The sequence below is a fragment of the Corvus kubaryi genome, unplaced genomic scaffold (assembly GCF_017639235.1).
Source record: "Corvus kubaryi isolate FWS band 111438036 unplaced genomic scaffold, C.kubaryi_AGA036_p1.0 37341, whole genome shotgun sequence".
Taxonomy (NCBI): domain Eukaryota; kingdom Metazoa; phylum Chordata; class Aves; order Passeriformes; family Corvidae; genus Corvus; species Corvus kubaryi.
Genome location: NW_024581112.1, coordinates 12326231 through 12448126, shown reverse-complemented (window position 1 = coordinate 12448126; position 121896 = coordinate 12326231). Strand labels below are relative to the sequence as shown.

At 42.4% G+C, this 121896-nt stretch overlaps 4 protein-coding genes across 8 annotated transcripts in view; 3 read left to right on the top strand and 1 right to left on the bottom strand.

Annotated features, from left to right (window-relative positions):
• The first annotated feature begins 270 nt into the window (after positions 1–270).
• TMEM139 (transmembrane protein 139) lies at positions 271–5135 on the top strand. 2 transcript variants are annotated; one of them, XM_042031354.1, is made up of 4 exons: positions 271–379; positions 617–778; positions 1722–2030; positions 3308–5135. In XM_042031354.1, exons 3-4 carry the CDS (start codon positions 1783–1785, stop codon positions 3774–3776), a joined length of 717 nt encoding a protein of 238 aa, XP_041887288.1. In that variant the 5' UTR covers positions 271–379; positions 617–778; positions 1722–1782; the 3' UTR covers positions 3777–5135. The 2 variants fall into 2 exon arrangements, with proteins under 2 accessions (XP_041887288.1, XP_041887289.1); XM_042031355.1 differs by lacking the exon at positions 271–379 and adding an exon at positions 404–472.
• A 1379-nt stretch (positions 5136–6514) lies between these two features.
• CASP2 (caspase 2) lies at positions 6515–25910 on the top strand. Of its 3 annotated transcripts, XM_042031353.1 has the most exons (12): positions 6767–6853; positions 7363–7546; positions 8480–8595; positions 12331–12498; positions 13993–14068; positions 15421–15515; positions 16932–17108; positions 18231–18359; positions 18778–18868; positions 23043–23192; positions 23277–23386; positions 23980–25910. In XM_042031353.1, the coding sequence occupies exons 2-12, from the start codon at positions 7522–7524 to the stop codon at positions 24112–24114; spliced, it is 1272 nt and encodes a 423-aa protein (XP_041887287.1). In that variant the 5' UTR covers positions 6767–6853; positions 7363–7521; the 3' UTR covers positions 24115–25910. The 3 variants fall into 3 exon arrangements, 2 of the variants coding, with proteins under 2 accessions (XP_041887286.1, XP_041887287.1); XR_006016590.1 differs by lacking the exons at positions 7363–7546; positions 8480–8595; positions 23980–25910 and adding an exon at positions 18983–19044 and having other exon boundaries at positions 6515–6853; XM_042031352.1 differs by lacking the exons at positions 7363–7546; positions 8480–8595 and having other exon boundaries at positions 6527–6853.
• A 24179-nt stretch (positions 25911–50089) lies between these two features.
• On the top strand, positions 50090–86204 carry CLCN1 (chloride voltage-gated channel 1). The gene is made up of 23 exons (XM_042031351.1): positions 50090–50561; positions 56873–57026; positions 57550–57681; positions 59186–59314; positions 59418–59551; positions 60346–60423; positions 63913–63991; positions 66745–66870; positions 70296–70380; positions 72819–72920; positions 74687–74771; positions 75175–75324; positions 76741–76810; positions 77362–77472; positions 77598–77811; positions 78525–78658; positions 79171–79385; positions 79507–79612; positions 81008–81090; positions 81846–81884; positions 82518–82622; positions 84442–84528; positions 85032–86204. Exons 1-23 carry the CDS (start codon positions 50349–50351, stop codon positions 85419–85421), a joined length of 3021 nt encoding a protein of 1006 aa, XP_041887285.1. The 5' UTR covers positions 50090–50348; the 3' UTR covers positions 85422–86204.
• A 6203-nt stretch (positions 86205–92407) lies between these two features.
• FAM131B (family with sequence similarity 131 member B) overlaps positions 92408–121896 on the bottom strand; it is a 32510-nt gene continuing 3021 nt past the window's right edge. The window contains exons 2-7 of one of the 2 annotated variants that reach the window (XM_042031349.1): positions 106757–106866; positions 105314–105349; positions 102704–102797; positions 101906–102112; positions 101438–101581; positions 92408–101019 (exon numbers count right to left, since the gene is read on the bottom strand). In XM_042031349.1, the coding sequence (XP_041887283.1) occupies positions 100475–101019; positions 101438–101581; positions 101906–102112; positions 102704–102797; positions 105314–105349; positions 106757–106866 (1136 nt within the window). In that variant the 3' untranslated portion in view covers positions 92408–100474. The remainder of the gene's footprint in view (positions 101020–101437; positions 101582–101905; positions 102113–102703; positions 102798–105313; positions 105350–106756; positions 106867–121896) is intronic. The other variant, XM_042031350.1, reaches the window with a different exon arrangement.

The window sequence follows — 121896 nt, the reverse complement described above, 5'->3', positions numbered from 1 at the left end:
AATTCAGTACCTAATTCAGTTCTGCTGCTTATCATTACCTCTCATTCCCAGATACATCAGGGAGTAAAAATGTTTTTAACTCAGCCTTCTGTGAAATAATAACCTCTTGCCCCGTTTTTTTCCCTTTTGGTTGTAAAATCAAAGAGGGCATAAAACAACATTTGACAAACAGCACTTGATCAGGACAAGCATATGAATTTACATTTTACAGAAGTCATAAATAGATTTATGCGTGGGCCACATGATGTGGGCTGGGCAGGCAGTTGTTCCTGCTTTGTGAGGCAGAGATCAAGATTCCTTTGCTACGTGGGGAAAAACCCGGAATTTTCAGGGCAGTTTCTCTCATTGAAGTAAAGCAGACCAAACAGATACGACACAGGTAAGCACTCCCCCACTGCTCACTCCGCCCTCTTTCCTAATGAGTTTCCTGCTTTTGTGGGACAGACCGAGAAGAGCTGCGAAAGAGTAGGAGGTATGTGATCGTCTAGAAACTGCTTTGGATTCAGAACCTGGAAAACGGAGATTCTACTTTCCCACACAAAACTCGTACAATGAGATCTTCCCATCAGTTGGTATCTTCCCATATTCACTAGTTTCTGACTTTTATTTTCCAAAGAAATCTTCATTGTTCTCCCTACCGAAAAACTCAGAAGAAGGAAGGGAGAGTTTTAACTGGTGTTCTATTCTCGGGTCAGAACGGGAAGCAGCAGTGCACATTTTTTCTTGTGATGAGAGAAGTTAAAACATGACTGCTCGTACCTACCAAAACCTCTTTCTGGTAAGTAGAAAAAATGTGCTTCTTTTGTGTATATACACTTAACTATTTTTGCTGTAGTGAGGGGAAAGCACACAATGTAACATGGAGCCATAAAAAACTGTATTTGTTTGGAGATGCATATTCATAAAAAATATGCCCATTGTGTCACGCTTTTTCCTTCAAAGAGATCTTCACCAAAACAGCCAGATAGATGTAGATTAGTATAACACATGCAAGACAGCTCCTTAATTATGGTGTTCTTGAATGCCACAGATCCCTGGTATTCATTCCATATTGCCTGCACACAGTGGCAACTGCTGTCTCTTTCACAGAAATGGGGTTTGGAATGGGGGTCAGGAAAGGCTCTCCTGTCTGAGAACAGAGCAAAAAAAAGCACATCAGCAGAGAAAGAACTGAGGATACAGGCAAATACTCAAATAAATGCCTACATTTTACAAAAGCACACATACCCAGCTATATCCAGAACCTAAAGTTACATTACTGCTCTAGTGCTACACTGAAGTTAGATGCTCAATTTACCAGGTCAGACAGGCCCATTAAATAATGCTGCTTTTCTTCCGGGACCTGAATGAGTATTTGAATGTTCATTATGCAAGGCACAAATGTCCTAGAATTAACCCTTAAAGTTATTCTGTGTCTTGCTTTTGCAGTAACCTCAATCTGCATCCCTGTTAAGCCAGAGCTTTTTAGATATGCCTGGTAATAAGTGCTGATGGTCTATTTCTGCATTTTATGTTTTGCAATTGTGTCCAAGTATTCCAGCTATTCAACATGCACGCACACAGGAAATTCTAGTATGTTTACATTGGTGTGCACAGATTTCCCAGGCTTATGATATACGTGCATGTACTCGAGCGTGTATGTTCTTACTTCAGTCACAATGCTTATAAATCTATTTAAATGCTCATGTTTCATGTTGAAAAAACTGTTCCATCTTCCACAGATGTCTGTCCCTTTAAGTGCCCATCTGTTCTCAAGTGCCTGCTACCACCATCCCTTCTGCCATGTGGTTAGAGACACGCTGGAAGAACATCCGCCAAACCTTGCTGCTTCTGTTCACTGCTGCTCTTCTCATCGGGGTCACCATGCTGGCCATTTCCTCTAACATCAACCCCGTAGGCTATTTCTTCCTCGGGGTAGGGGGAGTGTGCCTGGTCGGCTATTTGCTGAGTATGTTTGTCGAGTGTTACCTGAGGAATCAACACCAGCATGACGCAAATGAAATACCTCCAAACAGGCAAAGCCAAGCAGGGTAAGCAGCAACCTGGTTACTCCTCTTTCTCACCTCGCTCTTGGCCATTTTACACACCCTTTTGCAGCCCTTCCTCTGAGGCACCAAACGCAGACTCCGTTCCCAAAGACCAAAGTTCTTTTCAGGTGGTTTTCCCTCATTATTGACGTGGAGGTTGCAAATGTCAGTGCCACACATGTCCTGTACCTTTTATGATATGATATATTTTCTTCCCCCTGGGAACTGATTTGCTAAAACTTGCCAATGTTAAACCAATCCAGGCCCATTTTATTTTTGTTTGAGTAATTGAGGCTTTCCAAACAATGAGTCAGACAAGGAAAAAGAAAAAATGCTGAAGCAATACCAAATCTTATTTGGGTTTAGCTCTATAAACCTTATATCTAGAGCAACTGTTTCTCGGCAAACTTTAAGAGAAACCTGCAACTGGGTGTGTTTTCACTCTTAAAATCCCAGCTTGGCAGTAATAAACCCCCTGATTTTTAGATGCTCTGAATATTTCCACTTCTTTTTGGCTTCATGTGCATTTGCAGGTTCTCAGCATTGCCCAATCTAACCCCAGTTTGCCTATTGTCCTTGAAGAGTTGGACTTTATTTGTAGCCTTGCTTCCTTGTATAAAGCAGATAATCACTATCCACATGCATAAATGACTTGATATTCCTAAATACAGTGTTTATTTTTAGAAAGACCATATTAAAAAAGTCTATATTGGGCTTTGCTAGTTTGGGGGCATACTTGAAGAAAACTAGTATCTTTTTATTTAAAAATATGACCTGAAAAGAAAAATGTCTCTAAAGTAACATTTTTTCTTTGCAGATAATTCTTTTAAAGACAGAATAATTAGTCCTTGTTTAAACTAAATGAAAGTACTTAATTTTCTTCACTTCTTAAAAATGGATGAACATTGAGCTAATGTATTAAAAAAATTAGGTCCTGTTTTATTCCATGAGATAACTAGCAATTCTTAGTAATAAATTTTAACTGGTAGGAGGACACCAGGTTAAGCCTAGGACACTGAACTGAACAGTATGGGTAGCTTCACTTACTCTGGGGAGTGTGGGAAAATGGTCGGATGAGCTATTTGCTATACCAGTAAGAAAGATATTAAGTTGGCTGGAGAGGTGAGCTGATTCAGAGGCAGAATATCCTACACAGCAATACCACATGAGATATCCTCAGTCCCATTTTTTGATTGTAGCATGGTCCCTACAGATCTGTACTATAAACATAAACTAAGCAGTAAAATAACAAGTGTATCTGGCCTTGCTCTCTGGCACAGGGTGAACGCTGCCTACGAAGCGCCCACCTACGAGGAGGTGATGTCCATGTCAGCTCCAGCAATATGGACAATTACATCCAACCCAGGCTCCGTGCCCTTGCCGCTGAGTGAGCCGCCCCCATACAATGTAGTTATTGAATCCTCTGCCCAACAGGAGATGATGGAGGAGGCTCTCCGGGGGCCACTGCCACCAGACACAATGCACACTCCTGAGACAGACACGGGCTCCAGGATGCAGCTGCAGCTGGTGCTGCCTCCAAGACTGCAGCGGTTTGTTTCGGACATCCATGAGGAGAAAGATATTGAAGACAGGTTCGAACCAGTGGAGCCACTCACTCCACCACCTGCTTATGAGATTGCCATCAGTGATGAGGTCTTTGAAGATGCTCACCAGCCCTCTGCATTAGGATTGATTTCACCTTCTATGCATACAGAACCAAACCCTCACTCCAATACAGGATGCTCCTAGAGGGCAGGTAAATGGCTGAGATTGCTTTGCCTGAAAATGCAAATGTTTGTTTCACCATTCTTTGAACCAGAGTTGAACTACAGACCCAGCTTCTGATGTTACTAGAATCTTTTTGCACGAAATATAAATCAATGCAATACCACACTGCTTTGTCCTGGCAGATACCTAAAACCTCTGTAAGGAAAGTTGTGTTATATATGGCAGCATTCTCAAACTGGAGATGCACTTTTATGGGAGAGGAGAAGTAAATCATGAGAAGAGAAAAGGTTGCCAAAAGACCTCTGAAGAAGGACTGTAGGATGCAGCCAGAAGAATCTGCCTGAAAAAGGCGAGGAATAGAAACAATGCTAAGCAGGATCTGCCTGTGCATTGCAAACAGCAATATTGCTGAGTGCTTTGTGGTCATCAGCCACCCTGAAATCCCTACAGAGAGAACAAGCCTGCAGTCCTCGAGTTGCTGTTTTGCAGCAACACAAATTTATGGTCTAAGCTGTTTGTTACTGTCCCTCTGCCACACCTGCTCCACATCCTCAACTGTGCTACATGGGACTGTAACTGAGGGGAGAGTGGCTGACTGCATCTGGAAGCTGGTACCACCTGATACCTGTCACTTAGGGTTGAAAGGTTGATAGTATGCATTAAATGACTTTGGTTGTTCACGAAGATCTCATCCCACACAGCCAGTGGTGGACAAGAGGGAGATAAGCTTTCCCCCTGCAAGAGAGGCCAGCAATGGGATACATACACATGTAAGCATTCTCTGCCTGGACCACTAGCCTTCATGGCTCTACAGCAGGGTGTATGTCTCTGCTGTACTACAGATGTACTCTAACACGAGACACTTTATTGTCATCATGGCAAGCACTTGCACAGAAAGGCCAAAGCTCCTCCAGTTCTCTGTGGGCTCTGGAAAGGTCCAGTGTGTCTGCCAAGGTCACAGCTGCAGCACAGAGCACCTGAGGACAACAGTCCCAAGGCACATTTGGCCTTCATCATGACGGTTCTAGGCTGTAGGCAGGTTCTAGCAGTCACTGATCAGTGATGCTGTGCCTTTTTAAAGGGTGAGCTAAACCGATCAGCTCTGCAGTGTCAAAGTGGTCTCCAGCATGAAAAGAGATGCATTTGCGTCTGGTGAATGTCCAAATTAAAAAATAAAAATGGTGGTCCGAGCCTCCTGTGAAGGAGAGCAGCAGTCATCACAGCCTTGCTCACATGACTGCATCTTTATTCATATGAGGAACCATCAAACCATAGGCTAGAAGCAAATAAATTATTTCTTATTGTTTGATTCTTTATAGTTCAAAGAAAAAAAAAGATCTTTTATGTTGTTTATAAATAAACAGGACTGCATTAAAAATTCCTGGTGGCATCATTAATTTTTCCTCCCAAAAGAAGCACTCCACAAAGCCATTCTTTTGCTTACATTCTTCTTATTTGATAATCTTGGCTTAGAAAAAAGAGAGGAGTTCAATTTCTGAATCTACAGCTGAATTACTTTATTATCATTATTGATGAAGCAATTATGATACCTCTATCATGGAAGTATTATGAGAGACAAACTTGCTGATAAAGGCAACATGATTTCTTTAATGGCAATCACTACTTACATTTCCCTCCTGTGTCTGCGAACAGAAATGAAATAAAGGTCACCAAAAGGTATCACAGGTATGTGACGCAGGCATAGAACCTTTGAGTCTTACACTGGGCAACTCAGGACCTGTCTGAGTGCACCAAATTGCCAGGAGTCAGGAAGAAATTCAGGTGACCAGCACAAACTAAACACTAGCCAAAACAAAGGTCAAAAATGTCACCAGTTACGATCAGTACAATTTTGTCTTCAACATTTGTAAAGGTTGTCAAGCCTTTGGACTTGTGTTAAGCTTTAGCAAGTAGAATTCCTGTGCACCAGGGAGCAGCCATCTGAAGCTTTGTGTGACTTTTTGTAAGTTGTATGAGGAGCAGCTGAGGGAGCTGGGGTTGTTTAGCCTGGAGAAGGCTCAGGGGAGACCTTACGGCTCTCTACAACTCCCTGAAAGGAGATTATAGCCAGGTGGGGTTTGCTCTCTTCTCCCAGGCAACGAGCGACAGGACCAAAGGAATTGGCCTCAAGCTGTGCCAGGGAAGGTTCAGGCTGGATTTCAGGAGGAATTTCTTCACAGAAGGGTTGTCAAGCATTGGAATGGGCTGCCCAGGGAGGTGGTGAAGTAACCCTTCCTGGAGGTGTTTAAGGAAAGACTGGACGTGGCACTCAGTGCTATGGTCTAAGTGACATGGTGGCGTCCGTAAGTTTGGACTTGGTGATCTCAGAGGTCTTTTCCAACTGATTTTTCCAATTGATTCTGTGATTCTGTAATGAGAGCTGTGAATCTGCTTTTGCTAGGATGCTCACTTGATTTTCCTTATGTATTTCCCTTCGTATTTCTCTGCACATCCCGTGTGCTCCCTCCCTCCCTCCCTCTTCATTACAGCACGTTATCGCTTCTGATGGCAGCTGATTTCCGCAGAAACCCATGTCAGCATAGGTAAAGAAACTAAACTAGGGAAGGAAAAAAAAAAAAAACCAAACTCAGAGCCGGTACGTTTCCAAGGGAAGCGGCGCCTCCGCTAATCCTCCCGGCAGGCCCGACCGCTGCCCCGGCTCCGCCCCGCCGCACCCCTGAGGGGCCGCGCCCCAGCCCGAGCGCGAGCGCGGGCAGGAAGAGGCGGGAAAGCACTCCCGCTCCAGCGGCGGTCACGTGACGGCGGGAAGCGGTTTGAACGGCGGGGGCCGCCGGGAAAAGGCGGGACGGGCTTTCTTTCCGCCCGTCGTCAGGCGGCGGCCGCGGCCCGCGGGTTCGCGCCCGTTCCTCCCGAGCCAAAAGTCGGGAGGGGGCACGGCAGGGTCTTTGCCGCGGCGCTCGCCGCTGGTGTTCCCCGCTCCTCCCAGGATGCTGGCGGCGTGCGGCATGCAGCGGTGCCACCAGGAAGCGCTCAAGAAGAACCGGGTGATGCTGGCCAGGCAATTGGTGTTGAATGTGCTGGTGGAGCACATGGTGGAGAAGGATATCATCACCACGGAGATGGTGGAAATGATACAGGTACGCGGGTTGTCGCCTGCGCCGTGAGCTTTATTTCTGGCTGAGCTCGGTGTCGTTCCTTGCAGTGGCAGCATGGAATAAACTCACCTGTGTGCTACCTGCATATTTCAGTGTGATTGCATTCAGAGGACCTGCAGGAGTTTGGTAGCAGCGTGCAGGAGAACTGTAAGGTGCTTTTGTAGAAAGAAAAAGTGCATTTCCTCTAAGATTCCCTGCGTTCTGGTGTGCAGGTGCCGCAGGCTGCGCTTTGCGGGTCGGGTGGTACCTTCCAGTCCTTTGTTGTCATTTTGTGCTTATCTTATTTTTTTTTTCCACACATAGAAGCGGGAATAAGCTCTGTTTCCCCAAAAAATACTGTGAAAGTAAGTAAATGAATATGTTATATACCACTTTGTTGTGGCATCCTCCATATAAAGAATTCGTGTTTCATATATGTTTTTGTAAATTGTGTGAAGTGCCTTGCAGGGTTCAAGGCTCACTGTCAGATAACAAATGCTATTTGTTTGTAGGCTTGTGTTGCTTACCTTGTGCAGTGGATTCTATGGAGAGAAGTCATGGGAAATAGCTTGGGATTTCTCCCAGAGGGATGGTAATGCACAGAACACTGTGCAGGATGGACATGCAGGTCTTCAAAGAAAGCAGACTGGAAAGGAAGTGGCTGAAGCTGCATGTCAAGTGCATCTCACAGCTCAAGTAAGGAACTGAGGGAGGTCTTAGTCCCCTAGCAAAGTTCATGGTCTCATGATAAGAATAGATGCTGAAAAATAGGATTATGAACTATTTTCTGAGCACGTGTAGAAAGTGTAAACCTGAGACTGATAAGGTTTTGATAGCAATGAATAAATAACTTCCTGATTAATTTTGAGTCATTGTCAAAGATAATGTGAATCACTTTGCATACTTTGACTCAGCAACAAAGGTAATATTAGATGCCTCATGGGGCCTGTCAAGGATATCAGTGCTGAATTGTGGGAGCTCCAGGCAGTCTCACCTGAAATAGCTCCAACCCCTAGTGGAAGAGAATAAAGATACAGTGAAACAGTGCAAGCCGGAGGCTGAATCAAGGACTTCTTGTACTGGTTTGGGCTGGAGTAGTTAATTTCTTCATAGCTGCTGGTGTGGGGGCTATATCTTGGATTTGTGCTGGAAACAGTCTTGTTAATGTAGAGGTGTTTTACTTATTGCTGAGCAGTGCTGACCCAGAGCCAAGGCCTTTTCCTCTCACCCCAGCCCACCAGCAATGCTGGAGGTGCACAAGAATGTGGGAGGGGACATCCAAGACAGCTGACCCAAGGGATATCCCGCTCCATTTGGTGTCGTGGTCAGCATGTAAAGCTAGGGGAAGAAGAAGGAAGGGGCAAACTGAGTGTCAGAGCATGGTGCTAATGATGCCAAGGTCTTGGGTTTGATCCCTGTATGGGCCATTCACTTAACAGTAAGACTCGATCCTTGTGGGTCCCTTTCCACTCAGAATATTCTGTGATTCTAAGTCACCATTGTGAGTGATGGAGCCCCACTGTCCTTGGAATGGCTGAACACCTGTCTGCCAACAGGAAGTGGATGAATTCTTTGTTTTGCTTTGTGTGTGTGGCTTTTGCTTTACCTATTAAACCACCTCTGTCTCAGCTTTCACTTCTGTTCTTTGGATTCTCCCCACTATTCCACTTGGGGAGGAAGCAACTGAGCATCTAGTGCGTAGCAGCCCACAAGGGTTAAGCAACAGCATTGCTGAAGTGTGGATGGTGAGTAGGGGTGTTCTTTTGATGGCCTGCAGTTTGTCACTCAAGGGGGAACAGGGGGAAGGGAAGAAAAGGGGGGAAAAAAATCCTTTCAAACTTAAAGTAGTGCCAGAGAAAATACTCTTCTCGGCAAGATGCTGTTGTAGTTAAAAAGTATTAAACTGAGACCGAAGGGAAGAAGCCTAAAGGAATCTTCCCCTACAGATGTAATTGAGTAAAAGGGAATGCAACAATACTTAGTAATGGATTGTCAGTAAGACGAAAGGTGTTATGACGGATAAGTCAGGTAAAGAGTAATAACTTAGTGGAAAAATTATGCCTAATACAATAAACACTCATAACTAAGAGATTAAATGTGTATAAATAGCAGTAGCAGCCTGGGCAAGAGAACAGAGTGACTTGAACTACTGTTGCAGGGTATTGATCTGGAAATTGCAACAAAAATAGAAACATGGCAGAGGTAGAAGGAAAGCATTCACAGCTGGAACTGCAAAGTATGCATTGTACTAGAAGGATAGAAATGAATGGAGCATTTACTGGATAGTCATAACGGTGCAATGGAGAAAAAGTAAAGTGCATTTAAAAAAATGACTTGTGTGGAAAACACTTTGTCTTATCTTTCATTTTCCTCGAGTAGGTCTGTGAATTTTTAATACTCTTCCTGTCTCTGGCAAATGTGAGCACAGGTCTCGGAAGTGCTGTTAAATAGCCTGTTACTGAAAATGTATTGTGATGCTGATCATCAGGTACCTTAATGGAAACAGGAGGAGCCAAATGCCATTGTCTGATGAAAGAGAATAGATTCTCCTGGATGTAATAACTGACTGGTTCTATATATTTGTGCTCCTGCTCCTCCAGTAAGTCAGGAAATCAAGATCTGGATAAATAGTTATGTTCTAAATCGTCTCTTCTTAAAAAGACAACAGTTACACTGGTCCTGTTGGCTTGATTTGAGCTAAACAAAAGAAGAAAATGGTTCTGGAAATAGAGCACTTAAATAAACTTCTGTAATCCAGGGGAAGTGTAATAAATCAAGGAGCTCAGGGAGATGAGGCATGACATTTTTTCCAAGTGTGAGATGTCAAACTAGTACTGAAACTTTACCATAAGTAAGAAAAATATGAGAGAGGGAGCATGTTGCAAGAAGAGCCACTGAAGACAAAGGTGGTTGAACTGGATGAGGAGCTCACAAGGAATATGAAGATAAGTAAAGGGGTTATAGATGTACCTTGGAGAGGAATTATTAAGTAGAAGCAGGTTCCTTTGATGTCTGAAATGTGGCGAGATAGTAGGATCTGACAGGATTGAATTTAAATTGGGTCATTCAGAAAGATACTAAACCGTGTGTGGTTTTTTTTTTCCACTGTATATACTTTCAATAAAGAGTAAAGAAAAAAATTTTGTTTCCTTTGTAGTGAAAATGATGTTATAATTCTGTAGATGAAAACGCAGAAGAGGGGGGGTTTCAAACACAGGGGAATGTTATGGTGGAAATAAAGTGGGACACGGGAAACAGCTGTTTTTAAGGCAAGCTTCAAAATCTACTTGCATAAATAGCTTCTTGTCAGAGCATCAGATGTTTTTCCAGAGCTCTGGGGTGGACTTCTAAAACTGCAAATATGGTAGCAAGAGCTTTCCTGCTTTTTAAACAGGTTGAATACTCTGTACTGTAATAAAAGACTGAGATTGTATAGATACAGAGATTTAAATACCCTGTTGATCACTAGACAGAAATGAAGGGATCACTGGTTTTGACAAGTGACACAAATTTGATTAGGATGTTTGTCAATTATATATGCTTTTTCCACAGATTCTGCAGGTATGTTCAGGCTCAATAAGACTAATATGGAATTGGCAGGAATTCGGAGTTTATTTACAGCTAGTTTCTGTTATGCAGGTTATCAAACCCATCTGTGAGGGGAAAGAAATAAATTAAGGATGTATTGGAAAATAAAATGAAAGAAATGTGTCCTATAAAAGTTTTACTTCTGAATGTTTGCTGAACATTATTTAGTGTAACCTAAATGTGGTGTTGAAGAGGAAGTCATATCAGGAGGTGACAGCCCTTTGAGTATTTAAGGAAGCACTGAGGAAGAAGTCAGCCAAAAGCTGACTGCTGTACATACAAAGTGCAGAATATGAACATTATGGAAATTTCTTGACTTTTCAATAAAACCTAAGCTCACCTCAAGAAGCAGAGCCTGTGTTCGTAACTATCATTTATGGCTTAGAGTCATAGACTGTGAAGAAGATGAATGACCTTTAGCTTGTCTCAAAACAGCTGCAGGTCTGCTAGAAAGGAAAAAAAATTCATTAGATACTTTAGAAATCAAGTCTCAGTTACTTTATTAGTAACAATAAAACTTAGCTTACAGCAAGATACAAATATATGGAGCTCGTTATTTTCGATGGATTAGTGTTGCAGTGTTACCAGGAGAAAGCCACCTTTATACTTCTGGGAATACACAACTAAGACATCATTATAGGGACTTTTAGTCAACAGTACTCTGAAAATTCAGGATCCTTTGGGAATAGGAAAAGGTACTTACACTGTTAAGGGAAAGAGGCCATTTATGAAAGAAAGTGGCTTGTTTACTGGAGCAAATCAAGGCCAATTTATAGAAAGAAGTTTGATAAATAAGGGAAAGGACAGAACACTGAAGTCAAGGAATACTGTTGATAAAAAAATAAAATGCTTTTAGTCAGTCATGAATGAATATAGATCTGAAACTGTAAATTTGTTCATAAACATTGGATCAACAAGATTTTGCAATATCCCCCAAACAATGTGTTGGGGCAAAACCAAACTCCTTTTAACACTGAGCTTGATAATTTTTATGAATGAAGCCAGATGATGTGATATCTTCTGTAGCAGAGGATTTACACATCTACCTCAAAGCTTCTTTTTTTTTTTTTTCTGATTTTCCTGTGATTGCTGTATTGTTAGGCCTTAATTCTGTAAAACTCGTCAGCTATTCTCAATTGTCCACCAAAAGGAGAGATCTCAAATCTAAGCAATAATTAAAAAAATATGGGATGAATGAAAAAAAAACCAAAATTTATTTCTGATACCCAGTATTTTGGTATGCGATTCTTGGTGTGGTTTAGATTTCACAGGGAAGGGTATTATTGTATAAATTACATATTTTGTTGGCAAATATCCGTTGATATTCTCACAATTAGAGCTTCTTGGCAATGTTTTGCAAACACATGAATTTCATTTTTTGATGGTTACTTTTCCACATATACTAGCATATATTGCTTCATTGGTCTAAGTATTAGTCTGTATGTACGAAATACCATTCTGAAATTGACTGAGTATAGTAAGAATTTTACTTCATGTTTTTTGGAGAATTTGACTATCTGCATGAGGCCATAAATTATTGGATAGTAGTGGAAGTATGTTTTTGACTTTGTATACTCAGTGAGGAGAAGTACATACTATTGCAACGGTAACTGGAAGTAAAATTTTAGAGCAAATACGGTGTATTACTGTGTGTGGTCATGTATGAATTGTTGGTTTGTTGTGTTGTCATATACTCTTAGGCAAATAGGAACAGAGGAGTGTGAATGAAATCAACTAGGAAGAGTATAATAAAGGATCTAGCACAGCTAAGCATAGTGGTGGAATGTTTTTCTGAAATTAAAAAAAAATAGTTGTGCAGGTGATTCATTGAAAGTTAATTATGTTGGGTGTTAACTTGAGTATGGATTTTGGTTTTTTTCCTCTGGGTTCAGGCCAAGTCTGGGAGCTTTGACCGAAATGTGGAATTCCTCAATTTGCTACCCAAGAGAGGTCCTAATGCCTTCTCAGCCTTCTGTGAAGCTCTGCGAGAAACCCAACAGCAGCATCTGGAGGCAATGATCCTGAAGACAATGTCCAACCTGAGCCATGAGATTGCAAGGGTACAACAGTTTTAAAAAAATAAGATGGATGGCTTGCATTTCAAATTGGGTTTGGGCACAAAAGGATCTTTATCAAATGGGAAAAACCCAATTGTTTACAAAGGATAGAATGGGTTTTTGTTGCAAGTTGAAACTTGCAGTAGCCTTAGTAAAAGCGGAGAGGAAGAAACTTGGGAAGAATAGAATTTTCATAACGAATCACAAGGTGGTAGAGTCTGGAAGGTACCTCTGGAGGTCATCTCTTCTAACTTCCCTGCTCAAGTATTACCTTCAGTAGGCTTCCAGGGTCACATCCAGGCAGTTTCTGAATATCTGCAAGGATGGAGACTGCAACTTCTCTGGGCAACCTCTTCCAGTGCTCAGGCACCCTCACAATAAAAAAGCGTTTCCTGATGTTCAGAGGGCGCCTCCTGTGTCTCTGTTTGTCCCCATGGCTTCTGGGTCTGTCACTGGGCACCACTGAAAAGAGCCTGGCCCTGTCCTCTTTGCACCCTTTCTCCAGGCGCTCATATGATAAGTTCCCCATGAGGGGGGAACTCCTCCCTTCATCTCTTTTGCTGGCATTGCTCCTCCTAATGCAGCCCAGGGTACCATTTGCTTTTGTGCCAGGGATACATTGCTGGCTCCTGTTTGACTTGGCAACACCAACTCCTTTTCTGCCAAGCCACTTCCCAGCTGGGTGGCCCCCAAGATGTATTGGTACTTTGGAGTGATCCTCCCCAGGCACAGGACTTTGCATTTCTTTTTGTTGAACTGTACAAGGTTCCTGTAATGTTCTTGCATCCAGCGTGTTCTTAATGGGTGCGTAATCAATAATCCAAAACCTGAAAAGAGTGTATTTTTTTCTCTGAATTTTTTTGGTTTAATATTCAGTGGTTGTCTGAGTAGACTCTTAAGGAAACAAATACTTTTATTTTTCTTTTGTTATTTTTTTTCACCTTTTCACTATATGTAGTTGTTAGTGTTGTACTAAAGGAAGAATGTTGCAAAGGTTCTTAGTGCATTGGCAAGGATGGAAACTCTCAGTAAACATATTTTATGCAAAGGAAGGGAGAACAAATACTTTTGAACAGATGTTCCTGTATTAAAATGTAAAATTTATTAGCCTACGCTTTTAATTTTGTTTTCGATTTTGCTGTATTATACAAACTATGAAATCTTGACAGCAAACAAAAATATAGGAATCACCAGACAAATCAAGTTTTTGGTAAAACCAAGGAGGCTAGGATGACCCCAGTGTAAAGATTCTAAACTGAGGATTTGGGTAGAAGAAGAGATGAGCAAAGAAGGGGTTTTGCATTGTGAGAAAGTGCTGCTGCTGTCTTGTCATGATGTTTATTTTGGATGTGAACCATAATCTTATATTTCAACCATTTTTATGTGTATATAAATGCATGTATCTTTTCCTTCATGATACCTTCAGCTTTGTACTACAGAGAAAAAACATAGCTATTCTCTGCTACTCCTTTTCATGGATTTATTGATGTCTTGTAGCTTGAGCACTGTCACGAGTCAGATCTTCCATACCCTGCCAGTGAGTCCTGTAATTCAAAGAGACCCCGTTGGCTTGGTGAGTTGCACATGATTTCCTACCTGGTTGGCTCCTTTCAATTTCTTGATGCCCTGTTACTTCAATTCTAGAAATAAGCTTGCCACCACTTTGCTCATCCCAGGCATACAAACCTGACAGTAAACTGACTATATTATGATCAAAGAGGGTAATTTATAGCATATGGGAAGAGACAACCAAAACAGTTTCTTGTCAGCTTCGTTTATTCTTATGGGACACTTTGTTGCTTAAAACAGTACATGTCAGTAAAATCCTACATTTTGCAAAGATTTTCTGTAAGATTTGCAATAGAATTTCATTGAGCTACAACTCTGATAAGATACTCACTTTAGGCGGCGTTCCTTAACTTAGACTTCCTTCTTAAAAGATTAGTTTAAAGCCTTATATGTGTTATGTGGGTCCAACTTGGTTTTCTGTAGCTTCTGTTAGGTGCAGCAAATCAGCTTTTCATTAGCATGCATTTGTGACTTAGACCAGGGGACTGGTCTAATAACGAGTTGTTGGAATGAATCTCCTTGGTACTTTCTATGTTGCCTCTGGTAATGCCTGGAGTACTTTTTCCACAGGTTTATCTGTATGCTGGTTACTAGGAGCTCTCTCTGGTGTTAAAGAACAAGTGTCTAATTTTTGTAAACTTTTTATTTATTTGCAAGGGTTTTAGGTTGGGTTGTTTTGATTTTTTTAGAGCATATGTTCCTCCAACCAGGAGAGCCATGCCTCAAAAGGCTGAAAGAGGATTTCAGAAGAGATCGTGAATGTCATTAGCTCAGTTCCTTCGGTACAGAGGAGTGAGTGTTTGTCTGCAAATGGCAAATAGTTGATTATCGTTCCCCTCATCTGCTGTTACCCAGAGGAAAGTGTTCAGAAGCAGATAAAAAAAGAAGAGGGCTTTGCACTTCATGAAAGTTAGAATTGTCTCGTTTGATCACTTATGCATGTGTTCAGCATGGGAGGCCTTTTATGAAAGGAAAGAATTATTCTGTTTGAAATTTTTAGCAGCATTTTGTCAGCCAAACTCTGGAAGTAAGAACATACTGTGCAAAACAGCAGAAAGCACAAGGATCTAATATTAGTTGAGAATTCTGTTTTCGTACTCTAGTCTAGGCCTTAGATAAGGATAACCCACATACAAGCAAAAATAAAAGCTGCCAGTTAAAATAAAATAAATAAGTATACCTTTACAGTAGTTTTTTTTCTCTTCTGTGTTTCATTTTGTGTCAGTAGTCCCTGATCAAACAAAATTTTTAGATATGAAATATGCATAAGATAATATAGTTCAGAATTTGCAAGTTACTACCTTAATGCAGAGTCTGGAATTTTTTATTATTATTGATGTATTCGGTTTTGCACAGAACCAATGGAACATTCTTTGGATAACGGAGATGGTCCCTCAATTCCTCCAGTGAAGTATTGCACTCCTGAATTTTATCACAATCATCAGCACTTGGTAAGTTGTTGGCAGAGAAAGTGTTAAGATGTGAGAGATGTGAGATGTTTGGATCTATCAGCTAAACGTGTGCCACTTAAAATTGAGTTGAAAGGCTTAATTGGAATGCAGATCAGGGTTGTGCTATTTGTGTAACTGAAAGGTGTTACCAGTCGTGCTCTATTTGATGTGGTTCTCATTTACAAGTGTCAAGAAATCCTGAGAAGTTCTGTAACTGTACAAATCTCTGCCTGTGTTTCTTTGATCATGAATAGCTTTGTGAAATGACTTCTGTTTTACTGCTCTCTGTGAGCTGTCAGTATTATTGCCTCAAATTTATTTGACTGTGTCCTCATCTTCTGTAAGATGACAAACCCTGTAAATGACTGTAAGATAGTAGAACTGTGTTTTCAACTCATAAGTTGGGCTAATTGCCATCTCTACCCAAGAGTCCTTAGGCTTAAGAACCTGGTCAGGATTCTAGGCTGGGTAGAGCAATGTGAATTTCTAATCTTCTGCTGCAGTGCTTGAAGTAATGTGTGTAATCTAATTACTTTTTGCTTATTCTGTCTGTAAGGCGTAGATTGTGGTGGGGTAGGCTTAAGGAAAAGTTAAGTTTGTGTTGTGGGGTAAACACTTCATTAGGGTTACACAATGTCAGAGGCTCTGTGTATAGCAAAACAGAGTTTTTGTTTGTGTGTTGGTTTTTGTTTGGGTTGGGTTTGCGTTTTTGGGGGTTTTTTGTTGTTGTTGTGGGTTTTTTTGAAACTGTCTGTTGGGGTGACCTGATTAATTAGCAGTGCCAGTGTGAGCTTGACTAGGCTCCTTTTGCATCTGTGCATGGATACACCTTATTTGATATTGTCCTTTGGTATTAAATTTTACTTCCAATTTACAGGAGTGTTAGTAAGTGAATTACTATTGATTTGTTGTTGTTAGAGTGGTAGGGACAGAGAGGGAACTTAATTTGAAGACACCCCTCTTAAATTAGTTCTTTTCCTGTTAACCTTTTTTGCCAGTTGCACAATTTTAAAGATCAATGACTGACAGTCGCCTGCTGTTACAATTACACTCACTGCTATTTTACATCTGTCTGCTCCCAACAGCAACTAAGAAGTGTTAGCTAAATTTTACATGGTGTTGTCCTTTGATGGAGGTGACCCAGATATATGGGGCCCTGCTGGGGTGAGGGTGGGAAAGGGAAAAAATTTAGCGATACCTAATTCACAGTTTGAAATGGATAAGCTGTGTTTCTTTTAAAATGAAGAATAAGGCAAGCCAGTCTAACCTATTAGTAATAGTACTGTAGGATTGTCAGTTGTGGGGGCTGGCAAGCACAGGAGTATCAAGTTGGTGTGGAATGACTGCTGTCCTGTTCTAACACGCCATTATTTCCTTGTGTAGTCTAAATTTACCCATATTTAATCTACTTTTCAGGCATACAAGCTGACATCAGAGCCCCGAGGCTTAGCACTTATCCTCAGCAATGTCCGTTTCAGCAGCGAGAAGGACCTGGAATATCGCGCAGGGGGAGATGTGGACTGTGCCTCCCTGGAGATGCTTTTCAAGCAGCTCGGCTATCGAGTCACTGTTCTTCGTGATCAAACTGCACAGGCAAGGGGGTGATCCCAGTATTTCACAACTGGTGTGGATGAGAGTTTGTTTCATAATTGTCTTAAGAGGTTCCCTTTGGTATGTAGCTAAGCTTTGAAGATGTGAATTATCGCTTAGGAATGGGATGATGTCTCCTCTCCTACTGATCAACATGAGAAAGCTTGGAAGGCTGAGCTCTTCCAATGGAAAGTAGTATCACAAAGGACTAGAAGAGGTGCTACTCTAGTTGGACTCTAGTGCAAGGGTCAAGAATTTTGAGACCGCTCTTGGCATGTGTGTTGAAAACACAAATGAATAAAGTCTCCAGTTAACATTGGAAAAGTCTATCTAGAGTAATATTCTCCTAAAAGTTAAACTTTGCAAATATTTGATGTAGTCTTTGCAATTATGATGTTTTCATGTCCTATGAAAACATCCTGTGATGAAGTCAGTTGCCAGTACGTAATTATCAGTCTTCCACTATTTGTGCAGTTCAGTTCTACTCTTCCAGTCTTTGCTAAAAACAGTGGTTGTGCTTCACTTAGGAAAATTGGTTGTGTTCCATGACTAACTTAATCAAGCCACTCTCCATAGGAATGCAGTTGCTGCCTTCTCCAGCACCATTTGATCTTAGTCTTTTTAAATCCCTATGAATCTAAGTGATACAGGACCTGTTAAAGAGTCTTTTATTCAAGAACAGAGCTGTTGCAACATTGATATAAAACTTTTGCATCTGCCATGTTGTCAGAGTTCCTAAAGTTTTCCAGTTTAAATTTTTGATTGACCACTAGTGTCTGAATGCCTCAAGTCCCAGAGTATGTATCTGTTAAGTTGCTCAAATATCCCAGCCAGACTCCAGTGTCAGTGTAAAACCTCTTCAAAATATCACTTGGTTTCCCCTGCTGGCCTAAGTGATTCCTGCTTCACAGTGTTATACTTCAGACTGAATGCTGCATAAAAGAACAAGAATACTTTGCCTTTTTTTTTCCAGAACACATCTTTTCTATGTACATTTGATGTATGTAGGGGTTTTCTTTATAACAGGAGGGCCATTTGTGTTTTTCCTAGAATATTGATTCACTTTCCCTGTGGAAGTCTAGAAAGCATTGAACTTTTTTTTTTTTCCCCCCCCCCCCGGTTTAGGAGATGCAGAATGCATTGGAGAGATTCTCCAAGCTGCGAGATCATCGAGATGTGGATTCTTGCATTATAGCTCTGCTTTCCCATGGTGTGGAGGGTGGAGTTTATGGCAGTGATGGCAAACTACTAGAGGTATATTGCTGAGTCCTGACCTGTTGTTTTAGGTTATCTCTAGGAAAGTAACAGTGTTCAAAAAAAAAAAGTGATGGAAGGCTGAGGATTCACGTTTTTTAAAATTAAAAAAAATAAGGGCTGGAGGGAAGAAAAGGGCAAGGGGGCTGTCTGTGAGAGGTCTGGAAGATGAAAAATGGCAAGCAGGGGAAGTTATCTCTCTGTATAGATACTAGGTGTAGAGTGCATGAACCCAAGCAAGTAGGAACCTGGGGAGAGGATGGAGAAAGGGATGTGTTTGTCACACACTGAATTTGCAGATAAAGGAGAAAATACCAAGACTGGTGGGATAATAACCAAAATACAGGGAAGCAAGGTGAGACTGGGTTTGGCTTACAGAAGGCTACAGTAAAGAAATTTCTCTTCTTTCTTCTCTCAGTTGCAGGAGGCTTTCCGGCTCTTTGATAATGCAAACTGCCCAAATCTCCAGAATAAGCCCAAAATGTTCTTTATTCAGGCCTGCCGGGGAGGTGAGTGCCCGAACTCTAAAAGCCATGTACTTGGCATGCCATTAAGGCTCATTTTGCACACATGCACACCCTCACATTCAACTTGCTGTCAACTCTCCTCTTTGCTTCTCTCAGGTGTAAGTGGGACCCATATTCACCTCCCTCTGCCCTGCTGCTGCCACTGCATCTGTTGCTCTGTAAGTGTCTTTAGCTCTGCATGAGGTGTGTGCATTGACTTGCAGACCCCAGAGCACCTTAGTGACATCAAGCTCCGTCATATCCCACTCATACCTGGGGGCTTCCTCGTGCTGTGCCTGCAGTAGGGGGAGTGGGGCACATGGTGCACAAATTGCAGCACAGCATGGAGCAGTGCACTAGCACTGCAGTCTTGCTGAGGTCCTGTCTTTCTCTTGGTCCTCGATGTGTTGTGTCTCTTGTGGTTGTCTCTTGAGCTCTCTGAGTTGGTTCCAATTATTTTTGGGGTTTTGTCTTTTTCCTTTACCTTAGCCTGTTTTCAACCTCAAAATGACCTTTCCTTGCACCCTTTTCCACATGCTGTTGTTGAATTCTTACATGCTGTTGTACAGAACTCTTTTCATGATTCTTACAGCCTTGTTCTTTTTCTGTGCTTTATGTACTTTTTTTTTTTCAACTCTGCTATTCCTTTTCCTTCCTTTTGTAACTAAACAAACACATTTGTAACTAACTACCTTTCAGATGTGCTAATGACCACATTTTTCCCTCAAGTGTTTGGACTCTGTGAAATTGCTGATATTCCAAAGTGAAGCTGTCTTATAGTTTCATTTTTCCCTTGTGATGGAGAAGTTTTTCTAGTGTGTATGCTTTCCCCCCTGCCTTTCCCTTGTTCCTCGCAGTTGTCTCCCTTCTTTCTCAGTTTTAGCAAGCTTTATAGTTTGTCCTCTAGAGACTCTTGTTTAATCCCAGTTCAGGGAAAAGCCCAAAGTCTACATGAAGTATTTCGGCGATCAGAAATACTTGGTCCTTCTAAGCATTTGGGAACACTGTAACATGCATGCTTACAATATGAATTGAATCTGATTGCTTTCCTTATGTGAATGAACATTTAGACACTCTTGAACAAACATGAGCGTGCAAACTCAGTGCAGAAATAAGTGTAATAAGCCAGAATTGTCAGCTGACCTCATTAGGTAATTAGGTTTATTTGACTGTAGTGTTACCATAATGAGTGTGTTAAGACGAAAGAATCAAGCTTGGCCTTTGTATTCCCCAAAAAGTTGCAGTTAAGGAAGAGTGGTAAAGCTTGCTATGCACGATGCTTTAGAACTAGGATATTGCAATAGACAAAGGATTGAGGTACTTTAAAAACTGAAAGGAAAATCTCAGTTAAAAAAAAAATCAAACAAGGCAAAACTCTGCGTTGTCTAACTTCTTTTAACCTTGATTAATAGTTGGAGGGGAGAGCCAGTTACAGAGTAATTGAACTGTCAACAAAAATGTGTATTCTTTAAACAGTATTCAAAAGACTGTATTATCACCATTGAAATAGTAGTCAATCTATCTGTGCCATGCAAGTTAGCTGGAACTAGTTGAAACAAGATGAGAAATGCATAAATTATTCTTCTTTCCTAACCTTACGTAGTAGGCATGCTCCATCTTCTATTAATGACACATTTTAAAAATGTAGATAAAGAAATGTTGGTACAGTCTTAATTTCCAGAGAACTTTTGGCAGGAGTCTACTAAGGAAGTGAAGTAGTCCACCTACAGTCATGGATCAAAAACCTGTGGCAACAGAAAACAATGAGAAAAGTTTCAGTGTGGCATGAAATGATACTTTAAACACAGATATTAAGCAGCTTCAATGTAGTAGATCCAAAAGAGTGAAAAACTGGGCTAAGTAATGACAAATGGCTAGTTAGCAGTTGTTTAAATCAATTGGCAAAACAGCTATCTGGGAGCTTCAATACAATTGAAACAGACTAGCTCAATCGCTGGCAGTGGTTCTATAAATTAGGAGTATGTTAGTAGTTAAGTATGCAAAGGGTTAGTGCTTTACACATTTTAGTTAAGTGGATTGGAGTGGTGTTTGAAGACAAATGTATGAGGAAGATGTGTAATTCTGAAGCTTTAATCAAAATAGTTTTGACTTTATACATAATGGGGTGATGACAGTGTGAATAATAGAGCTTGACAGTAAAATTACCTGAGTCTTTTCTGAAATAAAGTGCACAGTGAACAGTACACTAAATTTTTTAAAACATAGAGAACTGGAAGGATTAAAGGATAAAAGACGTGAAAAAAGTGTGGTTAAAAATGAAAAAAATTTGCATTGCTACCTTAAAGAGATGAGAAAGGAACTTAATGGAAGCTATCAGGAAATTTTGAGCTATGGAGACTTTAATTCTAGGCTGTTTCAGACAATCACACCCCTCCAAGTGCTGTTTTCTTTTTGGAGGAAAAGAGCAATGTTGCTGACTTATGAACTGACCACTTTTCTGAGCATAATTATGAGATGCCATCTGTGCCACTGCCTGTTAAAGGGTTAGAAATCCAAATGTATTATTAGGGCATGAGCTAGCAACAAAAGTTGAGAAACATCTTAAGAGGAAGGTCTCTGAAGTGGACACTTAAGCATCCTAACACTAGACTCTGATAGTGCTGTTAGGAAGTAAGGAGAAAAATAGATTCTCATCTTAGAGCAAAAGAAAACAAAAAGGCAAAATTATATGAAAAAATATATAAAATGTAATTTGAATTTTCTTGCAACACAGCTGGACTATCAAAGTTACCACCACTAAGCAATTAGTCGAGATTATAATGGAAACTCTGCATCATGTAGAAAACCAATTGAGAATATTAACACTTGCATAATACATACTAGTGAATCCTGGAGAGGGCATTAAATGCTCTTCAGGTTTTAAACTAATCTCCATGGACTAAAGTTCTCTCTCATGTTTGGGGTCAGATTATTTTGCATTTTTCTGCTGTACAATTTATGCTTTTAATTGAAACAAGCAGTACTGTAATCAGGTTTTAGAACTAGATGAGATAGTTGGTCCATGTTTTCTAGTTGTCTTGGACATAGACCTTAGCAACCAAAATTACAGCCCTTGTTTGAGTTCTGTGGTAAATAGATAGTTATCATTGCAAAGTGCTATAGACATTTCTGGATATTTCTAAGGTAGTTATGAGTGGAAAATAAAAACTTCATGGCTAGGCATCAAATCCTTCCATGAATGGTGGAGAACTACCAGAAACTTCCCTGCTTTCGTGGTTATCCCACGGTCTGCACAGAAAGGGGTGGGAGCAGAAATCAGCATGCAAACCAAGTCAAGTTAGGTTAAGCAGGTGGAGCAGTTGTTGGTATCTGCGTTAGTTTGTGCAGAAGAACTTTCAGATGAGTTTAAAACAGCTGAAAAAGTGTAAAGTTAGTGCAAAAACTTTCTGCTTGATGGTAGTTGTGGCGTCACTGACCAGAGCCCAAAACTAAGTGTAGGAACCCAGAGTGCTAGAATATTTCTCTGCCTGTTTTTAAGGGTTCTTACCCCCCTGAACAACACTGTTTTAATCTCCAACCTTGGAAAAAATTACCAATAGTCAGACAAGAACTAGAAAATACAGTGGTGTGAATTAGGTGATAGACTACTATGTAAGATTGTCACAGGGTGAAAAATTTAGTGGTTTTAGGTTTCTCTTTGTAGTAAATAGATAAGAGTAAAAAATATAAAAATGGAGGATTGTTGTTGTTCTCTGGACCTTCTTCTCCTTCTTCTACTGCTCCATATTCTGCAGTAAAAGTGGTTTGGGATGATTGGATAGAGAATTCCGCAATTCCTAGTCGTGTTTCTGAATAATTGGTAGGAAAGTGAAAATAATGTACGTTTTTAGTAACTGTTGGTTAAAATCTCTTTAAAAGGCCATGTAAATGTTGGTAATTGGTCTCACTCCTACTTTTCCTCCTTCTATTCTGTACCTGGGTCATGCTAGTGGCTCTGTTCCTCTGATAAGACTCTGGAAGCATTGAAACTAAAAGAGACGTCTCAGTTTATCTCTCAAACTCCTTGCAAGGACTTTCAGCAAATTCTCTCCCATCAGGAGAGACTTGATTTATGGCACAGTAAAGTGTCAACTAAGGAAGTACAGGAAAGCTAAATCCAGTAATTCAGGATAATTTCTTCTCCTCTTCTCCCTCTCCTTGTTTATTGCCACCCCAGATGAGTTGGACCGAGGAGTGGACCAAAGAGATGGCAAAGGATGGTCAGATTCCCCTGGCTGTGAGGAGAGTGATGCGAACAAGGAAGAAAGTCTGAAGCTGCGTCTGCCAACATGCTCGGATATGATCTGTGGATACGCTTGTCTGAAAGGTACTGGGCCCTAATTGTTTGGGCATAAGGAGGTTTTATGTGTCTGTGTCCCCCAAAAGTGTTCATGGTAGTCTCTCTCTCCAGGCACTGCGGCCATGCGAAACACCAAGCGCGGGTCCTGGTACGTCGAGGCTCTCACCTCGGTGTTTGCCGAGGACTCCCGGCACACTCACGTGGCTGACATGCTGGTGAAGGTAAAGCACAAGTGCATTTACTCTCCCACTTCTACTTGGTTTTTGAAGGGCCTTCCATTGCTTCAAAGTGCTAGGATTAATCTAGTCTTATTAAAGCACTTGTTCTTGCCTTGTTTGTAGCAAAATTATAATTTTCCCCATTCTTATTTATTTATATACAGTTGCATAGCAGTTTAACCCAAGTAAAGATGCTGTTTCTTTGACTCCTTCTGTTTCATTTGTGCAGTCACATGGTGAACTTGCAAGAAGAGTTAATATTGCTCGCCAAGAATCACTTTTCTTCTATAGAAATAGCTTTTTTTTCAGGTGAATTCATTCCCTGAACATTCACACCACACAGCTGCAAAAGCACCAGTAGTCATATAAGGTAAAGATTGAGAAAATGGAGGAAGGAGTGAAAAACGTGGTGTGACCACGGCAGCTTGAGCTGCTGTGGAACTGCAGCCTAGTTCTTGATCCTTCTTATGGTTAGGGGACTACTTAATGCATTAAATAGAATAATCTGTGAGTACAGAAAGAAATTACATTTTTCTTCCTTCTGTCCTTCTAATCCTTCCAGTTATTTTAATTGTTTTTTTTAATCTCACATCTAGGTGAATAGGCAAATCAAGCAACGAGAAGGTTATGCCCCAGGCACAGAATTTCACCGCTGCAAGGAAATGTCAGAATATTGTAGCACACTCTGTCGGGACCTTTACCTGTTTCCTGGCTATCTACCAGGAAAATAACCTTGCAAGCTCTGTTTGAAGAGAGATACTGCCAAAGCTGAACTTTGACTGTGGATATCTGTTTTCACTCTCATGAGCTGTGACATCAGATGTGCAAGCAAGGAATGCCAGTCTAATTCTTTATGTCTTTTTCTAAAATAAACTGTCAACTCTCCTTGTAATCTGACTCAGTTCAGGGTTTAAAATTCTAATATCCCAATTAACTCTGTTTGTATAGAAATTGATGGAAAGAGGATCAGCATCGGAACTGGAAAGACATGGGAACATCCTTTGGAAGGAGACATAAGGACATTTGTAAACAAAGTGAATGTGAAAATGGAAATGGACTACTTGTACAATTTCTAAGTTAAGCCTTTCTTAAGGAAAATCATTCAAAAGATGCTACTTATCTTATGCTTGTACTTTTAAAATTTTAAATACTTTCTGCATGGTTCTTCATACAGGACAGTCGACTCCTGTGCACATTAGAAAAGGGCTCCCTTGTGAAGGAGAATCCCCTCTTCTCTAAAATGGAATGTTATTGTTCTCAGTACTCAACACCTTCCATTTTGATCACTTAAAAGTCTATTTTTCTACATTGCTTCTATAGCCAAGTTACCAAGAGAACTACAAGACATCCCAGATTATCAGCAAAACGTATAGAGACCCAGACAAATATGCCTGCATAAACTGCCCCAGAAATAGTTTTGAATCTAGAAACTCTAGATTAACTCCCCTTAGTCCCAAGAGCGAGCAACTGCATGGAATATTCCTTTTGAGGAATTTGTTTGCTGTAGTACTTATATGTCACAATAGACATTCAGTCTATTCAGTCCACCAACTTCTCAGGAGTTTATAAATTGCACTGTACAACTGAAGCCCTGAAACTCTATGGCCTTGTACAAAAGAATCTTCTGTCTTTTTAATTAACAAAAATATTCAAGGCAGCTCTTTACAGTCTAAGCATGGTGCTTGGATTATTTATCACTGCAGTGTTTTTCCCTTTTAAATGAGAGGGAAGAGTTTTACATTATTAACTTGTTCTGTGAGTTTTCTTTCCTTAGCCACGATAATTTAAAAGCATAATCAATCACTTCTTTTGGAAATTTCCTGCACAGTCTCTTCGTGCTGTAATTTGTGTCTTGCTGTGTCCCAACTGCAGTTACTCCCACTTGATGTGACATGGGAGATGGGCATTGTTCTCTTTTTTGTGGTAGAGCCTAAATCCTGAGATACTGGATTACATATGGACTACAGGCTGCTCACTTCAGTCTCCATCTTCTCCATTTTGTAGCATTAAGTTAGCATAGTTCCTGGCTTTTTTTTAATGTAAGTAGGCTCTTAAAATACATTTTTCAGGACAGAATTATGTATAGGAAGCACAAAGGGATATGGAGGGAGGCTGGAAAACTAGGCATGTGCTCTTTATATTATTCTGCCTAGAAAATGAAGGCTGTGTTTCTTCCAGCTGACAAAGGTGCAGCATTAACATGTATCTTGCATTTATCCTACACACAATGTAATGAGCAGAACAAGAATCATACTTGCCAATTGGTGCCTTACTCTGAAGTCTAATATACCAGTCTGGGGGCTCCTGTACCTCCCTGGAGTATAAACACTGTCTTCCTGAGTGCTCCCTCTATGAAATGGTGCAATAGTTTACAGATAGGTTTATTGATGAAGCAGTCCATTGTGATGGATTAAATTTCTGTAGGATTGCATCAAGTTGCATGATCACTGCCACTTTTGTATATCTTTTTGTATACTTGTATTTGACTGCCTTGAGGTGTCAAAATAAAGAATTTTTGTTTGATTAATAGGTGAAGTGTCTTCCATTTGTAGAGTTAGACCTTTGCAGAAATGGAGGTTCTATATAAAGAGAATTTTGTGTAATTTCTTGAGGTAGCACATCCCAGAGGGGCTTTTGAACTCTAAGCCTCTACTTATAGCTGCAACCACTATGAGCTGCTTGTAAATTTTGATAACACCTGGGCCAAACAAAGACTGATAAATTAATAAAGAGATAAGAGACAGAACCATCAAGTGGGAGGCTGATGTTGTGCTTCAGCACGTGAAATATTTACATTAGGAAAATTTTGGGCTTGGTGTTTTTGAAAGAAAAGTTGATGTCAAAATGAAGGGTTTCTGGAAAAAAGGAGTCTTGGAAGGAAGAGGAAAGTGAAAATACCAGCTGTCAGAAAGATTCTGGAAGTGGAGGAAGGTCCAGGGGCTCAGAGAGCTGCATGGGAAGAAATGCCAGGGAATGCTTGGAGGCTTGATGCATAATGCCCAAGACTTGTAACTGGGAGCAGCTGTATACCATAGAACCAACAGAACTTTCTGTTCCACCTTCACAAATGAGCCATGATTTTACTGCTGGGCAGGGAAGCTGAGATCAAAGCAATGCACCTGGGAGAAAGTGAGTTAGTGTGAAATAAGAAGGTAAAAGCTGTATTCTTGTTAGTTGTCAAAATAATCCCCAGTATCCAGATCCACTAGAGGTTGCCCTTTACCCTGTTTCATCTGTGACACCTTGAAGAGTTGTTTCCTGTCTTCTGAGATCGCTTTTTAGTGAAAGAGTATATTGGTTTATTAAAAATGCCAAATTCTGATACAGGAAATTTAGTACTAATATTAGCACTGGAATTACCAACATCTACCTGTGCAGAAAATGATTCTAGTAGTCCAGAAGATGAAGTCAACAAGATGTTTGTATTTTCATAGGTAAGTTTTGAGCTACTAGCATAGTTTAAAGAATTACTTTTAATAGCTGGGATAGCAGGGCAATGTTAACTAGTTCACATTTTGTCATTTTGTCTTGAAACCAGAAGAATAAGATCAAAGGTTTTGTTTGAGATGGGGAGTGAAAACAGTGAACCCAATGTAGACGAGATATTTTAAAAATCTCGAGTTGCATGAGAATCGTTAACAAAACGATTCAGTAAATTAATACAATTTTAATTCTAAAGTGATTTTTTTCCCCTATTTATAATTATTAAAATTAATACATAGTCAAAGGGTTTGATTCTGTAAAAATAGTCATTGGTCCCCTTAAAAATTAGGATGTACAGAATGGTACTGAAAGAGTATATGCCTCCAAAACATCAAAAAGTTTGGCTAAACATCTATAAAACATCTTAAAAAATTTATGCCAAGCTGAGACTCTTAATGTGCACTGTACCTGTGTTGTGTAATTTGCTCTCACCCTTCCCTTCAGGGTATGAGAATTCTTCACTACATTACAACACTAAATTATTAAGTTAGGAGAAGGAAATGCAGGAAGATACTGTTATGTAATAGATTATGTCATCAGTGTATGCATACAGAGAACAGTTTCTTTAAAAGGAAGGGAATGAAATGGAAATCTCCAGAGAAGTTACAATCAACTGTTGTCACAGGATCAGCAGCCTTGGTGAGTCTGTTTCACTAGGAATGAGTGCTATGTCCTGCTCAGTGCAATTTGGCCTGCTGTTGCTGATTTTGCCACTTCTCATAGAATTCTTTTCTGTTAAAGTTTGATATTCTTTTGTTTCTATTCATCTGCGTTTGTTACTTGTTTGTGGGAACTGCTATGTATAACTTGGTCTTTAGACTGTATTTTTGCGTAAACTGTTTTGCCTGCATGCAGAAATTCTTTAGATGACATCTGTGTAATTTACTAGATCTTTCAAAGAGCTCGGAGTCGCACTCAGATTTCTCTGACTTAGAAAAGTAGCTGGAATTGCTGTGGTTTAGGCTGTTTTTTTTTTTTTAAATTTTATTTTCCTTTGGCACTCCTAAAAGTTTTTATTTGCAGCTGCAAAATAAGGAGCAACAGTAACACCTGCCATAGAAACCGTGCTTTGACAAAGGTAAGGTTGATGCTGTATTGATAAAATATTTGGATTTGTTAGGTACAGGTGGTAAAGAAAAACACAAACTGCTAGCTGTTGGTATTCAGTCACTTGAAAAGTGACTTAAAGGATGAGAGGAAAAGGTCACACTGAGCATAGGCTTAAATTTTCTAAATGGATTCACTCAGAAATAAACAGTTAAGGAATTTTATAAACTGCCACTGCCTCTTGCAAGCCTGGCTTGGTTATTCCTCCTGCCCAGCCCAGAAACCCTGGGCTCCGTGCCTTAGCAGCTGCACCCAGGACGTGTGCAGGTCCCATCCTAGAGGCTGGAGCTGACACTCTTCCACTCCTGTTGCTAAGACCACAAACCTGGGCTGCCAGCACCCATGGTGTGACCAGTTCCTACTGCCAAGCCCCCTCACACAGGTCTGAACTGTAGCACTCCAGGCTCCCATTGAGTTGGACCAGAGTGCTGTGGCTGCTCCAGCTGCTGTTGCTGAGACCCCACTTGCTTCAGCTCCTGTCCCCAGAAACCCGATCTGACTGCAGTTGCTGACCCAAATTCACTCATGCCAGTCTTACCAGCTGCTGGCACTTCAAACTTACAGCACTTGTGTATGTGGGGTAATGAGATTTCATGGAAAGATAGTTAAGAAAGCATTTAATATGAATATAGGACAGACACTGACCAGCCTTGGTTTTCGTGAAAGCTGTCCTTTTCCATCTATTCCCCTCTTTATTCCTGCCCAACCATCTTCCTTAACAAGTTTTGCATAGTCCCACAGACCTAGTTCAAATCCTTACGTTCCTTTTTTCCCCCTTTGTAATAATTACAAACTCCAGGCTGGCCCTCTCCAAAGCTGTGCGTGTACCTTCTTAGTGGCCTGTCAAATAGTGACTGTAGACATTTGGTCTTTTGCATGATCTCTGCTCCCCATTGTCTTTAAGTTCTGGGTAGTTTTATTTTTGGCTTCCTATCTTCTGCATTGAAAAGCTCCTTGACTGGATAGCCTTAATAAAGGTGACATGTTCACCTTTCACATGCTCTCACGTAAGTAATTTTTATTTAGCGGGAGAAACAGCTCAGGAAGTCATGATATTGCTCTAAGTAACTGCTTTCCTAGATACAGAATTTTTCTTTATCCCTCAATGAAAATCCTTACAGATAGCAGATGATTAAAAAAAAAAAAAAAAGCAGTTGTCTGTGAAAGGGACTGTGGCCTATATTATCTGCTCCATTCCCCACAAACTTCTGTTCTTGCTGCTGCCTCAGGGTACAGCAGACAGTAGCTGTGACTCAGCTGAGAATGTAGCTGTTACCACAGCTGCTCAGTGCTCTGTTTCTCAAAGCAGCAACCCACAGCAGCACCCTGATTTTGTCCTTTCTACACTTAGTTGCTCCTTGCTTTTCTTGTGGCAAAGGCCCAGGACACCCAGTATAGGAGGCAGCACCTCCCTACTTTGCACCCCTACAGATGTTCCAGGATCCTCCAACAGCCCACAAACCCTTCCTGACTATGCTGTCGAGCAGCTTTAATTCGTTTTAGCTATAAGAAATTTGGTTAAGGCACAAACTGAAACCCAGGAGGCTCCATCTGAACATCAGGAAACACTTTTTCACCATGAGGGTGCCTGAGAACTGGAGGCAGTTGCCCAGAGAGGTTGCAGAGTCTCCATGGTTGGAGATACTCAAAAGCCATCTGAATATGGTCCTGAGCAACTGGCTCTAGAAGGCCCTGGTTGAGCAGGGAAAATGGGCCCGATGACTTCCAGAGCTCCCTTCCAACATCAGCCATTCTGTGATTCTGGATGGACAAGATACTGAGAGTTGTGCCAGTGAATGAAGGTTCACGAAGGTACGAAGACTGCAAGGAAGGCTGTTTATTTGTGGTGAGGTAACCAGCAATAATGGGTATGCTTGAAGAAAAACCATGTGAAATGTGAGGACAGCATAACAGTAACTCATATGAGGAATAGTCTTCCAAGGCCTACTAGAGAACTTCCCCTCTCAGATGCTGACACTTCACAAAATTGTCCCTGAAACAGGTTGTGGGAATAATCCTCCTCAAGTTGCAGGATGGTTCTCTTGTCTCTAATTTTGGTAATTTGTCATTTCCACCCTTTTCTTCCTTAGTCTCTCTCTGCCACCAGTACCCATTGCTTTCTGTGGTTCCCCACCCTTTCCAAATGGAGTGAAGAATGACACTGCCTGAGAGAGGAGGAGGAAACGTTCCTCCTGTTAATTTACTGAGCTGTCCCATTGCCAGGACAGCAGAGAGAGATTAAAGCAGGGAAGCAGACAGAACAGGAGGGGGCAGGGAGTCTCTGGTTACACTCTCCCTCTCTGTTTTTCCCTCACCAGCAACCTTCTCTCTCAGGGTGCTCAGGGATTTTAGCTGAAGCCTTGCGCCTGTTTCACTCCATGATTTTGCTGGGGAGGGCAGACAGGAAGACACTGCCCTGAACAACCCCTACTCCACAGGACATTGTCTCTGGGGATATGACTGGGGATGCCTCTCCAACGAAAGCATTCCGATACCAAGAAACTCTGGTGAGTACGATACCTGCAGCAGCACAGAATGTTTCCTACGTGGGAGCTGTCTTCCCTCTCTGCTTAAGGGGCTGAATGTTTTCTTTGCCAACAAATATCCTTCCCTGTTTGTGTTAGACAAAGTCTGTGAGAGATCTGCCCGAGCACATGCTCCAATAGTGGCTTCCTCCAAGAGAGAATGTGACCATATTCTCCTTGAATTCCTAATCCCCATGGGTGAAAAATTTACATCACCAGGCATGTTAGAAAAAATGTGGGACTGAGTCAGAGCTGAGTCTGCAGAGCTGCATAGAAATGCAACTGCTGGTTGTGAATGGGTTTCTCCTTTCCAGACAGCCACAGATAGGGCACTGAAACCATTCCCTGCCCCTTGTTACAGCTCCCAGAAGATGTGGTTAGGATTCTGCCACAGTGGTGTTTACAGGTGCTGTGAGAACATGCAGCATATTTCTCTATGGCATCCTTTGGGAACATCCCAGTGGGGTCTTGCACTGCTTTGTTTTATAGGTATTTGGATGCAGACTGCTGAGCCTCTTTCTGCTTTAACTATTTTAAAGGGTTATTGCCAACTAGGAGAACTAAGATTCATTGCATCTCATGAATCCTCACACTTTACTGGACAAGTGGAGGTAGCAGTTTGTCCTGTGCCTAAAAAGCCTCTTGCTTTGGTTTCACTTTTGAAGTGAGAATTAGCATCATACAGTCCAGACTCCCTAAGGAACAGCATGAATGAAATCCCAGCCTTTAAAAATGAATAGTGGCCTGTTCGTACATGAGCATGCAAAGTTTTGGTAGCAGTGTTTAGAGAGAAATAAGACTGTTGGGGCTGAGGAAAAAATGAAATCTCATCTTCTTTGAGCTACTGCAAAGAAAGATGGAGACTTTTTTACATGTTGCTCTCTGGCATCTCTTGAGCACATCTGAGTAGGGTCTTGCACTGCATTGTTTTATAGGTATTTGGGTACAGGCTGTTGCCAGACTTTCTGGTTTCTGTTTCTAGAGCACCCAGTTTAGTAAGGAGGAGGTGTGGTTGTCTTTGGGAGCTGTAAGCTGAGGTGAAGAACTGGAGAGTGGTTTTCAGTCCAAAATTTTCTGCTGCTGGACACTGCTCATGTGTATGACAGAGTACCTTACAGATGAATGAAGACTGGATGATCTTTAGCATGACCATGTAGCTCTTTCTGACTGAAATCTTAGTTTCAAATCCAGACTTACATAATGAATGTAAATTTCTTAGTGTTCCATGTAGGCACATCACAAGCACATGTCCTTAAGTTGACAGTGTTTTATTAAGAACACTATTTATCACGTATCAAGTATTAACATTGCTGAAGAAGCCAATCACTGCAGTGGAAGGGCTGGATCAGGACGTATTTCATCTCTCTTGGCCTGACTTTCTGCCGTCAAATATAAAAAAGAAGCATCCTCAGTGTCAGCAGTGAGTAGCATCAACAGTAAAACATCGAGACTGAGCCTTATGTGGGATGTAAAGGGATTGCCATGACCTGTTTGTACTATAAACAAACAAGTAATGATTGCATGAGGTACTGAACTGTAAGGAAATACTACAAACCCAAACAAAAGCAGTGGTAGGGAAGAGAGCATGAGACAGCACAAGATGCAGAAATAGCAAGTGTGCTACTTGGATAAAATGGCTGTATTTCTTCTGCAGCTACGACAAACTCATGTTCAGTTTTCACTTCTAGGTTCTTAGTGTAGAACTAGGCTAGTCAGAGTAAATAGACTAATGAGAGTTTTGTTGAATGCTTGTGGGAAGACACAACTAGTATCATATTTCTTGAGTTCAAAGAGTGTCATTTATATAACTTGAGCTAAGGGAAATCTTTGACAAAATATTTGTCCATTTCTAAATAGCTATCTGTGAGAGAAAGAAATACACTGTATTGCATTATATTAATTTATCCATAAATTTATCTCAAATACTTGTTTTTGAGAGCTCTTCTAGGCTTCTGGACAGGACAGGATTGTGTAATAAGTGGTATCTGTTTGATTCTTCAAGTACCTGCATAGGTAAACCCCAAAGGACTAGTTCTTTGTTGAATTCAAGTCACCCTCATCCCTGATAAGATTTATGATAAGGGGGCAGCCATGCTATGACCTGTTTCATTAGAGATGGCTCTTAAGTTAGGAATTCTTACAAAATGACCATGTATACTCGAGTCCTTGGGGATCATAGGCAGAGTAGCAGCTAGTTACTGGAGCAGCTAGTTGCTGGATCTAATTCAGGCATTAGTGCTAAGAAGGCACTGAATCACTCATCTCAACTGAAGATAAATTATTTCTCCAAAGAAGCAAAATGAAGAACATTTATGAGGATTATGTAGAAAATGAAAAAGGGACTGTAGTTCTGGATGTTGTTGCCTGAAGTGTTTTTGCCAGACACTTTCAGGACTTGAGTATCTTAGCAATTTACACCTTAAAATGCTATCTTTAGGAGCAGGCTCCTCTCAAGTATCACCATTACATCTGTTCACTCCATGTACTCAGTCATGTTAGCTCTTTCTTGTTTAGTGAGTGAACAGAAGCAGAGAGCGCTTCTGAACTAATGCTGCATACATCAGTTTTCAGACATAAAACAACCACTGCTCTCCGGGCATGCTGGTCAGTCGAAAAAGAGAGACAGCAGGTCATTGCCTGGCTCCAAAGACTGTAGGAATGACTGCTATTTTCCTCTGATTTAGAAAATCTATTGCAGTGTCACAATCCACAGGCCAAGTCACTTATGAAACCCTTACACCTTGGGATGAGGAGAGATGGTAGATAAGGTAGCTGCTGGTCAGCCTTCAAGGTCACAGGTCATCTACATGAGAGTGCTGAGGAGTCAGCTGACCATTTCTTGTCCTTAAATCCCTTCTATGATTGAAGTATCTCTGTTTATATACTATGGCCACTTTATTAATTTTTTTTCTGCTCCTGGCTCTTTTTTTTTTTTTTGCCATTTCCAATAATGTCTTTTAGCTATTTGTTTCCCAGGTGTTCCTTGCCTCTTTGTCACTTACTCTCTTACCATTCCCTTGTTATCCTCACATACCTTCTCCTCACTCTTGTGTTCTGCTGCGTCTCCTCAATTTGTTTCTCTGCTGCTCTTGCTCTCAGTATAGATGAGGCCAAGTGTTAGGTTTCACAGCTGTGTTTTTCTCTGCGCCTTCCTCACATCACTGCCATTGGATTCTGTTCTAAAAATATCCCATGTGACCCTTTCCCTACGCTGTCCCAAGGCAGAGGGGGGATTCTCCACAGCTCCCCTCTCCTCTTTTTATTTTTGAAGGTGTTGTCAATCATACAGAAAGTAATGTTAGAAGGCAGAAGAGACCTGGGGAGCTGAGGTCATGAGAAAGATCACTTGTGCAGATTTGTATTGCCACTTCCAAAGCTGGAGAGGACAAAAGATGAAGATGAACACGGGGCCAAGTTGTACATGGCAAGATGTAGGCTGCTGACAATGACAATGGAAAAGAAAAAAAGGAATTCTTTCCTCAGTCCATCTCTGCATGGGAGAGATGTTCAGGGCTGTTTAAAAGATGGGGATAGGAATTTTTGCTATAGTATGCTGTGGTCATAAGCTCTGCTGTGAGACCTAGCAGCTTCTTGAGGAAATTTTGTCATTTCCAGTTTGTATTGTTAGCAGGCCTGCTCTCCATAGTTCTATTAATAATTGAAGTTTGCCTGACAGTATTCTGGTTTGTTGCCATCAAAGCAAAAAATCCAAGAATCACAAAAGTATCTAGAATGGAAGGGAACACTGACAGTATCCAGTCCAGCCCCCTGCTTGGTCCTGAATTTCCCTTGTTTTAAGTCATGGCTGTTGCCTCTTGCATCTTCCTTGTGCCGCTCTGAGGAGAGCCTGGCGCTGTCTTGTCTACACCCTCCCTCTGAGAGTATTTCCATTTGCTGTTTGCAAATCAGCCTCTTCTCTGGGGTGAATAAACCCTGCTCCTTCAGCCTCTCTAATCAATCATCCAGGCAAGACTTCCTGAGGTGGCACCTACAGCTGCACAAAAGTGCTGCACATTCCTGACTTAAATACTTTTCTCATGGAGAATGTTTGGTTTAATTTAACTTTTGCACATGCAACAGAAGCGGTACCAAAGATTTTACCTTGCCTGGCTGCTGCCCATGTTGTCCTTGTACTGGACTATGGGAGCAGTTACAGCCCCACGGGAGCAGGTTGCCTGCAGACACCGTGCCCTGGATAGGGGATGCAAGGGGACCTTTTCTGCTACTTGCAGGAAAGTATTTTTCTTCACCCATTTCCAACATCATTCAGGTATTGGGCTCTGTTGTGAAGGTATCCAGAATTACATGTTTTAATCTTTTCCATGAATTGTACAGGCCTCCTGCCCAAAGAAATAAATTCCAAGGGCTGGCAGCATGCCAATCAGTCTAAACCTTGCCATTGATCTTGTGCTGTAAAAAGTAAAAAAAACTTGTTCATGTGTAAATGGCATATGGGGATGTCCCACATTTGTGTGAAAACTAATAGGGTAGCTGCATGCTATAAGCTTTTTTACATGGACAAAGAAAATACATGATTGTTTTGACATCTGGTGTGTACTACTTTGGAAACATAGCAGATTAAATTATTTCAGGCAAGTTTGGGGCAGGGGATATATGTGTGGAAAGACCAGAATTCCTGACATTAAAAAAAGATAAACCTGTTGCTAGTATAATTCTCAACAATGGTAGTAGAGGTGCAACTGGAGTACAGCGATTACTGCCCCAGCTGTACAGCAGGTGGCATACAAAGTCTGATAGATGAGAAATAATTCATCAATACAGAAATGTACAGCAAATAATAATCCTCAAGGTAAAGTCAACTACTGTTGTGGATCTCCCCAAAATCACAGCAGAGAACCTGGGCATGCAGAAGAGAAGCTGGCAGTAAACACCACATTAAAAAAAGTTATTTTGTCAATGTTTACTTTAGCAAAGTAGCAGGAAGTTGCTGCTCTCAGTACTGATGGAACAGCTTCCACATACCTGTATGATACAATGATCACTGTTAACTTGTTGATGCAGAGGCAGGACAGACGTTAGTTTTATAATGCTGGACATTACCTCATTGGAACCTGCTTATTTTAAGTGTTCATATTTACTGTGAAGTGGCAAAGAACTTCTTGGGAGGACCAGATTTCATTGCTGTTTCTTTGCATGGGAAGGCATATAATATTTTTGTATTTGTTAATCATACAATTCTCAGCACTGAACATAGAGGCAGCAAAGAGATCCTCCACAAGCTGTGACTGCAACAAACACTTCAGTCTTTGGACCTTGATAAGGACATAGGCAGGGTTGAAGGATTTGCTCATGTTTTTAAAACTCAGCCATTTCTGTCTACAAAAAATTCCTGCCTCTTGGTGAAGAAATTGATTCTTATTTGTTCTTAAAGGAACCAAGTGGCTGTTGGTATTGACAGTCATCCATTTCCACAACATATTTGTAAATGGTCATGCATCGGGAATGTTTGCCTATCATCTATCAGCATTGAGAGTGGATTCTAAAAGCACATAAAAATACAAAGCACCTTCATCTATTGCACAGTGCTATTGCAAGTGAGTGGCACCTACACTTTTTCAAAGGAAGTCAAATACCTGTAGCTCTAAAAACTCTAACAAATTACATGCAGTATGTTGTTTTCTGGTTTGGTTCTGTGAAGAAACATTACCTTGTACACCTCCAAGTTTTTTTCAGATTAAAGGCTGTCCAACTAGTCTTATCTGTGCATAGTCGAGCATACACATCCTTTGATTGTGTGTAAACTGCTGGAGTGTCTATGGATGTCTATATCCTGAGACCTGGAGTTACCCAAATCTCTACTGGGACACTGAAGAGAAGAGAATTTGCCTGAAGACCAGTCACAGAAGCTGACAAAGTATTTAACTGTGAGGAGGAACATATGGCTTTTAACAGCTACAGAATCTATTTTTGAGTATGTGGTCAGCCTAGGAAGGCTTTGCAGGACTGACCACGTCCTGCAAACAGATTTCAGAATTAGATGTTGCTTTCTTCAGACAGTTGGAAGAGGTCATTTCACAGTCCCTGGAAGCAGCCTGCTGCAGCAGTTAGAGCAGGGCACAAACAATCCAGGAGATTTCTGGAGTGCATTGCCAACAAGTTCATAACAAGATAATCAAGGAGATAGCAGGAGGAGGTGCTCTGCTGGACCTGATACTTACAGAGGAAGGACTGGTTAGGGGTGTGAACATCCCGGACAGCCTCTGGATCTGAGGAGGGAGAAGGGCTCAAAATAAGATCTCAATCCTTGAATTCAGGAGAGAAGTCCTTGACTCTTCAGAGATCTTCTTGGAAGAATCCCACGGGAAATGGCCCTGAAGGGAAGAGGGGTCTGAGAGAGCTGGTTGTGGTACAGGAATCATCTCCTCCAAGCTCAGGAATGATCCATCCTGATGAGCAGGAAATCAAGCAAAGGCAGAAGGAGTCCTGCATGAATTAGGAAGGAGCTGCTGACTAAACTCAGACAGGTGACCTGGGAGGAATCTAGGGACACCAGCCACGTGTGCAAGGATGAGGTTAAGAAAGCCAAAGCTCATCTGGAGTTTAATCTGGTGAGGGACAGGAACGGCAACAAAAAAGGCTTTCACAGGTGTATCAGCATCAAAATTAAAGCAATAGAAAATGTGGGCCCTCTTCTAAAGAATCAAGGCACATTGATTCTAAAGAAAATGATGAAGAGCAGGGACCGTCATTAGAGGAGGATGAGGTCAGAGAACATTTAAACAAACAGGGCATGCACAAATCCATGGAAGCTGATGGGATGCACCCCCCAGTGTGAGGGAGTTCATCAATGTCATTGCAAGGCCACTCTTTATTATCTTTCAAAGGTCATTGGGATTTGGAGTGGTAACTGAGGACAGGAAGAAAACAAATGTCACTCCTATCTTCAAAAGGAGCAAGAAGTCCAGCAAACTGCAGGCTGACCCACTTCAGCTCAATCCCCATAAAGGTGATAGAGCAACTCATCTTGGCAATCATTTCCAGACACACGAAGGACAGAAAGACAATTGGGAGTAGCCAGCATGGAATTGTTAAGGGAAAATCACACTTAACCAACCTATAGTTCAGTGATCAGGTGAGAGAGCCTGGTGGATGAAGGAAGAACAGTGCAATATGTTTATCTTTACTTTAGCAATGCTTTTGTCTCCCACCACATCCTCATAGTAAGCTGATTAAGTACAGGCTGGACAAGTGGACCTCAGAGTGGATTGAAAACTGGCTGAACTGCAGGGCTCCAAAGGTTGTGATCAGCAGCACATCCTTCTGCTTAACTCTGATAAGGCTATACCTGGAATCCCATGCCCAGGTCTGAGCTCCAGAGTTCATAAAATTTACAGAGCTATCAGAGAGGGTTCTGCAAAAGGCCAGAAAGATGATGACAGAATAGGAGCATCTCACATCTGAGGAAAGGCTGAAAGAGCTGGGATTGTTCAGCAAAGGCTCAGGGGAGGTCTTGTTATCTGATAAGAGACTGAAGATGATGGAGCCATTCTCTTCTCAGTAGAGCCTAGTCACAGGACAAGACTGAAAGGGCACAAATTGAAATACAGGAATTTCTGTCTGAACATAAAGAAGGAGTCTTTTGCATGACTGAGCACTGTCACAGGTTTACCTGGAGTGGTTGTTGCATCCTTGGAGACACCCAAAAGCTGTCTGGACACAGCCTAAGGCAACTTTCTCCTGCTGACACTGCTTGAACATGGTATTGGACAAGACAGCAGGTGTCCCAACCAAAGCTCAAATTTTGTAATTAGCTGAAGTACACAGAGGAACAGCAGTGCAAATTACCTACTAGTCTACAAGATTGTCTTCTAAATATGACACAGAATGTATTTTTAATTACTTGCCTGTAATGAACTCTCTTATCTACTCTTGTTGTTAAATGACTCACACAAACCTGTCATTTGCTTCTATTACAGAAAAGCAAGTTAAAACTGTTTGCCTGCATCTATATTCCAAGGAGTTGTGACTTCAATAGAACAAGACCCTGGCTGAGATACAGCCAAATTAATCTTCTCAGTTAATTTTCCTCATATCGCTCAATATTGTGTCCAGACCTCATTGTCCTTTCCAGCCTGGGAGGTTCCAGTCCACTTAACTGTTCCTCATACAGCAGCTACTCCATAATTTGACCATCCTCTGAAACTCTTCCAGTTCTACTATATTCTTTTTGAGACTAGGGAAACAGAAAGGCAAACATTACTCAGATGTACTTGTACTTTTTATTTAATTAGGTATTATTTTCCTACTTCTTAATCATAGTTCTAAATAAATGCTAAAGAGGTCATTATGATCATTCTGTGTAACCCCAATATCTTATTCTTATGTACCAGGAGCTTAAATAGTTGAACAGTTCTTGTGTATGCAAAGCTAGAATGCGTGTTCCTCCTTAATCACTTCAGATTTATTGTGACTGTTTCATCTGTAATTTTGTTGCTCAATCATCCTGTTAAAGCCCTGTAGAATTCTTCAGTCAGTCTGTTTTTATTCCTCTGAATAACTTACTAACAGCCTGTGAGCCCTTATACAGACCAGAGAGGTATTTGATATTAATTCTGCTTGGCACCAAGTTTGTTATCAGGACATGGTACTGAGGGCAGGCTGCTTTTAGTTCCAATTCCATATAGAAATAGGGCATGTTGGAAACCTGATTTCCATTAGTTTGAAGTCCATAATGCTCCAGGCTCAAAGGGCAAAAGAGCTGCAGGTTCACCTAAGCTTTCCAGGAATGGTAAAGGCAAAAGCAGGATTAAACATATGGCAGCTGTGCACCAGGGTAGTGAAGAAGAAACAGTCAGTGTGGTGTAGGAACTTTATTCCACAGACACATGGAAGTCTTACTCTTGGGAAAATGAAGCAAGGGCTAAGCAAAGATCTCTTGCCTACACATGTGTTTTAGTGCTGCATGTGAGCATGTACATTGTGGCTGACATGATCTATTGACAGCCACACGAACAGCTTTGTACTTAGATGCTGCTTCCCTGACCTGTGGTGGACTCGCTCAAAGCACGACTCCGAGCAGTTAACTGCGTGACGACGTGAGTGTTTTCCATCGGTTTACCTTTCACAGTGCTCAGGACAGACATATCAGAGCTGGTGCAAGGAAGGGAATATGACCATCCTTTCATTATGCCACTCACAGTTTTGGGACAGCTGTGACGGTTCAGACCAACGCTGAAAAATCTTGAATTTCTGTGTGTTCTCTCTTCTTTAACCCAGCTATATTTCAAAAGCAGTATCAAGTACTCTTACGCCATGACCCCAGGAAACTGCTTTTTTTTTTTTCTTATAATTGCCTTATATCAAAAGATAAAAGACCAGACTTGACAATTTGTCTGGAAATGTGGAACAAGGGAGACTAAGAAGGTCAGGGTCTGATGCATCACTGGCTTTTGATTAGGCGGGTGCACAGTGTGACAGGCAGCCTTTTCCATGCAGAGCTCAGGTACAGCATCTTGTTCCATCCTGACTAGTAGCCCCTCAATGCAAGCCCTCAGAAAGAGTCAGAATATCTACAAGAAGTAGTCCTTCCCCATGGGACTTCTCACTCCTGATTAGTTCTAGCCCTGAGTTGCTGTATGTCACCTTTATTCTCTACTTTTACTGTTCCATCACTGTGGGAAACCGCTTGAGTGCTACGTGGCAAATAGGTAGTGTAATAATAATGTAGTGGATTAACAGAACATGCTAAGAGACTCTGGAACACCCCTTCCAAATCCTTCCACAAAGATTTTTCACTCTCAGAACCTTTAGTGGTTTTCACTTCCAGCCCAACTCTTTTTTTATATGTGGAGGCTTCTCTCTTCTTCTTTCCACTTTCCCAGATCAGTATGTTTGGTTCTGTAGTAAATGGATCATCTCTGAAGCTGATGAACAATCATCAGCTGATGACATTTTGCTACTGGATATGGAAGACTGACGCAACTGATTCCATAACCATACATCAGCTGAACCTGATATACCATGCTAAACAATTCAACATCTTATCTAAAACCACTCCTTCATGGTGATCACAATGTGCTTGGAGTCAATACTCCCGTGGAAGCAACAAGGGTCAAAACATCCGCTAGAATGGATCAAATGGAAAACCACATTAAAAAAAAGAAGCTTTTTAATCTGTTAAGAGATGTGACCAAAAAAGTGAAACATTTCCAGAAGACATGGAGGTTACTGAAGGACACCATATTGGTATCTAAAGAGAACAGGTCCACACAAAAAGGCCTCAGCCCTTCTTTAGTCTGCTTCAGATCCTTGACATGAGTGCTGTCCTCTGCCAGGATGCAGGTGATATACTTATTATCTGGTTGGAGGGTGTACCAGGAATCCTTTAAGGAGTGCTGACCTCCTGTCTTCTCAATGATATCTGCCTCTTATTTCCAATGCAGCTCTGTAAGAAAAATTCAAAGCTGGGTCCAGACCCTCCTGTGGACTGCGGACTGCAGAGGAAGACATCTTGATAAAAATGACATTTCAGACCTGGTATCAGAACACAGATATTAAAGACATTAATGTACTCCTAAGCAGATCTGAATACTCAGCTGCTGATTCAGGGCAATGATCATGTTCCCCAGCATACAAGACTATAGGTCAAGAGAGGACAGGACTGTAAAGATCAGTGTGGCAAAACTCAATATGAAATTGTACAGATAGACACGTCTGTCCAAGTGGTCCTACCACAAAGTACAGTTAGATTGGTGAAGATCTCCTGCAGGAAGACAACGGAGAACCCTCCTGCTCAAAGCAAGGAGAATACTCTGCCTCTACAGAGACCTCAACTCTATCCCATGGGATTTAATTATGGCATTTGGAGCAGTTTTATTTAGAGGGAGAAGAAAGGGGGGTAAGGAACCTGTTGGCTGGCAGTGGCAGTGGCACTTGTACCAGCTGTGCTTTCTACCAGCAAGTTCTGTAGCCAGAGCTGTGGTCCCTGTGGTACAGGGAAGCACCAAAGCAACACCCTTTGCATGCTTTTCCTCCTTGATGAAGATGAGGTTGAAAGCTGCCATGGCAAGTGTCAGCTGCATCTTCTTCTTGGAGCAATGAGTCTTCAGCAAGCAGCATAACTTGTCCCTCAGCATGATGGGTCTGAGGAGCCTGCAGACTTGTGTGAGCTCGTGGTCCTCATGGTGCCCAAAAACCAGTGGTCTGGGGCATTTCTGTCCTTCTCCTCCTAAGTAAAGGTCCCCAGCCCAGCCAGTGCACCTGCAAGAGAGCAACACTCTTCCTGATGCAAGAAAAAGCATCAGAGTGAGTGGAATTTGAAATATTTCACAAAGGCTATCTCTGCTTTTTTTTTTTTTTTCTTTTCTGACTCATTCCTGTGAAAATATGCTATAGATATAATGTGGAATAGAATCTCGCTCTGCTATAGACAGGAAAAAGTTGATATACACCCCAGACCAAGGGCAGTGCTTGAACCAGATACCACAAGTGCTCCTAGGCATTATTGCTGATTCTGAACACCTAATAATGGAAGAGCAGGACTGTGAGCAATGCTCTTGAACAATCACAGCATCCAAAAATCTGTTATTTCTCATAAACAGACTGAGTTTAGCAGCTCATAGAACTAATTTCAGTTCCCAACTTAAGTGAAAGTCAGAATAGTTTCCACCATTTATTCTCAGCACCTTCTTTTTCACTGACCTATTCTCTCTCCACCATTCCTGTCCTTGGTCAATAGTTTCCAGCGTCGACCTACAGTCCCTTCCTGGACTCCTGTTCCAGGTTTAATATTTTTAGATGGCACAGACATTAAATGCCAGCCCTGGGACACAATGCCGTTTGTGGGGAACTTCCTGCAGTTTCTTCTGCTGCTTTATCTTGTCCTAGGATTAATATACTAAGCTACCTGTCTCTTTGGCATCTGGAGATTGTTTCCCCTCATGGTATGGGGTACTTCTTGCATCATTTTTCCCTTGTGACAATCAAAATTGGCTCTTGCTAGTAGGTGTGTAGCAGTTTCAAAAGTTGGACAGAGAAAAGACTTTTTGCAGTCTTCGTGCCAAAGAGTGGCCCAGTACTTCAGCCTGGATGCATGTGCTTGATGCAATTTTTCTTCCTTTCCCCCAACACTTTGCTACAAGTCAAAGCAAGGGGCTGATAGAAGAGGGAGGGAGTCCAGTGAATGTCATGCTGATTCTCACTATCATCCCTGTATCAGGAGCCAGTGATAACAGCAAAGGTTATTGCTGCAGGGGAATTTCTTTGCCCTCATTTGTGATGGATTTATTATTCAGGCTGCCAAGAGAAACACTATCTTCCCTCTGTTTACCTTAGTCTTTATCTCATATTACCACCAGGGATTGTTTTATGGAAAACAGGCAAGACCCCAGCTATGCTGGAGGGTTACGTGGTTTTGTATGGGTATTTGCATTTAGATGGGGAAAGGAGAAGGAAAAGAGGAAGCTTAGTCAAAACTTTTCAGGATTTACTAGTATAACTGTCCTGGTAAATAAGGTATGTAAAAAATCTTCAGTGGTAGTGGTAACACATCTATGCTACAACCCTTCTATTGACATCCTGTATCTCAGTTATCTGAGACAGGATGGGACAAACCAGCACTGCCAACAACTAGTACTTAGCAACCATGGTTCATGCAAGCAGGTCATAGCATTTGCTCTAATCATGACAAAAGTCTGAAATGTAAACAAGACCCTAGTGTTGCTGAGAAAAGGTTTATGGTGGATTATATCTCTGCTGCAATCAGAAAACACAGTCCCTTTCCTCATTTCTAGGTGTGTTCCTGATCCCTTCTTTACTGACATTCACATGGTCATCCATCAGCAGGAATGGAGACCTGAGCTGGCTGAAAATTACTTTTTTTCCTTGCATCAAGCTTCTTGATCACTAGTTCCAGTACACAAAAAATTAGGACTGTCCTTTTCAACCAGTTTGCTCCTCAAGTGCCCTAAATTAGGTAATGTGATCACTCTTTCATAGAGATCTATAGATCATAGGGCTTCAGAGAAATTACTTTCCAGGCATTTGAAAGTTGACCATATATCAGGAAAATAAAATAATTTTTCTTGCATACATCTAATCCTAGTCATGGCCTCCTGGAGATACTCTGTCCATAGTCATGGTTCCTTCTTCTTGACCAACTCCAGCTCAAGCACACCATAAACATGTCCTCGAAACTTTCCCAAATAATTTCATTTGCAAGCCAGTTCCTCCTCCTAAACCTTTCAACTATGACCACACATCTTCACAGTTGGCCATGTTTCATGTAAGAATCATCATTCTCCACTTGAAATTAGCCAAATACAGTTCAAGCCCAGGAGCCTGTGGCAGGCCAGCTCTGCACAGCTCATCACTGCACTTTCTTTCCACCCTCATGGTGTTGGTCAGGCTCTTTGTCATGGCATGATTGACAGATCTAATGAGCAATTATTCATTTTACCTGTGCAACAAGCAATCTACAGGGAGAAGGGGAAGAAAGGCACAAGCTGCAGATTCTCTGTGCTGGAATAATAACAAATTCACTGTCTTAGAGGCATCATTAATAAGTTTTGATCATTAGAAGTAGATCTGTATTTCCTAGATGTTCCTTGGTCCTCTCTGCTAAAAATGTCTTCAAGCTGACTACATCAGAGAATGTTTGTGATGCAAAATTATTCTCCTAGAAAATAAGAAATCCACAAATTCACTTCAGTTAATTGAGTGTTTGTTAGCTATCACTGAATTTAGCTGCTTTTGGATGCACAATCCAGTTAGAAAATGCTTTCTCCTTCTCAGCAGTCTAATACTACTTTTTTGTAATTACTTTTTTTCTTCTTTTGGTACTTGTATACACACTGCCTGTTTGACTTGTTCTTGTTTATCCTAAGACAAGACATTCACTTTTCTACCCCACCAGTAATACACCTCTTCATTTGGAAAGCATTGCAGCAGATGAAAAGAAGGAATTATTTAATAGAAGCTACGGGGTGCTGTAGGGTAAAGAATCACCAAGGGAATTGAGGGCTGCAATTTAAGAAGAGGGGCAGCTGTAGGGGAGGAGGCATCCAAGCTGAGGAGATATGGAAACAATCTCCTAGGCAATAGAGTGTAAGCACAAAATTTTAGCAGCTCAGAAGGTCATCAACTTAATTGCAACCAAGGTCACAGTGGGTGAGGGAGAGTTGTGTATAGACTATATATTTATTTCTGTGCTTCCTGACTTACATGCTGGGAAGTTTTCTCTATTTAAAAGAATCAAATAATCTTATTTTTATTCTACTAAGGGCTCTTCTGTTTTGAGTTTTGAAGCCTGATGGTCTTTACCTGAGAGCTCACCAGGACAGTCAGATTCACTTTAAAGCTCTGAATGTTTGGATCCATTTATAAAACCTAATTTTGCTGTCTTCTCTTTCATCTGTGAAATCTGTGATTTTCTGTGTCTTACTCTTGTTGCTGGGTTTGTTTAAGTTCTCTCTGCTTGTTATTTTTGCTCTCAGATCTAACCTGTGACCACATTGTGGTGTAGGACAAGAGAACCTCAAGTTAACAAGTAATTTACCTGAGGTGGCATCATCGACAGGGATATGGTGCTCTGTGCAGACTGCCACAGTTGGGTTGTTTCTGCAACTGGGACATAACCCTGCCCCTTTAAAGCTCATTTGGTTTTTGACAAGTCATGGCATATCATATTGTCATATCATGTCATACTGCACTGCCATCATCCCCTACCCTGATCTCTTCAAGTTTCCTTCCAAATGCATCTATTCCAACATCTACTTCAATGGCTCCTTCAGGTCCTTGTGTTCCTGTAAGTATTTATCTGATCTCAGTTGTGAGATTTTTTTCCCCCATTCTGCCTCTTTCTACTTGAGTTATCAAAAGCTGATGATTCTCAAAATCTGCCCTGTTTCTGTCAATTCTGCTCCACTCAGTCTAGTATTAGTCAGTACATGTCCACTTGAATATCATCATATTATCTTGTTATTTCTCCATGATGAAAGCCCTTAAACTTTCTGGTCTTTTTCTTTTACTTTTTACTGTGAACTCAACCCTTCTTTCAAGTGTCCTCTGAGAGTTCTCTGTCATTGTGTCTCCATATTCAGCCTGGCTTACTATGTGCCCCTGCACAGCTTAAATTTCTATCTTTTGCTACTGGTAAAGCATCAGTCCATGATCTGTTTCTTTTTTTTTACTATAAAAGCTGTCTTTTCTTCCAGCCTCCCTCCCTCTTCCTAACCCTTTACACAGCATTCTTTCTCTCCCAAAGCTCTAATTGCCTCCTGTAGCTCTTTGAAGCCTCCATGGGTATCTTGTCTAATAAAATGTCCTAGTCAAGAGCTTTGTTCTCATCTAGAAGCCACTGCCTTATCTGACATCTACTGAAGTATTTTTCCTGCCTTTTCACTCTTTTTTGCTCCATCTAAAGGTATTGCTTGAAGCAAAATATGCTTGCTGTATCTTTTTCCTTTCCAGATTCCTATCCCCTCATGCCCTTCAGTGCTTTTCTTATTGCCTCTGTGTTTCTCTCTTGGAGATTGTGTTACTGTTAAGTAGTCATCCTTTTGTCACCTTTCTCCTCTTCCTCCTTTAAAACTCCCTTTTTCACCTTTACAGTTCCTTTTGTCCCATAGACTATCTTTTATATTATCTTCTTTGCAGACATGTGGACCTCTTGGGCTGGGCTTTCTTAAGCACAGAATATTATTTTTGCTTTGTTCTTAAAATGACTGTTTCCCTATTCTGCATGCAGGGTTCTAAGTAACAATAACTCTGCCTCAGCAAATTCCACTCCTGTCAGTCTGGGGTGGCAGAGGGCTCTGCATGATCATCTGCTGTAATGTCTGCATATGCAGTATTGGGAGCAGCTGAAAAATAGATGTGGTGCTTTGCTCCAGAGGAGCTGAAATCTGCTGGTGGGCCGTAAGGCTTGTATACAGTGAGGTCATGAAGTGGTCTAGATCTCTCAGGATCAACCTGTTACAGAACAAACCAAAAAAAGCTCTAGCATAAGCAGAAGTCCCAGAAGTTAATATGGTATCTGGTAATTGTGTGGGCAGGGCATAGGGAACAGTGAGATTGTCACTGTTGATTAATAGCACTGGGATTTCAGGTGATAAATCTCCTGGGACCAGACCATGGGGGGAAATGTGAGTCTTCAGTTATCCTTACCCCCCTCCCTGCCAGCCTCTCAGAGCTTTCACTATAAAGGCAGTAGGGTGGGAAGGCTAGGAATTATATTTCTGCATCCTGAAAAGCATTCAGGAGAAATAAATAAATAAATGCTAATAAAGGGAGACCTGAGAGAAAACTGGGAAGAGGAGGGAGAAAAATAGATGGCTGACTGGAGGAGAACCCATCTTGGGTGACAGTTCTTCCAACTTCTTTCCTTTACTGTCACTTAGTAACCTAATTTGGACTAAAGCTGTATTTTCATCTATCACAAACGTGTCCTTCTTGAAACACAACTTTGGAGTCCCACTAGGGCAAAGGAAAAAGAAAAGGTGTATGAGCAGGTGGCGTACCTTTCTTCTTGCATGCCATGGGGGAGCCTAGAAACTTTTGTGAGCTTTTAGAAGAGGCTTAGGTGGACCCGAGGAGTGAAGCCATGTGTACAACTCATCTGTGTTTGTGGCTAGTGCAAGATGGTTACGACATCTTCCTCTTATTTTCACATCTTCCTCCAGCTCTGTGCTAATCTCCCGAGTCTGCTGGTAACCTCTGAAGCAACAGCAGTACTCCATTGATGAGTCCTGGTGGAAGTGCAAAGCAAGGAAATGGTAAGCAAGACAGAGAGGCAATAAAGAAAATATAAAATGAAGAGCTGTGGCAGGAAATTACAGGAAGAGTGATAGGGGAGATTTGACAGCAGTTACTGGGCAGCAGCAGTGCAGAAAGGCAGATTTTTTTTCAGGATGTGCTCTGTATTCTGTGTTTATGGGACTCTGCAGATCTGAAAACATGGAAAAGACAATGAGTAGAGCCAGAACTTTACCTTTCATTAGGTCAGCTGTGCCAGCTGGAAAAAGTGGACAAGCTGTTGGTTCTACAAGTTCAAGTGTGAAATAGAAGCAGCAGATCTCAGAGCAAGTACAAGTTGAGAATAGCTGCTTTGAATTTAACTAGTGTTAGTGAGGCTGGAGGCTGTGACAGAGATTATTGGTACATTATGAAATAGCAAGGATTGTTAATAATTTCCAGAGAGCTCACAAAGCACTTTCACCTCCTAGGGGAATTAGGGAGACAGATGATTTATAAGCTGAGTAGCACAGTAAGATTAGTGTTCAGGACACATGAAATACTGTGACATAAATCCAGTATCTCTACAGATTGCATATATTTTGTCATGCACTGAAATGATGAATTTCTTTTCCCTGGTAGACAATATCTGGGTACAGAGACTAGAGGCAGAGATATTGTTTGATGAGAAGTGGGAATTAGTTGAATACTAGGTCCTTAGCAAGAGATGAGCTAGGTCTTTCCTAGTGCATAGGTACCACCACGCACACAGTGATTGTTCAGGTTCAGCTGTGTAGTTATCACTCTACCATCCCATGCACTGGCTGAAGTGTATTACACTGTGGGAAGCACAAGTGAGGGCTCAGAGGGTTTGTAGGATGTCTTGCTAATGAGGATAGTAAAGGTGTCTTGTTCAAGTAGCATCTGGAGTCGCTTGGTGAATGTTGGCCTTGGGGTCCTTCACGCTTTTATTGATAAGGTGAGTGAGGCTGGGGCCAGTTTGGAAGGTGAGAGGGACAGTTCTTGGAAAAAGCCTTTCAGGGTAGAATCATCCTATTTTAGGCTATTATTATATCATTATTTCCCATGGAAATGCCACAACAATATCATGCAAGACAGACAGTAGTGTTTGATTAGCTGGCAGTAGAGGGTTCATTTTCATACTGCAGCAATTTCTAATGTGCCATTCTTTTGCCTCTTGAAAAACAAGAGCTAGAAGAGGAGTGCACTTTCAGATAAAGGTTCTCATTAGTTTTCTGCAGTGGCTGTGATGAGTGTTCTCCTCAGTACATATAATAGTGACTGAAGATCTGGTGCTGTATTACAGCTTTGATGTTTGCTGGGCCGTACTGTGTTCAGTCTTTAGGCTTCCTATACATGATGTACCTTACATTTTAGACAGTTTTTTATATTTTATACACTATATACTATGAGCAATGCATCATTTTTTATATAAGCCATAGTGGCAATGGTCTTCCAAAAGCATCTCGATAGGTTGGGAGCAATTAATGCCTGTGTGATGGTAACCTGTGAGGGTATCCAAATGTGTTTTTCTGATTTCATAGGCACAGTCACTTAGAAACTCTTCTTTAAGGTGATTCATTACAAGTTTTTTCCTACCTATGGGGCACAGTCTTCCCCCAGAAAATAGTCCTTGTTGACAGTAAAGTGAGTGCTGGTGAGAATGAAACAGGAGAGCTGGTAAATTTTGGGGCAGCACTGATGTTGCTTTTGTAAATATTCAGTGCTTGCCTGGCCTGATACCAGTTGTGGGTTGTACAGACTAACCTTATCCACAGGGATATTACTGCTAATGGATATCCATATCCTAGCAGGAACATTGGAGAAGGTGGTTTGTGGAAGAAATTAAGTGTGTCTTCCTCTTGGAGACTTTCTTTCTACCTTACTCTCAGGTTCCACACAGACTAAAAAAAAGCGAAAGAAGAAATGTTTTAAAGGGTCTGCAAAATGAAATAAGGAGACCGCTATTCTGGACCCAAAAAAGGGTGTTTTGCTCTTCTCTCCACCCCATCCTGCCTGCAAATCTCTTACTCAGTATGAGTAGCTTGGCATGTGAGTTCTTTTTTCTTGTATACAGTTTCTGGGATCTTGAACTCTCTGCTCCTCCTTAATTAATAGCCCTCAGAAGACATATAGTTACAGGCAGCACACTGACAGTACTGGGAGGTGTCTCTAGGCCAAGTTGCTGTAACGTGCTTCTCATTCCTGTCGCTGGCTGGTAGCTCACTGGTGTTGGCTGAGCTCATTGCTTCTCTCCCTGGCTGAGAAACAAGTGGCAGAGTGGAGAGCAGAAGCTGTTGAATGCTCTAGTCTGTGGAAAAGTGAGCATCAAGAAGAATTACGTTTCTGCATACACCTATAATTGAGTACCCACAGAGTTGTTTGGTGACATTCTTCAAAGTGCAAAGTGTTCCACATAAGGACACGTGGGAAAGCTGAGATTAGACTGCAACATTCAGCAGTTCACAGGGATGCCTGACTTCTCCATTAGGGCTTGCTGATGTGGACTGTGGACTTGGAAAAATTGTCTTGGGACACAGAGTGAACACCCATGTCATTCCATCTCACCATAGCTGCTGGCATTTTTATGATTGTTGCTCAGTCTTTCGGACACCTGGTATCTCGGGAGAAAATGAGGAAGCCCACTGACCTTTGTTCTCATTGCAAACAGGGAGTGCGTGGGATGGGGAGCTGTGAAAGAAGAGATATCCTGGATAATAATGTCTGCTTCCTCCTGTCTGCTTTCTGTCTCTGTGCTTGTAGCTCTGTCTGTCATACCACCTCCTTCCCCCTGCCCCCTCCCTCTCCTTCAGGAGTTCCCCTGTTGCTCACACCTGATATTCAATCCCAGCAGAGTTATTGCCTTTTGCTGAGATCAAACACGGCACTGGGGAATCATGTAGCAGGGGAAGGTTGCTATAAATATAGTTGAACCCTTTGGGCAGGAAGGGAAGAAAGTGAGAGAGGCACAAGGACAAGGAGGAGGGGCAGAGAGAAAGAGAGTACAGGAACAGGACAAGTTGGAGTGGTCTGAGGAGAGAGAGAAAGGAAGGCTCAGCAGAGAATGCGGAGGCCATGCTCTCTGCCAGAACACGAGGTGGTTCTAGGTAAGGCCCAGAGCAGCAGCTCAGTTTCAGATGAGCGTGAGGAGGAGTAGAGGAATGGAGAGCTCAGAGAGCAGGACGCAGGAGCGCAGCTCGAAGCCAGCTTTGTGGGGGGGCACACCGCAGTACGACTATGTCTGCTTTGAGAGATGCACCCGGTACGGGATACCTATGGAGGCAGGACACGAGGCCGGGGCGACAGGGGACGACCTGCGCTCCCTGGAGAACTCCCTCAGCTACCCACAGGTAGGGCTGGACAACGGGATATTTGTGGCAAGACAGGTCTCCCTGGGATCACACAGGCTCTGGGGCTCTCAGAGCAGCACTGGCAGAGCACACATCCCTGTCCATCCCCAGTCCTACCGGCTCTCCCCTTCGCTTGCTGACTCCCAGGTCAGGCTTTGACATTCATGGCTGTACTTCTACCTAGGAGCCTACCAGTAATTCAAGTCCGAGCTTATTGTCACCTGCCATGGATGCAATGAGACTTGGAATGGGCAAGCTGGGATGGGGAAAATTAGCCAGAGCATTAATGTGTTTGTAACAGCAAGGAGCAGCTGCAGCTGCCTTTGGCTGCATAGTGATATTAAGTAGAGCAGAAGAGTGAGTAAAATCAAAGAGAACAGTGAGGTATATAGATGGGTATCTGTCTGCACAGCTGTATAGATGAAGTAAAGCTCTCTTGTGACTTTTCTCTGACCATAAAGCACTTCATGGTCATAGACCCATACATGTATATTCGTATTTTTGGTAACTCTTAGTGGAGCTGTAAGTGAGGGATTTCCTAATCCTTAAACTTGACCTGACTCTTGCTCTGGTTTGTATAAGCACTGGTTCAGAAAAATGTCTGGGACATAGATGTACTCTGGTTATGGCTTTTTGTTCCACTATGCTCTGTATCTCCTTTACCTCTTCTTTTGGGACAGCCTCCTGTGAAGGAGAGGGTTTACAGCAGAGTCCTGGTGTCTTATTTCCTACCACTCTGCCCTGACTAAACTGACCTAAGAGAGCTGTGGTGTAATCCAGTCAAATTATGAGGAAGAGAGCATGTGAATGTGAAATTCGTAAAGTGGGTGTTTCTCCTTAAATGAATACAAATCCTCTTACATGGATGGTGAATGAAGGAGATTGCATTAATTGTCTCCTAAAGATCACATGAGGTAGTGATAGGCAAAAAACCGTATTTGCCACCAATTCAATCTCTTCCAGTAGATAAGCATCCCAATGAGGATTGTTATGTGTCACACTGCAAAAGATCAGAGAATCATTTCCATGGCCATATTCATTTCTCTTCTGAAACTGCCTAAAATATACGAGAGTTTGCATGTGTCCTACACTAAAGTCTTCCAACACCACCCCACTGGCAGGTTTGAAAGCAGCAGCCCAGATGGACAGAGGTCTGACTGGAGCAGTTTAGGCTTTATCTGCACTAACGCAGGCAGTGCTTTGGCTGCAGCAGCCACGCCAAGAGGGTGAGCGTGGGGGTGGGATGGGGTGGAGAGGTAGGTATGCCCACCTGGGGCTGAGCTCCACTGGGGTCACACCTGCCCCATGGGGTGCAAACAGGGCTGGAGAGCTGAGGTGGGTGAAGGAAATGCACCTTTGTGCGTGTGCCATGAACCAGTAGTGATCTGGGGTGTGGGGAGCTGCGAGATGCAAACCCTTTCTCCAATAGAGCACATCCATGCACAGAAACATCCCAGTTCGCACATATCCACCAGATATGCCAGTCCCACACACCTAAAACCACTCTCCAGCAGGCACAGATGACACAGTGAGGCAACACCATCAGCTCTGTGCTCGTGGTTCCTGACACCAGAGTGTCTCTGTGCTCAGTTCCAGAGGCGTGATGGTCAGTGCATGTAGATAGATGATCTCACATACAAACAAGAAGGCCATCAAACCCATTCCCATGCATATCTTCAGGCAGAAACATCCCCAAGAAAGCAAGCAAGCATTTGTGAAGGCAATTTGCAATCTAAAAATCAGACAGTTGTATTTATAGTTTTACTGAAAAACATGTCCTAGAAATATTTTATTTAAACAGTCGTGTACACATGTGCATGTACATTTATCATGGAACTTTGCATGCAGACATATTCTGGCTGAGCCAGGCTTGCTGTGGATGTGTATATTTTGCTAGTCATTCATGCACATGCAGATAAATTATAAATATGCATGCCTACTTTGTACAAACATGCACACTTATTAGCATGTTATTAGCATGAAGAACAACCTGTTGCACATGTTTTCATCCACTTCCAAGCAGAGTAATCATTAAGATTTCTTTCCCCACTGTCACGTGAAAAAACATTTGACAGAGATTCTGATTCTGTTTTGCTCTTTTCTTTTGCTAGGTGTTGCCTTCTGTTGTACACAGGATTTGGTTTGGTTTACACAGGCCCCAGAATAGTGAAATCTTGGTCTTTGGCCTGGGACCCTCAGATAATTGATAGTCAAGAAACATATAGTCGTTAATAGATAATAACATAATAGTAGTAGGATAATAATAATAATAATACACTTATATTTTTTACAATTAATATAACAGATAGTAGACATATGATAGATGATGTAATATACCTTGATAAAAATATGCATTATCATACACTCTAGGATTTTGTATTGTTTTCTTTCTGCATGAGAAAGAAGCTACAGCTGGTGAAGTATTTAAAAGCTGTGCTATTTGTGACTATAGAAAGGGTGCTCCTGGCAGGGAGCTCACTCAGCAATACACAGATGGGTGTAGTGGGAGGGATGTGCAATAAGAAGTCAGGCAATGCAGGAACACAGAAGAGCAGGCTCACAGAGAGAGGTAGGTGGGAGGGCCTCTGGAGCTTTCCAGCCCAAGCCCCTGCTCACAGCAGGGCTGGCTCCAAAGGAAGGTCACCTTGTTCAGAGCTTTTTCTGTTCTGAACATCTGCAAGACTGAGGATTCCCCAGCCCCACTGGGCACCTGCTCCTGTGCTGAACTACCCTCAAGTGGGGTTGGATGGGGACGTTTTCCTTTGCACGGGCTTTACTTTCTTGCAAGTCGTGCTTTTTCCCTTTTGTCTGTCACTGTGCCCCTCCAAGATATCTCGCTCTGATGTTTCCCTCCAAGCCCTCTCTCCCTTCAGGTAGCGGAAATGCTGTTAAATTTCCCCTTGGCCATCTTTTCTTCAGGAACAACTATTATTTTCTTGCTGTCCCCTGTTCCTTACTTGAGCCTCATTGGCTTTATGTCTAAGCCGTTGACCAAGACATTTCACTGACATTTAAATTTACTTAGAGAGTGCGTTTTGGGAGGTTTCACCTTTGAGGTCAAATATGGCTTCTCTTTGGTGATCCATCAGAAAAAAAATCACCTAAGGAAGATAATTTCAGGAATAGCAAGACATCTACAAGGCAGGAGTGAGAGGGATGAGAAGTACATGCCAAGGTGGCCTCAATGGCCAGGAGCAGCGGATCATAAACAGGATGCACTGGCCGAGCTGGGAATGGGGATTTAAGGACTGGAGTGTTCTGTAGGGAATGTATTGTTCAGTCTGAATGGCATGGGAAATATCCTAGGCTTTGGACTGTGGGAGGAGGGCAGTCTCATACAGGTGCTGACCCCTCAGAAAATAGCTCCCAGAAACGTCTTGAGATTGTGGTGTATTTTTTCCCCTGAGATTCTGTGCAGCTTTTCCTCTGTTACTCAAACAATGAAATTTCCCCAATTTTTGGAAAGACAAACTCTGCATTGATAAATGCTTCTTCTCTGAAAATGAGCTTTACCTGGTTGTGCTTTCTCCCTGGATGGTTTGGTTGGTTTCTTGGTGGGGTTTTTTTGTTGGTTTTTCTGGTTTGTTTTTTTTTGGGGGGGGGGGGGGGGGGGGGAGGGGGATGACACGATAATTGTATGTTCCTCCAGTCTATCCTCAGTGGTATTTATACCTTCAGCTGTTTTTGCACCATTTTGATGCTCTCTCTCATCATTTAGCCAAGTAGGCATGACAGTACCTTTTCTGGTTCAATCCTTAGGTGGTAACTGAGAACTTATAAAATTGCCTTCATTTTTTCTGGTGCTCAGAAATCCTGTGTTCCTTGTGTTAGGGAGCAGCAGAAGAAGGAACAGTCAGAGTCCTACTGTGTTATATTTTTAGATTTACATCTTCTAGTGGAGTGGATATTTCTTGCCTAGCCTAATTTTGCTGCAAGGTCATCTGCTGATTTCTGGATTCTTTCTGTCCCACAATCTCCTACCATTTTAGATACTTCCAGAATCCTGGAGAAGCAAAGCACATGTGTGAAGCATTCTTTAAATGCTTTGAGACCACCTGGTTTGCCAGTACAGCAACTTCTTTTTTATGTCTGTGGACTAACTCCTTTTTTACTCCTCCCATATCCCGAGTGCACCATTTTCCAGCCAGGCAGAAGCAGTGAACTAGGATACCATATGAGGGCTTTCAACATTCATGCTATTATACTGTCACACTGTTCTATCTGGCAGATGGAAGATTCTAATTTGAATCTCATACTTGACATGGGTTTTAGCTGTATTTGACATAAACCCATCCGTCATGACCATTTAACAGCAATGAAACACTGCCTAAGGTGATGTGAAGGTGTATTTGTCTAAAATCTGCTAGTACTTGGCATTTTTGTCTGAAAGACACAGGAAAAGAAGAAATGAGCAGTTTGCTGGGTAGGAGTGCATTCTGTATGTGGCAGCTTACCCTGTAGATTAAATTCTTCAGCCTAATGTTTCTCTGTCCTGTCTGTTTTAAGGGGGTCAGAGCATGGCCATTATTCACTGCAAAGAGTCTGCACTGCTTAATTCACCTAGAATGTATTGGTAATCATGTGGTTAACAATTGCATTAAATTTGTGTAGCTTCCCAATACAGTGATGAATGGAAGAATACTTTCAGCTGTTCAGATAGGGTCAATCTGTTTAAGAGGCAGCAGGTGAGCCATCTTTAGAACAGGATGATTTTAAAAAGCATAGATACGTGTTCTGTGGAAAAAAAAATCACTAGGATTTCCAAAGGGAGCTATGTCACATGGCTCAGGTGTCTCTTGAGGAATATGTGCAAATAAACAAAATACTTAGGACCTTCAGTCATATTTGTTATGTTGAAATATTAATTGGTAGAGCACTGTAACAGGTGCTCAGAGAAGCTGGGTAATTTTTACCCCCTGGAGACGTTTAGGAGTTGCCTGGACAAGGTCTTGAGTAGCCTAATCTGGTTTACCTGGTTTTGGAGTTTGCATGCTGTGGGCAGAGGCTTGGACTAGAAACTTCCAGTGGTGCCTTCCAGTGTAAATCTTTCTGTGAGTCTCTGTATCTATTTTATGGGAACATCACTTTTGCTACCTTGAAAGGTGGAGGCAGGAACTGTCAAAAAGAAATGTCTCCTAAGTGTGTGGTAGTGCTTTATCTCTGTCATGCATCCCGTCATTCTCCAGCTAAAGTGTCTGATTTTGCTGATCTAAACATGGCTCATTCTTCTCCTGCCACTCAGAAAATCTCAGAGAAGCAGATGTTGTACTGCAGAGGGAGCAAAGGGTCACCTTCTCACAGGTGGGAAGGGCATCAGGTGGTAACCTGGTCTGAAGTAAAGCCAAAACTGGTTCACTGAAGGACATGCAGGGAGGAGAGGCTTATTCTCTGCTTCTCAAATGCACACCTTCCCCACCTATACTCTGAAAGAGTGAGGTGTGATAGCTGCTCTTAAGGGAATCTGGTAAACAAACATGGGGCACAGTCAGGGTTCTTCAAACTCCCTTAAGATGTTGACAAGACAGCACAACTGCCCAGTTTACTGCAGACCCATGTAAGAAATGTCCTTGGTAAGCATGTGCAGCTGGTTGTGAATTGCATATAACCAACTGTGTTTAGTATCTGAAGAAAAAGACTAGATTAAGCAATTAGGAAATTCAGAGGAATTGGAGATACATGAGGGCTTAAAATGCTGATTTGGGTAAATAATGGTTGGAGGTGTGCAGCAGCCTGTGATATTTCTGAGATGATGCTGCTTCTTTTCCTCCACAGGCACCATCAGTGGCTGTGTGCCCAGTTAAGCATTCCTTGGCAGCAGGAGGAACAGATGCAGGACATTCCTGCAGCCTGTTTGAGAGTGTAATGCCTCTCAAAACCTTCAGAGATGTTTTACAGTGCTGCTGAAATCTGTGAGACAGCCCTGAGGATGGTGGCCTCATGTGAACTACTTTGACCTTCTTTTGTACCTCCAGAGAGCTCTCTCTTAATGTTCAAATGCTGTCTCTTAATGTTCAATCTCCCTTTTTTTTTCCCAGGACATTATAAAATAATGAATGTTCTGTGGTCATATCTTGTACTCTGAAAAAGGAGGTGAAAAGGTTTTGGGGAGATTGGAAAGAAGGAACTAGAAAGAAAAAATAAATGAGCTGCATCTGTCTGAGATTTTCTGTGTCTCAAGCTCCCTGCTTGGGTACATTTGGGTCTGTACCTTGGACTGTTGGTAGATCTGCCTTGTCATCCTTAATGCTGTTTGTGAAGGAGCATTTGCCTTACCTTTTCCTTGTGATCCCTCTTGTTTTCTGCTCCTCCAGCTTTATGGCCGATACACGGATCAGATAACGGATAACATTTCAGAGAAGGAAGCAGCAAAACTACTGGAGAAACAGGCCCAAAGGAACAATGGAAGAGCCCTGAAACGTGACAGTCAAGTCCAGATCAAAGAAGAGCACTATTCCAAATGTCAAGGTACGGACAATTCATCTTTCATTACCCTATGACACGATATTGGGTAGGCCAGCAAGAGAGGAGGAATTTAAGCAATTGTGACTGGGGAGATGCAAGAGGGAAGCAAAAGGAATCAAACCTCATTGGGTTGAAAAATCTTTTCTAAATGAACTTTGATCCTAGAAAGAGAAAAGATATGTTTGGAATAGAAAACAACCCCAAGTAAATAATTTTTTCCACAACAGATCTCTGTAATGGGAGGAAAAGGACACCCTCATGTCAGACTTTTGCTGCTAGTGTACAAGATGTTGAATTCCACCCTGTGTGTCCTGCACACACACACACACACCCTTTTTAAAATGTTTTTTAAACTACGGAAGATGTTACAGAACTGTGTAAGAGAGGGATGGGTACCAAGCCTTCAACATGAAGCCCATGATGCTTCCAAATAAATCCTTGTTGTAATCAGTCCTCAGCATAGGAGAGACAGACACAACTTTATCTATGCTCACTCCATTTTTCTGGTCCACTTTTCCCTCCACAGACTGTGCTAAACGCGTCCAGAAATACATTACCAAGAAGCTTGGAGAGGACTGGATTTTCTTGGTTCTGTTGGGTCTGGTCATGGCGTTGGTGAGCTGGGGAGTGGATTATGCCAGTGCAAAGACCGTACAGGGTGGGTCCCATTCAGATGTTGCAAAAGCAGCCAGTAAATGATACAAGTGTTTTACAAAGCCCAGTGACCAGTGTCACTCATCCTTTAATATCAGTGTCCCATCCTCAACCCTTGCTGCTTGGGAAGTTTGAAGTTCTGGCAACACAGTAGAGCAAAGGTTAGCTAGGGAGAGGTTCTTTAAAGGGATGGCAGGGGAAAATTTAGAAGTAAGTGGGCAGAAACAAGGGATATGTGTATGATGAGTCAAAGGCAAACAATTATTTTGAATCCCTTTCCTTTCTTCTCCCTTGAATATAGAGGAGCACAGGGAAATTATACTGTGGCCTTTCCTGTTATATTGCTTCTCTTTCTCCCCAGGAATGCTAAGAACATGGGGCATGGGGAGAGGAAGGGGCTCTTACATGCCCTCCTGACACTGTTTCTACTTTTTACCTCATTTTTTCTTTTCCAATTTTTACTTATACACTGCCCTGAATTTTTCTGCTACCTGGGCACATAGTGCTCTTTCTTTTTGCCCTTTTCACAAAGATCTCATATTCCCTGTTTTATATCCCTTCCCTGCATTTTTCCTGTGATCTGTCTCCCTTTGCCAGCTATAAAAATTACAAGATCTTTCATTCCCCCATCCTGGCGTGCACACATACACCCCCCACTGCCACATCCTGTTAACTGCACTGTTTCCCTGTCCTTACCCTCAGTGTCCCAATCCTGACCGGCAGACACATACACCAACCTTTTCCTCTTGGCTGCTGATGTCCACCAGACACTGCAATTCCTCACAGCCCCCAGCATTCCTTCAGCCCAGCATTCCTCCCTCTAGAGCTTCCCCATCTACCAGTCTACTGGCATAACCTACTCTGAGGTTTCCTGTCCTTTATGCTCCCTGCAGCTGAGTCCTTTGGTTTTTTTTTTCCTTTGCCAAGTCTCAGCCTCTGCTGAGGCTGTGTGGGGAGCCAGCCCAGGCAGGGAAGATGCACTTGCAGAGGAGCTGCAGCTCAGTTTGGATTCTCAGCAGCTCGTGCTGTTGTACCTGTCTGAGCAATGGTACCGCTGCTGTTTTAAAAGCTGCTGGCACAGCTCCCTTCATGCTGCTGCTCTAGAGGGGAAATCACAATCAGAGCTTTTAAACTAGTTTTTATGAAGAAATGTTTGGTGGACCACTTTATTGTCCTCCAGGACCCACACAAGACCCTCAGACTGCCAAATGAAAAGACACTGCACAGTGATTTGTCCTCACAAGTGCATGTAACACACCTCTTTTTATGCCATGCTTGTGCACAGATATTAGTAGTGTCTTCTATCCATTCCTGCAGAATGCCTGCTTTATTGGGGAACTCGTACTCAAAAACGTAACAAGGGCTGTCTTAGGAAAGGAGCATTAGGGTAGCATTTCTGAAGGAGATTTAGCATGGGCACGTTTAGCAAGTGTGTGATTCTCTGATGTCTACCAGCCAGTTTGGAGCAGCTGTGGTTCCTGACAAGTTCTTTGTTCATATGTTTACAGCCTACAAGTGGACATACAGAGAACTGCACCCGAATGTCCCTCTGCAGTACGTGGTGTGGGTTGCATTCCCTCTTGGTCTTATTCTGTTTGCGGCCAGTTTCTGCCACTTCGTCTCTCCACAGGCTGTTGGTGAGGGCAGAAGGAATGGCAAGATCTGTTTCTGTCTGTCTTGTTTTTCTTGTTCCATTTGCCTGCGGGTTTTGTTCATCCCCGGCTCTGCTGTTGTTTTCAGGGTCTGGGATCCCAGAGCTCAAGACCATTATGAGGGGAGTGGTCCTCAAGGAGTATCTCACTCTCAAAGCTTTTGTGGCCAAAGTTGTGGCCCTCACAGCTGGGCTTGGAAGTGGCATGCCTGTGGGGAAAGAGGTAAATATTGCTGATTCCATGTGCAGTAGTGACCAGGGTCTGGAAGGTGGGAGTTGTCTGTGGAAGAAGAATCTATAAATGTTTTCTTACTTTCATCACCATTTCTCTTCTCAAAACTCTGCTTTTTCCAGCAACACCTATCTTTCACTGGCCATTTTCCTTCCACTTTCAAAGACATGATATAGGAAACATCAAAGAACTCAAGTCAGGTGGTCTTTGAGAGGGAAAAAATTAAATGGAGATCAGAGAACTAAGGAAGATTGGAGGGTCTGGAGCACAAGTCTTACGAGGAGCAGCTGAGGGAAAAAGGGTTGTTTAGTCTGGAGAAAAGCAGGCTCAGGGGAGACCTTCTCACTCGCTACAACTTCCTGACAGGAGGTTGTAGCCAGGTGGGAATTAGTCAGTTCTCCCAGGTAACCAGGGACAAGACAAGAGGAAATGGCCTCAAGTTGCACCTGGGGAGGTTTAGATTGGATATTAGGAAAAATTTCTTCAATGGTCAGGTTGGTGGTCAGGTTCCAAGACACAGGTATTGGAACAGGCAAGTGGTGGAATCACTATCCCTGGAAGTGTTCAAAAGGTGTGTGATTGTGGCACCTGGGGGCCTGGTTTAGTGGTGAACACGGTGATGCTGCATTAAAGGTTTGGCCCAATGATCTCAGAGGTCTTTTCCAATCTTAATGATTCTATTGCCAACTGAGATGGCCAAAGAGAAATCATGAGGCCTGCAGTAGCTAAATGGTTGTCAGTAACCAGCAGGCAACCCTCTCTGATTTTCTCCTCTTCTCTTGCAGGGTCCTTTTGTGCATATTGCCAGTATCTGTGCTGTGGTACTCAGCAAGTTCATGTCAATCTTCTGTGGGGTGTATGAGGTAAGGCACATGTCTCTGCACACAGCTCTTCCACAGGCTGAGCTCCTAAGACACACAGTATGGATAGTATGGATAGGCCACAGATAGTATGATAGGCCACAGAACACAGAGGAAACACGTGGTTTGAAGTTCCCTGTACTGCTACAGAGCAGTAAAATACAAGCTGAACAAAAGTAGTGCAAGGCCAGACACACAGTCCAAATAACTGGTCAGGACCACCAGTGTTACCCAGCAAGTACACAGAGACTGGTTAGGAGTATGTGTTTGAAAAGTTTTCAATCTCATGATTGGTACCTTTGCACTGTGATCATTGACTGTATAAAAAAATAGCTGCAGACAAAGATCAATTTGTCTTTAAGCCAAGTTTATACAGCATTGCTAATTATAGACACTGACGCCTACGCTCTTGCTATCGCAGAACAGCCTCTGCAGGCTGATCACCGTATTGACTGGTTGTATAAAAAATCGATTAACTGCACATATAGATAAATGTAGGAACTCCTTCATGTGCAGGCTCTTAGCAGAAAGTGACTGTGTAATACAACTGAAGGTGCTGTTTTACTTGAGGGGATCCTGTCTGTGCACAAGGACCAGGTGTCACTGCTGAAGACCAGCTGACAGTACTAAAGACTGCACTAAAGTGTCTAGAGCCTGCTATTTGTAATAGCAATGGCTGACTGTGCTGCTGGCTGTTGCTTATTTTCATTGTTCTGGGTCCTAACCCCCGGCTTTGCTCCCTCTAACCCCAGCATGCCCGGCGCTCGCTGCACTCCCTGTTCCAGAATGTGCATAGGCAGCTCGACCTCCTGGTGCCGGCTTGCGCAGTTGGAGTCGGATGTTGCTTCAAGGCCCCTCTTGGAGGCAAGTGTCTTCCTATATGTGACATTTAATGTACAGTTCCTTTAGCCTCTTGCTGGGAGACTTCCTGCTGCCATGGAAGGTTCTCCACAGATACCTCTCCACTTTAGCAACACAAGTTCTTTCTTTTCACGTGTAACTGGTGGCAGCGAAAGGAAGGGATGGTTACAGGAAAACTGACACCTATTGAAGTGCTGGTTTCTAATGATGCAGCTTGTTCATCCCTGCCAGCCATTAACATTGTTCCACCTGGAGAGTACCAAAGGCTGTCCACAAAGTCAATAAGGATCAAGTAGAGAACAGAAGTAAAAAAAAAAAACCTTGCAAGAGGCAACAGGCACAGATTGCAACAAGGGAAATTTTGACTCTGTTCAAGGAAATTATGTTCTTCTCTCCCAAGGGTGGTCCAGAAGTGGCATAGGTGTTCAGAGTGTCCAGAGAATTTCCACCCTTGGAAATGTGCAAGACTCACCTGGACAAGAACCTGATCTAGCCTTGGAATTAGCAGAATTAACAGCTCTCTGAGCAGGGAGACAACTTCAGTGGTTCCTTCAAAACTTTCCATGATCCCACCCACCCGGAGGAGAAATCTGGAAATTTATGTGTCCCCCATGCACTTATACTAGTCTTGTGATTCACAGAATTTCTTTAAACAAGGGCACATGGTAACTTCTTCCTAAAGCAGTGGAAATATATTCATAATTAATTTGTCTTTCATTTCACTTCCCTCTCTCCCCATATGCTGCCCTGAACCTCTTTGCATGGTTATTGTGCCCAAAAGTGTAAGGAGTTTTAAAATTCTATGGGGTTTTTTTCTAAGCTGGCTTTAGTTCTTCCATGCCCTACTTTCCTGTTAGCCTTCAAATGGATGAGTTAGCTGACAACTGTAACATGGTCTAGCATCAACAGTAATACTGATCTTTGTTGTGGGTGACTATTAAAAAAAAAACAACAAGGAAGGAACATAGTTTGTCAGCTACAGATTAGAGGTTCTTCAGCTGGTAACTTGAGAAAAGATGCCAGGAAGAAAATCAGGCTAAGCAAGAGAGAGGCTGAGAACTGTGTGTATGTGGGCAGTCTAGCAAGATGTAGACAGCCTGAGCTGAAGCCTGAGGCTTCAAGGCAAAATTTGTCAGTCTGCCAAAAGCCTTGAGAGAAAGCAGTTTCAGAACCAAGGATCAGACCAGAGTCAGGTGGAACCATTGGTAGTATACAGGAGAATGGTATCTGTTTTAATGGTAAAAAATTAAAGCAAAAAAAACCCCAAACCCAAAGACCTCTGTGGAAGTCTGTGCTTCTTGTTCCCTTCTCTGTACCTGGAATTAACATAGTCTCAGAGACTGCAGGATTCATCATACACAGTTCACTGGGAGATGCTAGAGAAGAAAAGAGAAGGGTAAACAGGGAGTGATCTAGCTGCTGCCTTTGGGAGCTGAAGGAGATGTCAGACAAAATAGCCAAAGTCTTCTCAGAGAATAGTGAAAGGACAAAGAGACAACAGCCACAACTTGAAACAAGAGAAATTCTGTCTATGCATGAAAAGAATTTCTCCCCTTGTCCCAAAAGTGGTTCAGGGTGGCACAGGTGTCAGGAGAGGCTGGGGAATCTTTGCCCTAGGAAGTGTTCAGGGCTGCCCTAGTACCCTGATCCTGAGCACTCTGATCCTTCTGCCCTTGATCTAACCTTGGATTTAGCCCAGCTCTGAACAGAGAGATAGAGAAGCATTCAGAGACACAGGACTAAAACTTACTGTGAGTCTGTGATAACATTGTAGTGTGGGAACAGAAAATTATCATAGTTTCTGTAGCCCTAGTTCCTCTATTGGATTTACACCAAATTGCCAAATGTGGTTTCCATTACCTGGAAGTCTTGTGATCTTCATCTGACCTTGGTCCCAGATATAGCTCACAGTTTCACATCATATTGCCCTGGTGCATAACTTCTGGGTGTTGTTGCAGGTAAACACCACCCTGTGTATTAAGAAGGATGGATTTGAAAAGCCAGTTTAGCCCTTGACAAGCAAATGGTGCCCAGCCTCTGAGAAAGACTCTCCCTTTTATACCTTCCAATTACTTTTATAATGATGACAGTTTTCACCAGGACAGCACAACGCTTTACTGGGTGATCTGTCACCCACTCACCCACCCAGCGTGGAAGGACCTTCAGGACCAGTCCACACTCTGTTCTGGACATGCATGTGCCTTGTGCGCACTGACTCACGGGGAGGTTTTTGGAGGCATTCTGTGGCACATGTGCATCCTGAGATTCCCTGCCAAAGTAAAAGAGATGGAGCGAAACCTACTTATGCTCCTTCCACCCTCTGGAGGAATTTCCATGAGACATTTCATTTACAGTGACAGGAATGTGTATGTTTCAAAGGAAAATGAGATGCTGCCTTCTTCACATGTCTTGAATGTGTGATTCCAGGTATATGCCTGTCCTGTGCCAGGTCTTGCCTTTTCAATATTTTGAAGCCATCCAGAAGTAAGATAAACCTAGCTATAACTCTGAGACTGGTGACAGAGCTGGGTGACATCATGCAGTCTTACATGCCAATTTTGTTACTCACTCTCTGCTTTCTTTCCTTCTTTCTTCTGTTTGTCTGTCTCTCTTTGTCTCTTTCACCAGTAGCAGCCCTATTATTACACGGATGTCCTGACTGTGGGGTGCGCTGTGGGTGTTGGCTGCTGCTTTGGGACACCACTTGGAGGCAAGTGGCTGTTCTGTTTCCTTTTCCCCAGGTATCTAAATCCTCTCCTGCCTAGTCCTCTTCTCCTCTCCCACTCTCCTGCACCACATTTTTGATGTGACATTTACTTTGGACAGAGATACCTACCTCTAGCATTTTCAACCTCCCCAGCATCTTGACAGCCTTTTTTCCACATGTTGTCCACTTTCTGGAAGCAAGAGGAGAAGGCTTTCTAGAGCAGTGGTCTCCAAACTGGGGTGGGGGTACCCCATGGGATACACAAGGTGATCTATTTGGTGTGGGAAGGAAATACTTTTTTTCTATTTTTTTAATATAAATTTCTATTTTTTTTTAATATAAAAAGTAAATAAATCGAACTTCACTAGTATTAAGTATATGTATTGGCAGTGGGGCCCTAATATGTCACATGGCCACTTGTCACATGCAGTGCATGAGGTGTAGAGGTACTCCCAATGCAGAGGGTTGACCATGGTGCCCTCAATCATTTCCTCTCTTTCAGCATATTCCAATGAATTGCAATCAATATGTGCCCACACTGGATTAAGTGGATTTATGGATTATATTATCTAGTGTTAACTACAGTAATCCTCACAAATAGGAAAAGTGGCTTAAAAAGGTTCCTGCAAAGAGGCTATGGATTGAAGATAATACTAATAATGTGAGCGAGAGAAATGACAAGAAAGTGGCAGAGCTGACACTTCTAGTACAGGCCCTTATTCAGTCCCATTACAAATAATACAGTACAAATAATGGCCAGCTAATGAGATCTGAGAGGAAGTTGGACAAAAAAAAAATTAAAACTATCAAAGGCTATTTTAAATATGGATCTATATCTGCTATCATTAACGATGAACCTCACCCCATGTGTGTATCATGCTTTGAGAAGTAATGATGGTATTAAGCTATCAGAATTAGCAAGACATTTAAAATCCAGGCACCCGGAACATGAAGACAAACCTCTACGTTTTTTCAGCAATGTTTCAAGCCATGTGACATTCAATTCAGTACTTTACAAAATTTCACTGGACCTAATGACAAACGTGTAGAAGCCTCCTTTGAGGTCTCTTGCTTCACAGCAAAAGAGAAAATGCCACATCCCACAGGAGAAACACTTGTATTTCCTGCCATTAAACATAAAAATAAAGCACAGAAAGCAAGAGAGCAGCAAATTAAAATGTAAGCACTGCTGGAAGACACCTAGCGGACATTGCTTAAGGTTTGAAGAAACCAGCATCTGTGCAAATTACACAGCGGGAGCGGCTTCCTGTGCAGCTGGATTAAGCACAGATGTTTCTAAAATGCCTCAGATGATGGTATTTTCCAGATTCTGTTTCAATAGTGAAAGGCAGAACTTCTTTCTGTGAGACACTGAAAGGAAGCTCTATCACAGAAGCTGTATTCTCAACAGTGAATTACTTCTTCAATAAAAAATGTTCTAGAGAAGAGCTGTGCAAGTGTAACAACTGGTGGAGCAGAATAAGAGAAGAACTGGGTGGTAAGGTTACCTAGACAAAACTACACCTGGGATTCGTGCACTGCAGTGTTCACAGACGAGCTATCGCAGCAAAGAAGTGGGATCCAGACATGCACAAAGTGCTACAGGATGTCATTGATGTGGTTCATTTTGTAAAAACAACACCCTGAAACAGTAGAATCTTTACAGTACTTCATAATGAGATGGGAAGTGACCAAGAAAATCCTACAGGCAGTTGCTGGTGATCTCATAGCCACTGAATTTAATGTCCAGTTGCACATTTTTCTTTTACAAAAAGACAAGTGTTCTGAATTTGCTGGTTTTTTCTGTGATGACAAGTCTCTGTCAGTAGATTGCTACCTAGTAGTTATTTCTGAAAAAGTAAACATACTTGATGTACTTCAAGGTGAAAGTGATGTTCTAGCAGTGGGTGAGAAACTGCTTTTCAAAAGAAACTTGTGGAGGTTTTGTGAATCTGTTGCCAAATACAATGTAAGTGTCTTGGCTACAAAAATGCTCTCATTATAGATATACTCAAAAAACTTGAAAACAAGAATTTCTACCTGTTTAAAAATTGTCAAGATTATGATTTTTTTGTGGGTTTTAAACCCACTTGTTAAAAATATAAAAATTCAACATCTTCTGATCATTTTGCAAGAACAACTGATTGACATCAGGGAGGATGAAAATTTACTATCCAACTTTCACAAAATTCTTTGCATAGGTGGTGGGTGGGATTGAAAAAATAGTATCATGATTTAGCCAGCACAGCCAGTAATACATTTCTTGCATTTGGATCTATGTGTCTTTGTGAGATCCTCTTTTTAGATATGACAGCCATTAAGACCAAGCATCAAAATAAATTGAACATAGAACCAGACCTTTGAATCACCGTGTCACAAAGCGTTAAACCCAGATTTTAAAAAATAAAGTATATTACTATTTCAGTGAGAACAATTTTTTTTGTTCCATTAATAAATAAAACAAATAATCTTTAAAATTACGTTTATTTCATCTTTATCTCATCCTTGTTTAATTTCTATTTTTGTGCATGTTTTATATTGTACACAATATTTTAGTACAGTAGTACATGCGTATTATATTTAAATAAATACACATAGAGGGGAGAGGGTACATGCTCAAAAACCTTTTATGGGTAGGGGTGCATGATCAAAGAAGTGTGGAGACCACTGCTCTAGAAAGCTAGTTAGAATCCTCTCTCATGCTTCTAACATTACACTTCTTATTTTAACTTTGCTCCCTTTCCAACTCTTTCTAGGGGTTCTTTTCAGCATCGAGGTCACCTCCACCTACTTTGCTGTGCGCAATTATTGGAGAGGCTTCTTTGCAGCTACCTTTAGTGCCTTCGTGTTCCGAGTCCTTGCTGTCTGGAACAAGGATGCAGGTAAGCTAAGAGCTGTTCCTGCTCTCTTTGTACAAAAGTTCCTCTGTTAATGCATTATTTTCCATCTTCCTCAAAACCACGATATTTTTATGATGCTTGAAACGTCTGCCACAACATGTGACTTTCAGCAGCACAGAAGGAAGGAGAAAGGGAAGTGTCTTGTCATCTCGTCTCTTGTCTAGCCCAACCTATTCCTAGGAGTTCTGGGATGTATCTAACTGACAAATGACAGAATATGAGTCCTCAGCAAGCAAAAGGGACCCTGAGGTGGGATTTTGTTGCTTCTGCTCAGAATAGTGTCCAGGCTGCAAACACAGAGATATCCTCTCACAGAGGATGTAGTCCTTGCTGGAAAAGCCATGGTCTGCTTTGGTCACCTCTTGACTGAAAATGTTAAAACAGATAGTCAAGAAAATTGAGATATTAAATGATTAGGAGGCTACAGGTTTGGTAGGATCTGACTGAAGGTCCTGAAAAAATAAAGTGTGTCAAGTGACTGAAAAGCATAAGAGTGACATTTGTGCAGACAGAAAGAGCACAAGTCAGGCTTGTTCAGTAGAGCATCTCAAACACTGTGGGAATAGAATTCTGGTGCAGAAGGCTGCCATTTCTTTGTAAACTTCTTCCTTATAATACCTTTATCTTTTATTCTTGCATCTATTTTATTGAGCTCCATGTGAGCAGTTTACTTACTTAAAACTGCTATAACATGTCTCTCTTGACTTCAGAGGGATGGATTTTTTGGGGGGTTGAATATTCTCTGGAATATAGAAAATGACTACACCTTCTACCTGAATGTAGAAAGTGGCTACATCTTTCTTTATGTAGCACTGCCTAAAAGTAAATCTGGGGTATTTAACCATTAGGTCTGTCACAAAAAACCCAAACCCCGTATCTGTCTGTTCTTTCCAGAGAAAAATATAAGAAACTCAAAGACATAACAGGAGATAACTTCCTTCACTTTGTCTTTTCTGACTCCCTCGTTGATCTCTCAAATCACTAGAAATCACTAGAAATTAGTTTCATTTCAAATGACTAGAAATTCGCTTAATCCTGAAACTTCTTGACTCCTGTCCCTTCTTCAAAATCATCCAGACAGCTTTAATACCGATATTAATGGCTCCTCAAGTTCTTCTTCATTGACAGTCTCGGTTAAAAACTTCCATGATTCAATTGGCTATGAAAAATTGTTCCTTTTCACAGTTCTGTATTTTCTTTGTGTTGTCAGTCTCCTTGTCCTTGCATTAAGGAACTAGAAACGTTTACCTAGCTAAGTCATTCATTATTTTACGATCTTTTATCATTTCTGCTCTAACTTGTCTTTCATGTCCTTTCTTGCTCATTTATTTCCCTTGGAAAGCTACACACCCGGTCTTCTCAGTCTTTTATCATGCAAGGTTCTTCTATTATTGCCTGCTACCAGGAAGAAGCAGGTAGGGAAGTGATCACATCAGAGTGACAGATGCAAATAAGTTGTGTAGTATCTCACCAAAATTCTTTTATTTCTTGGACCCACATAATCTTTACTGGCTTCTTGTTACTCATGGCTTTGTCAGCTGGCATTACACCATTATCTGTACTTTCCAAATAACATCTGGTTATTTGCCAAACCACTCTGGTTGGTTGCTGCAGCCTGAGCCTTTCTTTGCCAGTCATGGAAGGCTCGAGTTCTGCAATTTGCAGGATTCTTGTTTTACCATGTCCTGGACTTTCATCTTATTTGCCATAGGGTTTCATGCCTTGCCTTCCTCCTGCTCCTTCTGATCTCTCCTACACATGGCTCATTGTTATCTTAAAGTTCAAATCTATTTTTAAGTAGACTTCCCCATTAAGAAGCCTTTCCCACTCCTTTCTACTTCTAACCTTGTAAGAATTGGACAGATACTCTAGTACAGTTTGTAGCCAATGGAGAGAAAAGGGCTTAGACATTCAGTTTCAGAATGGCTTAGTCACTGGGGAAAGAGGATGAAGATAGGTGGGATGAATCTTTCTGTGGAAATCTTTTTCTGTCCTGTGGGAGTAGAGGGGGAACCTAGAAAGAGACTAAGCACTGTGACTGTTTCCCTTTGCTCTGGTCATCTATGCTGCCCTGTGGCAAAACTCTTTGAAAATGGGCCCTACTATACTTTTTAAATGCTCTGCCATTTAGTGGCTTGGACTATCTGTTTCCTTAAACTAAATTGAGATGATCCCTTTCTTGGGCTGATCTAACAAAAAAGAGGACATCCTGCTTTTCATCATCTTCCATCCCTGACTGTTCTTCTACCCCTGCCTTGTACCATCTCTGCGTTCGTTGTTCCCCTTGATTCAACTCACTTCCTTGGCAGAGGAGTAACCCAGGGAAAGAGCAGATAGGTTTTCTGGCAGGTTTTAATGAGGCAAAGGAACTCACAGAAGGCTGCGATGTGCCAGAGTGGGCCCAACGGGAGAGGAGAACAATAGCACAGCCGGGAGGGAAGGAACAGGGGGAAGAGACAGGGAGCAAGATCATCCCAATTTGGATAGTGGAATGTAGTTTTAGGCTTAGCTATCTTAGGTAATGTAACCCACTGAGACCTCACTAAATCATTACTCCAAACCTAGTTCTGTATGATCAAATAACGAGTAGTCAATGCCTCCTGTTATTGTCATATAATGCTAGATTTTCACTGCTTCTTTTATTTCCTCATTGAACAAATAATTCCTTCATCAAGGGCAATTTGGGATTTATATCCATCCTCATCCAGCTGCACTTCCACCCTGTATTAAATTGCTAATTTATCCTTCACCTGTTAGCATACAGGTGTTTACTGTTTCCACACAATAATGCACCTACAGAGAAAAGCAGGACAGGTTTTAACATTTCATTGTAGCAGGGCAGCACTACCAGGAGAGGTGAGCTGGAGAAGATGGGGCTTAGCTGATCTTTTCCATCTCTGATTTCTAAGCCTTTCATTTTTTTGGTACCAGTCAAAAATTTTGAAGCTGTAACTTCAGAGAGGATCTGTGTTTTGTTTCTGGAAGGCAATCACAACTATGAGAAGTGACACAGCTTCTTCAGATGTGCAGGCACTGCCCGCCTCAGCAAAGAGACCTCTCATTCAGTAAGGATACCGGGAAGAGCTTTTCTTTAATAGGGAATGGACGGTAGAAGACAAGAAAGAAAAGAAAACCCTTTAAAAAATCAGGGATTGTAGCTAAAAAAAAAAAATGCATACATTTTCTGAAAACAAACCTAGGCTATCTAGAGTGCCAGGATTGCAAGTGCTCAAAAATAGGACCTACTAAATCGGAGCAGTCTGCCAATCTGTAATAATGTATATAATGTCAGGAAACCACACAGGAGCATGTATAAACTAGTTTCCTTGTCCCTACCCCTAGCTTTTATTATCTTTAACTTCTCAACTCATTATTTTCTTTCCTCCTCTACCTTTCTTCTCTCACAGTTACCATCACAGCGCTGTTCAGAACAAACTTCCGTATGGATTTCCCCTTTGATCTGCAAGAGCTGCCAGCATTTGCTATAATAGGGTAAGTTCCCAGGAAACTGACTCCTTGCTCTACAAAGGTTATAGTATGATCTGTGTTAGGAATTCTTCTGCCAAAAAGTTTCCATACATCACTTTTAGTCACTTTGGTTGTAACAAAGTGGGTTTCTGTTTGTTGGAATTCTTCCTTCAGAAATGGTGTCCACGTATCACAACAGCTAAGGAAAGAAATACAGGTATTATCAAGCTGTTTGTTATTTCCTTTCCATGTATCTTTTTCAGAAATTAAGCTTGGAGGTAAAAAAAAAAGTAAGTCTAAGTTGGTCAAAGTACTGGGAATAGACTTACTGAATGGCCTTTTAACTGTTTTGACATTATCCCCAAAAGAACAGATCCAACAGGTACCCTTTTCACATGACCAAAATGGGACAAAAGATTTAACCTGAAGTTTCCTTTTCACAAGGTCAGAATGATTATCCTTTTTGAGAGAGGTTGGTACACCCAACATGGTGACAAGGGTAGCCAGCCGTAATTGGACTCAGTAAGAACAATGGTTAATTTGGAGGAAATGAAAGCATGAACTTAAAAAAAAAGAAAATTGGGAAATACTAGAGAAAAGATGAGTATGGAATTACTGTGAGGAAACATCTTTGGTTAGAGCTTGAGAGAGGCTCCAGGGAAGTCACTGCAGAGCATAATGAAAGGAAAACACTATAGGAACAAAAGCCTGTGCTGGTGTTGTGAATATACTCTGTTGCAAGACCTGCATTCAAGACCAGAAATATATTTGTGGGTTTTTAGCTTCTTTTAGTAGGCTGCCCTCCTATTAATTTACTTGACTATGAACTCAAGGGGGATTTTTTGAAGACATCAGATATATTGAAAAATCTATGAATACACAGGAGTTTTTGCTAGTAACAAGTATTCACTTAGTTCTTCCCCTTAAACAGACTTACCTAATGAACTTGGCGGAATCTATTGGTTTAGATTGGCAAGGAAAAAAATGTAAACCTTGCAATTTACAGCTGGTTGTTAGAATGCAAAACTTCTTGTCACCATGTTTTGGACAGAGTTGACAGAGCTGGCATTTTTCAGCCCTGCATATAGGCTGGGAAAGGAATATATGACAACTGCAAAATGCTTTCAAATGCCTGGGTGTCCAACATGGTATTTAAAATAAAAAACAACCCTAAAGACTTGGATAGTCTTGGATAAAGTCCCGATGCCAACTTGGAATGCTCCAAATTCTCTTAACATTAAGTCTCAAAGTTGAACTCTGCTTCTACCCAACATATTTTTTCACTTTCAGGTGGGGCAAGCACTGCCAATAGGTAGATCTTGTTTTTCTGTGTCAGCAAATGTTAATTTGCATAATCTATACAAGAGGAGCACTTCCAGTTTATTGATAAATCGATAGACATGAATGGAGAGATCTATATTTTAATATAAAGTATTACAAAGCAATTCAGTTCACGGTGCAGTCTTTAGGCTTATATTGCCTAAGGGACTGGTCTATTTTAGACACTGTTCTAATCAGTTAAAATACTTAAGAGTAATTCATTGGACATGTTTTTCTGTGAAAAGCTTTCTATTTAGTTTAAGCATGTTTCTCTGCAATTTTTAAATTATAAAGCAGGATTATTTTCAACATACAATGTTTTAAGTACACTAAATTAATCATTGAATGAGATTTGGCAAAAACATGCGTGACATATAACAAAGCAAAAGTCCATTAATTTTAGAAATTAATAGAATGAGAACAGTAACAGTTTATCCTCTGTATTATGTGCGTTAATTACTTGCCACATACAATAAGGCTTCCCCTTACCAATTCTAAATACAGTCTTTTTTCACTCTTCCTTTTTTTTTATTTCACATTCGAGTATTCGGCCCTATTTATCCAAGTCTTATTAAGCTACAGAGCCTAAGGATCACACCAATTCTTAGACAACTACACTTTTTTTCTTACTTTATTAAGATCAGGAACATAAGCCTAAGTGATTAGGATCATAGAGATGATATACTTTGCTTTAGGCACAAGAATTCCTATTACTACTAGTATTTGTTGTAGGCATATAATTGTACTGAATCAGACTTATAACTCTCTTCATTTTTACTATTTGCTCTTCCAACCTGATGTTTAAGTACTGACAATACTGGTCTTTGCCCAGTTGTTCTTCACGAGCCCCCACTGAGAACTGTCAGTCTCTTTTTACGGATTTTTTTAACAGATTTTTATAGATGAGATTTCCCCCTCTCAGCAAGAGAAAATTGGTAAAACGGTAGTGTGTATGACAAAGAGGTCCAAAATAATTTCTCCCCTTTCATTAGATAGGGAATATCTTCAAAGGAGCTGCTGTAGGAGTTATCCTCTAGGTGACATTTTAAAGGCTTCACAAACAGCTGAAGATTAAACCACTTAAACTCATTTGCTTGGTTGATGTTGTTTGTCATGCTTTTACTTCTTTTTCTCCATTTTAGCATATGTTCTGGATTCCTTGGAGCCTTTTTTGTTTATCTCAATCGCCAAGTGGTCCTGGGCATCCGACGTCATAAAGCTCTGAGCCAGTTTCTCACCAAATAGTGAGTGCTTGTGAAGATACTCTCTTTAGGGACCAGATCCTTACACTCCACTGGTGTTGCATAGTAACAAATGCTTTCTGGGAGATAGTAGAACTATTTCAAGTGTAAGATCGTAAAAATATGAGAAACTGCTCCTATATGAGAGTAAGATCTCTGCAACCATCAAGAGAATTTTTCTCACACTGTATTTTCTTTTTGATCAGCCTCAATAGTTTCAAATGGCTTCTTGATTTAGAAGGAATACTCTGCAATATTTGTTAGGAGGACAAGGGAAACTATTCATTGGACAGAAGATGTTTTTAATTAGAAAGTCAATGATCATGCTTCTTAAAATCCTGATGTTTATGGCTTGTTTGGGTTTTTTACGATCTGTGAAAAATTCTGCATCATTTATATTTCAGGAAAATTAATTACAGCTGAAATCTAACTATGTATTTAAAATCTATATATTTGTTTTTTCATCAAAGTCTTGGCAAAAATGTAAGGAATGTGCTGCATACTTATGAACCAAAAGCTGAAACATAGTAACCAAATGGTGTGAAATGCAGCATGGAAGAGAAATGCAAAATAAAATCAAAGTCTTGACAATGAAGTTTTCACAGGACACTTGAAGATACTGTTTTCCCCTCTCTAATAAAGTCCTAGCCTCCAAACTTTATAACCCGAAGTGGTGGATAACTGTAAATGTCTTCAGTCTCTTTACAGAAAAAGATCTGATGCTATGAGAATTTTTGATGTTGAGAGGTGTGGAGGACCTTATTTCTTATCAAGTTGCAGACCTGAGCAGAAGAAAACCACTAGATAAAAAGAAGTTCAAACTAACTTAGTTTCTTATGTGGAAGAAAAATTGTCTTTCTTCATCATGTAGCCTTACCCACAAGCATCAGCAGTGCTATCAAATCGATTTAATAGAGAAGTGGAGCAAAGCCTAAAAAGTGGGAATTTACTTTTCACTTATTTCTCAGAATTTTTTAAGTCCTTAGACTGAAACAAATTAAACATTATATTTTGTCTTCCTAAATCTCAGCCAACACTTCCTGTAGGAAACAGTAACTTGCCAAGTGACACATGACAGGATTAGCCCAGCATGTGGAAGCAGTTTAGGCTCAGGTTGTCTTAGTGCTTGTGAAGTGTCACAGTTTACCCAGAAACCCATCCCAGGACTGGACACAGCAGCAGGAAAACACAGATGGCTTCAGCCTCTGTCCAGCTGTGTCCCACTGGCCTGGCACTGCTAGACTCACTGGCTACCAAGGACACCTTCTCCAAAATTGTGACAGCCAGGAATTCAGTGGGAAGAGAAGCAGTTTTTCCCATAAGAATTAATCCAACAGGGGGTGCCTGCAGAAATGTATGAAAAATCCCTACATTTAAATCCACTAAGACAGGATACGTTGCATGGGGGGTGAAGACTGTCACAATCAGGACAAATGGGGAAAGTAGAGGCTTTTGGCAATAGGTCACCACATCACTGCAAACACACATTCCTCCCACATATTCAAGTTTGTGCACGTTGTACATCCCTCTCTTCCTCCATCCCTCCCATTATATTCATTCTGATGGGAAAGAGGGCTTTGCTGACAGGTGAACTTTATGAATTATGATGATCAGTGGAGCAGGGCATTAAAACGCCAGGAACAGCACTCCAAAGCCATGGATACAAATACAGAGAGGCTTCACAGTGATAGCATTCCTAGTCCTGGATTGATGGTGCTACAAGAACAGAACGTGAGGCCGTATTGATACAACTTTTTCCTTCTTTACAGCCGACTGATTTACCCTGCGGTTATAACCTTCTGTATAGCGTCTGTGACATTTCCTCATGGATTTGGGCAGTTCATGGCAGGAGAGGTGAGACTGGAAAGCATATTACCAACTCTTTTCAGTTCTGTGGAACATTATCTCCTTATCCTGAGACCCAATAACCTTGTGTCATGGAAAAGGGAAGAATGAGATGGAAGGAGTTTGGATTGAGGAGGCACTATATGATCTCTGCTACCTCCTTCATAGAAAACTTGAAAAAGATCCACTCTTCTAAGAAAATAATAAGGAAGATGTTACCCCATGTGTAAAAGTAGTTATCTTTTCACCTGCTTGAGTAAAGTTCCCTCTGTCTTCCTGAAGATTTAAAATGTGGATTAAGTCCCATAGTCATGAAATACCACAGTAAAAATCTCCTCTGTTTCCTTGTAACAGAAGTAGAATATTTACTCCATCTAATCTTATGACTCATACCTGTTTTTTTACTGTTTAGTTGATGCCACGGGAAGCCATCAGCACTCTCTTTGATAACTACACCTGGGTCAAACACAGAGGGGACACCGAGATCCTAGGGAAATCTGCTGCCTGGATCCATCCTAAAGTCAGCGTCTTAGTCACCATCCTGCTCTTCTTCCTCGTGAAGGTAGGAAGCCCAGCTCACCATAGCCCTTCTCCACTCAGACTGAATGTTCTTGCCCTTTTGTAAAACAGTTTGTGAAGTGCCAATGAGGAGTTGCTGGGTATTGAATGAAGCACTACAGCTGCAATGGATTCCTACATCTTTTGATGTGATGTCTGTCTACCTTCAATGCAACATTACCAAAATTATTAGGGAATAGCTTCCTTAATTTAGTGGCCTCCTTTTCTGCTCCCTAGGTCATCCTCCTCAAGCCTCCTGCTGAATGACCTTTGGTATCCACAGTATAGTAGCTGGTAGGGAGGACTAAATTGTGAAAGATTTCTCAAGTTCCACAAAAACAAATATTTGACAAAAAGCTCTCCAATAATTTGTTTGATCTAAATGAAGCCTGATACAGTCTATTTGATATTCCTGACTTCAGATAGGAGACAAATAGGAATATGCAAGCACAATCTATAGTAGTGTGATGCTTAAGGATTTGCTAGCAGTACATCAAAACCTGATGGAGAAATGCAGCTGGAAACAGTTTTGCTCACTTCTCAGAAAGCAACAGCAGATTAAAAGTTCTGACCTGACATGGTCTATGGGAGTTCATGGTCTGTGCAACTGCTCAGCCTCTGAAAGGATCAGCTGTGTAACTGACACAGGACAGAGAAAGAAAAAAAGACATTTGAAAGAAAAAAACCCGTACTATTCCATGTAGCAAGAAAGAGGTTTTCCTAAGATGAAAAAAATCTAAATATAAAAGGATAAAAATATCATAGAATAGGTGCTAATTCTTTTATTATTTATTTATTGCAAGGGAGCACAAGAGCTGATGCCACCTTGCACGGTCAGTTGAACATTTCAGTAGATGAAGAATGGCTGCCAATGACTGATTGACACAACTATTTCCACCTAAAGTAAAACACTATCAAATTTCTGACAGGTAGTTAAGGGTTCTCCTTCTGTGATAATTCTTATTACAGTGTACCAAGCAGAAAAGCTCTTGTTTACTTGAAGGGAAGAGGGGTGGACTAGATGTTGTGTCTGGCCTGAGCCCATCTGTTTGCCTTTGGGAGAGCTGTATCCTCAGTCACTAGATGCATTGGCATTGTCCTAACTACAGGCATTCCCTACTCACTAGATAACTGCTCGGAGCAGTCAGTTTTCTCCAGCATATATTCAGCATTGGGATAGACCACATCAACAAGAAACTGCTGTTTTTACTCTGGGCAAAGGCTTGGCCTGATTCTCCACTGCAGTATAGTCAGTTTTCAGCTGTATTTGGCCAGGTTTGGTACTGCAGAGACAGAGCTTGGTTAGCAGCACTATGCCTCTGCAGCTTTCTGGTATCTGCAGCCAGGCTGGGCACAGAGTGGGGCACCAAGAAATGCTATTGCTGTTCAGTAACAACTGTACCCTCTGCCTCTGTTCTAGTTCTGTATGGCTGTTATTGCCACCACGATGCCAATCCCCTGTGGAGGCTTCATGCCTGTTTTCGTACTAGGTGAGTTTCAGTTTTGCGTTGCAGCATATCCATCTGGCAGGTGGAGAGAACAGGAGAGACACTGCCTACACACCCAGTAGGGTTCATCTGGTGTATGAAGAGTCATCACTTGATGTCTGTGAAAACCTGATTAGCAGTCCACAGACCGGCCTCTGGGTCTCTGCTTTTAACATTTCCCCAACCCCCCATAACCAAATGCCAAGTAGGAAATCCCTATCCTTTTACATAAGGAAAGCCACACCTGGGGAGACAGTACACAGTCTGAAAATATGTCTTCCAGCCTGGGAATCACACGTACTGCTGTGCCTGGTGTTCCCAAGTGAATGAATGAGGGGTCAACTGTATTTACCTTAGTACCCTTTCTTCCTCTTGGAGTCTAACTCCTGTATTTTGTAACTGAGAACTACTCTTTAGTCCCCGGTGCCATTTTGACATAAGTTTTGGCTTCGTTTCTGTAAGAAAATATCCAAGTGATTGCCCAGCACATCTGCACAGCACAGACTGGATGTTCCTTAAATGTTGACTCCGTAACTGTCAGCGATATTTTTCAGGTGCTGCATTTGGACGTCTCATCGGGGAAATCATGGCGTTGCTTTTTCCCAATGGGATCCTCTTTGATGATATTCTTTATCAAATCTTACCTGGAGGATATGCTGTCATTGGTGAGCCTCCATGTCTTCCCTTTTCTTCACCTGGTCCCACGGCTGTAATTGTCCTGGTTGACATGACATGCTGTTTCTATATGACAGTCTCCTCCTCTCCCTATTCCTTCTCCTACCTGGGAAAGGTGCAGCAGCTTTGACAGGAGCGGTGAGCCACACTGTCTCCACTGCTGTTATCTGCTTCGAGCTGACGGGCCAGATCTCTCACATCCTGCCCATGATGGTGGCTGTCATTCTTGCCAACATGGTGGCCCAGAGCTTGCAGCCCAGCCTCTACGACAGCATCATCCAGGTGAAGAAGTTGCCCTACCTGCCAGACCTGGGCTGGAATCACATAAGGTATAGTAGGTGGAAACAGGGAGTGGCAAAGAAATAAAGCAGGAGAGGGTTAAGACCTCGGGGGAATAAAAGGTTATGAAAAGGAGACAGTATTACAAAGGAATTAAGAAGGCAGAAAAGGCCTGTAGTAACAAAAAACAGGTATTGGAGTAGAATTAGGTTTCATACACAAAAATGGAGAAAAGTCCTCTTCTTTTTTTTTTCACTGAAAGCACAAGTTTGAATGACCAGCAATGTTACTGAATTTGTATTAATATTTCCAAATTGCTTCAGCTTAAAAATTTAAAAATCAGTAATCTCATTTATCTAAATTCAGTGGGGTTTGGATATTTTTTCCCCAGCAAATGTTTTAAACACTTTATTTGGATATTTTGCTTGAAGCAAAATTCAGTTATTCCTATATATGTCTTCCTCTCTCTAGTATACATCACACACATAGGTATGTATACAAAAACCATCTATACAGGTGTGTATTTTATGGTGAGGGGTAATGGAGTGGAATACATCTGTGATGGAAATCCAGTTAAAATGTAACCTAAAATCTCTGTTTATACTCTTGGAAAGTCCTCTGGTTACTCTCACAGGAGATCATTTCGCAGCTGTATTTTGAACAGTTTTTAAAGAAGTGGTCATTTATGTATTTCCATGGGGAATTTATCTGCTTGACATTTTTAATATGTTAACTCTTCCTCTTATCGTCCATAAATTCACAGCAAATACAATATCTTTGTTGAGGATATTATGGTCCAAGATGTGAAATTTGTTTCCTCCAACTGTAAATACCGAGACTTGCAAGCGGTACTCCAAAGCACCACAGTGAAATCTTTGCCTTTGGTGGACTCGCCAGGTAAGCAATGTGGAGAAACTGGTCCTTCCTGAAGACTGCCTCAGCTTGGAGAAACTAGCTTTCAAATTGCATGGCGTGAAGCAGGCAGTGTGACCTGCCACATAAAAAAATAATTCTTAAAAATCTCCTGCTGTGGATGATGTATGGCAGAAGGCTGTTTCAGCTGGCCAGACAGGTAAGCTGGAGTGTGGGCAGTGAAGCAGATCCAGCACGTAAGGGAGGTGTGTGGGACGTCTGTAGGCTGAACTGTGACAGCAGGGCCCTCCTGGGATCCTGCATGAGCCAAGAGCATGCCTCTGCTGTGACACTGAGGGGTGGCACAGCTCAGGACAGTGAGCTCCCTTCCCACAGCCTAGGAGCCACCACAGGGCTGGTCAATGACTCTTGTACAGCACTAGACGGTACGAGCCCGAGCACTCAGAAGAGGCTGGAAGGAGGAAGGTGTGGTGTGTGGAAGGGGACCTTCAAAACCTTGAGGTGGCTTGATGGCTTCCCTGCTCTGTGTTGTGCAGAGACCATGATCCTCCTGGGGTCTGTGGAGCGATCGGAACTGCAGGCTCTCCTCCAGACGCACATCAGCCCAGAGCGGCGACGGCTCCTCAACAGAGAAATGCAGCAGAAGCTGAATGAGGCACCCTACGATGGACCCTGGGCAAACCTGCCAAAGCTGAAGCACGAATCTTTCGCTTATGTTGATGAGGATGAGGATACAGATGAGAAGGGAGAGGTGAGGGAGAGAAGTGGGCAGACTGCAACACGGAGACTGCTTAGAAGCAGTCAGGCATTCGAGGAGGCTGAGAAATAAATGGCATTAAGGTGGACTTTATTTTCTCTCCTTTCCATAACAGCTGCCTCGGCCCCCAAGTCCCACTCCCAGTTACCCAGAGGAGCCAAACGGCCCAACAAGTCCTCTTAAACAAATGTCTGAAACTTTGGAGCCCCAGCAACACTCAGGTATGGTAGCTTCTGTCATGGCTCAACCATAGCCAGCCTGGGGAAGCTTTCATGCTAACTCTGTGTACCTGCCCCTGCGAGGTGCTGGTTTCCCAGAGACTGAGAGAAGGAGCTTTCTCTGCTGTTCTTGTATGAAAGACACTTTGTTGGTGCACCTCAGCATCAGCGTAATGTACCTGGAAATACCTTCTGTCACGATCCCTCAGAGAGCATGGCAAAACTAGGCCCACTAAGGATGGTCTCTCTCTGTCTCCCTGCTCCATTCTTTGCAATAACAACTCCTTGGACATTTTCTGGAGAATCTGCATGAAAGGGTTCCATCTCTTGGCTCCTTCACCACGTGAATGAATTTCCCTGGGGAAAGCACAGTATCTGAGAGCTAAACATCTGCACTAAGTTTTTGAGTAGCTTAGGCTTAGCTCAGCCATCTCCAAAACTGAAGGGCTCCTCCCTTGGACACGCATGTCTTTGATTCAGCTGCATTAATGTGATGGACAAACACTGATGTATTGTGTTCTTTTGTGTCACACCCCAGCCTATATTAGCTTTGCTTTCAAGACTGTACTCATAGCTCATTTCTGATTCATAAGTATATTTGATGCAGGATGGTGGGTTGTTTTTGTCCTTTATGTGTCCTGAAATATGCAGAGAGTGAGTAAGCACAGAGATGTAGCCCAGTCTTGAGAATGAGGGCTTTAGCTCGTGCTTTTAGGCACCCAAAGGTTACATGTAACAGAGCATATAGCATATTCTGGTCCATTAACATCTCTCATGTATGACTGTAAACCTCTAAGGCATAAAAAAGTCCACTTTATGCTTCCAGAGCAGTGGGGTGGTGGGGCAGCCATCCACCTATCTTACCAAAGCAGAAAAAGAACCACATATGAAAACAAGGACGGTATGTGAAACATTTTATGTGAAGCTAGAACTGAGTGACCAGGAATGACAAGAGGAAGTGAAACAGGAATGAATTCATGAGACCTTCCCTTCTTTTTCAGTTTGGCTCACAGCTATCCAGCTATCATTGTTTCTGATCAAACTTCCTCCAGAGCCTTGTTCACAACAGCACCAGGCTCTGTCTCCTCCTCTTTGCTAACTCCCTGCCTGGGAGTATAATTCTGGTCTCTTCTATTCCCATCATTCCACTGCTGGCAGAACCCATGGACTCCTCACCCCTTGGCACCTGTCACATCCAGTTTGTTGATATGTTTTGTTGCATGGGAATATTCATTCTGGAATGTCCCAGACACCATCTTACAAACTGGCTCAGTTCTATCGTGTCCCTCATAGTATTTCCCAGCCTGCCTCGAGTAAGAGGATGGGATAGGCGTGGGGCTTTGTATTTTTGTCTCTCACTTGTTCTTTCTTATCCATGTGTTTGTTCTCATCTTTCAGGCAGTTTCAGGAGTCTGAGGCAACTGATCCAGCATCTCTTGTGCCACTGCAGCCGTCCACATGAGACAGAGAGCACCATCCAGGTTAGGGCTACAGAGAGCCTGGTAGTACCCTGAAGAAGGAAGGGAATGCACTGGAAATAGAAACTACTACTCGAGACATTCAGTATTTGGCTAAAGCATGGACACAATTACGAACTCTGACAGCATCAGTGGGGAACTCCCTCCAAGGAGAAAGTGTGTGATTACTGTAAGGGAGTGTGCATCTTCCTAAAGAGTCACCTGTGCTCAGCTGTCAGGCTACCACCATGACTGAGTTTGGGCATCTTTTCTCAGTGAAAAAAATTACTGATATTTTGGCTAAGATGTAATAAAGAGCAGTTCTATTCCATTTGGCAAACAGTTTTGGACAGATGGATAAAAAGGAAAAAAATGCTTTTGGCTCTTGCCGTGTTAAATGCCCTTGGTTATCTGACACATCTGCACAAGGTTTGGGGATAACAGACAGAGCTTATGGGAGACCCATCCACTCCAGGGCAGTGGTTGGACCCCATGTGGGATACCCTGAGAGCATCTAAATCACTATTAGATGGCCATGTTTAGGCACCTGAATTGCTCCACCAGAACTCCATGGTGAATTGTCACTGGCAAGGGAAGCACAGCAAGGGCAGAATACACTGTATAATGGATGAGTATAAAGGAAATCTAAGCCCTTGGTAATACGCTATCTGGAACAAAAAGGGGACTGCATGGGGTGAGGAGGCTGTGCAGATTTTCCCCTTCTGTATTCTGTGAAACTGTGGGTGTTTGGCTGTCCTGAACAGTGTTTTCTCCTACAGGAGCCCGTGGAGGTCATTGAGACAATGACACCAGAAGAGGTAAGACCAAGTGCAAAAAGGGATTCAGGTCAAGTAAGTGCTTCTTTTACCCATTTCCTATCACTTGCAATACTCCAGGAACCTCAGTGATTGCCACGTAAAGCCATAGCCAAATCCATTTTCTTCTTGGAGTGGCACAGTGGGCAAGTCTCACCCATAAGAGAAGAGATTGTTTGGCTAGATGTGCTGATAAGACTCTGACTAATCTGATCTAGCTTTGAAGTCAGCCCTGCTGCAGCAGGGTTTTGGACTAGAGACCTCCACAGGTGCCCCCTCATCTTAATCTTTCTCTGGGCCCATGTTGTTTCTTCATTTCTTACACAAAGGATCAATTATCTTGCAACAACAAGGGGAAGATGCACTCAGAAAGGAAAGCTAAAGATGTTCACTCCCTCTTTAAGAAGAAGCAAAACCCCACCTTCTCAGAAAATCTCTGAATTGCCCTGTTTCCACAGGGACTGGAAATCTGGCAAGAAAGGGATGGGAAACCCGAGGGGTGAGACATAATGGATGAGATGAATGATGTACACAGGAAGGAAGAAGCATTAACAGGAGGAGGGGACTAGTTTGGGTACACAAGATAGCAACCCTGCAGGTAGCTGTAAGAGTGATTCCTCTTCTTTCCTGTGTCAGATAGATGCTTGGGAACAGGAGGAGCTGAACAAGAACGTGTGCTTTGACAGCTGCCGCGTAGATCCCTCCCCTTTCCAACTGGTGGAGAGAACTTCCCTTCACAAGGTGAGTGCAGATGTCTCCCTGAGGTATACATCATTTTTCTCCACTCTATCATTCCAAGTTCAGTCTATGACTTATTTCTTCCCCTTGTCTCCACCTACAACTACTATCACCATCCAGCTACAGAAGTGAGCTTGTTCCTGTAATCTTCTGTGTGTACCTCCAATCTCCTGCAAAATGAAAGGCTTTGTGATAAGAACTCTGAGACAAAAAAATCTGCTGCATTAAAAGTAGCACTGTGTGCCTTGCTGCTGGGGCATTACACTGAGATTTACACTCTGCCCTGTCAGTGTGCAGCACTGGAATGAGCACTCCTGGATTTCTCAGGGTGTTCTGTCAGGGTGTAGAATCTGCCTGTAGCATAGGCTCTTCATTGAAGTGAAGCACAAGGAAAGAGGAAGCTGGATCATACAACATCTAGAGTCGGCACAGGATGACTGGGAATTAAAGCAATCGTATATCAGGAGGAAGATAGGACTGGGCTTTCACTCACTGGAAAGGGAAAGCAATCTCCTGAAGCAAAAGTGCACAGTGCATGCTTTTATCAATACTCATTTAATGTGAATGGTCAGCACAGGCCTTACATTAAAATAATTAATTACTGTTAAGATATCAGCCTTGAGCAAAATGAGAACAGGTTAGCATATAGTTCAGATGAGTTTTCTAAAGGGGTGGCTGAAGTAATCTGAAAACCACTAGCATTTATCTTTGAGAATATAGGCCTACAAGAAATCATACCTGAAGGCTGCTCATGGGGAAAGTTTTGTACTTGTCATACAAAAGAGTAAGTGAGAAACTCTAAAATAACAGACAAATCAACTTAACTTGGATGCGCAAAAACCCCAGGAATAAATAATCAAACTATCTGAACTATGAACAGTTAGAGCTAAATGTGAGACTACTGCCAATGGCAAGAGTATCACAGTTTATGGTGACCAAACCATATTTAACCAGTCTGGTTTTCCTTTACACTAGAGTAAAATGTCTTGTTCATGAGAAATCAGATTTCTCCTAGTTTACACTTGAACATGACGTTCAGTATCTCAAATGATGCTAAAAAAAAGGTCAAACACTAGCTGTGACAGAATGATTTCATGTAAGGCCACAGGTAAAAGTCCAGCTAGAGCTTGGCTTCAAGAACTTGAAGTCTGGAAATACACCAGAGATGAGCACTGAGAATGTGGAAAGTTTTAGAAAGCCAAATCTGTGAATAATAGTAAAATAATGGGGTATATTTAGGCTGAAGAAAAGAAGACTGATTAGCAGTGTGGTATCTGTCCTTTCAAGGAGACTTTGTAAGAGAAAGGGAATAACTTGTTCTCAGTGTTCTCACTGCACTGGACAAGCAGCAACAAGCTTAAGTTTTCACAGAAAATATTCTGGGACAGGAAAAAAGAAATCCTCTATTGCTAAGGAAAGCACTGGAATAAATAACCTAAGTGGTTTTTGACTTTACATATTACTATACGGTAGTTCAGTTTCCAGCACCAAAATGAAATAGGATCTGCATAGGTCTCCAAATGCACAACACAGAGTGCTGTATGGGATCCTCCACCAGATGCAGGATGAGAATGACCTTGAGAATGTGCTCTCCATCACCAACACACTCACAACTACAGCTGCACAGCAGAAGGTGCAAAGCATAGTATTTGGCAGATACAAAAGGGAAGGAAGGGAAGACGTAATTTCTCACTGGCATAACTGCACAGTTGTGTGTCTTTCTGATTTCCATTTCCTAATCCCAAGTCCCAGCTCCAGCACCAAGTACTGTGTTACCATTTTCCAAAGTCCCTGCAATGGTCTTTTGTGGTTTTGCTCCTAGACGCACACATTGTTCTCGCTACTGGGCCTCAGCCATGCCTACGTAACCAGCATGGGGAAGCTGAGGGGAGTGCTGGCTTTGGAAGAGGTGAGTACAGATCCTTTGCCAGCCTCTTAAATAACTGCAAGTGTCCTGTGGATCACTGCAGTAACTCACAGGTGCTGCAAGTTCCAGCTGGGAATATATATAACTGCAAGTGCTACATTTTCAATCCAGGGTTGAATTCTGAGTCAGCTCTTTGGAAGCTTTGTAGGGGAATGGATGACTGCATTTCAGAGGAGGCAGCAGGTGTTGTTTACAGGGATGTTAGAAGGTTCATCTTTATCATGAGTGTAGGGCTCTTAACTGAGGCTTAATAGCCACTCTTAACTGAGTGACTATTACTGCTTCTGAAATTGGTGTGGAATTTGTTATTTACCATGGAATTTTTCATTACATCACCAGCGTAAAAGATTATCTCCAGAGGCCCCAGCAGTAGAGCTGTGACTCTATTTGTGATCCCTTTAACATGGGGAGTAGACGAACTTCTCCTGGGTAGGGCTGGGCCAGCCTCCCTTTCATTTTTTTCTGAAATTTTACTCCTTTTCCAGCTCCAGAAGGCAATAGAGGGTTCCACCCGCTCTGGGGTTCGTCTCCGACCACCCCTGGCCAGTTTCCGTGACATCAACCGGACTTCCACCAACAATCAGACCGGGCAGGGCCCTCAGGCGTGGAGCCGGGAGGACAACGGCACGGTGGCAGCACAGCCAGCAGCAAACCTGGGCACTGAGAGCCCTCTGCCTCCCTGCTCACACTCCCCACAGCCCTCACACTCACAGGAAGAGGGGGAAGTCCCCAGCTCCGCTTATGCCACGGATACTGAGTTGGAAGAGATGGAGCTGACAGGGCCAGTCGCTGAAAACATCTCAGACATCCTCAAGGACATAAACCTACGCACCACTGACCTGGATGAAGATGAGGATGAGGATGTTCCCTTATAGCTGGTGTGAGGGTAGTAGTCCATCACACTCTTCAGTGAGCCAGTCTTCTTGTGTTCGCTCCTCAAAGAGAAGCTTTTGGATGTTCTTTGCAATCCCCAGAGAGGGATGATTCAGCTGGGAGGAGGGACATCCAGACTGAGCCCTTCTGCTGCTGCTTTCTCTCTGTGCAGACTGTTAGGCTGCTGGACTATTTGGGCGTGTGCAGGTGTCAGATGTGGACTGCAAGGTGCCTGTGGCATGCACTGTAACAGGACATGGACACTGCTGGACACAGTCAGGATCAATGTGCCATGTGGAAAGTGGAGGGGGATCAGCTCTCACTCGCTCACTGGTGCCATCCTTCCAGTCACACCAGGCCTGCACACAGCAGTGTAACACAGCCAGACCTCCAGCCTAGAAGCATACTGCTGCTTCTACCTGCCACCCTGTCCACGTTGCTGCAGCTCCTTTTCACTGCCCCTTATCTTGCACCCCCCCAAAACATTCCCATGTAGAACATTTTTATTCTTTCTCAATTTTTACTCTGGGATTTTCCTGGATGGGGATGCAGTTAGGAGCTTCTCCTCTGTCCTTGTAGCTGAGCCATGCCCTAAAAACAGATGGCAGGAAAATATTTCGTATATGTCTCATGTCTTGAATTCAGCCAAGACTTTAGAAAACACTGGAAGGGAGAAAAGCTTGTTTGTTTTCCCACCATCTCTGGGTTTTTTAAGCAGAATGGGAAAATCTTAAGTGAGGGCATCCTCAGTGCTGGGGGAAGAGGAGTAAAATAGCATATATGTACCTATATTTCAAATAACTGTGTTTGTCTCTCTGAATCACTGTTCAAAATTTTCCACAGCTATAGTCTTAAAATACAAGAACTCAAGAAAAAAAATAATTATGGAGTATTAGCAGGCTGCCAAGAAATACAGCAGAGGGAAGACACATTTTCTACACTTTGAAAACAGGTTTCTTTCTGAAAACTCCTGCTCTCTTCCCTGGTAATTCTACCCTGCCTACTTTCCACATATTTCTGCATACCTCAGATCTGAGAATTCCAGCTCGCGCTTTTGCCAGCTTGTCTCTGTTGTGACTAACAGCAGAGACCTCAACCCTTGTCTGCAGCATCCCTCTGTATTCCAGTTCTAAATCTGGAGCAGATCTGCATCTTGCAAAAAGACGTCTTGTCAGTTCGTGTCATGCATGCAAAACCTTGGCATCCAAAGATAAGATGCTGCTTTGTTTAATTCACCGCTCTTGTGAGGTTTTCTCAGTAAACAGGCAAAACCAAATTCTGTGTATTCTACAGCTTCTTCTAACAGTCTACATCTCTTTCTACCATATTTTTGGTGTCTCATGGCACTTAGATGCAGTCCCAAGCAGCCTATTAGATGTGTTTCCACTTAACAGCAAGAGAGAAGAAATCCAGGCTCTGAAAATACGTTCTTGGGGGTATTCTCATTCCCTTTCCTGGTATTAGTAAATCATTATCTAACTTAGAGTGACCAGTTTCACTTCAACATGTAATTTTCCATAAACTGTCTCACGAGCAAGTCAAAAATATCATTACCTCTAACCCAGTCACCAAAGGAAAATTCCCTCCTGGCTTTAATTCCAAGGATTGACCTTGCACCACTTCCTCTCTGATGATGCTTATGGGCGGGAGAATCTGTGACAAGCTTATAGTGGAAGGAAATCTTCCCCGCTAGTCTCTTGAAGAGAGAGAAATTTATTTTTGCTGTCTGGAATTCAGAGCCCACCAGGTCTGTTCTGTTTTTGGCACATGATCCCCCTTTATAAGCGAACTGGGGACAGCCTTTCCCTGCCTTCATGATCGTCGGTCCTCCGGGAGCCACCCTGTCCTTGTGAGGAGACAGTGCTGATCTGAGGGCAAGTCTCTTGCACACGACAGCTGCTTGCCTCCACCAGAGGGGCACGTTTGTGTCTGCCAGGCATCAGCACAGCCTCCCCACTACCTTTGTGTCACCTTCTGCTGCCTGCAGGGAAGAGGCAAAACAACTGCTTTTTTTTTTTTTTCGGGGAACTGTGGTAGTCCCTTATATAAGCAGAGGAGAAAGGACATTCCTTTTACAAAAGCATAAATATGCAGTGAGTGACAACACTGAGACCAAATCTGATCTGAGGGTCCAAGCACACTCAAGAAGGATGAGTTTCTCCAAGTCATCCCCAGCCTTACTGTGCAGACTTGCATTTTACAGCTTAGCCACATGCTTCCACTGAGACAGATGAGACAAGGAGAAACTTTAAGGCTGGAGTCAGTACACCTCCCCCTCCTCTCTCCTGAATACTCTCCTCCAGTCCCACACTTCTCCTACGGTGTGTTACAGAAGAACTGGGAAGTGACTGGCTGAGAAAGCAGATGGGAGTCTAAATCAAAGCCAGCGAGCGTGTGAGTCACGACAGACAGATTGTGAGCTGGGGGAGATGAAGCTGGAACAAAAATGATGCACATGGAGAGGCTTGGGGAGCTTGGAGTGAAACACTGGCTAACCTGCAAAGCTTCTTGAGGCTCGTCACTTGAGATTACAAGAAAACACATGTGTGCCCATACATGCACACACAGGCATCTCTCCATTCCTATTGCCTTTAGCTTTCCCAGGGTTACTGTGAGGAGCTGGACTGCTCTCTGGAGGGCAGCTGAAAGGTGGGGGCAACTGCTGCTCTTTGTAGACACTACTCAAGATCCATTCCAGGTATTGCCTCCACCCATGGAACAGAAGCAGTGTTCATCTGCACCATTTTCTCACCTGTACTCATACATGAAAATGCACAGGGAGCAGGATGGGACAAAAAAACACTCTGCAAAGACAGTTTGCAAAGGCTGAATTGTTTCCACTTCCATCTTCTCAATAAAATCTTCACTGAGCTGATGCCAAGTACATTAATAGGTGCAAAATGTGCAGTAAAATAATACTAAACCTACCTTTGTCAAGGGAACTTAAAGTTTGTGCCCTCTCAGGCTATCCCACTACACCCCCTCAAAGTTTAAACTTGAAGCCTTTGTCCAGCAAACAAAATCACACTGATCTGTCACTCTAAAACCTGCATCTCCCATCCTATCCAAACAGCACAGACTTGATTACCTACAGGGAAAAATCATTTTTTCACAGCCCAAAATATCCCCAGAATTTGTATCAGCCGTGAAGCCGTCCCTTTCAGATAGAAATTCACATCTAGCAAAAAATCGAATTCTTCCTTTCACATGGCACTTAGGGGTGAAAGCACAATCTTATTTTTAAATGCATCAATATAAAGAATTGAAAAAATAGGGAAGACTTAAGGTTGGTGAGACGACAAGTAGGGCTTTAGGTAGTGATGACAAGGCTAAGAGACTTGGCCATGAGCCGCATAAAGGAGAAAACACGTGGAGATGGACTACTGAACAAGAAAAATCTGCCTCAACAAAGTAATGTTTTTGGTTGCCAAATTATTTGAGACTAAAAAAAATCTAGTTTTCTAAGCCTATGGACAAAACCCAGTTAGTACAGGCAGAAATAGAGAGACAGCTAGAGTTCATAAACATAACATCCCCCTTCTACCCAGTTATGCAAACACCATATAGAAGTGTGTGTTTTGTGGCCAAAGAAGTGTAAGACCAGCAATAACCAGCCAAGCAAGTAAAGATCCCTCTTTGCCAAACTAATCCAAACCCAGGAAGGGTATAATTAAAAACACGCCATTAAATATATGGTCACACCAAGCACTAAGTTATTCACGGCCACATAAGCAGGTGTCTGGGCACAGCTCGCATAAAAATTTAATCAACACTAGAGACCAATAATTAAAATTTGCACATAAAAGCCATGCCTGAGCATTAGGGTTAGGGTCTTCAGACATGTGATGCAAAACTTTTTAATGCTCAGTTTGTGGGAGACAAGCTTAAACTGGTCCTGACCATGAGCCACTGGACAGACAACCCTGTGCACGTGCACTCACACACACAAACATCACCTCAGGCAAATCACGGCTGTGCAGTAGCAGAAAACCCTCCAACTTAGTTTCCTGTGTCTTGAGCCACATCTCCCCTTCCCACAGCTTGCTGGACGTCACCAGTGCAGCCTCATGGTAAGACAAACAACTAAAGACACTGCTGTGGACACTGCTGGGATTAGTGTGATGGCTAAATGAGGCAATCTCACCCAAACCTATTACTAGATCAAGCAGCAGTATTTCAAATGAGCATCTGCTCCCATCCCAGCTTTTTGTAGTGTGCTGCTAGTGCAAATATCTTGTGCTCTGTAGTAAAACCAGTTACTGAAACGTATCTAGACAACTTGAAGAATTGCACCTGATATGGAGGACAATGTCCAGCTGAGGAAAGTCCAGTAGCAAATTCATAACGGAAACAGAATGCAGAGAAATGAAAATGTGAATTGCCTACTTTATATGAACAACAATCGAAGCACTGCTAGTATCTGACTATTTACTGAATGGCTACTCAGTGTGAAGAACAGAAGGTAAAGCTAGAAGCCATACTGAGATATATTCATAATTAAAGTCACATAAAGTCACATAAAGTTAGAAGCTTTTCAGTTTTTTCCACACAGAAACAAATGCAAAAGACAGTAATGGAAGGTTGATGAGAAATATATTTAAAAAAAAAAAAATCTGCTTTTCTCTCCATTTCTGTAGTGCACTTAAGCAAATGGGCTGTGAAAAGAAATGGGAACTGAAATGGCTGGATTATGACCAAACATGTCACAGAATCTTATGCTTAACTCAAATTTGCAATTTCTCTGGCACAGAAGATAGGAGCTGTCTGAGGAACTGTGTAGAAAATACCCTTGCAGCCGGCAAAGTGCAGATCCAGTGAGGTGTGCAGCAAGAATGCTCTTATGCCCTTTTTAGTTACTGTTTTCATTAATCACTTAGAAGTAACATATGAGAAATTGTAGAACAGTAACATGAGAGAAACATATGGCAGGTTTGCCATCTAGTCTAAACAGAGAAATAAGCAGAAAGTGGAGATCAGAGCCTCAGGCAGATACCATAGAATGAGGTTCATGCTGGGGCTAAGCAGCTAAATCCAGTGGAGATGAATTTAACTGAGGGGTAAGTCTAGCCTAGTATGATGACAAAAGAGTTCTTTTAGGAGAAGCACTCAGCAGCTGGACACCACCTTTGCAGCATAATGTGAAATTAAGAAAAAAAGACATTTTTCCTATGCAGAGGTATTGATGCCATGATGATTTTTGCCTTTTCTTTTATACCCCTGCTATACCTTTTTACAACTTCTGTATTCTTAGTGCTTTTTGCCTACATTCTTGGCCTTGTTTGTTCAGCTAGGAGACTAAACATTTTAGAAGCTTCATAGCTAGGGATCAGTGTGCCCCAAACCCCAAGGTCCCCTCCAGAACAATTTGTAAACTAAGATAGAACCATCCAGGGGAAGGCTCCTTGGGGAGGGAGGCTCATTCAAGCCTCTCATTGGGGAATCTTTGATAGATATGCTAATTAGTAAGACCTAAAATGTTATACCCAATCTTTTGAGGGGGGGTGCATTGTGGTGTGCATTGAGGTGCATTCGACCTAGATGTGTGCACCTAAGGATCCTTAAAATAAATACCAAGGTAAAACCCCTTTTCCCCTTCTAACCGTGTCTGACTCTTGATTTTAAGACCAAGAAAAGGCATCAGTATGGCTTCCAGGCCCAGAGACATTTCATTCACCCAGGGACTCAAGTCTTAAATATACGCAGAATAACTGATTTCATTTGACACACTACATTTCAAAAAGAAAGTAGTGACAGTTTAGAGGCCATTTAGAAAAAAACCTACAACAACACCACAACCAAAAAACCCGAACAAAAACCAAACAAGCAAACAAAACAAAACAAAAAAACCCAACAAAAAAGCTGAACAAAATACCAGCAAACAATCAAAAAACCCCAAAACCAAAACAAAACAAACCACAAACAAACCAAGGAGAGAGTAAAGGGGGGACTTACAAGGATTGACAAAAATAAAAGAAACCTCAAAAAACAGCCAACCAAAAACCTGAAGGAGTTAAGTAAGTGTGTCTTACGCAAGTCACAATTAATTATATGAACATAGTTATGCAGACATACATACCAAGTGGTGGGTGGCAATCTACTCAGTAGGAAAAGCAGCTAAACTGGAAAGAAGCAAATTAACTTCAAATAGAACACAGAAAGCAAAGATCAGTCAAATAGCTCTGTTTGTAAAATATGTTATGCCTTAAGCAGGGCAAGAGACACTGCTTAGCTCCTGGAAAAACCAGAGCTTGAAAAGCAAAAGTATCTTGACAAGGAAATAACACCTTTTATGGCTAGAATTTAAGAATTATATGGCAAACAAACAGCTACTGGATCTGCCTAATGTCCTACATCAGAAGCAGATGACACAACAATGTTGGAAGTGCAGAGATGTTTCTTTCCCTCTCGGTGGACCAATTCCCCACTCTGCTACAAGGACAGCAGGCTGAGAAGCATTTAAAACTGAAATGTGAACCCAGAGTCATGCTACCCAATGTCAGTGCCTTTTACAACCTAAGCATCAGATGCCTTTCTGTGTACTGTCCTAAAGGGCTTTTGTGGAATTTCTGTCCAACTCTGTGCCAGATGTGTTTGCATCTCACCAGTATTGGGACGAAACTTGTATGTATCACCTGGAAAATGCTTATTCCGTAGAACAGGGAAACTCACTCTGTCCTAAACTAGAGGATTCTGTTGATGTGATGCTTTCTATCCTCAAATCCGGCCTGGGATTCATGTCCTGGTAGTCACAGACACACTTCAGATTTTAGCCTTGTAAAGTCAAGCATGTGATGTTCTCATCTTCTTAATGGGAAATCAGATACTTCCTACTCTGGGGTGCCTCTCCAAGCCACCGTGGATCCTTTTCGATGTGCTCCATCAGACTATCTCCTTGAAACCCACCCCCTCTTCCTAGGATCCTCCTTCCTCAGACGCAGCTCCCCTGGAACCAGTCCCACAGAAATAAAACACTTCCACCAGCCAGGAGGGCAAGACCACATTCTGTTTAATAACAACTCCATAAAGGACTGTACATGCTATTTTGAGCTACCTCCCCTCCTTTACTGTGGTTGCTGCCACATACAGGCATGGAGGTGTGTAGTGCCATATAGTTCTCTAAGTCTATATGTAATGTGTGCACGTGGATGTAGGTGGTTGCACGTGTATGTATTTATATATATCTTTGTAGAAGTGTTATCTCGTAAGTCACATTATCAAAACATGCGAAGTATATCCAACAAAAATTTTCAGGCAAACATGTTTTGGAGCTGGAAGACCAAAGGCAAATCAGACTCATTTTAGTTATTAAGGGCTAGTGTGGGACAATGTAAGGATGAAAGCTTTCAGTAGTGGGTCCCTTTCCCTTTTTGTTTTACTTCCATTCAGTACCTTCTCCCCAAACATCAATGCACCCCTGCAAACACTAGCTTGAAAGAATACATATAATCACCATGCAGCCTCCCCACTACAGAAAACACGTACAGGCTTGGGGGAAGCCCTTGAAAATTGCTTTGCAGCAACCTCCATTGTCCCATACGCTTACGCTAAAGTAGTTTCAGATACTGAGAATACAACGTCTGAAGAGCCAAGCCTTTAGTTATTTTTACACATGCTTCAGGAATCCATTCCACATGCCACCCCTGAGACTCCCATCCACCACCCTTGTACCTCCCAAATCCTCTGCCTGTACCCACCCACACCTGAAAAGAGCTGAAACAAGAGAAATCCTGTTCCCTGTAAAAGTACCATGAAGTCCCAATTTTATAGTGTAGGGATTCCCAAAGACCTCCAATCATGCACAATATCCACAAATCAGAGAAGAAAAATTAAAGCCAAACAAGAATATATACCTGCAAAAGAGCTTCTGGCTTGCTACATTGCTCAAGCATGCAGTGTCTGAAGAGAAGGGAAGTCCACCTACACCTGCCTCATGGGAACGTGGCAGAGCTCTGGAAGAGGGTTCTTAACCTTGTGGCCTCCAATCCAATCACAACTAGATTTCCATGCCCAATGAAAATGAATCCAGAAGGCCAATGAATCTGGACTACATGCCTTTATCTTATTAGAAGCAAATCTTGATGCACAATCTTGTTTCCATAATGGACAAAAGCCTTTTTAGATGTTTTTGTCTTGCAAGCATGGACATTTGATCCCTCATGGGAAAGCAAAAACAAGACTAGGTTTCAGAGGGCATTTAAAATGTCCCCAGCTGAAGGAGATGAGGAAGATCCTAGCAGGAGCATTCTTTCCACAGAATACTGCAACCCCTCTCTTCCTAGAAGACAGCAGCTACTACACATCAGTAGGTAACTCCTGCCCATGGCAGAGGGGTTGGATTTGATGATCTTTAAGGTCCCTTCCAAACATTCTGTGATTCTGTGGTATCTGCACTGAGAACATTCTTGAACAGGTCTTTACAGTTTTAGTAAACACACACTTTCTCAGGATCACAGACTGACTAAATTTTTCCTCTTCCAACAATTTGTACCTGCACTGAAAAAATGCATCATGTATTTATTTTCTTTTGTGCAGACCAACACTGACAATCATAGAGCTTTTCATTTCCAAGGAAAAAGTAACACTTTGATCTGCCTATGCTGGGAAAAAATGTCAGTGCAAGTGTAAATAGACCTTGATGTTCCAAGTGCAGATCTTCCACGGCCATTTGTTAACAAAACAACCTTCATGCCTTACCCCAGTCAATTCATGGAGCTGGCTGTGCTGCTGAGAGAGGACAGTGTCCCCAGGCTCCATGACATATTCTGAGACAGAGAGAGACACTGATCTGGCACAGAAGTCCAGCTGTTCTGCTTCTGCACAGGCTCACTACGACTTAGCCTGGGAAGAACCTGTGGTACAAAAGAGGCACCTGACATTGACTTTACAGCTTGCAATCATATTTGGGACTGTGCTTTAATGACTGTAGGCTGTCCTACACATACATTTAGTTCTAATAGGCACTATTTTACTCACATTTTCCCTGTTTATTTTTCCTTTCCCTGAGCCATGGCATAGAAATCTTTCCCTGTCAGATTGATACAGGGGAGGAAAATCAAAGATGGAAGTATTACTTATTTACATTTTCCTAGTTGTAAAATGCTGATAATCTCTGTATTGGACTTAATTATTTTTTCTTTCCTTTCTTTTCATGTTTTTCTTTTAGAAAAAGTCAAACATTTAGTTAAAAAGATATGCCAGAGTTGTCTGCACAAGGAACACTGGAAAATCCACCTGGGAGAAATTAGAAGGAAGAGCTTAGACTTTGCCAATGTTGCTCTGCTTTTTATAGCATTTAGAGGCAGATTATCTGAGTTTCCTTCTCCTTCTAGGCAATTATCAATATAACAGTTAAGGCAAACTAAGCTGAATTTAGGTACTTTGGGTTTCCAGTGAGATCAGAACTCACATTAACTTCATTTGGGCACGGAGTAAGTTCTTATTTGGTGTATTTCTCATATGATTTCCCTGAAGAACTAAGCACACTGTGAACTGTTTTTTCACAATGAAAAAGAAGCTAGCAGGTACCCAAATTCAGGGAGGTCTCTTTCCTATCACTGTCTTAAAAAAAACCCAAAAAAGCGTGGCTTGGACAAAGGAGTACCATAAGCTGCAACAATCCTGGATCTACAGCTTGTTTAGCAATTCTGTACCTCAATCTGCTGGGAGTCTGCCATGAAGCTTCTCACCTGTGTTGTGTAAACAAAAGGCATGAAGCTTTTCTTGACCTTTTCCCAAGCCTTTCTCACCACGTCTTTCCCTCTCTGGCACACACAGTTGTCCACAAGCCCGTACTGTTGCACACTACCTTGCCTCACCACCATCCCTCCCACCTCCGTCAAACAAAGAGATCAGTTTTGTTCTCCAGTTCTCTTCTCCGAGGCTGCAATTAACATTTCTCACTGTTGCTGTACACAGTACAGCATGCACAGACTCTGCCTAGGTGTGAAGTACTCTTCTGGGTCTCACACTAGACTGGAGCTGGCCTGAAAATAGGGATAAACATCACTTCCAACAGCTATGCTTCACTCTTGAAAAAGTCTCCCCTCTTGCAGTTACAGGATAAGACTTATCAGTATCTTTAGCTGCCACAGAGTGTAATCACTGAGTGCATACACGATTTGTGCATGCTAATTTTATTAATTTCATGCATATATCAAGTTACTCATGTCTTCCTGCCCAATTTCCAGGGTTTACCTCAAAGAGGCCTGTGGAAGGCAGCAGTGAGGGAAACAACAGGGCACAAATAACAAAGACCAAACTGGATAAGAGCATACTAGAAATTCCAAGGAAAACACTAAGGAAGAAAATGGGGAACACGTCCTTCCTGGTACCCCAGCAGGACTTACTCTTTTCAGACAGACATATCAAAACCAGCTTAAGCCAATTCAAGTTGCATCTGCAACCAGTCTTCCACAGGACCATCTACATGTTTCACCAGCCCTCAGAGATGCCTGCCTCACCAAGTGAAGCAATATGAAGAGCTCATCCCTCTGAAAGTTTTATTTAGGTAGGGGACTGGGTTAGTTTTCAGTGGGGCCAGTTCCTGAGCAGCCAAATGAGTGTTAGTGCTGGTGCTTTTTAGGCAGTAGAAGTACAGAGCTGGTGGTGGTGGAAGAAGGCAGGCAGGACAGCTCCTCTGAGCAGCTTAGACTCATCATGAAGATGCTATTTCAAAGTGCACTTTCCCAGTTTCTCTAACCTGATACAAAGGAAGGCCAGCTGCTGAGAACAGCACTCTCTCTCCCTCTGCTCACAACTCTTCCCTCTTCACTTTTATAGCAGGGTAAAGTCCCCGGCTTGGTGTGGGTCAGCTGAGCATCAGCACCTGCACAAGGGTTGTGGAAGGTGAGCATGGTCAGAGCAGAGTTCCTCCTCCTTCAAAGCAGCTCACCACTGCATCAGCTTAGAAGCATGGCTAAACTCTGTTCTCTGCTGCAAGCCTGTCCTGAAAGGTGATCTTACAGTTTTTTAAAGGGGGAAAGCAAGTGGATGACTTGTCAGCAGCTTTCCAGAAGAAGATGATGATTTAGAGGCACAGAAACTGAAAGAAGCAGATTAACTTTTCTGTCCCAGAGCCTGAGGTAATGGAATTGGAGAGAACTCAGAAGGCTTGTAAAGAAAGCATCAGATTTATATAAAAGAAAAACTTATGAAATAGTATAACTAATCAGGTATGAGCAATCATGGGAAAAGGAACAAGAGAGAATTTTCTTGCAGTGGAAGATTTTAAATCAGGGTCACTTCTGTATAAGCCTTCTTTGATGTTTAGCACAATAATTCCGACAAGTTCCTACCAAAGACAAAGGTTTGGGGTAAAGATGGGAATCTTCTACCTCCACTACTTCAAGAATATCCAAAATTTTCTGTAGTAAAGCTTTGTTTTATACAGGGTTTGTGGAAACAAACAGCAGAGCTCAGTTTCTTAGTAACTGCAGATCAGGGATACTGAGCTTACCCCTCCTTCTTTTTTACAGCCTCACAAACACAATTTGGGCTCTGACTATTTGGCTGGACTCTGTCCAACTCATCCCTCCTCACCAGGATAAAGGGACTGCAGGCCAAATTTCGCTCACAGAGCACCTGTGCCTCCCATACGCTTGAATAGGTGTATCTATATAATAACAGCTTTTCTGGGAAACGTACAGTAGGTTCCAAGTCTCTCTCTCTGATATTGGATACACACATGCAGCAGGCCTGTTACATAAGAAAAGGCCAGATTATACAAACAATTTTCCACTTTCAAAGAGATTCAAACTGCCTCTCCAGTTCAGCTCAGGCTGCTCACTCAGCAAGTGTGGACAGGAAGACCTGCTCTCTCTGGTCAAACTCCTAGCAAATAGCTCTTTTGGATTGTGGAGAGGTATGGAAAACAGCCTTTTTCTTTCTTTCAGGAAAAGGCTGAGATTTTATTATTCACAGAAAGTTAAGACATTTATGAAAAAAAAAATTACAGAATTTAGTAAGCTGGAAAGTTATTACAGAGAGTGTTCAAACCAGTCTGTATTCACAGAGAATGAGGCTATCTACAGGTTTCTAGACAGCAGGTCATGGAACTATACAGCAGGGTATAATTCTCTATCCCAGTTCCACAGAAGCTAGAAGAATCTACAGATAGGTTTTCTCTTCCTATTGGACTCCATAGAATTTTCTATAAGGTCAATTTTTTCACACTTTTATCTATGTAGATAACCCCCTGTCACTGCCTTCCATGGAGATAAGGAATATCTTTTAGACATCAATCAGACATCTTAGTAAATGTACCATACGTCCATATTAAAGAAAAAGAAGCCCTGGACAAATTGACCTACTTGTCCCAGTCCTGTAAACAACACAGAGGGATCATTACAAGCTACTCTGAAAGTTACTGTAAACATCCAGATTGGTCCTGGAGAGGCACATGGGAACAAAATGGTTTGGAGAAAGAAACAAGTCACCCAAATCTTCCACAAAGGTACACACCCCAACCATTTTTGTTTCCCTGAAGACCTCTTTGAAAAGAAATAGCTTTAAAATTACTCATTTACTCATCTGCTGAGGTGCTCTTGGCACTTGCCTCATCTCCCTTTTCTGGCTAGTGTGATCTCCCAGGCCCTGCTCCATGGCTAGACCCAAGCCAATCCAGGACAATGGGCCACCACTGGCCCTGCAAGAACTATAGGAGATCATTTTTATCAAGTCCTGCTGCCCAGGGGAGGTTAGTACCTGAACGTGCAAACATCTCTGAAGGGATATTGAAATGTCATCATTCAGGAGAAGAGCCACCTCCTTAGAGAGATGTAAGCAAGACCAAGGAAATACATAAAAAAAGATGGGTCTCAAAAACTTTTCTCGCTTACCTACACCAAATTACAAGTCTTACTTAAAACATCCCAAAGGTCCTTCATTTAGAGGTGCAATGGACAGGGAAGACAGATCTGCTTGAAGCAGACTTGGCTAGAAAGACTTGGGTATTGAAAAAGGAGTCCCTCTTTATGCAGCTGTGTCAGTGGGAAAAAGCTGAGTGGGGTGAAGTTCTTCCTGAGAGTCCCATTCCTACTGTTCACAATTCCTGGACATCATTCGCTGTGCTTGCCAGGAGCTGTCTGAACTCTGAGACTTGATGATATTCCTTCAGTCACATTTTATTCTCCTTAGACATTCTTCCCTGAAAATATGCAGGAACTAAACCTGAAGCAGGAAAAGAGCACGTACCACTCTCCTGTCATCCAAAAACCACACCAAGCCTGAAGAGGAGGCAAAGAAGATACAAATGTATCATGAATTAAACAGAGCAAATATGAGTCAGAGTAAGTGAGAAAGAGTTGCTCCTGGAACAGTATGGCAGTGTCCAGGCAAATTCCTTTCTCTAGCTCATCAGATCCAGCATCTGATCTACATCAGCTTTGCTGATGTTTCCTTGCAAGAGGAATTAATTCTTGCAATTAAAACTCTGCACTTGGGTAATCTCTGCTGGTTCTATTCAGTCCTCCAGCAAAATCAATAACCTTATACAGTTTTTGCTTTTGTCCCTGTTTATTTTCTGGTGAGAGCCGAAAGGAAACAATTTCCTTTCAAAACTTCTCCCTCCCAAAAGGAGGTCTGTAAAAAAAGGTGAGGAATTGCAAGAGACCAAATTCCCCCTAATCAGAGAATCATGTTTTTTTTAACAAAAAATATATAACCCGTACAAATAGGGAAAACTCCTGAAATCAGCCTTCTCCACACCTGAAAAAGAGATGGGAGGGAAAAACAAACAGATCAAGTACTGAGCGTTATTTACACTGCTTGGGGGTAGGAAAACAAAAGAAGAAAACATAGGCAGGAAGAAGAAGAAAAATAAGAGGAGAAAATTTCCTCTCACCCCTTTTCCTCCAGCTCTATTTGGCACTGCAGGAGTGGCAGAAATGGGAAAGGTGCAGTATTTCTGTTAAGTCATGACTGGAGTACAGGCCTTTCCCATCACTAACTGCTTTGTTATGAACACTTATCCAGCATATAAAAAGGTTAAAAAAAAAGCACAAAAACTGAAAACCCTATTGTAAACTACGTATCTGTGATCTCATAGCTGTACACACTGTTCCTGGATCTGCTGCCTACTCTCTGGGTCTCCCCATACTGCTGGCAAGAAAAAGACAGGACACAGCAGCAGCACCAAGATGCACCAATATGGACATGTTCTCAAGCCCCCTGCAAGAGTCAGCTTTTTGACTGTCTCCGTAGCTGAAAATGCGCTTTCCACTGGCCTCCAGTGCCCACTGCCAAAAAGACACACCACTCGTGCCAGCTCCTGGGAAGGTAGAAATGTCAAAGAGAGAAACAAATAAATGAAAGAGACTAAAGCATGAATATCTGAGAGCAGGGTTAGATTCGTATCTGTATCCATTCTTCCAGGCCACAGCAGAGCCATGCCCACAGAGCCACACTGGCAGCACAGCCCGGGCCCACGGAGCGCAGTTCGTATCCATCAAACCTACAGCTTTGTATCGGGGTGCTATTGAGGATCTGGTTACACAGCACATCTCTCATCTCAGTACGATCTGTATTGAACACGGCCTGCTCCTCTGCAGCAGCCACAATGGCAATACTAGTGCAAGCTAGATTTGCAAAGCCACATCTTCATTTTAAACCAGTTTATATTCATATATTCTATCAAAGGGGGTCATGTCCACAGAGCAACATCCATTCTGCCAAGATGAATTCTAGCCACAAAGCTGCTCCCTACACCAAGCCTGTCGCATCAGCCACATCCCCAGTACCAGAAGAGTTTGTATCCACAGCCAAGACTTTGTATTAAAAAGATTTAGAAATTATTTACCAATCCAGATCTCTCCAAGCACATCACATGTTGCCCAGAGCAATGAAAATCCAAAATATGTGTCCATGGGGGAGGGGAAGAAAAGGTTTTTATGTCTCAATCACTTTGAGATTTTCCTCTTGTTTAAAAAAATAATTAAATGTCAGGTATGGAAGGTGTGTCTGCTTTGAAATATGGGGAGATGGAGAGAAGAATCCCTGTAATTGCATTCCTTGCCACCCCTCTCTTTGTTCAGCAATGATGAGAACTTCACAGAAAGCATCAGTTGTTTGTTTCTCCCTCTTCCTCATCAAAGGACTGCACCCCAGAGGAGGTGACATCTGAGACTTTGCGGCTCAGTGCAGCATGTTCCACCTCCTCTCGAGGAGACAAAGATTCCAGGTCCCGGCACACTGCATCATCCTCCTCTGGAGAGGGCTTCTTGTTTAGGAGAGGAGCCTTCTCCAGCCGTGGGTTCCCTTCATCCTCAATGTGGTCCTCCATGTACGTGCTGGACTCAGCTCCACCCCCACTCTGAGCAGTCTGCAGGGGCCACACGTGGACCAGCCCCGTGCTCTGGATGAAGTTCTGCTCCTGCCGCTGTTGCTGCAGCTGTTGCTGCTGGAGAAAGCTGCTCTGAAGCAAAATGCTTTCCTGAAGGTTTGTCTGGGACTCATCGAAATTCTGGCCTAGGTAGGAGCCGGTTGCTGGGGAGGCGATGAGGGACTGGTCACTGGCCTCCCAGGCGTCGGATGAACCTAAGCAATACATGCCCTGCGAGACGTAGGAGTGAGGCCAGCTATCATACTGCGTCTGGGCCATATGCTCTGCAAGCAAAGGAGACAAACAACACACAGTCAGACACTCTCCCTAGGCCAAGCTGCCTCATCCAGGTAGCCTGTGTGCCTGTGCAAGGCACTGTACTGCACAGGGCAGATGAAGCCTTTACAGGGAAGGAGGGCAAAGAGAAAACACAGCTCTGGGCAGTAGGCGGGTGACCTGGATTATACCCACTACTGACTGTAAGAGCTGGTAGCTTTAGTTGTGCTCTAAAAAGGCAAAAGGAACTGGGCTTTGGAGCCACAGTGTTAAGATTAGATTCCCTGGACAGCTCCACAAACAGGGATGACTCTAGCAGATCTGACTGGGACTACAGAATAAAACAGGGCAGAGCAAAAGAGAGCAACGTGACAACAAGAGCAGGAAAGGGGTGTCTTAAGATTAGCAAGAAGCACTGGAGCTCACCTTGGCTCTCCATCAGCTCCTGATAGTTCTCAGAGTAGTTGCCTGCTGGATTGTCCTGATTTGAGTTTACACTCACATCCTCACCATCCATGGAGGACCAGGCCATGAGAGTCGCTTCAGAAATAGCAAATTGCTCCATCACTCCTGTGCCAAAGGAGACAGGGAAGGGAAGCAGAGATGCGTTAAAGTCTCCACTTCTCACCATCGTCCTTTACCCCATCTTCTGGTTACACTGTCCCACTCTGGTCCTGTCTCAGCAACACCCATCACCCACAACTGGCCCTCACCCTTTCTACTTTGCATTCCACTGGCAATACTCCAACCATCAAAGTCTCCCTCTACTTCGGTCACCTGAAGCACCCATAGCCTCTCCTGAGTGGTTTTTTCCAAGCTTCTGCACTTTGGTCTCTCCACTCCGGGGCATCCCAACCCAATCCAATCCACGTGCCAACACAAAGGCATCGCTACCTGCAAGGAAGCGGGCCTCCTTCTCGCCGTCGCTGAGGTCCGAGTAGGCGTCGGCGTCCTTGCGCGCGGTCTCGTGCGTGTGCTGCTGCTGCTGGCTGTGGGCTTTGCCCCAGCCCTGCCACTCAATCATGTGCGCCACGCGGCCCTGGCCCATCGCCGTCGGCTTCGTGACGTGGTCCTTCATGCTGCGAGATATCCCTAAGGGACCAGACATTGGAAAACAAGGGAGGGCTATTACACAGCTCCAGCGCTTTCTGCCATGCTCTTTACCTCTCTTAGAAGTGGAGCTTTTCCCCTCCTTTCCTGGGCAGGATGCATGACTAGGGCTGGGTGTCTCCTACCCTTCACTGCATCACTCTCCAGGGGAGTTTCTCCATCTTTCCTTGGACAAACTCTCAGAAGGGGGAAAAAGGGGAACCCTAAATATGAAAGACCATTTCCTTCCTTGCCTAGAATCCATTTAGGTTAGAGTTGGGCATGAAGGATGAAGCCTGGAAGTGAACAAACTAAGAAACAGAAAACGGGGTTAAACCCAAGACTGAGGGGAAGCAACTGAAGATGTCTGAGCAGGGGTGCACAGTGAGAAGCCAACAGGAGTAAGACAAATCTGTTCTTTGAAAGGGCAACAACTGTGAGATTTCTGTATTTAGAACCATGGTGGTGGAGACTCCTCTAAGGCCATGAAAAGGCGAGAGCCAGAAAGGAGCAGTTGTGAAAGCAACAGAGAGATATGGGAAGAGGCACAAAGGCCTGTGGAGAGAAGCTGCCAAGGATAAAGTCAAATTTTGAGGACCTCACCAGAGAAAGATGATTTAGCCAAAGCCCCAATCCCATAAGCATTGGAGTTGCGTTTCAGCTTGGGGAGGATGGAGGTCGTATCTTCCATGGAGAGCTGAAAAGAGAGAGAATATGAAGAAATGATATACAGGAAGGAGAAAAGGAAGTGAATTGAAGTGAGAAAACAGTAGGTAGTTGGAAGATGAGGAGCAGAAGCAAGCAATAAGAACAAAAGAAAGAAAGGAAAAATTAGAGGCTATTTAACCAGGACTGGATATTGCACAGCATTGGGACTGAGGCAAGGACAGAGGGAGAGGCAGAAAGAGGCTGTGAGAAGCCTCCCATTGGCAGCTGCCCGTCCTCCACAGACATGCTGCACCATTCCCAACTCTTTGTTAGAGATGCAAGACATGGCTGAGGGACAATTCAGGGATCTTACAGTGGGGAGTTGTCAGTGCAATAGGCAAGACACAGCAATGTATCATATATGCATCATACTACCAATCTTTTTATGTCACTTTGGGGTTTTTTTTCTTCCTATATGGTCTTAATAAAATGAACATGACTATATCAGTGATGGGCCCTGTTTCAAGCACCTACATCTGCAAAGAAATGCGGTCTACAGCTCTGCTTAATTTTCTTGACTGTCTTCTCTGTGTTTATCCTCAGACCCTGAATAACAAGGAGAGGGCACTACTGGGACAGGCAGCCGTCACAAACATCATCACAAAAATAATCTCCCAAGATGAATTCATCAGGTTTCTTCAGAGATGCCAGGCATTGCATATGAGGCTTAATTTTCACAACGGCTAAATAAGCATTGCTTCTGCTCTTCATTTCAACCTCTCTGAAAATCAAGGCCAGAATGTTTCAAACACAAAGTTACTCCAAAGTCGTGACTATGACACTGGAAATTTTAAATCCTGACACAAAGCAAGCATTTGGTCAGAGGCGCACACTTCATAAAAAGCGTGTGGAGCAATAACTGGGCAGTGAAATAATTGGAGGCAAAGGAAGGCATTGTAAAGATGTTGAACTGCATAGAATTCCAGTCAATTGCCAAAATATGAGAGGTGTTTTTTTCTGGAAACTGTATAAATGCAGCAGCTAAGGCATCCTGTAACTGTGGAGCCAGGAACGTGCCATGTGTAACGTGAGCTGAAGAAATCAGAAAGCAGAGGAAGAACAGTAAAAAGTGAGAACACAGCCCTTGTTCCATGATGCATTTCCTTTGGTGATGAAGCTCGTTGGGGAAAGTCCATCTATGCCCCCACTGGTCATTCCTGTCTAGGTGCTGCTGCTCAGTATCCACCCACTTGTTCCAAGATGGCCTGGGGGCTGTGCTGTGAGGTGCTTCATGGAACCCATCCAAAAAAGAAAGTAAATTGCAGAGGGTTCCTACTACTGCAAGGTTGGAGAGCTGTGACATGAAGGCAGGAATGAATGGGAAGGGAAGGAAACTCATGACCCAGCTTCTGTACCAAAGAAGATCTGTGGAATTACACTGGGTAAGAGCTGCATTATGAAAGAGCTCCATGGATTCTGTATGGGCTGGAAAATGGGAAACTGCAAGTAAGGAAACTGTCTTCTACTTTCTTTAAGGAAATATGACCTTGTGTACTTTGCTTTCAGCTAGACAGAGGTGCAGCGAGGAAAAAACAAATGACAAATTTCTTCCAGACAGTTGCTGCGTGCACCATTATTATCCCACACAACTTGTTCCTATAATTGATCCTAGGCAAAAGATCCCAAGCTGTAAGTGCCACAAAGACAGAGATATCAGCAGGGTGAGAATTAGTTAAAAATATGTCCCCTTGATATTCAGTGTCCCAAGTGCTTTCAAATCACAGAGAACCAGAAAACTACAGGCATTTTAAAAGTTTTCAAAGTATCTGGAATTAGAAAATATTTATCCTACTCAAAATGGAGCTGCTAATCCTGCCCTTAAGTGTACAAAACTATAAAGTTAACTTACGTGAAAGTATTTTTTAAGTACCCTTAAAAAAAGTCCAGTAGAACAAATATTTATTAATCCTTTCTCAGGATGCTGTTTCTGCATTAGTGAAAAAGAAAAAAAAATTTTTTTCATGGCACAGGTATTAAGAGCAAAAGGAACACGTGTAATTAAAATGTTTGCTTGTTTCTCATCTGCTTTTTAACTGAAGTTAACTGGTACTCACCATCTACCCTAGGAGACATTAAGAATACTTTTACCTCTGTGTGCAACTGAAAATGAGGGAGACATTTCTCCCAAACTACTGGAGAAGATCAAATGATGCTCTTATCAAGGACTACTGATTTTTTAAAACATGCTGGGCAGACACCTTTCTTATGTAGCAGTGCCCAGAATTCTCAAGAACAGAACATACAAAATGGCACACATTTGCCCCAAAAAGGATGAAAGCAATTCAACAGCCAACTGCAGACTGAAATACCTGCCAGACAGCAAAAGACTCAGAAGCAAACAAAAATCTATCACCATCCTCTGAATCGTAGACAACTCCCAGAATTTCAGTGGCACTAAAGGACTTTCAGTCATGTTCCCATTCTGGCCTCCACTGTATCCAATGTCAGACAAATCCTGGTCTTCCCGTGACTAGAAATTTGACAAGTGACACAGTGCATACTCACATTGATACCATCCCAGGAGAAATCTGTCCGTGTTTGCTAAAGAAAGCAAAGAATGGCACCAGATTAGTGTAACGAAGAACTTGCAAGCAGCCATTCAACTCCACTAGTTTGCCATAACCAACAGGCACTACTTTATGGTATGTTATAAAAAACGTGTGTCTTTCAGGCTGGTTTCATTCCATGCTGGTGATTATGGTGCCCTGTAGGCGTCACGGTGTTTGAAGGTGGAATAGTGAATGGGTGGAATAGTGACAGAGTAAGAAAGAGAAAAGCACCTTTTCACAAGGCTCCCAAGTGTGGGTTGCACCACTTTGAGGTTAACACAAGGAGGAGCTACACCACCTTTGTATTTTGAGTGTCCTACAGCAAGCAACAGAATTCTGCTGAAATTATTTCCTCCTGCAGTGTTTCGGTTTGTCCATTCTGGCTCACCCCCCCCTTGCAAACCAGAAACATTTCCCATATCAGCCATCACAGTACCAACTCCCAGTGTGTTTCCCTCAGCTGGGAGGACTCACATCTCAGCATCTTGGGTTTGGGGATGAAGACACTCAAGGAAATTTAGATGACTCATGTTATACCTATGGTATCCATTCATATAAATCAAAATGTTCACTGAGGTGTAGCTTATGCTCATTGACTTTTAGATCTGCTTTGATTTGACTGAATTCTCCATACAAGATCAGGCCCAACAATTTCTGCCAAGACTCCATGAAACTCTAAGTGTCTTGAAGTTACATTCCAAGCCAGCAAGGTAGACAAAATAAAAATACCTATATATATATAGACCTATTAACATTTTCCAAGGTTTTGCAAACTGTATGTCATTTGTTAAGGTTATTTGTGAACATTATTTGTGATTCTTCAAATACTACACATTCAAAATAGATTTTTTTTTAATTAAACATCATTGCATACCCTGAACCTTACAAAGCAGAAAATTCAGGTATCTAAGAATGCAGAAGCTGCAATAATTCAATGAACCAGCCCTTAAGATACTGCATGGTAAGTCAATTGGCAGTGAGTTACAGGTGAATGCAGCTCTAAAATTCAACATGAAGACAAATGTGCTTCTTCAAAAGATTTCATGGCTGTGCTGCTGAAGCTGGGACAGACACAGTGCTGGACATCCCAGTGCAAATCCCTTGTTCAAGGAATGCAGACTACAGGCTTCTCAGAACTGTCACTGTTTTTCTCATGTTGTGTTCCACTCCCGTCATGAGTGGTTAAAAAGCACTTTCATTTGCAAATTCTCACTCACTATGGATCATGTGAAGGGACTGACTCAGCTCTGTTCAGAGCAAGCCAAACTACACAGGTATGATCCTCAGGAGCTCACTGGCATTCTGGTCCACTCGCAGATGATGCACAACACCCATTTCTGAACTCAGAATTCAAACTTCCTGATCCCCTTGGCCAAGTAGCTCTGGGCCACACACTCACCTCAGTGGAAGGTCGATGGAAGCTGCTGCCATGCAGTGAACTCGTGCTGTCCATATTGATTTGGTCCACATCTTTCAGTCCCTTCCAGTCTACTGCAATCACCTCGTTTCCTGTGGGAACACATCTGGTCAGGCTTCTTAATGCCACTACAATTTGTTCTAGCAGTCTTAAGCCAACTCAGCTAAGCAAGCAGGAGAATCATTGAGTTTAAGGCCACAACAGACTTAAATCAGACATTCTGTTTTTAATCAGACCACCTGTACATCATCAACAATTATATTTCACATAGATATCTCCATATGAAGACCAGTCACTTGTGTTTTTCTCAAGCATGATGTATGCTTGGCTAAAGTACAGATTCATCCAGTCATGATGCGTGACTGGGAAAGAACCAATTCCTTTAATATCCCCTTTCAATATCAAACCATCATCCCTTAAAAAGACATTTGTTATGGTTTGAATTGGTTGACATCAGCTTAGAGCTGCTGGCTCCTTTGCTTTGCCATTCTCAGCAAGATTAAAGACCTTTTTAATACACTTCAAATTTTAAATATCGATAGCCAGGTAACCAGGATGGCTCTGTGCCATCAGCAATTTACTGTGCCTTCAGCCTGGGTGCCATCCTCAAACTAGGTTTAAAGTTATTTGCTCCCATGTCACAGAGGAACAATTGTACTGTCCTTACACCTGAAGCTCCTAGAATCTGTCAAGAAATGTAACCCCCAAATGATCATCTCTTCCTGGGATCAATTCAGCTGTGTCTGCTCTGTTTGGATTGAATGTGAATGGTTCTACTTTCATCATCTTCTAACTTGTTTTTACTCTTTATAGCAAATTTCTCCTCCACAGGCATATGCAAAGCCCCTCGCTCATTCTAGTAGCTCTGGCACATTTATAGAGTGCTCATCACTGCACTTCCCAGGCAGAAATCTTCTGACAAGTGAGAGATGCTGCACTCCGCCCCACAGAGGCCTGCAAGAGCCATGGAGGCACTTAGGGGTGGGAAGCCTGAGGCATTCATCAGCTAGAATTCAAAATGCAAAAAACCTGATTTTGTCCCCTAAAAAGGCTAAACATAGCAATACAAAAAACATCAGAAAGACAATGCTATTTGCATATTGTGGGGTCCACCACACCTTCACATCTCAAATTTATGCTGTGCAGGAAGATCCCTTTCTGAAAGAACGAAGGGATGTTTTTTCCTTCACATCCAAAGTACGTTTCTGCTCATCAGGATCATTAGAACCAAGTGCTTTAACAGCATCCTCCACATGCTTCTAAGCAGGCTGAGTAAAGCTGCTGTTCTCTGAGTTGCAGTTCCTCGCAACTCACGGAACTCAAAAGAAAAAGGATTCCTGTACTGTATGCTACAAAGGTGAGCACAGGTCAGACACAGCCAGACTTCAGGAGGAGGCACGACATGGCTATGATGAGCATGACAAACACCACCCTCCAGGGCTGTGATCCTCCTAACTGGTTTTCCTGACAAGCACATGCACGTATTGGGCCTCACTGAGCTCTTGCTGGCTTCACTGCCACCGACTGGACTGGCAACCTTCAGTCCAGCAAAGCAAGAGAGGGAGATTTGGGGATTTCTGTACTCAAGCAAGAGGAGCAAGGGCTTAATGGGCCACTTGTGAGTTGCCTGTTACCACCGTGGCTGGGAACCTCTTATATCTGGGGTCCAAGCAAACCTTCTAGGACTAGAATCATCTCTGGCAAAGGGAAGCTGCAGGCAGAGCTGTGAAAGCCCAGCTGACAGTGCCAGGTGCACCAGCTGTAAGGTTTGGCTGTGGCTTGGAACGGAATATCTCGTACTCAGTCCCCCTGAACAGGGAAGGGGTAAAGGGAAGAAGGAGGGAGCACTACCGGGAAGTGCAAATCTGGAGAGGAAGGAGTGGAGGGGTTGACTGTTACAAGGGTGAGCTGAGGGACCAGCACAGGTCAGTGGGAGGAAAAAACTGGTGCAAAGAGCAGGGTGGGAGCCTGCCCCTGCATGCTGGGATCCAGCTGCCTCTTCCTGTCTGTGCTCCTTCCCTCCACCTGCAACCCTTCACACTAGAAGGGGAGAGCTGGGGCATTGCTGCCACAGAGATGAACAAGAGAGGGATGCTGGAGAGGCAGGAGAGATGTCACCCCTCCAGAGCAGAAGGCAGCTTCTCAGAACCCTTCAGTGCAGGTAACAGTGTCACGCCTGTTTCATCTCCGTTTACCTGAAGCCTTCCTCCTGTACTCTCAGCTCTTTCTGAGCATAATGCTGTGGCCCTTCTGTAAGTCTAGAGACACCCTGGCCCACATTGCAAACAGGCTGCAGCACCATTCTGGGCATGCACTGCAAAGACACCTCCACCCCAGCCAAAGAAGGAGAAGCCTCCTGCTCAGCACAAGTGACTTGACAGCCCCAAAGTTCAGTAAATGACACTCAGCCTCTGCTCTCAATGCCACAAGCCCATTGATGGTTTCCTTGGAGTGTTAGAATATGGAAAATATTCATAGAACCACACAATGGTTTGGGTTGGAAGGGACCTTAAAAATCATCTAGTTTCACCCCCCTGCCACAGACAAGGACACCTTTCACTAGGCCAGGTTTGCTCAGAGCCTCATCCAACCTGGCCTTGAACACTTCCAGGGATGGGACATCCACAGCTTCTCTGGGCAACCTGTGCCAGTGCCTCGCCACCCTCACAGTAAAGAATTTCTTCTTATTATTGAATTTAAACCAACCCTCTTCCATTCTGAAGCCACTGCCCCGGTGCTATCCCTCTATGCCCTTGTAAAATGTCCCTGTCCAGCTTTCAGGCCCCCTTTAGGTACTGGAAGGTGCTATAAGGTCTCCCAGGAGCTTTCCCTTGTCCAGGCTGAATACTATTCTGGCAGATGGCAGCATCAAATGGCTGAAGAACATCAAACAATTATTTGTCTCAAAGTCCACACCTGTTCTGTAATAGTAGAACTAAAGACCTACAGAATTTATTTACTACTGTTTCTTTCCAGTTGAAACACCTCATCTACCTAGTTCAGGGAGAAAAAGTGAGTAATATGTGATTTTGCATGCTCTATAAAGACTGAATAATTATTGAAAATAAATTCTTGGTCTAAACAGTTTCATGAGTACTAAGAGAGAAATATATATTAAGAGAAAACAACTCTTTAACATCTGTTACATGCTTTTAAATGCAGTCATATCTGCTGAAAAGTTACAACAGCAGACTGGTTGAAAAGAAAATGTATGTGCTCTAACTGATGTTGGGCCTGGAGCAACATTACTTTCTCTTATTGAAAGTTGGGTAAAGGTTAGCGGCTTTTTTCCTCTTCTGCTAGAAATAGCAAGAGCAACATTAACCCATGTTAGATCAAGACATGAAAAAAACGAGTTCTGCTCTGACAGATGGAAGGAAGGAAACACAGAAAATCAGAAGAAAAGTATGGAGAGCGAAGTGGGAAAACAGAAACTGAAAGCAGTTCTTAGCAAATTAGTATTCTTTTTATCCAGTCTCCTGTCAACCTCTTTCTCCCTGCAATTAGCACAGAGGGGTTTTTTTCTTTTGTAATGGTACATTTCTTCTCCAATATAATTTATTTTCTCTTATTCATCTTCCATTCCAGCTTCTGCTAATCATCATGACTGTTCCATTTGTAATTCTATGATCAATCACCTCTCACAGAATAGTATTTGCTCTTCTCTGTATCGAGCTGATAAGAATTTTTAAATGAGTGGGTCATAAAGCTAATTTTAAAGTGGAATTTTTACAAACATGCTATCGAATTTCTCATTTAGATGTCCTGAAATGAGGTGATGAAAGTTGAAAGATAACTGGGTTTCTGATTTCCTTGTCACTGTTTCTGTATGGTGTGTATAGAAAGGATATAGAGGGGATTCATTTTCATTGAACTTTTAAAAGATGTCTTCATTTTATTTTAAAAATTGTTATTTGGTTTGGGGTTTTTTAACATCATAGATTTCATCCTTGTTTTGGAAGAGCTAGTAGATGGCTGAGGAAAAAGGAGGAGGCTGATTACATGAAGCAGAAAGGGAGAACGAAAACAGTCAAAATACATAAATACATTAAGCCAAATTCTTTCAGATCATGGCTGCTTTGTATTTTCTAACACAAATCAGATAAAAACAAACACTGCAAAAACACTCATAAGAAAAAGATGTCTCCATTACAACTGACATAACATTCCAACTCAAGTCGTTTAAGCCTTTGGGGGAAAGTATCAGCCCTCTTTCTCTTACACTACTCTTATGGCAAAAATCAAGACTTATTTTTAAGTCAAGCCTTTCTAAATAATAAAGATGAAAAACATTTAAAGAGGAACAAACATGGGGAAAAAAATACCCTTTTCCCCACTTCTTGCTTTATTTTGGTTTTTTTGAGCATCATAACTTTGGACTCTCAGAAATTAGGAAATGTGTGTAGTAAGCATTCCAAGCAAAGTGATCCTTTTGATCAATGCTCCAGAAAAATCAAACACCTGGATGACTGCACCTCACCTTGCTGATCACCTTGCTGAGTAACAAACTACTTCTTTACTACTTTTGTAGCTCATTTTGCCACATACCTTAATTTACCATGGAAACACAGAGTTTCTTAGTTGGACATATTTTCAGTTTCTTTGCATTTCTGTGATCGTAAGAAAATCACCTTGCTTTGAATTACTCAAAATTTAATCTAAACAAGCCCATTCTCCTTGGGTTTCCTCGACATTTTCTGGATTGCTGTTACCACTGTGCATTAATTGAGTCTATATTTGGTACCTGTACCAGTATGTTGTTCATTTACCAAAGTCTATGCTTGAATCAGGCTTCTGCATCGATGGCTTTAAGCTGTATCTATAGCCTTTAATAATCTATTGTGTTGTAACTTCTGTGCTGGATGTTAAACATCATCTCCAATTTGTCTTCTCTATTTTGTTCCACACCAAGTAGATGAACAGAGTTTGAGAGTCTTGAATTTCGTTTTTCCCCTCTGAACATCATGCTGGTGAAGATCTACACCACATACCAAATAAGTATTTGTGTTATTTGCTTTCTGATGTGTCATGCCAATTAACACAAGAAACATTTCAATTAAGCAATGACTTTCCAGCACTGCTATTATCCCCTGTTAGCACACTTTCTTCTGTTTCTCAAATGTTACTTTCCAGCAGAGAGCAGAAACCTTGTCATTTGGTATTGGTAGCCAACGTTATTGTTGGCAAAGATGAATATTTAGAGTAAATGGTCCAATTATTCTTTTCCATTCCTTTTTTTTTTTTCCCCAAACAACTAAGAAAACAACAAATGTAATTGCAGTAATTATGATCAGTCTTTGGATTGTTCTTTCCCTGATACCAATTTTCATGATACTCGTGGGAGTGTGTATCTTTGTCAAGCACAACATCATCGTGTCTTGTCAAATGTGGTTGAAATTAAAGCAGTTGAAGCTACCGGGAAGGACTAACAGATGGGTGGCTAGAATAACCATAGAAACATTTTTCTTCCCTGCCTGCTTTACACAGAGCCAATCAAAGCTATCCAAAAGGTCATCAAGGAAAGGAATAAACCTCTGTCACCAGAGCTGTCCCTGAGGTGAACCTCTGAAGGAAGCACTCAAATTCTCTTAGGTAAAGCTGAGAAATCTGTCAACCCAAGTTATTCACATAATTCCATAAGAATTCTAGCTTGTACTGCATAAGGAAACATAAAAATTAGTTATCTGCTGCTGACACCTGCCAACAGGGTCACTTGTGGAAGAGAAACTGAAAAAAACCCCTGTTTTTGTGGAGGAGACAGAGCTGAACAGGTTGGTGCTCATCAAGGCACAGAAGTGTCTTGGTCTCCACAGAACAGATGCCTTTCAAATTTCTGATGAAAAATGGAAACACCTAAAGCTCTGACATGCCTGTAAGATTAGGAATCAGCTGGGCAGTTCTCAGGATCTTTGCTTTGAACTTGGGTAATTTGAAGTCTCCAGACCATTCTGCCTCTCCGTGCAGGTAGGTCCCTTTTCAGAGCTGTTTAGGAGATAGAATTAATGAACAAAGCTGCAACACTTACATTTTTCTTCTTGACTGGAAACACTTTCAAACCAATACTAAAGGCTACTGCGTACCTTCAAGTAAAAGGAGATGAACAGAGAGCCTAATGCTAGACACAGGCAGCTCTGCTCTGAGAAGCCACCATGTCACTTGGGCTAAGGAGGTCCTCCAAAACGAAACACATCCAATTAACACAAACTTTAAAAACCCCAAACCTCAGAGCCCTGCCTCATTTGCAGAAGAAGTATCAGCCAGCATGAACAGCAGCGATGGGTTTATCCTCATTCTTCACTGCTTCTCTGAAGTGCAGAGAATGTGTCCCCAGGGGCCTTGCTCAGCACAGTGAGTGTGGAAATGTCAGTATGAACCAAGGTAGCAGCCCCTTCTGGCTGGCCCATAGCCAGCCTTACAGAAATAATATGCAGCAGGCAATTTCATACGTTGCTCTCCATACATGTTTAAATTTTAATCCTTCTGTAGCCAGCATGTCACATGGGCACTGTCCTGGAGCATTAGAATACTATTAGATGTGCCATCTTCATGCTGTAGTTCCCTCCGTAACAGTGGGGAAGAAGAACCACGCCCAGAACTCCTCAAGAGTCAACCAGCAGATCACAACGCACCTTTCTCACCTCAGGGATGCTCCTGGTCCCCCTTTGCAGGGTGGACAAAACAAGAGCCTGCTCCAAACACCAACACATGGGGGCGGGGGCAGTGGCAGCCCGGGAGTTTCAGGCTCCACTCTCCTTACCTGCCCCACCTCAGCTGTAGGGTATCAGGCTGGCAGCCCCAGAGGGTACAGCCAGGAGTGTACAGCCAGGTGGCTACACCCTTCTCCACCACAGCCATCGCACACTTGGTCACAGCCCTCACCAAGCATTTGGTTTGGAACAGCAGCAGTGGTCAGAGAAAGCCAGGAGGCATTGAGGTTGCTGACTCCCTGTCACCCCTCTCCCCAAAAACCTAAGTGCACACCTCTGCCTTCTCATCCTTTGTCACTGTTTTTCCCCCCACAACCCATAAAGGATGAAGATTCTCCTTAGCCCTCCTTTGGCTGCTTATGCACTTACAGAAACATTTTTATTGCCTTTTATGGCAGTGGCCAGACTAAATTCTGGTTGGACTTTGGCCTTTCTAATTTTCCCTCTGCACAACCTCACAACATCCTTGTAGTCTTCCTAAATGGCCTGCCCCTTCTTCGAAAGGTGATACATTCTCTTTATTTCCTGAGTTTCAGACTAAGCTCTCTGTTCAGCCAGGCTGGTCTTCTTCCCCACCAGCTCATCCTTCAGCACATGGGGATGCCCTGCTTCTGCACCTTCAGGACATCCTCTTGAAGAATGCCCTTCCTGGACTCCTTTGCCCTTTAGGACTGCCTCTCAAGGGACTCTCTGAAACTCTCCTAAACAAGTCAAACTCTGACCTCTGTAAGTCCAAGGTGGCAGTTCTGCTGATGCCCCTCCTTACTGCTCTGAGAATCAAAAGCTCTCTCATTTTGTGATGGCTATGCCCAAGACAGCCTCCAACCACCACATGACCCACAAGGCCTTCTCTGTTCACAAACAACAGAACCAGCAGGTGCCTTCCCTAGCTGGCTCACTCACCAGCTGTGCCAGGAAATTCTTAACACACACTCCAGGAAACTCCTAGTGTGTTTCGTCTCTGCTGTATTATATTTCCAGCAGATATCTGGTAAGAGAAACTGTTCCCAATCCTAGAAAGTCACCACCAGGGCTTCAGGTGTCCTCACCAGACAGAGCTCCACAGTTCCCTAAGCAATTGGGGAAAATGACAAAGAGCTGCTGGCACTGAGACTGCAGGGGTTGAGCTCACCAGGCAGAGCTGCAGGCACTGAGTGCCCAGCCCTGCACCTGCTCAAGTGAGGCCACACCTCACCATCACATCCACCCCTAATCCCACCCTACAATTTTCCCTGCTGTCCCTGAGGGCATCCACACCTGCACAGAGCAACCTCCATGGGGTACTCACTGTTCACAAGGCTCCCCTAATCCCCCCAAGGGCTACCCCACTCCCTCTGTTGTTTGTCCTCATGTCAAGGGAACAGTCATCAGTCTCTGCCAGGTACACAAATCATTTGTTCAACCTCCTCCTTAAGCCCAAACATGGGCTTAACAACCCCTTAGACCCATGATACATGGTTGTAGGACCACTCATTGTCAGAAGACAAAGAGGAACCCTCGTGGCCAGTTTCTACTTCGAGTTAATTGCATGGACCATGGGGAATATCAGCTGAAAAAATCCTTCACCAAGCAGAAAGCACAAGTTTCTTCACAGGACTCCCCAAGCCATGCCTTTTCTGCAGTCAAAGGGAGACTGGCACACCACACATGCCAGTCTTCTGTCTCCTCCAGAAACTTACTATTTTGATTCCAACTGCACTTCTCACATCTTTACTTGTACAGTTTCTATCCCAAGACCCACTAAATTCTGGGTCCTCTTTATCAGCTGTCCTGTTTCTCACCAAGCTGGCTATGTCCAGCTCCAGGAGTTACCCAGTTACCCAGTAACTAACAGCACTATTTCTAGTCCCATGCTCTGGGCAGGGCATCACTGGGCAGCATCTACCAGTTCCTGGATATCATGGGAACACAGGGGTGCTCTGCTCACTGTTTGCCCTTGGTTCCCTGTTTTCCAGGTTTTAGCCTCTTAGTCTGTTCTCTTTCCTTATTGTTTTCTTCTTCCTGCCCCCCCCCCCCCCGTGATTGGGTTTTTCCTCTCTGGTTTCTTTTCTTCATTCTTTTCTTTTGGGAAGTGGTGGGAAAGGAGTTATTTAGTATTTGTTTGGGATCAGTATCAGCTTGTCCCTGAAGTGCATGTGTAAGAAAGACTATTCAAATAGGGGAAACAGCAGCGATATTTTCCCAGAATATTTGTCCTAGCCTGTCACAATTTACACCTCAAGTAGTTCCCAAGACAGACATTGCCTCTGTATTTAGTCATCTTTAAAGGATTCATCTGTTCACTTCTAAAATCAAAAAAAAGCCTTTTAGTACCCGTAGTATCCTATGTCAAGTACTTCCACAAGTGAATTCTGTGTTACATGAGGAAGCGCTGACTTTTGCTTGAAACTTGCCACTTGCTAGTTTCATTTGATGTTTAGATTCTGCTTTGAAATTGATAATGAAATAGGCTTCCCTCATCATTTTCTCCACGCTGTTCCTATCCCAGAGAAAATTCATGATTTTAAAGATACGTCATATCCTTAACCATCTCATTTCCATACTTGAGAAATCCCTGTCTATTTAAATGGCTCCTTTCATATTAACCACACGATACCTTTGATTGTCTTTGCTGCCCATTTCTGAATCTTTTCCAGTTTGGTTATGGCCTTTCTGAAATGGGAATAGACCATTAGGGACAACACATTATATTCGAAGTAAGGGCACCGTATGAATATTTGCATAGTAAAATGCTGTTTCTCATTTTATTCTCTTATTCTTTTCCTAATTGCCAACATTTGGTTGGCATTTTTAGTGGTACTAAGCATTAAGCTACACATTATGACCCCAAGATCTCATTCCTGCATGGTAATTGTAAACTCAGAACCTCCATCATTGCAAATGAAACACTAGAAATGCTTTGCCTGTGTGCATCACTTTACATTTATCCACATCAAATTTCACCCATAATTTATGTCATTTGATACTGTGAAATCAAATGACCTAGTAATTCAATATTGTGAAATCCTTTTGCAATTCACCACATGCAGTTTTCTTCCTGCTCCCCCAAATGATTATTGTTATTATCATCATTTGTTACCTCATTATGTAACCCCCCCCCCCCCCTCTTGATATCATTTATGGATATGCACAGATCTGAAAAAATATCCCTATGAAAAACTGATGTTCCATGATAATCCTTGTTTCCTATCTTTACCCAGCTACTTGAGGAACTTCTCTGATTCAACAGAGATTCATGTCTTTTAACAGCCTGGGGTGAGTGACCTTTACAAATGTGCTTTGCAAATCCAAGTGGACTATTGCCACTGGACCTCCTTTGTCAATATCGGTTGTTGACCCCTTCTAAGACTTATAAATTGTGATATCCACTGACAACAGCAGGGTTAACTCTTTCTCAGTACATCTTATCTGTCCATGCATGCACTAATTTTGTTCTTCAGAGTAATGTTTACTAGCTTGCCTATCTTGTTTACTAGCTTACAGTTTTCCAGATCTCAAAATCATTTTAAAAACTGGCATCACATTATCTACCTTCCAATCTTCTTGTACCAAAGTAACTGGAAAACATTACAGATAACAATCTGCAGTTCAGCTCTTTCAGCCTCAAACTTCCCCAGAAACCTTGCATGAATACCATCTGACCACTTTTTCTTCTACCTGCTCTACAGCCTCACTGAGGCTTTGATTTGAAACTGATCCAATGCATCTCCAACAAGGAAAAGTTCCACTGGATAAAATTCCACAACTTTTTCCACAATGAAGAGATATAAAATTGTTGGGATTTTGAGGCTGGGGGCAGAGGGTGGTGATGTTCTCCTATGGTCTTAATCTCTCTGAGTCACCTGAAGCCTCTTTAGTAGTAACACCCTGCACTAAGTCCTCCTAATCAATGCAAAAGCCAAGTTACTTGCCTTTTACAGGTTCTTTGAATAGCTCCTGAAGCAAACATTTAATGTGCAGCCTGTCGAGGTTCCTGCCTTCACAGCCTCTTTGATCTTCCTCTGGCTGTCACAGCCTTCTTTCACCATCCTGGCCACCGAATGTAAGTGGTCAGTAGTATAAACCCTAAAATTCTCTTTCCCATGTGGAATGTCAATCCACATGCTCACCATTTGAGTCACCAAACTATTTTCTGCAGCATGCTTTAGAGATTTTGAACAGAAACTTTCCCCATGAGCCACATCTGATCATCATCTACAAATACAACCACATTCATTCCAGAATATAAAAATTATGTTTCATTTAAAAGTCTAGTATACTCCTGGACTTGGGAATATGTAGCTTAAACTGACAGAGAAACATCCTGATTGTCTATTCTGACCCCCTTAAAATAAGAGAGGCTAAAGGTATTTCCTTTATTAATTATACTTTCTGTTGCTGTGCTGGAACTAGAGCATTTTTTAAAATCTTGATTTTATCGTGTTCATGTGACAGAGGGCACAGTACAACTCTTAGTAAATTATCCCAATAGTTCAGTATTTTTACTGTTTGATTTTTGCCTCATTTCCAATCTGAATGTATCTGCCATCCTTCCATCACAACAGTTTTCTACTTCTAAGATCTACAAATCTGAAGAGTCAGATGACTTCAAGGTGTTTTTTTTCTTCTGTCAAACACTTAAAGACTGTCATCAAGTCACTTCTGTAAGTTTTTATTCATGGTTGTGTGTTTATTTTCTTGTCATTCTTCAGTTTTGCAGTATTTCTCAAAGTGATAATAATAGAATTAGACAAAGTAGATGAAAAATATTTTTTTTCACAAGTGCCAAATGCAGAGGAAAATATGCTTTTCTCTCCTCCTATTCAATATTCAAGATCAAGGAACCACATCAGCTTCCTTGGCTGCAGCATCTCAGTAGTAGCTGTTGATCTACTGATTACCACTTCCAATATCTATAAGCTTATTTAGTGTGACTGCTTTCTAACATAAGAGCTCTGCTCCTATAAACACTATTCACACTCTGCCATTAGATATATGAACTGATATTTGGTTAGATTGGAACACACACTGTCTGTCAGTTATCAAAACGAATCAAACTGCTCCGTATCAGTGATTCATCACTTTCATTTGTTACTGTCATTTTCAGCAGTTCTTCCAGTCGTTCCAGATACTACCAAGTTTATCAGTATTTTCGACCTCCCTCAGGATTTTGAACAGCATGTTCAAATCACATGGTGCTTGGTAAAATTAGAGCCACAAGTTTTTCAACAATGATTCTTTGCTTGTTACTATTTTGCCATCTATTGAATTTAGATGCACTTAAAATGTACCGTACTCATATATTGCTAGTCAAAGAATAACGTGGTGCTAAGCTGGTTGCTAACTGATTAGAGGTTTTATCTTTTACCTATCTCATATTTTACCTCCATTACCACAATTGTAAGTAAAGGTACTTCTATCAGACAAGTGCTTGGTTGCAGGGAGCCTCATAAAGTCATGAAATTAAGTTAGCTTGACAGGCTCTGTTTTGTATAAGCCCATTCTCACTGGTATATTGTCCTTCTAATATTTTATTGGAAATTTTAACAAATTGATAAAATTAAATACATAGGTCATCTCACAAAACCTTTAGAGTTGTGCTAACACCCAGCTTTTCACTTGAGACCTTCCTCACTACTTCAAGACTTTATAAAATAAAGCTCTGACTTTTTATCCCAAGTGCTTAAAAACTCATGAGTGTGAATTATCTTGAATTAGTTTTTCTAAGTATCAGTCTAAAATCACAGTTGTTTGCTGTTGGAGAGCATAACCTTATTAAATGAGCTGAAAACTATTTTTTCTACTTCCCCCCAAGAAAGCATGCCTAAAATACTTATTGATTAGTTCACTTTTTCTGCTTCAATACACATCAGTCTATAGAATTAGGACTCCCAGTTCTGTCATGCCAATGAATTAATTACTTCCATCTTTTCATCAGCTCCTCTGTAATTTCTCTCATAATTCTTTCAATATTGCTGCCCATAAGAGTTCACAAAGTCAGAATGCTCTTCCTCAGTTCTGTTCCTCAAATCACATCTGTTGCACTGTACACACACACAAAAGTCTTAGGTCAATCAGCACCATGCCAAAGACCGTCTTCTGTTACTAATGACTGCTTTTGACACACACTTACCTTGCACACGTTTTTTTAGGACTCTTTCCTTATAAAGCCAGGCTTATGCAGTCACACTCCTTGCTAGCCTCTCCCCACCACAACTTTGAAACCAGTCACCTGTATTTCAGAAACCCTGACGAGAGAGGGAGGTCTCAGAGATCACCTGGATCACCTGTTTTGTACGCCCTTCAGGACAACTGGCTGCTAGGTCTGGGAGATGGTCTCCATTCAGAATCTTACTGGCAGAAACAAATTCTTATCCCTGAGCTCTTTACTTGAGTTTCTAAAAGCGATCATATTGAGAACTGCTCCAAAGAGGAAAAGCCAGACTGGGAAGAAATACAAGTAGTGAAGTGAGACCAACCACAAAGCAGTCTGATCTGGAAGGAAAGGCACGGCTTTGTCCCTGTGTTGTGTTTGTCTCTATCCCAAGTAAGAGAGGAACAAGATACCCAGATGCCCCTTTTCATGTATTCCCACTCTTTTACTCACATCACCTACAGTTTCTACATGGAGTTCTGTGCTCCTTCCCCTTCCACCTGTGTGCATGCAACTAAATGAAAATATCCCTACTTTCACAACTCAGTTTCCTTCTGCATTACCATTTCCTTTCTGAGGCTTCTCCCTCTCTTTATTCCTTTTCACTGACTCACTCAGATGTTGAAGGTGAAGGAGGGAGGAACTGGACACCTTGATATATACTTGATATGTGTGAGATACGTATGCAGAGTGGATGTCTCACTTTTTCACACTCCAAGTGTGTAGACCACACTTGCCATTCCAGATCTCACTCCACACACCTACAGATCTGTGGGGGGCATAAGTAAGGAGAAAAATGCAGGGGATGTTCACTGCTTGCTCCAGCTGCTTTACCCCTCTCCTGTCAGCCTCCTACCATGCTCCCACTCTGCTGAATCTAAAGTGCCTGGATTAGGAGTGGGTGGTCTTTGGCTCCATCTCTCCTGCTGCGGGTGCTGTGAGCCACTCATTTACCCTCAGCATAGAACACCCAGTGGGAAAACAACGTAGGAAGTATGTACTCCTCCCTCTGACAGGACAATGAGCATTCCTTGTAAAGGGGAGCCCAGCAAGCCAGGTACCTGGCTTTGGCACACCACATCTGACACAGAGGCTGAAAAATTAAGAGCACTGCCTTTTCCAGACTGCATGGTCAGTGACTGATACTTGGTGCATGAGCCTAGCTGTCACTTGGGCTGTTTCTTGCAAAACTGCCAGACCAAAAACACATGGAGAGGATTTCAGGTGACAGCTGGGGTTATCACGGTGAGGAACTCTGTGACACATAGCACTCCCAGTAGTTAAAGGAAAGTGGTGATGAGGGAAACATACAGGAGTGTACTAATGACATGTAGAGACCTGGGGGTCCTCTGGAGGCGCAAGGCTGAAGTAGTGGGTCCAGCCCGACTCAGAGAGGCAACCACTCCAGGCTTTAGCTCCTAAGCATAGGATCTAAAAGCATAGGATCCATGAAGGTTGGAAGGTGCCTCTCAAGTGCAAACTTCCTTTTCAAAGCAGAGTCAGCTATGAGGTTAGACCAGATTACTCAGTGCTTTATCCAGCCTGGTCTTGAAAACCTCAATGAATGGATACTGAAAAACCCCTCTGGGAAACCCCTTACAGTGCTTGACACTTTTCACAGTCAAAAAGTTTTTTCCTGACACCCAGTGTGAGCAACTCTAGTTTCTTTTCTCCCACACTCCGAAACTACTATTAGTTTTTAATGTCTTGGAATATTTTCCCACCATCTTACGTCACATTCACAAAACACGTTTGCTGCAGCCTTCTGTGTGAAGACGTGAGAGAAATCAGAGAAATCACTGGAAAAAAAGAGAGAGCAATCTTGAGCTTAACAGGCTTCAGCTTTCTATTAATTTAAATCCATTCAAGGAATTAAGAGAAACCTTGCCACACTAATCAGAACAGCCAGTGTTAGGAGACGTCTCAGCTGCAGTCAAAGGTACACTTGTAATGAATTCAGATACCTATGCAGAGCTGAAACCCTAAACTTTGCTAACTCAGTTACTGACCACAATCAAGCTGATCTTTGGCATTGAGTTGGTTGGTACTTAAATATCTACAAGTTCCTAGCTGGATTTTACAGCCTTAGCTGTCCAGCAACCTCAGTGAAAATTCTCCTGTACATTCCCTGAAACTGAGATGTGAGTCGCTAGGCAGCTCTCTAGGAACAATGACAGAGTATTGCCAATACACAGACCTGACCTTGTAGCCATTACCAGAGGAAGAAGCCTCCAGTTCTCATTGTGTAATTGCTACCATGCCATGTTACACAAAGCACATGT

Coding starts and splice junctions, on each gene's coding strand:
- TMEM139 (XM_042031354.1), top strand. CDS start 1,783: ATGTGGTTAGAGACACGCTGGAAGAACATCCGCCAAACCTTGCTGCTT. Junction 2,031..3,307: donor AACAGGCAAAGCCAAGCAGG/GTAAGCAGCAAC, acceptor TCTCTGGCACAG/GGTGAACGCTGCCTACGAAG.
- CASP2 (XM_042031352.1), top strand. CDS start 6,704: ATGCTGGCGGCGTGCGGCATGCAGCGGTGCCACCAGGAAGCGCTCAAG. Junction 15,516..16,931: donor ATCACAATCATCAGCACTTG/GTAAGTTGTTGG, acceptor TCTACTTTTCAG/GCATACAAGCTGACATCAGA. Junction 18,360..18,777: donor GTGATGGCAAACTACTAGAG/GTATATTGCTGA, acceptor TTCTTCTCTCAG/TTGCAGGAGGCTTTCCGGCT.
- CLCN1 (XM_042031351.1), top strand. CDS start 50,349: ATGAGCGTGAGGAGGAGTAGAGGAATGGAGAGCTCAGAGAGCAGGACG. Junction 59,552..60,345: donor GCATGCCTGTGGGGAAAGAG/GTAAATATTGCT, acceptor CTTCTCTTGCAG/GGTCCTTTTGTGCATATTGC. Junction 81,091..81,845: donor AGACAGAGAGCACCATCCAG/GTTAGGGCTACA, acceptor TTTCTCCTACAG/GAGCCCGTGGAGGTCATTGA.